The sequence below is a fragment of the Vulpes lagopus genome, chromosome X, assembly GCF_018345385.1.
Source record: "Vulpes lagopus strain Blue_001 chromosome X, ASM1834538v1, whole genome shotgun sequence".
NCBI classification, from domain to species: Eukaryota; Metazoa; Chordata; class Mammalia; order Carnivora; family Canidae; genus Vulpes; species Vulpes lagopus.
The window spans coordinates 61,588,616-61,732,794 of record NC_054848.1 but is presented as its reverse complement, the minus strand read 5'-3'; the positions used below and the strand labels follow the sequence as shown (position 1 = coordinate 61,732,794).

Here is a 144,179-nt window from a genome sequence, read left to right as displayed (position 1 = left end):
ATCTGAACTCCAAAAGGACTAAATGAGTTTGGATTTGTATGTCCTTAATGAATATGTCAAATAAATATTCTTAGAGGAAAATGTTATCAATGTATTACCTTACCTTTTCTCCTGGAGAACAGTAGATGCAGTAAAGATCTTGCCTGCCAAAATTGTGTGTGGTGGCAAAGTGACAAGGTACCACCATGGGTCGTCTAGGAAAGTTGTATTATATCAAGGTAAGCTGTGACTAAGAGGCTATTGAAATAGGCACTAAACAGAACGTATGAGCCAGATCTAGAATACCAGTACTTTATGAATAAATATTGATTGGATAGTTGTTAATTTTGTTTACTGCTGTGGTATCTTTAATGGATGAGATCACATAATTAAAGTTTTAGTCATTCACTGTGAGTTACCATTCATTTTGGTTTTTTGTTTGTTTAAGAACAAAGTTGGGATATTAGATGGAGAAGAAGTAGGGATAATTATGCCTTCATTAATTAGGTCTTATAAAATAAGTTTTAATATTTGAAGACTCTGTTTTAACTTAAACTGAGCCATATTAACTGTTATACCTAAGGAGTTCATGGGATCATATTTTATCAACTCATTTATAAATGCCAAAAAATTTACTTTATTACCCCTTGTGTTAAAACATTTACATCCAATATGGTATATTATAGGGCAATGGGTACTATATGATTATGGATAACTTAGGCAAGGGTATAATTTAAGTAAAGTATATCTATTTTTACTCTATTTTAGTTGCTTACTTTCCAAAGAATATAGAGGATACCATGTGTAAATTTAGTGGAATCTCTAGGTATAACCATAATTTGATCAAGTCTACGAAGCTTTGTCAAGTGGTACATTATAGCAGATGTTAATTTAGCAATATTTCTGTAGAGACACAAAACCAATTAGCACTCTTTATGTTTTTTTATATAAAACTTTTGAGTAAATTTGGTTTTTTAATTAGGTGAAATTATAAACATTTATTTTAAGTTATTTATATATGTTATTTATATTTTAAGATATATATATATATATATATATATATATATATATATATATATATATATTTACCTTATAATAGTATACATTATTTACTTTTAATTTTCTCTTCCTCTATCCAGGGTTTTTGTTTTGTTTTTCTTTTCTTTTTCTGTTTTAGACTTCTAATCATCTGAAACTGCAGTTTCAGTTTCTGTCTTTATTTGATAACTCATATTGTGGACTTTCTAGGTAGCTATAAGAAAAGAAGAAGCCAGAAGGAGCCCAGTGGTCTGTCTTTGTCATCTGCTGTTCCAAACTCACAGGGTTTGGGGTTTGCATTTAGAAAGCTGTATCAGCCTCTCTTTGGAAAGACGTGATTCACCTCCTTATCTGAAATGCCATGCTTCATTTCATTGTTTTTTTGAACAAAATTTTAAAAATAGCCTATAATATATTTTTCATTTTTTAAAGATTTATTTACTTATTTTAGAAAGAAAGAGAGGGTGAGTGTCGGCTGGGACAGAGGGAGAAAGAGAGAGAATCTCAAGCAGATTCCACACTGAGCCTGGAGCCCAAAGTAGGGCTCCATCTCAATCTCTGAGATCATGACCTGAGCCAAAGTCAAAAGTCAGACACTTATCCAACTTAGCCACCCATGTGCCCCTTTTTCATTCTTTAAGTTTTTATTTTAATGCCTGCTTGTTATGTGTTATATTAGTCTCTAATGACTCAACACTTCAATACATCACCTAGTGCTCATCACAAGTGCACTACTTAATCACCATCATCTATTTAATTCATCCCTACACACCCCTCCCCTTGGTAACCATCAGTTTGTTCTATATAACTAAGAGTTTGTTTATTGATTTCTCTCTATATATCCCTGTCTCTCTTTTACTTTTTCCCTTTGTTTTGTTTCTTAAATTCCACATATGAGTGAAATCATATGGTATTTGTCTTTACTGTTTTGACTATTTCACTTAGCATTACACTCTGTAGTTCCACGCATGTCATTGCAAATGGCTAGATTTCATTGTCTTTTGTGGCTGAATAGTATTATGTATGTATCTCACTGAATAATATTATACATATATATACATATATATATATATATATATCAATCTTCTTCATCCATTCATTATTCAGTGGATACTTGTGGGGCTTCCATGTCTTCACTATTGGAAATATTCCTGCTATTATCTGAGGGGTTGTATGTATCACTTAAAATTAGTGTTCTTGTATTATTTGGGTAAATACCCACTACTACCATTGCTGGGTCATAAGTAGTTTATTTCAAAATTTTTTGGGGTTTGGGAACCTCCATATTTTTTTCCACAGTGACAGCACCAGTTCACATTCCCATCAACAGTGAACAAGTGTTCCTCATTTTCCACAGCCTCAGCAACACCTGTTGCTTCCTGTGTTGCTCATTTTAACTATTCTGACAGGTGTGAGGTGATATTGTAGTTTTGATTTTCATTTCCTTGATGCTGAGAGATGATGAATATTCCCATGTCTATTGGCCATCTTCCATGACTTCTTTGGAAAAACATCTATTCATTTCTTCTGCCAATTTTTAAATTGGATTATTTCCTTTTTGGGTGTTCAGTTTTATAATTTCTTTATATATTTTGGATACTAGCCCTTTATCAGATATGTAATTTGCAAATATCTTCTCTCATTCCATAGGTTGCCTTTTAGTTTTGTTGATTATTTCTTTTGCTGTGCAGAAGCTTATTTTTATATAGTTCCAATAGTTTATTTTAGCTTTTGTTTCCCTTTCCACAGGAAACATATTTAGAAAGAAGTTTCTATGGGTAATGTGAAGGAAGTTACTGCTTGTGTTCTCTTCCAGAATTTTTATGGTTTCAGGTTTCACAGTTAAATCATTTTTAATTTATTTTTGTGTAAGAAGAAAGTTTTCCAGTTTCATTCTTATGCATGTAGGTGTCCAGTTTTTCCAATACCTTTTGTTGAAGAGACTTTTCCATTGGATATTTTTTCCTACTTCATCAAAGTTAAATTGACCATATAATTATGTGTTTATATCTTGAATTTCAATTCTGTTCCTTTGATTTATATGTCTATTTTTCTCCCAGCTCAATAGTGTTTTTTATAACTATACCTTTGTAATAGAACCTGAAGGAATGGTGATGCCTCCATTTTTGCTTTTCTTATTCAAAGTTGATTTGGACATTCAGGGACTTTTGTAGTTCTACACACATAGAAGGATTCTTTGCTCTAGTTTTGTGAAAATGCTGCTGGTATTTTGATAGGTATGACATTAAATGGGTAGACTGCTTTAGGTAGTTCAGATATTTGAACAGTATTTGTTCTTCCAAACCAGTAGCATGGGATATCTTTCCATTTCATTGTGTCATCTTCAGTTTGTCTACCAGTGTTTTATAGTTTTCAGAGTAAAGATATTTCACCTCTTTAGTTAGGTCTATTCCCAGGCATCTTATGATTTTGGATGTAATTTTACATAGGATTGTCTTCTTAATTTCTACTTCTGCTGCTTCATTATTGGTGTGTAAAAATCAATAGATTTCTGTACATTGATTATATACCCTGTGACTTTACTAGATTTTTTAACAGTTTTTTTGGGGGGTCCTTTGGATTTTCTATATATAGTATCATGTCATCTGAAAATAGTGGAAGTTTTACTTCTGTCTTACTGATTTGTATTCCTTTTATTTATTTTTGTTGTCTGATTGCTGGGCTAGGACTTCCAGTACTATGTTGAATAAAAGTGCTAGGAGTGCACATCCTTGTCTTGTTTTGCTCTTAGGGGAAAAGCTCTCAATTTTTCCCCATTGAAGATGCTGTTTGCTGTGGGTTTTTCATAGATTGCCTTTATTATATTGGGGCATGTTCCCTCTAAATGCACTTTGTTGAGAGCTTTCATCATGACCATCCTTGCAACTCAGGAATAAATCCCACTTGATTGTGGTGAATGTTTTTTTTTTTCAATGTACTATTGGATTTAATTTGCTGGTATTTTATTGAGATCTTTTGCATCTATGTTCATCAAGGATATTGCAGTTCCTGCAGTTCTCTTTTTTAGTAGTGTCTTTATCTGGTTTTAGTATCGCTGTGATGCTGGCCTCATGGAATGAATTTGGATGTCTTCCTTCCTTTTTATTTTTTGTAATAATTTGGGAAGTATAGGCATTAACTCTTCTTTAAATGTTTGGTAAAATTTGCCTTTGGGGACATTTGGTCCTGGAATTTTGTTTGTTGGGAATGTGTGTGTGTGTGTGTGTGTGTGTGTGTGTGTGTGTGTGTGTGTTTAACTACAGATTCAATTTTATTGCTGGTTATCAATATGTTCAAATTTTCTATTTCTTCTCATTTCATTTTTGGTAGTTTTTATATTTCAAGGAATTTATCTATTTCTTCTAAGGTTTTTCGTTTGTTGGCATATAGTTTTTCATTATACTCTCTTATGATTGTTTGTATGTCTGCAGTGTTAGTTTTTATTTCTTCTCTCTCATTCATTAATTTATTTATTTGAATTCTTTTTCTTTTTTTCCTGATAAACCTGGCTAGAGGTTGATCAGTTTTATTGATTTTTTCCCTAAGAATCAGTTCCTGGTTTCAATGATTTGTTCTATTGCTTTTTAAATTTCTATAACATTTATTTCTGCTCTAATTGTTATTTTCTTCCTTCAGCCGATTATAGGTTTTGACTGTTGTCCTTTTCTAGCTCTTTTAGATGTAAGGTTAGGTTATTTATCTGAGATTTGTCTTGGTTCCTGAGGTAGGCCTATAATGCTATAAACTTCAATCTTATAACCTTTGCTGCATCCCCAAGGTTTTTGACCAATGTATTTCATTTTCATTTCTTCTTTTATTTTCCAATTGACCCATCCATTGTTTCATAGCAATTTATTTAATCTCCATGTTATGTGTGGTCTTTCCAGATTTTTTCTTGTGGTTGACTTCTAGTTTCATAGCATTGTGATCAGAAAACATGCATGGTATTATTTCAATCTTCTTAAATTTGTTGACATTTGTTTTGTGAGCTAATATGTGATCTTATTCTGGAGAATGTTCCACGCGCACTTGAAAAGAATGTGTATTCTTCTGTTTTAGGTTGGAATGTTCTGAATATATCTGGTAAATCCATCTGTTTCAATGTGTCATTCAAAGATATTGTTGCCTTGTTGATATTTGTTTAGATTATCTATCCATTGATGTAAATGGGATGGTAAAATCCCCTCCTATTACTGTATTATCAATTAGTTCTTTTATGTTTCCTAATAACTGTGTTATATATTTGGTGCTTCTATGCTGGGTGCATAAATGTTTACAATTGTTACATTTCATGATTTATTGTCCATTTTATTATTAAATAGCATCCTTCTTTGTATACTATTACTGTCTTTATTTTAAAGTCATTTTGTCCAATATAAGTATTGCTACTCTGGCTTTCTTTTGACACCCTTTTGAGTGATAAATGTTTCTCCATCCCTGGTGTATTAAGGTCTAAAATAAGTCTATTTTAGGCAGTGTATAGATGGGTCTTATTTTTTTCATCCATTCTTCATTATATGCCTTTTGATTACAGTGTTTAGTCCAATTACATTCAAAGTAATTATGGATAGATATGTAATTATTTCCATTGTACTACTTGTTTTGTCGTTGTTTTTAAAGTTTTTCTCTGATCTTTTCTTGCTTTTTTTTCTTTCATATTTTGCTGATATTCTTTTGTGATACATATGGATTTCTTTCTCTTTATTATTTGCATGTTTATTAGTGGTTTTCTGATATTGGATACCATTAGGGTTGTAGATAACCTCTTTTGCATATCACAGTCTATATTAAACTGATGGTCATTAAAGTTGGAAATCATTCTTCTGCGTCTCCTCCTCACATTTTACTTATATGTTATTATTTTTTAGATCCCTTTTTTTGGGGAGTTCCTTTTTTTTGTGTGTGAGTTCCGTTTTTTATAGAAATATTCATTTATGGGCAGCCCTGATGGCTCAGTGGTTTAGCGCCGTCTTTGGCCCAGGGTGTGATCCTGGAGACCTGGGATTGACTCCCACATCAGACTTCCTGCGTGGAACCTACTTCTCCCTCTGCCTGTGTCTCTGCCCCCACCCTGTGTGTCTCTCATGAATAAATAAATAAAATCTTTTTTAAAAAGAAAAAAAAATATTCATTTGTGCTAAAATATTCATTTGTGCTCCTTTGTGTTTCCTACTTCTGTGCTGTCACTTTTGGTCTCTCCTTCCCACTCATAGTGTCCTCTTTAATATCTCCTTCAGGGCTAGTTTCATGGTCACAAACTCATTTAGTTTTTGTTTTCCTGGGAAACTTTATCTCTCCTATTCTGAATGATAATTACCTTTGTTGGATTAAGTATTCTTGGCTGCAAAGTTTTCTTATTCAACTCTTTGAATATATAAGGTCAATCTCTTCTTGGCTGCAAATTTCTGTTGAAGAATCTCCTGCTAGCCTTCTGGACTTTAAATTGTTAGTTACTGACTTGTTTTGTCTTGCTGCTTTTTTTGGTTGTTATTGTTAATCATTATATTTTGCAAATTTAATTACAACATGTCTTGGTGCGATTATACTTTTGTGGATGATGGTGGGAGTTCTCTGTGCCTCCTGGATCTGGTTATTTGTCTCCCTCCACAGATTAGGGAAGGTTTTATATTATTTTTTTAATTAATTTTTTATTGGTGTTCAATTTACCGACATACAGAATAACACCCAGTGCTCATCCCATCAAGTGTCCCGCTCAGTGCCCGTCACCCATTCACCCCCACCACCCGCCCTCCTCCCCCTCCACCACCCCTAGTTCATTTCCCAGAGTTAGGAGTCTTTATGTTCTGTCTCCCTTCCTGATATTTCCCATAGATTTCCTCTTGCTTCCCTTACATTCCCTTTCACTATTATTTATATTCCCCAAATGAATGAGAACATACACTGTTTGTCCTTCTCCGATTGACTTACTGCACTCAGCATAATACCCTCCAGTTCCATCCACGTTGAAGCAAATGGTGGGTATTTGTCGTTTCTAAGGGCTGAGTAATATTCCATTCTATACATAAACCACATCTTCTTTATCCATTAATCTTTCATTGGACACCGAGGCACCTTCCACAGTTTGGCTATTGTGGACATTGCTGCTATAAACATCAGGGTGCAGGTGTCCCAGCGTTTCATTGCACCTGAATCTTTGGGGTAAATCCCCAACAGTGCAATTGCTGGGTCGAAGGGCAGGTCTACTTTTAACTCTTTGAGGAACCTCCACACAGTTTTCCAGAGTGGCTGCACCAGTTCACATTCCCACCAACAGTGTAAGAGGGTTCCCTTTTCTCCGCATCCTCTCGAACATTTGTGGTCCCCTGCCGTGTTAATTTTCCCCATTCTCACTGGTATGAGGTGGTATCTCATTGTGGTTTTGATTTGTATTTCCCTGATGGCAAGTGATGCAGAGCATTTTCTCGTGTGCATGTCGGCCGTGTCTATGTCGTCCTCTGTGAGATTTCTGTTCATGTCTTTTGCCCATTTCATGATTGGATTGTTTGTTTCTTTGCTGTTGAGTTTAATGAGTTCTTTATAGATTTTGGAAACTAGCCCTTTATCTGATATGTCATTTGCAAATATCTTCTCCCATTCTGCAGGTTGTCTTTTAGTTTTGTTGACTGTATCCTTTGCTGTGCAAAAGCTTCATATCTTGATGAAGTCCCAATAGTTCATTTTTGCTTTTGTTTCTTTTGCCTTCGTGGATGTATCTTGCAAGAAGTTACTGTGGCCGAGTTCAAAAAGGGTGTTGCCTGTGTTCTCCTCTAGGATTTTGATGGAATCTTGTCTCACATTTAGATCTTTCATCCATTTTGAGTTTATCTTTGTGTATGGTGAAAGAGAGTGGTCTAGTTTCATTCTTCTGCATGTGGATGTCCAATTTTCCCAGCACCATTTATTGAAGAGACTGTCTTTCTTCCAATGGATAGTCTTTCCTCCTTAATCGAATATTAGTTGACCATAAAGTTCAGGGTCCACTTCTGGACTCTCTCTTCTGTTCCATTGATCTATGTGTCTGTTTTTGGGCCAGTACCACACTGTCGTGATGACCACAGCTTTATAGTACAACCTGAAATCTGGCATTGTGATGCCCCCAGATAAGGTTTTCTTTTTTAAAATTCCCCTGGCTATTCGGGGTCTTTTCTGATTCCACACAAATCTTAAAATGATTTGTTCTAACTCTCTGAAGAAAGTCCATGGTATTTTGATAGGGATTGCATTAAACGTGTAAATTGTCCTCGGTAACATTGATATTTTCACAATATTAATTCTGCCAATCCATGAGCCTGGAATATTTTTCCATCTCTTGGTGTCTTCCTCAATTTCTTTCAGAAGTGTTCTATAGTTTTTAGGGTATAGATCCTTTATCTCTTTGGTTAGGTTTATTCCTAGGTATCTTCTGCTTTTGGGTGCAATTGTAAATGGGATTGATTCCTTTATTTCTCTTTCTTCAGTTGCATTGTTAGTGTATAGAAATGCCATTGATTTCTGGGCATTGATTTTGTATCCTGCCATGCTACCAAATTGCTGTATGAGTTCTAGCAATCTTGGGGTGGAGGCTTTTGGGTTTTCTACGTAGAGTATCATGTTATCGGCGAAGAGTTAGTGTTTGACTTTTTCTTTGCCAATTTGAATGCCTTTAATGTCTTTTTGTTGTCTGATTGCTGAGTCTAGGACTTCCAATACTATGTTGAATAGCGGTGGTGAGAGTGGACATCCCTGTCTTGTTCCTGATCTTAGGGGGAAGGCTCCCAGTGCTTCCCCATTGAGAATGATATTTGCTGTGGGCTTTTCGTAGATGGCTTTTAAGATGTCGAGGAAAGTTCCCTCTATCCCTACACTCTGAAGAGTTTTGATCAGGAATGGATGCTGTATGTTTTCAAATGCTTTCTCTGCATCTATTGAGAGGATCATATGGTTCTTGGTTTTTCTCTTGCTGATATGATGAATTACGGTGTTTATTTTACGAGTGTTGAACCAGCCTTGTGTCCCGGGGATGAAACCTACTCCGTCATGGTGAATAATTTTCTTAATGTACCGTTGGATCCTATTGGCTAGTATCCTGTGGAGAATTTTTGCATCCATGTTCATCAGGGATATTGGTCTGTAATTCTCCTTTTTGGTGGGGTCTTTGTCTGGTTTTGGAAGTAAGGTGATGCTGGCCTCATAGAACGAATTTGGAAGTACTCCATCTCTTTCTATCTTTCCAAACAGCCTTGGTAAAATAGGTATAGTTTCTTCTTTAAACGTTTGATAGAATTCCCCAGGGAAGCCATCTGGCCCTGGACTTTTGTGTCTTGGGTGGTTTTTGATGACTGCTTCAATTTCCTCCCTGGTTATTGGCCTGTTCAGGCTTTCTGTTTCTTCCTGTTCCAGTTTTGGTAGTTTGTGGCTTTCCAGGAATGCGTCCATTTTTTCTAGATTGCCTCATTCATTGGCGTATAGCTGTTCATAATATGTTTTTAAAATCGTTTGTATTTCCTTGGTGTTGGTAGTGATCTCTCCTTTCTCTTTCATGATTTTATTAATTTGAGTCTTCTCTCTCTTAAATAAGTCTGGCTAATGGTTTATCTATCTTATTAATTGTTTCAAAGAACCAACTCCTGGTTTTGTTCATCTGATCCACAGTTCATCTGGTCTTGATTTCATTGAGTTCTGCTCAAATCTTAATTAACTCTCTTCTTCTGCTGGGTGTAGGATCTATTTGCTGTTTTTTCTCTAGCTCCTTTATGTGTCAGGTTAGCTTTTGTATTTGAGTTCTTTCCAGTTTTTGAATGGATGCTTGTATTGCGATGTATTTCCCCCTCAGGAGTGCTTTTGCTGCATCCCAAAGATTTTGAACGGTTGTATCTTCATTCTCATTAGTTTCCATGAATCTTTTTAATTCTTCCTTAATTTCCTGGTTGACCCTTTCATCTTTTAGCAGGATGGTCCTTAACCTGCACATGTTTGAGGTCCTTCCAAACTTCTTATTGTGATTTAGTTCTAATTTCAAGGCATTATGATCTGAGAATATGCAGGGGACGATCCCAGTCTTTTGGTTTCTGTTCAGACCCGATTTGTGCCCCAGTATGTGGTGTATTCTGGAGAAAGTTCCATGTGCACTTGCGAAGAATGTGTATTCAGTTGCGTTTGGATGTAAAGTTCTGTAGATTATCTGTGAAATCCATGTGGTCCAGTGTTTCATTTAAAGCTCTCGTTTCTTTGGAGATGTGGTGCTTAGAAGTCCTATCGACTATAGAAAGAGCTAGATTGAAGTCACAAAGTATAAGTGTATTATTATCTAAGTATATATTAACTTTGGTTATTAATTGTTTGATATATTTGGCAGCTCCCACATTCAGGGCATATATATTGAGGATTGTTATGTCCTCTTTTTGGATAGATCGTTTAAGCATGATACAGTGTCCCTCTTCAGCTCTCACTACAGTCTTTGGAGTAAATTTTAGTTTATGTGATATGAGGATGGCTACCCCTGCTTTCTTTTGAGGACCATTTGAATGGTAAATGGTTCTCCAACCTTTTATTTTCAGGCTGTAGGTGTCCTTACATCTAAAATGAGTCTCTTGTAGACAGCAAATAGATGGGTCCTGCTTTTTTATCCTGTCTGAAACCCTGTGCCTTTTGATGGGGTCATTAAGCCCGTTCACGTTCAGAGTTACTATTGATAGATATGAGTTTAGTGTCATCATATGTATTCAGTTCTTGTTTTTGTGGATTGTTCCACTGAACTTCTTCTTAAAGGGTCATTTTAAGAGTCCCCCTTAGAATTTCTTGCAGAGCTGGTTTGGAGGTCACATATTCTTTCAGTTGCTGCCTGTCTTGGAAGCTCTTTATCTCTCCTTCCATTCTGAAGGAGAGCCTTGCTGGATAAAGTATTCTTGGTTACATGTTCTTCTCATTTAGGAACCTGAATGTATCCTGCCAGCCCTTTCTGGCCTGCCAGGTCTCTGTGGAGAGGTCTGCTGTTAATCTAATACTCTTCCCCATAAAAGTCAGGGATTTCTTGTCTCTTGGTGCTTTAAGAATCTTCTCTTTAGGGATCCCTGGGTGGCGCAGCGGTTTGGCGCCTGCCTTTGGCCCAGGGCGCGATCCTGGAGACCCGGGATCGAATCCCACATCAGGCTCCCGGCGCATGGAGCCTGCTTCTCCCTCTGCCTGTGTCTCTGCCTCTCTCTCTTTCTCTCTGTATGACTATCATAAATAAATAAAATTAAAAAAAAAAAAAGAATCTTCTCTTTATCTTTGGAATTTGCAAGCTTCACTATTAAATGTCTAGGTGTTGAACTGTTTTTATTGTTTTTAGGGGGGGATCTCTCTATTTCCTGGATCTGAATGCCTGTTTCCCTTCCCAGATTAGGAAAGTTTTCAGCTAGGATTTGTTCAAATACATATTCTTGCCCTATTGCCCTTTCAGTGCCCTTGGAAACCCCAATTAAACTTAGGTTTTTCTTCCTAAGGGCTGTCATTTATTTCCCTTAATCTATCCTCATGGTCTTTTAATTGTTTGTCTCTTTTTTCCTCAGTCTCCCTCTTTGCCATCAACTTGTCTTCTATGTCACTCACTGGTTCTTTCACCTCGTTAACCCTCATCATTAGGACTTGTAGTTTGGAATGTGTCTCATTCAATTGATTTTTCATTTCTCCCTGATTAGATCTAAATTCTGCAGTGATGAAGTGTCTTGAGTCCTTTATGCTTTTTTCTAGAGCCACCAGTAGCTGTATAATAGTGCTTCTGAATTGGCTTTCTGACATTGAATTGTAATCCACATATTGTAACTCTGTTGGAGAGAGGACTATTTCTGATTCTTTCCTTTTAAGTGAGGTTTTCCTTCTAGTCATTTTGCTCAATGCAGAGTGGCCAAAAACAAGGTGTATTGGGAAAAGGAGAAAAAGAGAGGAGAGAAAGAAGAAAAGAAAAGGGAAAAAGAAAAAAGAAAAAAGGAAGAAAAAAAGAAAAAAGAGAGAAGAAAAAGAGAAAGAAAAAGAAAGAAAGGAAAAAAAGGGTCGGGGAAACAAACAGAAATCAAAAATCAAAAAAAGGAAAAAAAAGAAAAAACACGGGGGAGTATCTTCTGATTCTGTATACTTTAAGTCCTTTGACTTCCCCTGGAACTTGTCCAACTAGTTGTTCTTCTGCGGGAGGGGCCTGCTGTGCTGATTCTCAGGTGTTAGCACTTGGGGGAGCTGCTCTGTCCTCTGCCTGGTGCAGGGCTCAGTGGGGGTTGTTTACCCCGTGAGGCCCCAGGAGGAACAACCACAGTGGCGGTGGCCAGCTCTGGAGCCCTGGATTCAGCTCCCGCAGTAACTCCGGAGCTCTCAGTCTGCAGGGCCTGGATGCTCCAGGGTCGGGGCCGCTGATTTGCTCAGCTCGGGGCAGGAGCGTCCTTGCTGTCCTGGGCCCTCCCAGCCTCTGCCTGTCCTGGTGTGATGCCGGATTCTGGGCTGTGCCCTGCGCGCCCTGTGCTCCCGTCATGCGCTGTTGGATTCGCGCTCCCAGTGGCGCAGCCCCCTCCGTGGACCCGCCGCCCCAGCTGCTCCGAGCTGCTCCAGGGTCAATGCGTGCGCGGTTGCTGACCTTTAGGGAGCTCAGAGCATTCTCCCCGGTGCGCAGTTTCTCTGTTAGTGTCCCAGGGAGCCCTAGGGCCTCCCTGCCCTCCTGGGGTCCTGCTCTAACTCCCTGCGAGCGCCTTTCTGCCCGGGAAGATTGGTGAAGCTCCTGCTTCTTGGGGACGGGGCTCTCCTGTCCTGGGGTCACTCGCCCCAGCCTCAGCCCAGCTCCTCGTGGGGCCCCTCCTCCTTGGAGGCCTTTTGTTTCTTTATTTCTTTTGTCCCGTCTTCCTACCTTGATAGAAGCGCCAACTCTTCTCACTGTAGCAGTCCACCTGTTCTCTCTTTAAATCTCAGGTCGAATTAGTAGATTTTCTGGATGATTTGAAGGTTATCTAGGTTATTTAGTGGGGAGAGGTGACTTGGGGACCCTATTCTTCCGCCATCTTCCCCCTCCTCCCCTCATTGTGGTTTTGATTTGTATTTCCCTGATGGAAATTGATGCAGAGCATTTTCTCATGTGGTGTTGGCCATGCCTATGTCTTCCTCTGTGAGATTTCTGTTCATGTCTTTTGCCCATTTCATGATTCGATTGTTCATTTCTTTGGTGTTGATATTAATACGTTCTTTATAGATCTTGGAAACTAGCCCTTTATCTGATACGTCATTTGCAAATATCTTCTCCCATTCTGTAGGTTGTCTTTTAGTTTTGTGGACTGTTTCTTTTGCTATGCAAAAGCTTCTTATCTTGATGAAATCCCAATAGTTCATTTTTCCTTTTGTTTCTCTTGCCTTCGTGAATGTATCTTGCAAGAAGTTGCTGTTGCCAAGTTCAAAAAGGGTGTTGTCCTCTTGGATTTTGATGGAATCTTGTCTGACATTAAGATCTTTCATCCATTTTGAGTTTATATTTGTGTATGGTGTAAGAGAACAGTCTAGTTTCATTCTTCTGCATTTGGATGCAGCATCCATTCCTGATCAAAACTCTTCAGAGTGTAGGGATAGAGTGAACATTCCTCAACATCTTAAAAGCCATCTACGAAAAGCCCACAGCAAATATCATTCTCAATGGGGAAACACTGGGAGCCTTTCCCCTAAGATCATGAACAAGACAGGGATGTCCTCTCTCACCACTGCTATTCAACATAGTATTGGATGTTCTAGCCTCAGCAATCAGACAACAAAAAGACATTAAAGGCATTCAAATTGGCAAAGAAGAAGTCAAACTCTACCTCTTCACAGATGACATACTTTACGTAGACAACCCAAAAGACTCCACCCCAAGATTGCTAGAACTCATACAGCAATTTGGCAGTGTGGCAGGATACAAAAATCAATGCGCAGAAGTCAGTGGCATTTCTATACACTAACAATGAGACTAAAGAAAGAGAAATTAAGGAGTTAATCCCATTTACAATTAAACCCAAAAGCACAAGATACCTAGGAATTAACTTCACCAAAGAGGTAAAGGATCTATACCCTAAAAACTGCAAAACACTCCTGAAAGAAATTGAGGAAGACACAAAGAGATGGAAAAATATTCCATGCTCATGGATTGGCAGAAATAATTTTGTGAAAATGTCGACTCTACCCAGGGCAATTTACACATTTAATGCAATACCTATGAAAATGCCATGGACTTTCTTCAGAGAGTTGGAAAAAATTATCTTAAGATTTGTGTGGAATCAGAAAAGACCCCGAATAACCAGGGGAATATTAAAAACTAAAACCATAGGTGGAGGCATCACAATGCCAGATTTCAGGTTGTACTACAAAGCTGTGGTCATCAAGACAGTGTGGTACTGGCACAAAAACGGACACATAGATCAATGGAACAGAATAGAGAATCCAGAAGTGGTCCTTCCATTTTATGGTCAACTAATATTCGACAAAGGAGGAAAGACTATCCACTGGAAAAAGGTCAGTCTTTTAAATAAATGGTGCTGGGAAAATTGGACATCCATATACAGAAGAATGAAAGTAATTATTTTAAAAGCAAAATTGGTGTGAAAGAGAGAAATTATACTGTTTTTCAAAGTCATACAAAATTGCATTTCAGATATTTTTCTTGTGGTATTAATTTAGAAATTAATGCAATTAAGTTTTTCAAATCTCTAGTTGTAAAAGAGGATGTTGCTTTGGAAAAATAAATAGAAAGAAATGATAATACTTGATTCTAATTCTTGTGTGTGTGTGTGTGTGTGTGTGTGTGTGTGTGTTACCTGCCTACAATTCCTGTCTGGTTTAAAATTTTCTGAATGATTCATAGACCTAAGATAATGTGTGTATGTGAGTGTTTGAACAGGTATGGGGGCAACAGATTTTTTATCTCTACAAAAATGAGGGGATTGTTTTCAAAGATAATCATATTCTGAAGTCAGATGTATATATGCACTTCAGAATTGATAGAGGTGACTGCATTTTATGGCTTCATTAAAAGAAAACAGTCCTTATGACTCTAAGATCATGACCTGAGCCAAAACCAAGAGTCAGACACTTAACTGACTGAACCACCCAGGGAATTGCACCCCAGTTTTTAAAAGTCTATTTATTAAATTTCATAACCCAGATTGGTCAAATTTGGACATAAAGTTTTTCAGTATAATCACTAAGCGATTTTTTTTCACTAATTTGAGCAGCTAGTTGATGGTGACATCTTAATTCTTAAGATATATAATATGGATGTGCAGAAGGACCATTAAAAGGGAAGAGGAGAATGAAAAGGAGAAAAATATAAAGCAAGTTTAATAATTTGAGGAATGAGTGTCTATTAAAATCAAAGGAACTAGTTTACAACTACAGGTCTTGCCTTATATGTATCAGCTATGTTTAATGTGGGTATGTTACTGTTTTTTTCTAATTATATATGATTATTACAAGCATTTTTTCATTATTAAAAATTGAAGATTTCTTCACCATTATCCAGTTCCCCATTTCACTTCCTACATAGAGGCTACCCTCTTATTTTTGGAAAATATGTTTCCATAATCTGGACTATGCATTTCCATATATAAAACATGTTCTATTGTTTTATAAAGATTTTTCATAAATGGTATACAGTACATATGGTCCTACAATTATATTTTTATATTTTTATATTTTTAATAATAAATTTATTTTTTATTGGTGTTCAATTTGCCAACATAGAGAATAACAGCCAGTCTCATGTCGGGCTCCCTGCAAGGAGCCTGCTTCTCCCTCTGCCTGTGTCTCTGCCTCTCTCTCTCTGTGTGTGTGTCACTCATGAATAAATTAATAAAAGACTAAGCAGACCTTTGTCTCCATAATTTGGTGTTTAGGTATCAACTTGGAAAAATCTCTAGATTTTTTATGGAGACAAAGGTCTGCTTAGTCTTTTTTAAAGAGATTTTATTAATTTATTCATGAGTGACACAAAGAGAGAGAGAGAGAGAGAGAGAGAGAGAGGTAGAGACACAGGCAGAGGGAGAAGCGGGCTCCTTGCAGGGAGCCCAACGTGGGACTCAATTCCAAATCCCGGGATCATGCCCTGAGCCAAATACAAATGCTCAACTGATGAGCCACCCAAGGGTCCCTTAGTATTTTATTTTATAAATATATTACAGTTTCATAAGTCATTTTCCTTCTGAATGATATGTAGTTTTTGTATTTTTCTTTATTACAACAATGCTGATAAAAACATGCCATTTTGCATGTTTCTTTCATATTTTCAAGCAAAAATACTGAGAAGTAGAATTACTGTAACATAGAAAACACACATAATTAAAAATTTTAATACATGCTGGTAAAATAAACAATTGAGCTTCCCATTGACTTGAATACCTGCCCCTGATTCCAGTCCCCTCACATCCTTCCAATATGTAACCATTGTTATAGGTTAGCTTTATATACTTTCATGTTTTTGTCTATATATTCATATATACATTATACATTTACAAATATATTAGGATTTTTTTGTTAAAAGAAAAGAGAAAGGAAACAAAATCATGGATGAAAGAAGAGAGATCACCACACCAACACCACATAAATAGAAACAATTATAAGATAATATTATGAAAATTATATGGTAAAAATTGCACAATCTGGAAGAAATAAATAAATTCCTAGAAACATACAAAATGCCAAAACCGAAAGAAATAGAAAATTTAAAGAAACCCATAACCAGCAAAGAAATTGCATAAGTAATCAAAAATGTCCCAACAATAATGGTATAAAACTATGATCTTAGAAGACATGACTAGATATTATTCCATATAAGACATCCAGATAGCCAACAGACAAATGAAAAGATAGTCAACATCACAGGTCATCATGAAAAATACAAATCAAAACTACAAAGAGGGCAGCCCAGGTAGCTCAGCGGTTTAGCGCCGCCTTCAGCCCAGGGCGTGATCCTGGAGACCCAGGATCCAGTCCCACAACTGGCTCCCTGCAGGGAGCCTGCTTCTCCCTCTGCCTGTGTCTGTGCCTCTCTCTCTCTCTCTCTCTCTCTCTCTCTCTCTCATGAATAAATAAAATATTTTTAAAAACTACAAAGAGATATAACCTCACACCTGTCAAGAATGACTAAAATCAACAACACAAGAAACAACAGGTGTTGGTGAGGATGCGGAGAACTGGGAAAACTCTTACACTGTTCGTGGGAAAGCAAATTGGTGCACCCACTCTAGAAAACCTTATGGAGGTTCCTCATAGTTACAAATAGAAGTACTCTGTGATCCAGCAATTACAATACGAGGTATCTACCCAAAGAATACTAAAATACCAATTCAAGGGACACATGTATCCTGATGTTTATAGCACCATTATCTACAAAAACCAAATAATGGAAACAGCCCAAATGTTAATCAACTGATGAATGAAAAAAGAAGATGTGGTGTATGTACACAATGGAATATTACTCAGTTATTAAAATGAATGAAATCTTGCCATTTGCAATGATGTGGGTGGAGCTAGAGGGTATTATATTAAGTGAAATACACCAAGTACCATATGATTTTACTCATTTGTGTAATTTAAAAAACGAAACAAATGAAGAAGGGGGAAAAAAGAGTGAGGCAAACCAAGAAACAGACTCTTAACTATAGAAAAGAAACCAATTTACCAGAGGGGAGTTGTTTGGGGGATGGGATAAACAGGTGACACAAATTAATAGTGCATCTATTGTCACACTTGGATGGTTCAGTGGTTGAGCATCTTCCTTTGGCTCAGGTCATGATCTTGGGGTCCTGAGATCGAATCCTACATCAGGATCCCTATAGGGTTCTCCCTCTTCTTATGTCTCTGCCTCTGTGTCTCTCATGAATAAATAAATTAAAAAAATAATAGTGCACCTATTGAGATGAGCACGAGGTGATATATGGAACTGTTGAATCACTAAATTGTACACCCAAAACTAATACACTCTATGTTAACTAAGTGGAATTTAAATTAAAACAAACAAACAAAAAAGGATCATACAGCATGATCAGTGGCCATCAATCCTGGGATGCAATGATGGTTCAAAATATTTAAATAAAAAAATGTTATATAATGTTATATACCACTTTAACAGAGTAAAAAATAAAAATCATACAATTATTTCAATTGATTTAGAAAAAGAGTTTGACAAAATTCAGCATCCTTTAGTGACAAGAACTCAAAATTTAGATATAGAAGAAATGTACCTCAACATATGACAATTTTACAGTTAATGTCATTCTCAATAGTGAGAAGTTAAATGCTTTCCCTCTAAGGTCAGGAATAATACAAGGATGCCCCTTGTTATCATTTTTATGGAACATAGAACTAGATATCTTAGCTAGAGTAATTAGGGCAGAAATAAAAAGCATCCAAATTGAAAAGGAAGTAGTAAAATAATCATTTGTAGATAACATGATCTACATGTAGAAAATCCAAGACTCACAAAAAAGCTTTAGAACTAATACATATTCAGTAATGTGACAGAAGACAGGGCAGCCTGGGTGGCTCAGTGGTTTAGTGTCATCTATAGGGCACGATCCTGGGGACCCGGGATGGAGTCCCACATCAGGCTCCCTGCATGGAGCCTGCTTCTCCCTCTACCTGTGTCTCTGCCTGTCTCTAGCTCTCTGTGTCTCTCATGAATAAATAAATAAAATCTTTAAAAAAAGAAGACAAAATTAACATGCATAAATTATTTTTGTTTATATACATTCACAAAAAATTATTTATAAAGAAATTAAGAATATAATCCCATTTACAAGAGCCAAAGGTGTAACATATATAGAAATTGAATAAACCAAGGTTGAGAAAGATTTACGGTTATAATTATAAAACATCAATGAAAGAAATTAAAGCAGATTTCAAGACAAATTAGAAAGCTACGGTAATCAAAATAGTATGGTACTACAATAAAGAAATGGGTAGGAAATATCAGAAAGGGAGACAGAACATAAAGACTCCTAACTCCGGGAAATGAACTAGGGGTGGTGGAAGGGGAGGAGGGTGGGGGGTGGGGGTGAATGGGTGACAGGCACTGAGGGGGGCACTTGACGGGATGAGCACTGGGTGTAATTCTGTATGTTGGCAAATTGAACACCAATAAAAAATAAGTTTATTATTTAAAAAAAAACATATAGACCAATGGAACTGAACAGAGAACTCAAAAATAAATCCAGACATTTATGATCGACTGATCTTCAACATGGGTGCCAAGACCACAAAATAGAGAAAGCGTGGTCTCCTTAATAAATGCTATGGGGAAAACTGGATATCCATATGCAAAAGAATGAAATTGAACCTTTATCTAACACTATGAAAATCAACTCAAAATGGAAAACCTAAATGTAAAGACTTGAAACATTAAAATTTCTAGAAGAAAACCTAGGGAAAAAATGTTCTTGACATTGGCTTTTGCTATGATGTCTTGGATATGACCCCAAAAGCACAAACAATAACACACAAAAAATAGAAAAAATGGAATTACATCAAATTTGAAAATTTCTGTCAGCAAAGGAAACAATCAAGTTATGAAAACGTACTCTATGAAATGGAAGAAAATATTTTTAAACCAAATATCTGATAAAAGTTAACACCTAAACTATAAAAGGAACACTGATAACTCAATAATAAACACAATCTGATTTAAAGATGGGGGAGATAATTTAAATAGACATTTCTCCAAGGAAGACGTAAGAATTACCAACAGATGTATGAAAAAAAATGCTTAATATTACAAATCGTTAAGGAAATGAAGATAAAACCACTGTGAGATATCATACCTGTTAGGATGGCTATTATATATATATATATTATATACATATATTTTATAATCTATTTCTACATATTTTTATAATATATATAACTAGTGTATATTTTATAGATTATATATAATATATATTTTATAATATATAACTAGTATATATTATATGTGTAGTATATATATGTAGTATAAACTATATTTAATAATATTTATATAAGGGATCCCTGGGTGGCACAGCGGTTTGGCACCTGCCTTTGGCCCAGGGCGCGATCCTGGAGACCCGGGATCGAATCCCACGTCGGGCTCCCGGTGCATGGAGCCTGCTTCTCCCTCTGCCTATGTCTCTGCCTCTCTCTCTCTCTCTGTGTGACTATCATAAATAAATAAAAATGTAAAAAAATACTTATATAATAATATATATTTTATAATATATATAACTACTAAACATTTATATATATTTTATATATATAACTGGTATATATATTTTATATTTTATACATATAACTAGTGTTGGTGAGGGTGTAGGGAAATCCCTATACACTCTTAGTGGAAATGTAATTTGGTGAGGTGCTATTGAAAAAAGCAGGGATGCCTGGGTGGCTCAGTGGTTGTGTCTGCCTTTGGCTCAGGGCGTGATCCCGGGTTTGGGATCAGGCTCCCTGCGAAGAGCCCACTTCTCCTTCTATCTGTGTCTCTGCCTCTCTCTCTATGTCTCTCATGAATAAATAAATAAAATCTCAAAAAAGAGAAAAAATCATAGCCATTAACAAAAAAAGAATAAAATAAAAAGAGAACTACCTTATGATCCAGGAATCTTATATCTTATACATATATGATCTAATTCCAAAGGCATCAAATGCACAATATATAAAATAAATAGTTGAAAAGCTGGATTTTATTAAAATTGTTAATTTAAAGTTAGCTCTTTTTTTTTTGTTTTGTTTTGTTTTAATTAACTTTTATTGGTGTTTAATTTACCAACATACAGAAAAACACCCAGTGCTCATCCCGTCAAGTGTCCACCTCAGTGCCCGTCACCCATTCCCCTCCAACACCCGCCCTCCTCCCCTTCCACCACCCCTAGTTCGTTTCCCCGAGTTAGGAGTCTTTATGTTCTGTCTCCCTTCCTGATATTTCCCAACATTTCTTTTCCCTTCCTTTATATTCCCCTTCACTATTATTCATATTCCCCAAATGAATGAGAACATACACTGTTTGTCCTTCTCCGATTGACTTATTTCACTCAGCATAATACCCTCCAGTTCCATCCACGTTGAAGCAAATGGTGGGTATTTGTCGAAAGATGAATGGATAAAGAAGATGTGGTTTATGTATACAATGGAATATTACTCAGCAATTAGAAGCTCTTTTTATATAAGTTGGTATATATGCTTTCTGGTCAATTGGAAGTACCACACAAAGCACAACTTATCCTTGCATAGGAAAGGATTAAGAAACCATTTTGCAGCGATGCCTGTGTGGCTCAGTTAGTTGAGTATCCAACTCTTGATTTCAGCTCAGGTCATGATCTCAGGGTCATGAGATTGAACCCAGTATCCGTCTTAATGCTGGGTGTGGAGCCTGCTCAAGATTCTCTCTCTCCCCTTCCCTCTTCCCATCTCCCTTCTCCCTCTCAAGAAAAAGCAAGCAAAAACAATAAAACTGTTTTGTGTCAGTGGGTCATTCTGTTTTTTTTTATTCATCAATTTTGCTTTTAGATTTAGTAATCTGATAATTTATAATATGTAGAGGAAATATGCCATCTTTAGCATAACTGTATTTACTGATATATTGCTCTATATTTCATGTAAAATAATTTTCCAGTGTAGAGTTGCTAGGCTATTGTTAAAACTGTAGAAACCTCAAGCAAACCATATCAAATGGTGTTTTATCTCTCCAGTCCCTTTTATTATAGTTCTTAATTCTTCCAATTAACACTGTACCCTAATCTATTTTCCACTCTATAGGGTGATCACTTAAGGCCATTGCTTGAATGTGTGGTCAGAATACCTTAGTAGATACACTATCTAGCTTTGCTAAATGTATGGTGCTGGGGTGTGTGTGTGTGTGTGTGTGGGGGTGCACATGTGCATGTTGGGAGGGATTCAATATAATGTCATATCATTTTGATTTATTTCCTAAATGAAACTGCCATTTAATTTATTTCACCACCAATTACGTTCTTATCCAATGTATAATAGGTACTGCTTATTTGAGAGGGAGGAAAATATAAGTAAATTTTACTAGTAAAAAATCAAATGAAGTTTGGGAAATTAATGAATGTTATCTTTTGGTTAATATAAACAGCATAAGTCAATTATATAGAGCCAGAGTATAGTGTAGATCAGTACCTTCTCATTATCAATTGGGATTCTGTACAAATTTCAGGGTAAACTCCCTTTCTAAGTGATTAAACAAACACTGCCAACAATTTGGTAGTATTTGAAATAGGCACTTGCCATTTTCCAGTTGGGACATCACTACACATTTCACAATGAATTTATTTCAAAAACTCAATTACTCTAATAAAATAATCTCTATGGTGCTCTTTCCACAGACTGTACAAAAGCATGAGACAAAGTAAATGAAACAGGTATGAGAGCTATTAGATAAATGACAAAACTACACTTATTGTGGTATAATCTATTTTAAAAATAGTTTCCACCAGAAAAAAAACCTTCACTGTTCATGTAACATTATTTTTTTAACAGTAAAATACATTTTCCAACATAGTACATACATGTCTCAGAACTATATGAGAAATAACATGGTAAAAAATAATCCAATTTAACATACAGTCAACATTAAAGCAAAGACGTGTGTTTCACTCAACTCTGGACATTTCATTCTTCTCTTTTTTTCATTCATCTGTGAAATACTCCATTAATACTCGAAATTTTCATTTACAGAGACACAGTGTATCTTGTAATAGATCACAATTGGTTATGTGAATTATAAGGCTAAAAAGTGACCTAAAAACATTTTAAAAGCTATATTTATATTCAGTGCTTTCCTGAAATGAATTGTTTAATGATAAAATGTAGGTCTGTCTTGAAGTAGTGTAGGAAATCATACCAGCAATTTTATTGGGTGTTGGACAACTATGTTTAGATGTTTCAATTTCATTTCCCACTCAGTAACTATAATTCCTTTTACTAGTATTTGCATTAATACCAAAGAATTGGATTGCAATTAACTGAAATTCGAAACATATATTTGAGATAATTTCTTAAGCATTCCATTTGTTCTCTAAGCTCTGAAGTTAGACCTTTTTTTAACTTTAAATTTACTATTTATTGGCTGAATCATTTTACATCTAGTGCAATGGCATTGTAAGGGTTTTCTCATACCAATTAATAATTTTTGGTCTGGTCTATACTGATAAATGCAGTTATGCAATGATTTGGACTGTAAATAATTTAAAAACACTTTTACTTATTCATTGCTTAATGAAATAAATGTTTCTAGCCTGAAATATCTGGATAATTGCTTTGTTTTTACAAGTTGAAACATTCAACATTCAGAAATTTAAGAAAAGAAATTTCTATTTGCTAATGCTTTTCAAACTAGAGAAAAGTTACACTGATTTCATTCTAAACAAAGACTATGTGAGATAAAACAACTACAATCTGTCAAATAAAACTTTACTTTTCAATTAAATTTAGTAGAAGTATATGGATATAACGTGGATATATTTTTAAGAGATATATAAAATTTGTTTTAAAATGGCAGAATAGGGACGCCTGGGTGGCTCAGTGGTTGAGCGTCTGCCTTCTGCTCAGGGCATGATCCCACAGTCCCCGGATCGAGTCCCACATCAGGCTCCCTGCATGGAGCCTGCTTCTCCATCTGCCTATGTCTCTGTCCTCCTGTCTCTCATGAATAAATAAATAAAATGTTAAAAATAAAATAAAATGGCAGAATATTTTTATTTAAAGAGCAAGATAGTTTGCTATTTAGCCTACATTTTAACATTAGTCACTTATAAATTGAAAACTTTGAGAACATAAAGACAAATTTGAAGAGATAGCCATAAGACAATATCATCCAATATAATGGATTGAGATCTGGAAAATACAGGTAATTCGCATAATCCAATATGTTTCCAATATTTATTGGAAAACACTTAAGCTTTTTGAGTCAGAAATAGCTATTAAAAATTCTCAATAATACAGGATTATAATTAATGAAAGTGAATAATCTAGTAATAGTGTTATATATTAATATAACAAATTCCATAGAAATGTAAAAATTTTGTAAGTTTGTATATTCTGACATATAATTTTATGTATTAAATCTAAGTTAATAAGAGGCATTTGTCTTTTTAAAATAAAGTTTGGGGCACCTGGGTGACTCAGTGGTTGAGCGTCTGCCTTTGGCTTAGGTCTTGATCCTGGGGTCATGTGATTGAGTCCTGCATCAGGCTACCTATAGGGAGTCTACTTCTCTCTCTGCCTGTGTCTCTGCCTCTCTCTCGGTGTCTCTTATGAATAAATAAAATATTTAAAAAGAAAATAAAATTCAATTGTTTTGGCTTACAATATCCATATATACTAATTGACATTGAAATTCAACTTCTTTGAGGAACCTCCACACAGTTTTCCAGAGTGGCTGCACCAGTTCACATTCCCACCAACAGTTCCCTTTTCTCCGCATCCTCTCCAACATTTGTTGTTTCCTGCCTTGTGAATTTTCCCCATTCTCACTGGCATGAGGTGGTATCTCTTTGTGGTTTTGATTTGTATTTCCCTGATGGCAAGTGATGCAGAGCATTTTCTCGTGTGCGTGTTGGCCATGTCCATGTCGTCCTCTGTGAGATTTCTGTTCATGTCTTTTGCCCATTTCATGATTGGATTGTTTGTTTCTTTGGTGTTGAGTTTAATAAGTTATTTATACATCTTGGAAACTAGCCCTTTATCTGATAGGTCATTTGCAAATATCTTCTCCCATTCTGTAGGTTGTCTTTTAGTTTTGTTGACTGTATCCTTTGCTGTGCAAAAGCTTCTTATCTTGATGAAGTCCCAATAGTTCATTTTTGCTTCTGTGTGGAGGTTCCTCAAAGAGTTAAAAATAGACCTGCCCTACGACCCAGCAATTTCACTGTTGGGGATTTACCCCAAAGATACAGATGCAATGAAACGTGGGGGCACCTGCACCCCGATGTTTATAGCAGCAATGTCCACAATAGCCAAACTGTGGAAGGAGACTCGGTGTTCATCGAAAGATTAATGGATAAAGAAAATGTGGTTTATGTATACAATGGAATATTACTGAGCCATTAGAAATGACAAATACCCACCATTTGCTTCAACATGGATGGAACTGGAGGATATTATGCTGAGTGAAGCCAGTCAATCGGAGAAAGACTCCACTTAGACTGCATCTCAGTTAAAGTATTTGTAATTTGGGCCTGATTGGATCTCAATTCTGCAATAAGAGAATCTCTAGAGTCCTTTAAGATTTTTTCCAGAGTCACCAGTAATTTTATATTGTACTTCTGAATTGTATCTCTGACATGGTATTTAAATCAATATCTAGGGGTGCCTGGGTGGCTCAGATGGTTGAGTGTCTGTCTTTCACTCAGTGATCTTGGCCTCCTTGGATAGAGCCCCATGTTGAGCTCTCAGCTCAGTGGGGAGTCTGCTTCTTCCTCTCCGTCTCCCAATGCTTGTGCTCTCTCTCAAATGAATAAGGAAATCTTAAAAATATCTATCAGTATGTTAAGAAAATTAAATAAGAAAATAAATCCACATGTAGCAGATCTGTGGCAGAGAATATTACTTCCGGTTCTTTTATGTGTGTGTGTGTGTGTGTGTGTGTGTGTGTGTGTGTGTGGTGAATTCTTTCTTCTAGTCATTTTGTCCAGAAAGCTGTATGAGCAAGCAGAGTCAAAAATATCAACCATGACCAAAGTTAAATAAATCCTAGACAATTCTGAAGATGGCAGAGACCAGAAAATAGAAGGAAAAAAAGAACAAAACAAAATACAATGGAATATTAGTCAGCCATTAGAAACGACAAATACCCACCATTTGCTTCAACGTGGATGGAACTGGAGGGTATTATGCTGAGTGAAGTAAGTCAATCGGAGAAGGACAAACATTATATGTTCTCATTCATTTGGGGAATACAAATAATAGTGAAAGGGAAGAGAAGGGAAGGGAGAAGAAGTGTGTGGGAAATATCATAAAGGGAGACAGAACATAAAGACTCCTAACTCAGGGAAACGAACTAGGGGTGGTGGAAGGGGAGGAGGGAGAGGGGTGGGAGTGAATGGGTGACGGGCACTGAGGAGGGCACTTGATGGGATGAGCACTTCGTGTAATTCTGTATGTTGGCAAATTGAACACCAATGAAAAGTAAATTTATTATAAAAAAACAAAAAAACCCAAAAATGCATGAATGTGAAAAACAAATTAAAAAAATAGTAAAAATTAAAAAAGGGGGAGTGGGGAGGATGAGCTAGTGGAGAGAGAATGGACCTAGAGGGTGATCCTCTTTGCTCTGAGTGCATTTTGTTCTTTATTAGAAGGTGATAAATTCCAAATTTATATAAACCATCAAAACCTAACAGAGGCCCAACATTGACCACAAAAACAGAAATAAGATACAAGAGAGGGGGAGAATGGGAAGAAAGATAATATAATCTTACAGAATGGACCAAAACGGTGCCCCACTTCATTCTGGGTATATTTTGGCCCATATGTTAGAAAGTACTAACTTCCACAATCATAAAACAAAACAGGACAACCCCCCCCAAAAAAAAACCCATAACATAGATCTACCAAAATTAAATTGAATATGTTGAAAGGAATCCAAGACTGAATATTATATCTAAGACATGTAATTGTAGAAATATGAAAGAGTTAAAAACTTAAAAATGCAGAGTTGGTAAAATATTGTAGTGAAGGCTGGAAGAGAAAATATATAGGAAATTTTTAACCTGAAAGGTAAACGAATCATAAGGAAAAAACTTCTAGTTCTGTATACTATTTTCGCTCAGGCCTGGGGCTTTCCAGTGCTGCTTGGTCAGTAAACTTGCTCTTCTGTTCTTCCAGCAGTTCTGGAGGAGGGGCCTGTTGTGCTGATTCTAAGGTGTCTGGGTAGAGATGCCTGTCCTTTGGCAGGTGTCCCAGCTCAGTGTGAAGCTGTTTGTCCTGTCAGGTCTTTGTTCTTTTGAGGCCTTGCCTCTCCCAGATGAAAGGCAAAACAACCAACTGGCAACAGCCAGATATGCAGCCCCAGAACCAAGATCTCCCTGCCTGTACTGAGCCACAGTCTGTCATTGCACACCACTGGCTCAGATCCTCCTGGGAGCAAGCACAGCAGCAGAGATCTGTACAAATTGCAGGGAGCCTAGTGGCAGGAGAGCTTTTGCTGTCTTGAGTCCTCTCTGGTTATCAGGGAAAGGAAGAGAGCCGGCTTTGTCCACAGTGGCTCCCTGGGACCAAGAGTCCTGCACTGCTGGACTTGTGCTTCCAGGGTCCACGTCTCCTGGAGGGAACAGATAACCTGCCTTGGTCTGTTTCCCGGCTCTGCAGTAAAGAGAGCTCTGGTGCTGGCCTGCGGACCCAGTGCACCTCTTCCAGATGCCCCAGGAGGGTTGCAGCATTCTAGCCCTTTACCATGATCCAACCAAAGTTTGTGGTAAGCTTTCCTCCAAGGTGCTCCTATTCTTACTCTGTCTCTGAGGAATATTGGGACTTCACAGCCCCTCCTGCAATTCTGCCCTATTTCCCCACTGAGCATTATTCAGTCAGGGAAGACTTTCAGGAACGGATTTCTAAAGTTCCCAGTTTTGCGCTGAGATGCTTTCCTACAGCTACTTTCCTGCAGTGGCTTTCCACCTCTCCCCCAGTATATCCACCTCATTCGTCTTCTCCACCCTCCTATCTTGTCAGAAGTAATCACTTTTCTCTCTGTAGTGTTCCAGCTATTCTCCCTTTATATCTTAGATTGATTTCATAGGTGTTTAGGATGTTTTAAAAGTTATCTACCTAAGTTTGGGGGAACCAGATGTATTGAGGACCCCTACTCTTCTGCCACCTTGCCTCCCTTTCCTGCTTTTTGAAGGCATTTAATCCTAAGTGTTCCAAAGCTATCCTACAAAAGTCCCCAAAACCATAAAGAAAATAATTTATGTAGAAATCTTTTGTTCAATGAGGCCACATGTTGGCTTAAAGAAATTTTTTTTCCAATCCTGTTTATTCAAATATCCAATAATATATGTTTGGGTTGAATAATTTCATTGGGGGGAAATGAACATTTGTAAAAACTTTTCAAACATTTTAAATGTAAATGAATAACAGATACCAGTTTTTATGTAAAATAACATTTTATAAGTGCCTACCAAAAATATACTGGAATTCCTTTCTTAACCGATTTTACAAGTTAAAGGTATTACAATATTTTTATTATTTTTCCATTTGAGGTTGAAGCCACATTATATATAGAAAAGTTTTTCTTTTGTCTTTCTAGAATAAAAATGTAGTTTCTGAATATGTTCAAACTTGTATCACTCCCTGCTATCATTTTCATGGAGACCAATCTCCAATACTCATTATCTCCAGGGGTGTACCGATGCTAAAAGAAGAATTCAATCTTTGGATTCTGGGTTCTCTAGTTGAGCTAATGGACCAAGTGTGACTTGCTCACACTTTATTATAATGTAGACTACTCACTAGAATTTTGGAGAACAGTTCAAATTCTACCAGCAGTCTACAATGAGTAACAAGTATATTTTCATAAATCATCACAAAACCACTTGAATTAGATTTAACAGGGTTATTCAATTTACCACTTTTACTTTGGAAACATAAAAGAAAACTTTGCAAAGAAGATCCTCTCATGGCACTTCTGTTTTAGGACACTTATGCATTTATAGGAGTTAATTTCTTGGCCCAGAAGCACTGAAAGATATATCTATATGGTGCTCTTTTTCTAGGATAGGGAGTTTGTTTTCCTGAGGGATCATAAAAAACACATATACAAAAAAATTTCAATAAATTATTTGTTGCTCTTTCAAAGGCTATATCTAAACAAAAAAGGGGTTTCTGATGTTTGATACACTAATGCAATTCATGTAACTCTACCTTTGACACAACAATTTTATAAGAAATAACTTCACATTTTGCCATGTTAAAGAAAAACAAAACAAAAAGTATAATGTGTTGAGCTTAAAAATAATCTGATGGGCACTGAGGTGGACACTTGACGGGATGAGCACTGGGTGTTTTTCTGTATGTTGGTAAATTGAACACCAATAAAAATTAATTTAAAAAAATTAAAAATAATCTGTTACAAGTTTTTTTTTTTTTTTTTTTTTTTTACAAACACCACAATTGGTTTTCACTCAAAATGACAAAATTCAAGGAAAACTGTTTCCTTAAGGAGGCACCTAAGAGCAATACATTGACATCTCAACAAATTAGTTCCTTCCAATTATACATGCTGAAAAGTGTTCAGAAAAGGGAACATTGGATCAACAATACAATTTCCTATACTTATTGCATAAGTTTTAACATTGTAACATATAGAATATGACCACAAAAATAAGTGAAAACAAAGCATCAATAAATGTATTTTCTTTTACAATGGTAAAGCAAATGAATCCTAAAGCACTTTAAAATATCGGGTTTTAGGCCTTTCCAAGATGGTCTTCATAAGACTGCTTATCAAACTTCAAACTGTAGTCCCATAAATTTCCCAATCTTGTTTTAAAGTTAATTTACAGGCCAATACTTTTCTTTAAAATCTTCTATAAATGGAAATGTCATATTAATAGATCAATATAATTTTGATAATCATTACAGACTTTAAAACTTTAAACGTTTTCTCAATTATAAATTTTAACTCCCTATATTTTCAAAGTTGGATGAATATTTCCAGATAATAGATCTGCTGAATAAAAAGAGTCATAATCATATCTTGGGCATTTTGCATATTGCAGCTGTATCAATGTCTAAAACTAAAATATGGCTAAAGACAAATTTTAAAAACTTCTAATTTGCATACATTTTAATAGAACGTTTCTGAAATGATATTGAAAAATGGAATTTGGGACTAGAATGTTTTCCCAATATTTTTGAGAAGTGCACAACTGTTCTAGCTCTGATATTTTGTCTTTAATAGTTCCACTATCTTTGAATTAAAATAAGGAGTTAGGGGCACGTGGGTGGCTCAGCTGGTTAAGTGTCTGCCTTCAGCTCAAGTCATGGTTGCAGGGGCCTGGGATAAAGCCCCTCGTGGGGCTCCTGCTCAGCAGCGAGTCAGCTTCTCCCTCTCCCTCTCTGCTCCTGCCCCAGTTATTGCACAGACTCTCTCTCATACTCATTCACTCTCTCTCAAATAAATAAAATCTTTAAAAAATAAATAACTAGTTAAACTTTGTCTTCAATTTTCTTTGACAAACTGGACATCAGTCACTATGAGAAGAATACCTCTAAATTTAAAAGTTACAAATAGTCTAGAACTTTGATAATAATGTGAAGACATTTGTGAAATGCAGTAATATTTTGGTTTGAAAATATGTAGCTATAACTAACACCAACTGTATCCCACTGATATGAATGCTAGTACTCTATAAAATGGTTTTCTTTTTCAGTTTTGGTTAGGTTTCTGAGAAGAAAATAAAATAATTCCCAAACTAAGACCCAGTCTTGAACTTGTATAAAATAAAAGAGGAAAAGACAACATAATTTCTCTCTTGCAATGAGATGACATATGCTCTAGAGTCAAATTTAACTAACCTCCATTAACACTTTTCGGCCAAGAAGCTAGCACATTTTTCATAGGAAAACTCTTCCATTTATTATCTCTAATGAACAGAATGAGATAATACTGTCTTTAAGACAACTACCCTAATCCTGAGGAGATACTCATATGCAAGAGATAAATATTTTTGTTTGAAAAATTGATAAATATTTTTCTGTTTGAAAAAGCAAAATTTTGCTTCTGTTGGAAGCAAAGGACAGCCTCACTTGGTGATGGTATCTATAGAAAGAAAACCATGAAAGATAAACCTATAGCCTTCTCTTAGTGATGCCATTTCCATTCAACAGGTTTGGATTATCTCCCTTGAAAAAACTATATGACAATTCTGAGCTTTCCTACTATAGTGAAAACACATATTTGAAATGTCAGGAGGAAGCTGGTAGCTTTCAGGCTACCAGTGGGACTTAAAGCTTTATGAGAACACCATAGACAATTTGCTTTTTAGGGGAAAAGGTGTTCAAATTCTCAACTGGACCAAAGGAAGCTAAGGGAGCACATGGGGGAGGTTTCCAAGCAGCTTCAGAATTCTGATATTCAGCATAAAATACTATGGAAATACTGAATCTTTACCTATTACTCATAATTACTATAGTTCTTTTATTCCTAAATACTTCTCCTATATCTCTTTGGAATTGTTTCTTGGTACTGTTAATATAGCATGTACTCCTTCAGTTTCATGTGTAAGCACTTATACTAACTTAAAACTAAAGATTGTACTTTACTGCAGAAAGATAAATAATTTTTTAGCCAATACATTCATTGTGTTAATATATTACTGAATTTTCTCCTTAATATATTATTTATAAATCCTTTATTTGTCCCAAGCAAGGAGGTGAATCCACATAATGTTTAAAAGCTTCAGAGTTGTATGCTTGATAAATATGTGCATGTATATATACGCATAAATTTATTTTAAATATAATCCTTTAAAAATATACTGATGGCTAGTGGTGTGGTGGTATAAAATATCTTGGAAATATTGGTTATTTGAAAATGCTATATTTTATGTACTTTCTTTGTCCAGTATTGTAATACAGAGAATAAAGATTAAGCACAGTTTATAAGTGACAAATTCTCAGAATATGCCTCTTGGATCATACGGTGATGAAAAAGTTCTGATTGTCAATGAAAACTGAGATGGTAATAAAAAATCAGAAGCAAGTTAAAATTATGATATTTTCTGATGGTCTTCTATATCCATTCAGAACAGTTCCCCTTCTATCATCTCAGTTAATATTGGTCATGAAATATTTTCTTCCCATAATGAAGAAAATATTTTAATTCCACTGGTAGATTTGCTAGCAGCATATTTGATGTAGTGAGTAGATATTCAGATAACTAATGAACATGTGCAATTGCTGGATGTATTATATTATTATGCAAAAACTCATATAAGGAGGCATTTGAGTGGTAAGTTAGAAACTGATGTTCAGTAAGAGCAAAATGAAAAAAAGAGTTTCATCTCGCAATAATGAAAATATTTTCACTTACTAACAATGAATGTCTCCAGATATATTTTAAGATTTTAGACAATAGGTCATAAAAATGGTAAATACAACGTATGGCTAAAAGAAACACTACCTATTTTTTGCTATTTGCCATTTAGAGTCACTAACAGAGATAGGAAATATTCACATTCCATTCAGAGTTGGCCATTTTCACTCTTTTCAACTTATTCAGGGGGAAAAATGAAGAAACCTATAAAACTGATGACAGTATTGGTTTTAGAGCTGGATGCTATTATTCTTCAGATCAACAAATTAATTTATTTGATAGCTGACAAATAGCTAATGTGCAGTGTTTGCCAGAATCAGTTTTTTCAGTGTTCCTTCAAACCATTCTAGGATTTTGTGTCTAACCCAATTTAATTTGAAAACAAAATACGTGCTTGTAAAGTCCAGAGTTTTAATCTCTTCTGAATCGTTGTCTTTGAAATTAGGCATTTTTGTTAAGTATTGAAAATTCATTGATGGTGATATTCACTACAAAAAAATGAAGTGAATGAAACAAAGGAGTTGGTTTAATAAAAAAATGTGGCACTTTACCTTTGGATTTTAATACATGAATCTGTTCTTTTATATTTTAATCAAAGATGTAGGCATCTGCAATGTATTTGTCAGAGTAAATTTGAAAGTCTTACTTAAGACTGAGTGAGATTTGAAAATCATTTTAAGTGATCCACAATATTTGAAAATTATTAGAGCTAATAAATAACACTTGAAAATCATATAAAGTAGCCAGTTCATAGATGATATTGTATTTACTATAATGGTGTAAGCTATAATTGATGGAAAATAGTTGGCAACTGCACAAAAATAAAAATAGATCTTATATTTTACGGATTTTGGAAACTTGCTTTATGAGGTGTTTAATTAAAGCAAAGTTTCTGGTGTGTGTGTGTGTGTGTGTGTGTGTGTGTGTGTGTTTGTGTGTGTGTGTGTTTAAACCATACCATTTGGCACATGAAAGTGCAGTGGGTGGTATGGCTGAAAGAAAATAGGTGGTGGTCCAGATGTCACATAATAAGTAGGGTGCCCTCCCTCAGCAGCAAAGTATGGAGCAGGCTGATAAAAGCAAGTTACATTATCTGTATTGGGTAGGATATTCTGTTCTCCAAGTACTTTTAAAGCCATAAGGGTGATCATATTGAGGGTCTGCCTTCTTTCATGTCCCATGAGACAAACAGTGCTTTCATTCACAACTCCACGCAAGGTCATAAGGTAGTCATACTTGCTCTTTTCTTCACCTATGAAATGGTTACGAAGGTATGATTCAATCTTCATTTGCTGTTCTGCTACATCAGGAAAATCAATAAAGAACCTAGAACACATATAACGTTCCAGTGTCTTGATTTCTGCTTCACAAGCTGGCTTAAAGTCACGAACCAGCAAGTTGCTGTACTTCAGAAGGCCACCACCTCTAATCTCTTCAGGTTTTCTAGTAGATATAAGCTTGAATTGCAAATGTGTCATTGCTTCCCGGAAGTCTCCATACATGCTTTCAGCTACCACAACAGGATAGGATTCTTTGGTTAGTTTAGCATTTTTGTCACTGTAGAATTCTAACATGGGATCCAAAACAATTTGAAAGGAATCAACGCTAAATTCAAATTGTCGTCTGAGTGAATTCACAAATTTTAGCTCTACATTCTTTCCAGTGTTGTTTGAAAGAGAAATGAGACTCCAACGATCGTGCTTATTGCAAACTTTGACCATCTTTTGCACATAAGCCTCTTTCATGGTTTTCAGGGTGATCTTTTCCTTTTTCACACCTTTTGGTAAAAAGTCAAGTAGACAACCAAGAACTGCATCCTTAACAACTTGAAATTCCTGATCACTTGGTAGTTCAACACCAAAAATAACATCTAGATCCTTATAGCTGATTCCATTGTGACTTGCAAGTATATAACTTGCTGTGGAACCATTCAATCGGGTATCTTTAACAATAATTCCTTGCTCTATCAATTGCTCTTTCACAACCTGAATGATATCTTTTGGTTTTACCTCCAATGTGGGGAAATTCCCCCTTCCATGAATTGGAATTACTTCATCTAATACTTGATCCAGTGTTATAAGCTGATCCCAAGTGAGATTGCTAAATCTGATTTCAGACATTGTAAAGTCAGTAGATCAACTAAAAAGCAAGCAAAACATTAAAATCAGTGTTAAACCTAAAGCATGTAAAAAGTTAACAGACTTCTCTCAACATAAAGCTAATGTTAGAAAGTTAATTATCACTGTACCTAATTGTGTTTAAATATATTTTTTAGTTTTTATTTAAATTCCAGTTAGCATACAGTGTAATATTAGTTTCAGGTGTACAATATAGTGATTCAACACTTTCATACAACAGCCAGTGTTCATCACAGCAAGTGCACTCCTTAATCCCCATCACCAATTTTATACATCTCCCTACCCACCTCCCCCCTGGTAACCATCAGTTTGTTTTCTATAGTTAAGCAAGTGAAATAAAACCCATTATGATTATGTCAGAATTGTTAGATCCATTGGTACATGCAAACAAACATTCTTAGGGAATTCTTACAGTTGCAATTACTTTTTATATAAAATGGTGGTCTTCTCAATCTCCTCCATGTAAATACTATAATGATTATATTTGGTACACATTTTTTCATGAAATTACCATAGTACATCATTGATATTATTTGTCATGAATTTAAAGCGAGGTCAAAGAGCATGTCTATGTGTGTTAGATCCAGCTGACTGAAGGTATAATGTTTAGAAATATATAGCATCTTTAATACAAAAACTTTAGGGCAATAACCGCTGAGCCACTCAGGTGTCCCAGACTTACTCATTTTGAATTGACTTTGACAGTCCATACCATACCATATATATATATGGTATAGTTTCATATATATTATTGCTCAAATTTTAAAGACTATCCATTAGGCTATGAATTCCCTGAATTTGAGGATAAGGATGGTACCTAATTTATGACCTCTTCTACTATGTGCCCATAACCTTATAAGAAATGTTGAAGGAAATAATATGTAGTCACTTTAAAATGAAAACTAAATGAGGCTACTCGATGTGTCTCTAAAATAAGATAAGAATATATAAAACCATAAGATTCCTGAGCTCTAAACACATTTTCTGCAGATGTACAATATGACATGCTGAGAAAATTTTACAATTTGGAGGTGTTAAGAAATTAAAGTTATAAATACTATAAATGCAATTGTTAAATATATTATTAGGTACAATTACAGTTACTACATGGATCTTCAAATACTCTATTAAGCTGTCTAAGCAAATAAATCTAGGAAAATAAAGTGCTAGTTATGGATGTAGCTTTGGGTTTAGGCTTCCTATCTTGAATTCCAGAAATAAAAAATACTTGAAATTTAAGGCAGATTTGTATAGAGTATTCATATTTTGCCTATATAAGGAGTTATTGGAAAAAATCTCAATATTTAGAATTTTGTGTTGTAGAAATAGAACAAATATCATTATATTTGACATGTATAGAATCAACTTTTTTTCTTTTCTTGATTTACTTATTTGCTTGTTTGTTTACTTAATTCCAGTACAACTAGGGGGCACCGGATGGCTCAGTGGTTGAGCATCTGCCATTGGCTCAGGTAGTGATCTTAAGGTCCTGGGGTCAAGTCCTGCATTGGGCTCCCTGTGGGAAGCCTGCTTATCCCTTTGCCTATGTCTCTGCCTTTCTCTCTGTGTCTCTCATGAATAAATAAATAAAATCTAAAAAAAAATAATTCCTGTATAACTAACATACAGCATTAGTTTCAGGCACACAATATAGTGATTCAACTATTCTATACATTACTCAGCATCATAAGTGTACTCTTAATCCCCTTTAGCTATTTCACCCATCCCTCTCATCACTTCCCCTCAGGTAACCATCAGTTTGTTCTCTGTATTTTAGAGTGTGTATTTTCTGTTTTTTTTTCTTTGTTCATTTGTTTCTTATATTCCACTCATATCTTGGACCTACTTGTTTTTTTTATTCATTCTTATTTTTTAAGACTTTATTTATTTACTCATGAGAGACACAGAGTGAGAGAGGCAGAGACATAGGCAGAGACATAGGCAGAGGGAGAAGCAGGCTCCATGCAGGGAGCCTGATGTGGGACTTGATTCCAGGACCCGGGTACCATGCCCTGAGCCAAAGGCAGACACTCAACCGCTGAGCCACCCAGGCAACCCAGACTTACTCATTTTGAATTGACTTTGACAGTCCAAGCATTTTTGCAAAAGGCCAATTAAGCAATTGCAAATCTATGTCAGTGGGATGATAACACTAAACCTATTCTGTTTCTGCATATGAAATCTCCATATATGTGTATTAAAGAAAACTTATTTTTATTAATTATGGGATAATCTGTCTCACATAAGGTATTCGTTGTTTCATTTTAAACCACTTTAATTACTAATGTTCAGACAGTTTTATTGGCAATGTCAATATCCACATCAATTACTTAAAAATGATTAAGTTGAATTGACTATACACCAGGCTGTTGGATTTTAGCTATTCACATATCAAGTGAAATGGTCTGTATATTGACATTAAGATATTGGAAAAAATAAAATGTTACACAAAGAATAGAATATATAGCAAGAACTGGCATGCCAATTTCCTAATTTCTCTTCCTGGAATTATCACTGAATTGTTTTAAACTAACAAACTTTGTTATTCTCAAATTCTCAATCTAGAACATAACATTGGCTGGTTTCATGTAAAGGACTAAAAAGGATCAATAATTTACTATTATTTTAGAAATATCACATGTAAACTATACAACTTTGATTGATATAGAAAAAGTTCCCAGGGATGCCTGGGTGGCTCAGTGGTTGAGCATCTGCCTTTGGCTCAGGACATGATCCCAGGTCTGGGGATTGAGTCTCACATCGGGCTCCCTGCAGGGAGCCTGCTTCTCCCTCTGTCTATGTCTCTCCCTCTCCCTCTGTGTCTGTCATGAACAAATAAAATCTTTAAAAAATAAAGTTTCCGCATTTCTTTTTAATATGTAAATTTTTTTTGCAAGCAGAAGTTTTTCCTTTCCTTATGGCAGATTTCCTTTTTCAATATTAGTTAAAAGTTTAAAATTCACTGGTCAAACACCAGGCCTACAATCCCCCTGTAAAGCTATACCTTTAATCACCAATGATCTGATAATAAAGATCATTTACATTGGTTTACTGACATTATTAAAATTACCACGTTCTTTCTCATACAAAAGTTTCCAGGATATTTATGTGCAAATAAAACCTCAAAGACATAACTTATCTAATTGTCAATATGTAGGAGTCCTTGATCAAAATGGTATCCTTTAAATCAAGATATAGGAGGTTTTACTTTATTTCTTAAATCTACTCATAGATATAAAAGGAGGAAGGGAAGGGTCAGAATTTTATTTCTCAGACAGAATCATACTGTGATCTTGCAAAGACAAGAAAAGGTCGTCCAAATCTTAACTTCACTATACACTAGAGAAGTGGTGTAGGAAAACTGATCATCATTAAATAACTATTTAGCTGCTGCTTGATCACCTATGTTAACAATACCCAAACTTCTGTTTTTCAGAATTATCTAGAGAACTTAAAAGATACACATATTGAATATCCACCAATGCTCACCTCTATTAACATGGATAATTAAGATCTGAGAGCAATATTATACTTCTTTGGAAAGTCTACTATTTTCACATAATGCACAATATCAATATAATGTTGTAACTATAGGTTTCACATATGACATTAAAATGATAAGACTTATCTTCATGTATGGGTTATTGCTCAGCAGTTAACAGTCATACTTCATATAGCAGAGTCAACTACTTATATATCAATAACAAAAACATTACAAAACTTGGAAATTTTAATTTGAAAGAGCACAGCGAAATATAAACTTTGGATGACTACCATATAAACGATGGGAAAACACCAACAAAATCATTCACATTGCTTACGTTTGTCTTGGCACAATACAGTTCTTAGTTACTGAAAGTGAGTTTATTGAACATGAAATATAAAGCTAAATTTTCCCAGACTAAAAGCTCAAATTCAAGGCAGAAATCTTTCACTATTGTGTAACATAAATCCAGACAGAAGTACAAAATCTGAAATTCCTAATTATTTTTCTCAAAGTATGGAAATCAATAGTAGGTCACTATTTTGCAGAGCATATAAATCTTATTCTGACTCTCTGATTTCTCCCAAAATAGTCATCCTTAAAGCTATCACTTTTTCTTTCTTTTTTTTATTTTTTATTTTATTTTTTTGCTATCACTTTTTCTATCTAGCTTAACCAATATTAGTATGCCCATATTGTACCCAACTGTAGTAAACACAGAAAGTAGTTTCCATTATTCAACTGGTTATATTCACTGGAATTTAAGGCAAGATGAGTGAGTTGGCAAGACTTCACAAAGAACTGAAAATAATACCTGCATAATAAAGTATAAGAGTTCTCCCTATTACCATTCTATGGTCCTTCTGACTATAGGAAGAAAAGGGAAGCTTAGCCACTATTTTCATATTTATATTAATACTAGAATAATATTTTAAAAGAATTAAAAAAGGCTTAAGACTTACATTGGAAGGATTACTTCAAGAATGCAACACAGTTGAATTAATATGATGATTTAGTGGATCCTTTAATAAGGATAGTAATTTTCATTTTATCACTGAATAAAATAATGAAACAACCAGGAAAACTACAGGAAGAAAAAAAATGCAACGATGGAGTTCTTCAATAAATGTTATATGCAAGCAATCTGGTGACCCCTTTTCAGTACTCCTACAAGTTACATACACAGAGACACAGATACACAGGGAAAAAGAGACAGAAAGTCTGACAGAAGAAATTATTTTAGCATACATAAGAATTACATTGACGGCCTGTAAACACACATATTCCTGAGTCATGCCTTCAGAGTTTCTCATCCAGATCAGAGGTAAGGCCTAAATATTTGCATTTTTACTAACTTCCCAGGTGATGTTGATGCTGCTCATCAGGGAACCACACTTTAAGAATCACTAATTTATAGAAAACTGAGAAAGAAGAGTAATCCCAATAGCAGTACATAGTCTCTCATAATTTGGCTAGTTCTATTTAATTTCAAGCATTACTTTGAATAATCTAGCTAATTCTAATAAAAGTAAATGTTCTTTTAGAATATAGGCTTTTTTACATTTTAACAGTTAAATATTATTTTCTCAACTAAATATTTAATAGAAAGTGTTTACAAACTTTGTATCAGTATTCTAAAATACAGGGACAGCTGGATGGCTTAGCGGTTGAGCTTCTGCCTTTGGCTCAGGGTGTGATCCTGGAGTCCCAGGATCTAGTCCCACATCCAGCTTTCAGCATGGAGCCTGCTTCTCCCTCTGCCTATGTCTCTGCCTCTCTCTCTCTGTGTCTCTCATGAAAAATAAATAAAATATTTTAAAAAAGGATTCTAAAACACAAGTCTAATAGTACCACTATCATAAATGATTGCATACAGAATTGGATTCTCTGCTTTGGACATTGTCACTACATATATACATATATACCTACATATAGATAAACAGATTTTTTCTTCAAAACTTCAACATTTAATCAGGCCCTGGGCTGAAGGCGGCGCTAAACCGCTGAGCCAGCTGGACTGCCCAAACAGATTTTCATTATAATGTATTTTACTAGTTAAACGAACTGTTATATATTATTTCTCTATTGGAAAGAAGTATTGAATATTTTATCTGGTATACTGCTTTTGTTTCTAAGAGGAAATACTACCATCTGTGAGAAATGTTAAGAAGTGACAATCCAGTAATTTATTAAGCTATGCTTTATTCACAACCAACCATTATCTTTTTAAAAAAATACAGATACCCATTTCAGAAAAAAATAGTATTTTGGTATATCAAGAAGAAAATATTATGGTTGCCAATTAATATTACTTTGATGTTTCCATGCTATATTCAGTAACACAGTGGAATACCTTGGATGACATTAAGAGTATAATGCACTAAATAGAAAATAAAAAGAAAACAGTATCTATGAACGAAGAGTGTTAGTTATCTCTTATTCTTGCACAGTTTTCACCCTGCCAAAAATAAAGAGTGACATATTGCATTATCCAAAGAGAAAACTCCTACTGAAATTTGAAATCACTTAAATCTGAAAGAATAGTTAATAAAATTTTGATTGGGATACCTATGTACCCATAGTCTAGGCCAGGATCGGGAAAAAAACCCCTCACCCCATCATGGTCACTGCTTTGTGTCTGGTTCAGGGATGAAAAATGTAAAACATCTACTGTTTTGTGATTTTCCATTTCAATAGTAAAGTTGTAATGTCAAACAAATAGTTGGTTAATCAAACTACACTTTATTTATTTTTTAAATATTTTATTTATTTATTCATGAGACACACACAGAGAGAGAGAAAGAGAGAGAGGCAGGCAGAGACACAGGCAGAGGGAGAAGCAGGCTCCATGCAGGGACCCTGACGTGGGACTCAATCCCGGGTCTCCAGGATCACACACTGGGCTGAAGGCTACACTAAACTACTGAGCCACCTGAGCTGCCCTCAAACTATAATTTAAAATTTACTGGGGGGAGGAGGGGCAAGATGGCAGAAGAGTAGGGACCCCAAAACACCTGTCCCTACCAAATTACCTAGATAACCTTCAAATCATCCTGAAAATCTACGAATTCGGCCTGAGATTTAAAGAGACAACAGCTGGAATGCTACAGTGAGAAGAGTTCACGCTTCTATCAAGGTAGGAAGACGGGGGAAAAAAGAATTAAAGAAACAAAAGACATCCAAGGGGGAGGCGCCCCACGAGGAGCCGGGCTAAGGCCGAGGCGAGTACCCCAGGACAGGAAAGCTCCATCCCAGAGAAGCAGGAGCATAACCAATCTTCCCGGGCGGAAAGGTACTCACAGGGAGTTAGAGCAGGATCCCAGGAAGGGCAGGGATGCCCTCGGGCTCCCTGCGACACTAACAGACACCTGCGCCCGGGGGAGAGTGCGCCAAGCTCCCTAAAGGGCTGCAACGTGCGGTCGCACTGACCCGAGAGCAGCACTGAGAGGATCGAGTGGCGGCTCTGCGTGGAGGCGGAGGGGGCTTCGTGCCCTGGGAGCAGCTGAGAGGCGGCTCCGGCAGAGGAAGAGGCTCCGTGAGGAGGGAGCTGTGTGGCTCCAGGAGCAGCTCGGAGGGGCTCCGGCTGCGGCGCCGCGGAGAGGGGGCTGCGCGGCCGGAGCGTGAATCCAACAGTGCAGGCCCGGAAGCACAGGGTGCCGGGGACACAGCCCAGGACCCGGCCTCCCCCCAGGACAGGCAGAGACCAGGAGAGCCCAGGACAGCAAGGATGCTCCTACCCCGAGCTGGGCAGATCAGCGGCCCTGCCCCCGGAGGATCCAAGCCCCTGCAGACGGAGAGCTCCTTAGTTACTGCAGGAGCTGAATCCAGGGCTCCAAAGCTGGCCACCACCACTGTGGTTGTTCCTCCTGAGGCCTCACGGGGTAAAAAAAACCCCAACTGAGCCCTGAACAAACTAGGGAGCAGAGCAGCTCCCCCAAGTGCTACCACCCGAAAATCAGCACAACAAGCCCCTCCCCCAGAAGACCAACTAGACCGACAAGTTTCAGGGGAAGTCAAGGGACTTAAAGTATACAGAATCAGAAGATACTCCCCCATGTTTTTTTATTCTTTCTTTTCTTTTCTTTTTTTTTGCTTTTTGATTTCTTTTTGCTTCCCCCACCTTTTTTTCCTTTCTTTTTCTTCTCTCTTTTTTCTTTTTTCAATCCTTTTTTCTTTTTCTCTTTTCTTTCCTTCTTTCTCTCCTCTCTTTTTCTCCTTTTCCCAATACAACTTGTTTTTGGCCACTCTGCACTGAGCAAAATGAAAGAAGGAAAACTTCAACTGAAAAGAAAGAATCAGAAACAGTCCTCTCTCCCACAGAGTTACAAAATCTGGATTACAATTCAATGTCAGAAAGCCAATTCCGAAGCACTATTATACAGCTACTGGTGGCTCTAGAAAAAAGCATAAAGGACTCAAGAGACGTCATGACTACAGAATGTAGATCTAATCAGGCAGAAATTAAAAATCAATTGAATGAGATGCAATCCAAACTAGAAGTCCTAACGACAAGGGTTAACGAGGTGGAAGAACGAGTGAGTGACATAGAAGACAAGTTGATGGCAAAGAGGGAAACTGAGGAAAAAAGTGACAAACAATTAAAAGATCATGAGGATAGATTAAGGGAAATAAACGACAGCCTGAGGAAGAAAAACCTATGTTTAATTGGGGTTTCCGAGGGCGCTGAAAGGAACAGAGGTCCAGAATATGTATTTGAACAAATCTTAGCTGAAAACTTTTCTAATCTGGGAAGGGAAACAGGCATTCAGATCCAGGAAATAGAGAGATTCCCCAATAAAATCAATAAACACCGCTCAACGCCTTGAAATTTAATAGTTAAGCATGCAAATTCCAAAGATAAAGAGAAGATCCTTAAAGCAGCAAGAGACAAGAAATCCCTGACTTTTATGGGGAGGAGTATTAGGGTAACAGCAGACCTCTCCACAGAGACCTGGCAGGCCAGAAAGGGCTGGCAGGATATATTCAGGGTCCTAAATGAGAAGAACATGCAACCAAGAATACTTTATCCAGCAAGGCTCTCATTCAAAGTGGAAGGAGATATAAAGAGCTTCCAAGACAGGCAGCAACTGAAAGAATATGTAACCTCCAAACCAGCTCTGCAAGAAATTTTAAGGGGGACTCTTAAAATTCCCCTTTAGGTAGAAGTTCAGTGGAATAATCCACAAAAACAAGGACTGAAGAGATATCATGATGACACTAAACTCATATCTTTCAATAGTAACACTGAACGTGAATGGGTTAATGACTCCATCAAAAGGCGCAGGGTGTCAGACTGGATAAAAAAGAAGGACCCATCTATTTGCTGTCTACAAGAGACTCATTTTAGACAGAAGGACACCTACAGCCTGAAAATAAAGGGTTGGAGAACCATTTACCATTCAAATGGTCCTCAAAAGAAAGCAGGGGTAGCCATCCTTATATCAGAAAAACTAAAATTTACCCCAAAGACTGTAGTGAGAGATGAAGAGGGACACTATATCATACTTAAAGGATCTATCCAACAAGAGGACTTAACAATCCTCAGTATATATGCCCCGAATGTGGGAGCTGTCAAATATATCAATCAATTAAAAACCAAAGTGAAGAAATACTTAGATAATAATACACTTATACTTGGTGACTTCAATCTAGTGCTTTCTATACTCAATAGGTCATTTTTTTTTAATTTATGACAGTCACACAGAGAGAGAGAGAGAGACACAGAGACACAGGCAGAGGGAGAAGCAGGCTCCATGCACTGGGAGCCTGAAGTGGGATTCAATCTGGAGGCTCCAGGATCACGCCCTGGGCCAATGGCAGGCGCTAAACCGCCGCGCCACCCAGGGATCCCTCGACAGGTCTTCTAAACACAACATCTCCAAAGAAACGAGAACTTTAAATGATAGACTGGCCTGGATGCATTTCACAGATATCTACAGAACTTTACATCCAAACGCAACTGTTTACAAATTCTTCTCAAGTGCACATGGAACTTTCTCCAGAATAGACCACATACTGGGTCAAAAATCGTGTCTGAACCAATACCAAAAGATTGGGATCCTCCCCTGCATATTCTCAGACCGTAATGCCTTGAAATTAGAACTAAATCACAAGAAGTTTGGAAGGACCTCAAACACGTGGAGGTTAAGGAGCATCCTGCTAAAAGATGAAAGGGTCAACCAGAAAATTAAGGAAGAATTAAAAAGATTCATGGAAACTAATGAGAATGAAGACACAACCATTCAAAATCTTTGAGATGTAGCAAAAGCAGTCCTGAGGGGGAAATACATCGCAATAAAAGCATCCATTCAAAAACTGGAAAGAACTCAACTACAAAAGCTAACCTTACACCTAAAGGAGCCACAGAAAAAACAGAAGATAGATCCTACACCCAGCAGAAGAAGAGAGTCAATAAAGATTTGAGAAGATCTCAACGAAATCGAGACCAGAAGAATTGTGGATCAATCATCAAAACCAGGAGTTGGTTCTTTGAAAGAATTAATAAGATAGATAAACCACTAGCCAACCATATTTAAAAGAAGATAGAGAAGACTCAAATTAACAAAATCATGAATGAGGAAGGAGAGATCACTACCAACACCAAGGAAATACAAACGATTTTAAAAACATATTATGAACAGCTATCCGCCTATAAATTAGGCAATCTAGAAGAAATGGACACATTCCTGGAAAGCCACAAACTACCAATACTGGAACAGGAAGAAATAGAAAACCTGAACAGGCCAATAACCAGGGAGGAAATTGAAGCAGTCATCAAAAACCGCCCAAGACACAAAAGTCCAGGGCCAGATGGCTTCCCAGGGGAATTCTATGAAACCTTTAAAGAAGAAACCATACCTATTCCACTAAAGCTGTTTGGAAAGATAGAAAGAGATGGGAGTACTTCCAAATTCATTGTAGGAGGCCAGCATCACCTTAATTCCAAAACCAGACAAAGACCCCACCGAAAAGGAGAATTACCGACCAATATCCCTGATGAACATGGATGCAAAAATTCTCAACAAGAAACTAGGCAATAGGATCTAACACTACATTAAGAAAATTATTCACCATGACGGAGTAGGATTTATCCCCGAGACACAAGGCTGGTTCAACACTCGTAAAACAATCAATGTGATTCATCATATCAGCAAGAGAAAATCCAAGAATTACATGATCCTCTCATTAGATGCAGAGAAAGCATTTGACAAAATACAGCATCCATTCCTGATCAAACTCTTCAGTGTGTAGGAATAGAGGGAACATTCCTCAACATCTTAAAAGCCATCTATGAAAGGCCCATAGCAAATATCATTCTCAATGGGGAAGCACTGGGAGCCTTTCCCCTAAGATCAGGAACAAGACAGGGATAACCACTCTCACCACTGCTATTCAACATGGTACTGGAAGTCCTAGCCTCAGGAATCAGACAACAAAAAGACAATAAAGGCATTCAAATTGGCAAAGAAGAAGTCAAACTCTCCCTCTTCACCGATGACATGATACTCTACATAGAACACCCAAAAGCCTCCACCCCAAGATTGCTAGAACTCATACAGCAATTTGGTAGCGTGGCAGGATACAAAATCAATGCCCAGAAGTCAGTGGCATTCCTATACACTAACAGTGAGACTGAAGAAAGAGAAATTAAGGAGTCAATCCCATTTCCAATTGCACCCAAAAGCATAAGATACCTAGGAATAAACGTAACCAAAGACGTAAAGGATCTATACCCTAAAAACTATAGAACACTTATGAAAGAAATTGAGGAAGACACAAAGAGATGGAAAAATATTCCATGCTCATGGATTGACAGAATTAATATTGTGAAAATGCCAATGTTGCCCAGGGCAATTTACACATTTAATGCAATCCCTATCAGAATACCATGAACTTTCTTCAGAGAGTTATAACAAATTATTTTAAGATTTATGTGGAATCAGAAAACACCCCAAATAGCCAGGGGAATTTAAAAAAATAAAACCATAGCTGGGGGCATCACAATGCCATATTTGAGGTTGTCATCTAGACAGTGTGGTACTGGCACAAAAGCAGACACATAGATCAATGGAACAGAAGAGAGAGTCCAGAAGTGGACCCTGAACTTTATGGTCAACTAATACTCGATAAAGGTGGAAAGACTATCCATTGGAAGAAAGACAGTCTCTTCAAAGGAGGTGCTGGGAAAATTGGACACCCACCTGCAGAAGAATGAAACTAGACCACTCTCTTTCACCATACACAAAGATAAACTCACAATGGATGAAAGATCTAAATGTGAGACAAGAGTCCATCAAAATCCTAGAGGAGAACACAGGCAACACCCTTTTTGAACTCAGCCACAGTCCCTTCTTGCAAGATACATCCATGAAAGCAAAAGAAACTAAAGCAAAAATGAACTATTGGGACTTCATCAAGATAAGAAGCTTTTGCACAGCAAAGGATACAGTCAACAAAACTGAAAGACAACCAACAGAATGGGAGAAGATATTTGCAAATGACCTATCAGATAAAGGGCTAGTTTCCAAGATGTATAAAGAACTTATTAAACTCAACACCAAAGAAACAAACAATCCAATCATGAAATGGGCAAAAGACATGAACAGAAATCTCACAGAGGAAGAGGTAGACGTGGCCAACGTGCACATGTGAAAATGCTCTGCATCACTTGCCATCAGGGAAATACAAATCAAAACCACAATGAGATTCCACCTCACACCAGGGAGATTGGGGAACATTAACAAGGCAGGAAACCACAAATGTTGGAGAGGATGCGGAGAAAAGAGAACCCTCTTACACTGTTGGTGGGAATGTGAACTGGTGCAGCCACTCTGGAAAACTGTGTGGAGGTTCCTCAATGAGTTAAAAATAGAACTGCCCTACAACCCAGCAATCGCACAGTTGGGGATGTACCCCAAAGATAGAGATTAAATGAAATGCGGTGACACCTGCACCCCAATGTTTATAGCAGCAATGTCCACTATAGCCAAACAGTGGAAGGAGACTCAGTGTCCATTGAAAGATGAATGGATAAAGATGTGGCTTATTTATACAATGGAATATTACTCAGCCATTAGAGATTACAAATACCCAGCATTTGCTTCAACGTGGATGAAACTGGAGGGTATTATGCTGAGTAAAGTAAGTCAATCGGAGAAGGAGAAACATATGTTCTCATTCATTTGGGGAATATAAATTATCGTGAAAGGGAATAGAAGGGAAGGGAGAAGAAGTGTGTGGGAAATATCTGAAAGGGAGACCTAACATAAAGACTCCTAAATCTGGGAAACGAACTAAGGGTGGTGGAAGGGGAGGACGGCGGGGGGTGGGGGTGAATGGGTCACGGGCACTGAGGGGGCACTTGACTGGATGAGCACTGGGTGTTATTCTGTATCTTGGCAAATTGAACACCAATAAAAAATAAATTCATTCTAAAAAAATAAAATAAAATTTATTGGTTTCTGGGGAGTAGAAGGGTACCTGTAAAAGGAATAAAAGTTTTGCAATAGATAAGTAATCATAAATAAAATAAACCTTTTAACAAAATTATCTTAACAGGTTTATTTTTTTCCTTTATTCGCAATAATGCAGAAAACTTTTTCTTGCTTCTTTATTGTGCTATCAGAAAGCACAGAGATACCATCAGAGATGACAAAGCAGTGAAAAGCAAATGCAAATTAAAAGTGGAGGTATCTTTCTAGTAGTCATTATATTAATAAGAGCGCAATTAAAAATTAATGCACTTAAAAAAAGAAAATTAATGCACTTATAACCTACTTTGCAATATAATCCTAAAGTAATGCTTAAAATGGCCACCAAATCAGAATATATATCCCTTCAAAAAGACAGAGATGACTCCAAAGAATATTTCAGATTATATGACAGGTGAAACTAATAGCTGGATGTAATAAAATATAAGTCCATGTACTTAAAGTTGACCTCATGTAGTCTGGTCTATCTTTAAATTAAGATTCTTAGTGGGATCCCTGGGTGGCGCAGCGGTTTGGCGCCTGCCTTTGGCCCAGGGCGCGATCCTGGAGACCCGGGATCGAATCCCGCGTCGGGCTCCTGGTGCATGGAGCCTGCTTCTCCCTCAGCCTGTGTCTCTGCCTCTCTCTCTCTCTCTCTCTCTCTGTATGACTCTCATGAATAAATAATAAAAAAATTAAAAAAAAAAAAAAAAGATTCTTAGTTATAACTTGAAGCAGACTCCTCCTCTATGGCTCTCATATTAATTTATGCTGATGACAGCTGAGTTTATTTTTTAATTTCAGTATAATTGACACACAATGTTACATTAGTGTTATGTGTACAATAGTTATTCAACATTAGTATTAGGTGTACAAATAGTGATTCAACTTCTCTGTATCTTATGCTATGCTCACCACAAGTCTGATGGCTGAAGTTTTTAAAATGGGATAGATGAAATTTTAAATATATATATATGGATTTTGTCCTGTTTTGTTTTATCCAAACTGAAACTGTATGTCTTTATATTGGAGTATATACTCCATTTACATTTAAAGTAATTATATATATATAATTATATTATTATAAATTTTAATATTATAATCATATAAAAATGCATATATATACAATATATATATCGGACAATGGAAGTTAAAAAAACTCTAAAGAACTAGTTTTTCTTTTCAATTGAATTAATTCCTTGTTCCACTAAAATCAGAATAGGCCTTACCTAAAAGGAAACATAAAAGTAAGTCTGTGTTTAGAATCCAATTGTAGATGCAAAATATTTTAAGGTAATATTTTCTTTTTATTTATTTTTATTTTGATTCCAGTATAATTAACATAAAGTGTTATATTAGTTTCAGGTATAACATATAGTGATTCAATAATTCCATACATCACCCAGTGTTTATCTTAACAAGTGCACTCAAACCCCAGCAGCTATTTCACCCAACCCCCTACCCACCTCCCCTCTGGTAACCATCAGTTCTCAATAGTTTAAATTCCATTTCTTGGCTTATTTCTATTTTTCCCCTTTGTTAATTTGTTTTGTTTCATACATTCTAAACATAAGTGAAATCATATGGTATTTATCTTTCTATGACTGACCCATTTCACTTAGCATTATACTCTCTAGCTCCATCTATGTCATTGCAAATAGCAAGATTTCATTCTTTTATATGGCTGAATGATATTCCATTGTACTCTTAATAACTAGTACTAACATTAAGTTTTGTGGAAAATCCTGAAAATTCTTTTTATAAACACCATAATCACAATACATTCATCAATCTAAATAGGTGGCTATTTTATAATCTGTTAAAAATAAACATTCTGACTAAAAGTCAGTTCACCCTTGTGTATTATTCTATTAATCCACATATTGAATTTAAGAAACAAAACAGATGAACATAGGGAAAGGGGGGAAAAAGAGAGGCAAGTAAACCATAAGAGATTCAACTGTAAAGGACAAACTGAGCATTGATGGAGGGGGGGTGAGCCGGGGATGGGCTAAATGGGTGATGAGTATTAAGGAGGGCACTTGTGTTAAGCACTGAATCACTAAATTCAAATCCTGAAACCAATATTACACTATATGTTAACTAACTAGAATTTTATGAAAATTTGAAAAAAAAAGATTTTGATGGGATGAGCACTGGGTACTATACTATATGTTAGCAAGTCAAACTTCAATTAAAAATGGATAGGAAATATCAGAAAGGGAGACAGAACATGGAAGACTCCTAAATCTGGGAAACGAACTAGGGGTTGTGGAAGGGGAGGAGGGCAGGGGGTGGGGGTGACTGGTTGGCGGGCACTGAGGGGGGCACTTGACAGGATGAGCACTGGGTGTTATTCTGTATGTTGGCAAATTGAACACCAATAAAAATAAATTTATTATTAAAAAATTTTTAAAGCATAAAGGATAAAAAGGAGAAAAAAGGATTTAATTTAATTACAAAGAGATCTTAAAACATATTTCAGTTTAAAATCTGGCAAAGGGTGAAATGTTTTAAAAGAAAAAGTGTAAACATTTAAAAAGAAAGCTGCACACTTCCAACATGTTTAATATAGATAAATAGAATGGTCAAACTGTGGAAGGAGCCTCGGTGTCCATTGAAAGATGAATGGATAAAGAAGATGTGGTCTATGTATACAATGGAATATTACTCAGACATTAGAAACGACAAATACCCGCTATTTGCTTCGACGTGGAGGGACCTGGAGGGTATTGAGCTGAGTGAAATAAGTCAATCGGAAAAGGACAAACATTATATGGTCTCATTCATTTGGGGAATATAAAAATTAGTGAAAGGGAATAAAGGGAAAGGAGAAAAAAATGAGTGAAAATATCAGCGAGTGTGACAAAACATGACAGATTCCTAACTCTGGGAAATGAACAAGGGGTAGTGGAAAGGGAAGTGAGTGGAGGGTTGGGGTGACTGGGTGATGGGCATTGAGAGGGGCACTTGGCTGGATGAGCACTGGGCGTTATGCTATATGTTGGCAAATTGAACTCCAATAAAAAATAAAAAAAATTAAAAAAATAAAAAAAGATAAATAGAATGGAATGTTACCATAATATTTGTTTATAATTTAATTTAAAATGCTTATATGAAGTTTCTGTTATTGTGTGTATGCAATTTTTATATGATTGAACACTGTGCTTAAGTCCTAGAACAATACTTACATCACAAACACTGTATTAATTATCCACAATTCCCTACAGCAAGGTTAAAGCATTTAAAGTTTTGAGAGGGACTTCTCAATACCAGCTCACTTTAGCATTAATCATTTTCAAATTTGGTACTGAAGAATAAATCTCATCATACTGATGTTAAAACAGTTCCTATTTAGATTAATTTACAAATTATTTCATCTGTTATTTTACTAATGAAATAAATGGGTTCATTTTCCAAATTAATAGTCTCTTACCAATGAACCTCAGATAATTATGAAATGAGACAAAAAGTATTTATTTTTAAATTTTCTTAATTTTAATGTTTTTAGTTATGTTAAAAACGTGATAATTTCATTTTTAACTACTAGTAGTGGCAAAGTGCTCAGAGATGTTATTGTACTTATTATAATTAGGCTTGACCCATGGAGGGAGGGGTAAAGAAGCATGAATTTCTCCTGTACCAAAAGATGGCAGTAGAAATGTTCATTATTTCTAGTTTCTATTCATACCCACAAAAAGGCAGGCAGATAGATTCTACTTTAGTGTTACTCATATCCTGATCTGCCATTCTCTTTACTTTACGACCATCTCTTTTCAAACACTATGCTTAGCTCCAATTTTTGTTCTAACAGTGTTATTACTAAGAATTAACATGAATTCCTGGTTTCCTGTCATTGATGAATAACTTGTGCTTGAAATTCTTATATGTGGATGGACCCATGCAAAAAGAGGGGTTTTCTATGGAAATCATCTCCCAAGTCCTTCCAGGTTTAGTGTCAATCCCTTATAGTGGGAAGTGTGAGAGAGCTCAGTAGCACAACTTTTTTTCTTTCCCACTGCTCCTTACAATGGCTGGTAGAGGCTGATAGCAATGCAAATTCTACAGTCAGATTTCTTTTGCTTTAAGATACCTGATGCTTGGGGATCCCTGGGTGGCTCAGCGGTTTGGTGCTGCCTTCAGCCCAGGGTCTGATCCTGGAGACCCAGGATCAAGTCCCACATCGGGCTCCCTGTATGGAGCCTGCTTCTCCCTCTGCCTCTCTCTCTCTGTCTCTCATGAATAAATAATTAAAATCTTTAAAAAAATAAGATACCTGATGCCAAGAGTTGCTGCCTCTTCAAACTGCCATTAACCTCAAGGAGGGGATCTGGACAGAGAGAACTCTAGTTCCCTTTGGAGGGAATGACAGGGTAGGGAAATCACTAAGACTGAAGTACAATAGGCTCAAAGGCAAGTTGTGAGCTAAAGATACCTACTGAGATCAAAGCTCCACCCCCTCTGCACTAGACTGTTCAGCTCACTATGACTCTCACAATATACTCAGTAACCAGGTAATCATTCTTCAAGTCATCCCAGATCTGTTACCTCTTTGTGGATAACCCTATCAACACACATGAATCAAGGATTCTCTGGAGGCTGAATGGGACTCCAGAATGATAGCCAACAATATATTTACCTTCCATATGACTCAGGAACATGATCTGAAGAGGCAGTAAAGTAGGAACCTACCAGAATGCTCCAGGAAAAAGCCTTAGCATTAAAAAAATCTATTAGCTTATTTCCCCTTCTCCCTTCACAGCACCTTCTGGACCGTAATAACTCAGTCCACCAACCGTTGCTCTCTTCAATTCCATTCAGACAACTGGAGTGGGGCAGGGATGTGGTGCTAGAATGAGGCTCTGGAGGGGGGCCTGCTGTTAAGCACAGAGGAGAAGGGGAAGCGTGGCCAAAGAAAAAACAAAGAGAAATGCAAAAAAAAAAAATTAAAAGAAGGAATAAAGGGAGAAGGAAGGAAAGAAAGAAATTAAGGAAGGAGGGATGCCTAGGTGGCTCAGTGGTTGAGCATCTGCCTTTGGCTCAGGGCATGATCCCAGGGTTCTCTGCGAGGGGCCTGCTTCTCCCTCTGCCTATGTCTCTGTCTCTCTGTCTCTCTATCTCATGAATGAATAAATAAAATCTTTAAAAAAAGAAATTAAGGAAGTAGGAAAGAGAGCACAGACAGCAAGCACTTGTAACAGCTGCCAGGGCCCTTAAGCCACTGCTGTCCAAGGACAAGTGGGTACTGACACTACTTCCTCCAACAGACTCCTCCAGTCCCACTCAACCACTTTACAGACTTCCCGTCCTCCCAGGCTCATGTCCCTTGTAGGGTAAAACTATTTCCATGGTGACCTATGGGCACACAAATTAAGGTGGTCTATAGTATTGAGTCATAGGAGTTCCACATACTCCAGGCCAGTGACCTCTCCATTAATTTTCTTTCGCCCTTAGTGTTGAACTTTGTCCAGTAGAATAATACTACCTTTTCTCTCTCCCCACACAGAAAAACAATCTACTCTCCTTTCCCAAAATGCTCTGACAAATGTCTTTCCCCAACACACACTCTCCTCCTGCCTATACCTCTTCAATCATTGCCAGCATAAACACTAACTTAAATTCATGCTCAGAGGGCAGTTTTTCTGAAACAGGGGGCTTTTGTTCACTGGTGTCTTTTTTTCCCTTAACAATTTGTGTCATGAGGACTTCCCTCTCTTACTTAATACCTTCTGCTCTTCATTTGGGCTAGAAATATTTAGGGCCTTATGTTTCCTTCCATATGTATAGCCCCTTCTAACAAAAGAAAACAGCTGGATGGCATTTTAAAAAGAAAGTTTCAAAATGCCTTCTTTAATAGCTTAAAGTAGACCTTGCCCTAATGAAATTCTCTAAGTTTATAATTAGTAATATTAAATGTATCAATTGGGTTATTGTTTTTAAACTTTACTTCCATTAAAATTTTCTAACTAGCATAAAGTTCATTTTTAAGGTACCTAAAGATTATATAAGAGAGATAACTAATGAGCATGTTATAGAAGGAAAAATAAATCTTGAAAGTTTAGGATTACAGAAAATATATATGTAAATATTCCTGGTTAGATGGCTATAACATTCTTTCACTAATACATAGTAAACACACTTGATATCTAAAAAAACTGAGGTACAGACTTTAATATTTCGCTTTAGAAATGTGTGAGATTAAGGTTTTCAAAATCATTCACTATCTGGCTATTTATTGACATGTAAACGTGTTAGTCAATTACTCTGGAGGAGTTATAATTCCCTTACCCTACAGCCGTGAATTAACATAATTCTTGATACCACATCAGCACAGAAAGTAAAATACAAAAAAAATTACTAATGCCTTTTTCATCACACTGAGTTCAATTTTAGTCATAATTATAGATACAATTATTAACAAAAGAGCTAATTTTCTACAAAATTCAGTGTATATTTTAGTTAAATAAGTTTTTGAAGGAATTTTAATTCTAATGTCAACTTCAATGTCTACTCATAGTTGAAACTAAAAGGAAAAGTAATGAAACTCCCTTTCTATGAGATTTCTCACCGTGTCTTTGGTTGCACACTTTTTTGAATTTAACAACACTACTATTCTGAAGATTAACTTTCTTCTCCAGAGTTCCCCATCAACTGATCTCCCCACATTCTCTGCACCTCACCTGCCACAATACCACGGATTCTGTTGCCAGGAGACAAAGAATATTACTGTTGCATCATTAATGCTCTTACAGTTAAAAAATATTTTCAAATGAGAAATTTATATAAGGCAATTCTAAGTATGAAATCTCAAAAAAATCCAGTGCTACACAGGATATATTAAAGATTAAGAATGTATTCATTATATTACTTTGAATTTAATAAAAAATAGTAACAATAAATAGATACCCATACAAAAGGAGAGAAAATGAGGGGGAAAATCAGAGAGGGTGACGGAACATGAGAGACTCCTAACTCTGGGAAATGAACAAGGGGTAGTGGAAGGGGAGGTGGGTGGGGGCATGGGGTGACTGGGTGACGGACACTGAGGAGGCACTGGATGGGATGAGCACTGGGTGTTATACTATATGTTGGCAAATCGAACTCCAATAAAAACATATACAAGAAACCCCCCAAAAAGCCAAAACAAAAACCAAAACAAAACAAAACAAAAAACAAAAAGCCAACAGGAAATAACAAGTGTTGGTGAGGATGTGAAGAAATCAGAACCCTCCCCAGGGCGTGATCCTGGAGACCCGGGATAGAGTCCTATGTCAGGCTCCCTGCATGGAGCCTGCTTCTCCCTCTGCCTGTATCTCTCTCTCTCTCTCTCTCTCTCTCTGTCTCCCTCTCTCTGTCTCTCATTAATAAATAAATAAAATCTTAAAAATAATTGGAACCCTTGTACACTGTTGGTGGGAATGTAAACTTGGGTAATTATTATGGCAAATATGATGGCAGTTCCTCAAACATATAATTCCCATATGATCCAGCTACTCCACATCCGAATATATACTCAAAAAATTGAAAGCAAGGTCCTCGAAAGAGAATTGTACACCTGTGTTCATAATAGCATTCTTCACAATAGCCAAGAGGTGGAGGCAACCCAGGATCTATCAGTGGATGAATGGATAAACAAAATATAGCACATGCATACAATGAAATATTATTCAGTTATTTTAAAAAGAAATGAAGTTCTGACACATGGGTGAACCTTGAGGACATTATGCTAAGTGAAATAGCGAGTGACAAAAAGACAAATACGGTGTGATTCCCACTTACATGAAATATCTAGAGTGGTCCATTTATAGAGACAGAAAGGGGAATGATGGTTGCCAGGGACTGGGGAGAGGAGGAAATGATATTTTGTTGCTTAATGAGAATAGGGTCTCAGTTTTACAAGATGCAAAGGTTCTGGAGATTGATTGCACAACAAATACACTTAACATTACTGAACTGTACACCTAAAAATAATTAAGATGATAAGTTTTATATAATGCGTACTTTTCTAGAAATTTTTAAAAGGCTATCAAAAAATGCTTAACTATGTTTCCAGAAATGTGAGGTGGTGAGATATTACATCATTTATCATATTTGAGACAATTTTTCTCTGTGAACCTTGACTTATGTACTTCAACCTCTAACTATGTCTACCTGGTTACACAAAAATTAACCTGACAGCTATCAAATAAAAACATGTACACACAGAACCAAATACTATTTTGTAATAGTCTATATGCAAAATCAAAATTAAGTTGTAGTTTTCTGGAATGCAAACTTTGAGGACATACTATTTAATTTTCATCTCCCAAATGAAAATTGTTTTGAAAATCCTTTAACAGTTTCAAAGTATTGTAGTTGTTTAGCATTTGATATTTGTTCTGAATGCCAAAAATTAATATAAAACCATTTTAAGAGAGAGTTCTTTCCAACATAAAATCATGTTATAGTATGACCAGTTAATAGAAATCATCACATAATTGTTTTTAATAAAAATATCAAAATTGAGAAAATAGGCAAGCAAATAAATTATAGGGAGGAAATTATTTTTCAAAGCCAATGATCCAAATGACATGTTTTGGATAGCCAATGTAGTCATTTTGCTGTGAAATGTAAAAGGTAATTAGTATACACTTTGGAAGGGCCAAAGATGAAATAAGATAGTTTCTCAATTTTCTCTTGGCACTACAACATATATCAAAGGAAGAAGAAAAAATTAACACCATCTAAGAATATAAATCATGTATATGAAGAGATAATGTTAAATCAGAACTTAATTTGAATAGGAAAATATATCTGTAAAATTTCTAAAGGAAAACATAGAAATTATATGTTCCTGATATATAATAATGATACAGATCTTAAAATTTTACTTTTTGAGTGCAGAATTTTTAAACATGTAATTAAATGGTAAAAATTCCAAAAATTATACAATGCTCATAATATGTCAGGTACTAAGTGCTTTAATTAACTCACTTAATTCTCACTGAGAAAAATATAATCAAAAGGCTCAGGATTCATGTAAAAGAAAGAGAATGAGTTCTACAAATAATTTAATGAATAGAATAATAGATAAAATAGCCCAGAATTAACTAAGAGACCAATAGGCACAAGTTGGGGGAGGGATTTTAAGTAGAATTAAAAAGTTAAAACAATGTAGTAATAAAAGAAGACAATAAAAAGAAGACATGTAAGAGTGAATAAGATGAAAAGAGTCTTAGGAAAACAAAAATACAAAAGAGAAGTCAAAAGACAACTATCACTAAGTAGCTGTTTAGTGATCCAAATGTCTGATTTAAGTCCCATTGGTTCCAAGCTTAAAATTCCCAATTCAACTAATTGTGCCATATCTCTTTTTTTTTAAAAAAAAATTATTGGAGTTTAATTTGCCAACATATAGCAAAACACCCAGTGCTCATCCAGCCAAGTGCCCCCCTCAGTGCCCATCACCCAGTCACCCCAACACCCTGCCCACCTCCCCTTCCACTACCCCTTGTTCATTTCCCAGAGTTAGGTGTCTCTCATGTTTTGTCACCCTCACTGGTATTTTCACTCATTTTCTCTCCTTTCCCTTTATTCCCTTTCACTACTTTTTATATTCCCCAAGCCGTCTCTCTTTTGACTCAGTTTGATACATTAAAAAATCATTAAAGATCCTTTTCTTAAACAGAAGGGATTTTAAAACTTATTGAGTGAATTGTCACATTTTCGGGCAATTCAATTCCTTCCCTGAGCTCCTAAGAAAAGTGATAGAGGAATCATGCTCTGGAGAGCCAGAAAGGTAGAAATCAAGATAATGGACATTGGATGTGGTAGAGAAAGGGAAAAAGCATTCTTTTTTTTTAATTTTTATTTATGATAGTCACAGAGAGAGAGAGAGAGAGAGAGGCAGAGACACAGGCAGAGGGAGAAACAGGCTCCATGCACCGGGAGCCCGATGTGGGATTCGATCCCAGGTCTCCAGGATCGTGCCCTGGGCCAAAGGCAGGCGCCAAACCGCTGCGCCACCCAGGGATCCCGGGAAAAAGCATTCTTAAATGGGTTTTGGAAAATGAGCTGCTAGGAAACAAAAAAACCCTCAATATCTGAAGTCCATCTTTGACCAGTGATATCTATCCTGAATGAAAACTATCTATTGTCAGCTAAGAGCTAGTTGAATAAAAAGCAGTAACACTTCCCTGGCGGGCATATCAGGATGAACAGTTTGCTTAATATTTTTCATTTCACCTTCTTTTACCAGTAATGCTGCTATATTTTGTTTTTTAAAAGCTTTATTATAGGGACACCAGGGTGGCTCAGTGGTTGAGCATCTGTCTTTGGCTCAGGGCATGATCCCAGGGTTCCGGGATTGAGTCCTGCATCCAGCTCCCTGTGAGAAGCCTGCATCTCCCTCTGCATATGTCTGTGTCTCAAATAAATAAATAAACAAATACATAAAAAATAAAATCTTTTAAAAAATCTCTACTATGTTTTAGAGTGGAGAGTTCAGCATGATTTTAATATTTATTTTTGCCTTTTTGTTTCACTCAGATTGACTGGCCTTTTTAAAATATTCTTATTAGGGGATCCCTGGGTGGCGCAGCGGTTTGGCGCCTGCCTTTGGCCCAGGGCGCGATCCTGGAGACCCGGGATCGAATCCCACATCGGGCTCTCGGTGCATGGAGCCTGCTTCTCCCTCCGCCTGTGTCTCTGCCTCTCTCTCTCTCTCTGTGACTATCATAAATAAAAAAAATTAAAAAAAAATATTCTTATTGGAGTTCAATTTGCCAACATATAGCATAACACCGAATGCTCATTCCGCCAAATCCCCCCTCAGTGCCCATCAGCCAGTCACCCCAAAACCCCACCCACCTCATCTTCCACTACCCTTTGTTCATTTCCCAGAGTTGGGTGTCTGTCATGTTTTGTTACCCTCATTGATATTTTCACTCATTTTCTCTCCTTTCCCTTTATACCTTTTTACCAATTTTTATATTCCCCAAATGAATGAGACCATATAATGTTTGTCCTCTCTGATTGACTTACTTCACTCAGCATAATACTCTCCAGTTCTATGCACGTTGAAGCAAATGGTGGGTATTTGTCTTTTCTAATGGATGAGTCATATTCTATTGTATACATATACCACATCTTCTTTATCCATTCATCTTTCGATGGACACTGAGGCTCCTTCCACAGTTTGGCTATTGTGGACATTGCTGCTGTAAACATTGGGGTGCAGGTGTCCTGCCATTTCACTGCATGTGTATTGTTGGGGTAAATCCTCAGCAGTGCAATTGCTGGGTCGTAGGGCAGATCTATTTTTGACTCTTGGAAGAAACTGCACACAATTTTCCAGAGCGGCTGTACCAGTTCACAATTCTACCAACAGTGCAAGAGAGTTCCCCTTTCACCACATCCTCTCCAACATTCGCTGTTTCCTGTCTTAATTTTTCCCATTCTCACTGGTGTGAGGTGGTATCTCATTGTGGTTTTGATTTGTATTTACCTGATGGTCAGTGATGCGGAGCATTTTCTAATGTGCTTGTTGGCCATGTCTATGTGTTCCACTGTGAAATTTCTGTTCATATCTTTTGCCCTTTTCAGATTGGATTGTTTGCTTCTTTGCTGTCGAGTTTCATAAGATGTATATAGATCTTGGATACTAGCCCTATATCTGATATGTCATTTACAATATCTTCTCACATTAGGTAGGTTGTCTGAGTTTTGTTGACTGTTTCTTTTGCTGTGCAGGTTGTTATCTTGATGAAGTCCCAATAATTAATTTTTGCTTTTGTTTCCCTTGCCTGCATGGATGTATCTTGCAAGAAGTTGCTGTGGCCAAGATAAAAAACGGTGTTGCCAGGAAGCATGGGTGCCTCAGCGGTTTAGTGCTGCCTTCAGCCCAGGGCGTGATCATGGAAACCCAGATCGAGTCCCATGTTGGTCTCTCTGCATGGAACCTGCTTCTCCCTCTGCCTGTGTCTCTGTTTCTCTCTCTCTCTCTCTCTCTCTCTCTCTCTCTCTCTCTCTCCGTCTCTCATGAATAATTTTTTTAAAAGGAAAAATGTGTTCTCCTCTAGGATTTTGATGGATTCTGTCTCACATTAAGATCTTTCATCCGTTTTGAGTTTACCTTTGTGTATGGTGGAAGAGAATGGTCTAGTTTCCTTCTACTGCATGTGGCTGTCCAATTTTCCCAGCACCATTTATTGAAGAAACTATCCTTTATCTAGGGGATAGTCTTTCCTGCTTTGTCAATTATTAGTTGACCATAGAGTTGAGGACCCATTTCTGGATTCTCTATTCTGTTCCATTGATCTGTTTGTGTCTATTTTGGTGCCAGTACCACACTGTCTTCATGATCACAGTTTTGTAGTACCACTTGAAATGTGACATTGTGATGTCCCCGACTCTGGTTCTCTTTTTCAATATTCCCCTGGCTATTAGGGGTCTTTTCTGATTCCACACAAATCTTAAGATGATTTGTTCCAACTCTGAAGAAAGTCCATGCTATTGTGATAGGGATTGCATTAAATGTGTAAATTGCTCTGGGTAACATTGACATTTTCACAACACTAATTGTTCCAATATATGCGCATGGAATATTTTTACATCTCTTTGTGTCTTCCTCAATTTCTTTCAGAAGTGTTTTGTAGTTTTTAGGGTATTGACCCTTTCCCTCTTTGGTTAGGTTTATTCCTATGTATCTTACGCTGTTCGTGCAATTGTAAATGGGATTGACTCCTTAATTTCTCTTTCTTCAGTCTCATTGTTAGTGTATAGAAATGCCACTGATTTCTGGGCATTGATTTTGTATCCTGCCACACGGCCGAATTGCTATAGGAGTTCTAACAATCTTGGAGTCGAGACTTTTGGGTTTTTGTATGGACAGTATCATGTCATCTGTGAAGAGGAAGATTGTGACTTCTACTTGTCCAATGTGAATGTCTTTTATTTCTTTTTATTGACTGATTGCTGAGGCAAAGATTCTAGTACTATGGTTAATAGCAGTGGTGAGAGTGGACATCCCTGTCATGTTCCTGATCTTAGGGGAAAGGCTCCTAGTTCTTCCCCGTTGAGAATGATATTTGCTGTGGGCTTCTCGTAGATGACTTTTAAGATGCTGAGAAATGTTCCCTCTATCTATACACTCTGAAGAGTTTTTTTTTAATTTTTATTTATTTATGATAGTCACACAGAGAGAGAGCGAGAGAGAGAGAGACAGAGACACAGGCAGAGTGAGAAGCAGGCTCCATGCATTGGGAGCCCAATGTGGGACTCAATCCCGGGTCTCCAGGATCGTGCCCTGAGCCAAAGGCAGGCACCAAACCGCTGCGCTACCCAGGGATCCCCTGAAGAGTTTTGATCAGGAATGGATGTTGTATTTTGTCAAATGCTTCCTTTGCATCTATTGAGAGGATCTTGTGGTTCTTGTTTTTTCTCTTGTTGATATGATCTATCACATTGATTGCTTTATGAGTGTTGAACCAGCCTTGCATCCCGGGGATAAATCCCACCTGGTCATGGTGAATAATCTTCTTAATGTATTGTTGGATCCTATTGGCTAGTATGTTGTTGAGAATTTTTGCATCCGTGTTCATCAGGAATATTGGTCTGTAATTCTCCTTTTTGGTGGGGTCTTTGTCTGGTTTTGGAATTAAGGTGATGCTGGCCTCATAGAATGAGTTTGGAAGAATTCCATTCCTTTCTATCTTTTTGAACTGCTTTAGTAGAATAGGTATGGTTTCTTCTTTAAACGTTTGATAAAATTTCCCTGAGAATCCATCTGGCCCTGTACTTTTGTGTCTTGGGATGTTTTTTATGACTGCTTTAATTTCTTCCATGGTTAGTGGCGTGTTTAGGTTTCCTTTTCTTCTGATTCCAGTTTTGGCACTTTGTGGTTTTCCAGAAATGCTTCCATTTCTTTTAGATTGTCTATTTTATTGGCATATACCTGCTCAGAATACCTTTTTAAAATCGTTTGTATTTCCTTGGTATTGTTTGTGATCTATCCTTTTCCTTTTTTTATTTTTATTTTTTTATTTTTTATCTCTCCTTCTCCATTCGTGATTATATTAATTAGAGTCTTTTCTCTTTTGCTTTTAATAAGGTTGGCTAATGGTTTATCTATCTTATTAATTTTTTCAAAGAACCAACTCCTGGTTTTGGTGATCTGTTCTACAGTTCTTCTGGTCTCTATTTCATTGAGTTCTGCTTGAATCTTTATCTCTCTTCGGCTTGGTGTAGGTTTTATTTGCTGTTTTTTCTTCAGTTCTTTTAGGTGCGAGGTTAGCTTGTGTATTTGAGTTTTTTTCCAATTGTTTGAGGGATGCTTGTATTGCGATGTACTTCCCTCTCAGGCCTGCTTTTGCTGTATCCAAAGATTTTCATTGGTTGTATTTTCATCCTTATTAGTTTCCATGAAACTTTTAATTCTTCTCTAATTTCCTGGTTGACCCTTTCATCTGTTAGCAGGATGCTATTTAACCTACACGTGTTTGTGTTTCTTCCTAATTTCTTCTTGTGATGGAGTTCAAGTTTCAAAGCATTATGGCCTGAAAATATGCAGGGGACAATCCCAATCTTTTGGCATCAGTTGAGACCTGATTTGTGGACCAATATGTGGTCTATCCTGAAAAAATTTCCGTGCACTTGAAAAGTTGCGTTTGGATGTAAAGTTCTGTAAATATCTGTGAAATCCATCTGGTCCAATGTATCCTTTAAAGCCCTTGTTTCCTTGGCGATGTCGTGCTTAAAAGATCTGTGATTTGCAGAAAGTGCCATGTTGAAGCCTCCCAGTATTAGTGTATTATTATCTAAGTATGTCCTTACTTTGGTTATTAATTGATTGATATTCATTGCAGCTCCCACATTCAGGGCATCAATATTCATGATTGTTAGATCCTCTTGTTGGATAGATCCTTTAAGTATGGTATATTGTCTCTCTTCATCTCTTACTGCAGTCTTTGGGATAAACTTTAATTTATCTCATATAAGGATGGCTACCCATGCTTCCTTTTTAGGACCATTGGAATGGTAAATGGTCTTTTATTTTCAGGCTGTAGGTGTCTTTATGTCTACAATGAGTCTCTTGTAGACAGCAGATAGATGGGTCTTGCTTTTTTATCCAGTCTGGAACCCTGCGCCTTTTGATGGGGGTCATTAAGCCAATTCACATTCAGAGTTATGTTAAAGATATGAATTTAGTGTCATCATAATACCTATTCAGTCCCTGTTTTTGTGGATTGTTTCCTTGGACTTCCTCTTTCTTTTACAGAGTCCCCCTTAATATTTCTTGCAGAGCTGGTTTGGTGGTCACATATTCTTTCAGTTCCTGCCTATCTTGGAAGCTCTTTATCTCTCCTTCTATTCTGAATGAGAGCCTTGCTGGATAAAGTATTCTTGGCTACATGTTCTTCTCGTTTAGCACCCTGAATATATCCTGCCAGCCCTTTCTGGCCTGCCAGGTCTCTGTGAAGACATCTTCTGTTATTCTAATATTTCTCCCCATATAATTTAGGGATCGATTTTTTCTTGCTGCTTTAAGGATTTTCTGTTTACCTTTGGAATTTGCAAGTTTTACTATGAAATGTCGAGGTGTTGAATGGTTTTTCTTTTTTTTACAGGGGGATCTCTCTATCTCCTTATTCTGAATGCCTGTTTCCCTCCCAATGTTAGCGAAGTTCTCAGCTATGATTTGTTCAAATATGCTTTCTGGTCCTCTGTCCCTTTTAGCACCCTCTGGAACTCCAATTAAACGTAGATTTTTCCTTCTGAGGCTGTCATTTATTTCCTTTAACCTTTCCTCATGATCTTTTAATTTTTTTTCTCTTTTGTCCTCAGCTTCCTTCCTTGCCATCAACTTATCTTCCTTCTCACTCTCTCTTTCTTCTACCTCATTAATCCTCATCGTTTGGACCTTCAGTTTGGATTGCTTCTCATTTAATTGATTTTTAATTTTGGCCTAATTAGATCTAAATTCTGCAGTCGTGAAGTCTCTTGAATCCATTATGCTTTTTTCCAGAGCCACCAGTTGCTTTATAATTTTGTTTCTGAGATGGGTTTCTGACACGGACTTGTAATCCAAATTCTGTAACTCTGTGGCAAAGAATAATGTTTCTGATTCTTTCTTTTGTGGTGAGTTCTTTTTTCTAGTCATTTTGCTCAGTGCAGAGTGGCTAAAAATGAGTTGTACTGGGAAAGGGAAGGGGAAAAAAAGGAGGGGTATCCTCTTGTTCTATATAGTGTAAATCGGTGTTTTCCAGTGCTGCTTCTGAGGAACTTGCTCTTCCCCTCTCCTTCAAGCTGTATTCTGGGGGAGGGGCCTGCTTTGCTGATTCTCAGGTGTGTGCACCTGGGGGAGCTGCCCGCCCCCCCATCCGTCCCCCTGCCCGCCAGTTGCACGGCTCAGTGGGAACACTTTATCCTGTGTGGCCCCTGTTTCCTGGCAGCCCAGCTCTGTCCCAGGCACAGGGTGACACCAAGAGGAACAACCACACTGGCGGTGGCCAGCTCTCCAGCCCTGGAATCAGCTCCTGCAGTAACTACTGCAACCACCCAGTCCGCACTGGACTAGATGCTCCAGGGGCGGGGGATGCTGATCTGCACACCTTGAGGGGGCCCAGAGGCAGGAGAGTCCTTGCTGTTCTGTGCCCTCCCCACCTCCGCCAGTCCGGTGGGGAGTGCTGGATCGTGGGTTGTTTCCCCTGTTGCACTCAGATCTGGGACCTGTGTTGCTGGAATCGCACTGCCAGGCCACGGCTCCTGAAAGGAGCAGGGCACAGCACCCTCTGCCAAGACCCACCTCATGACCTCCTGTGGCCCCACGGTGCACTCGCCCTAGCCCTTTACTAAGCAGGGCTGCGGTGTCTGGTGCTCTTCCCTTGGGTGCACTTCCTCTGTTAGTGACTGTGGGAGACTGGGGCCTCCACTTCCCCTCCTGCAGTTCTGCCTGAGTTCCCTGCTAAGTGCCATTCCGTCCAGGATTAATCCAGTGTGGATTTTTAAAGTTTCTGCTTCTCTGGGACTGGACTTTCCTGTCCTGGAGGCTTTGCCGCCTGGCCCTAGGGTGGCTCCTCGCGGGGGCCCCCCTACTTGATTCTTTATTTTTTTCCACCTTTCTACCTTGTTAGAAGCACAAACTCTTCTCTCTGTAGCGTTCCAGCTGTTCTCTCTTTAAATCTCAGGTCGAATTCATAGGTTTTCAGGATGATTTGAAAGTTATCTAGGTAAGCTAGTGAGGATAGCTGACTTGGGGACCCTACTTCTCCACCATCTTGCCCAGCCCCTGATTGGTCCTTAAAAACAGACACTCCCTGTAGTAAACTCAAAAGATCTGAGTTTACACTTGGTCAACAACTTTAATATACAAAAGCAGATGCCAATATCCATCTAATATCATTTGGGCAAGGGAAATGAGTAAGAGCAAATTGAAGGTATCAAAATATCTTGGATAAGAAATTAGAACATTTTAAACAACAGGAAGTTATTGTGACGCAGTATAAGGCTCTGCTCTTAGCCTCTAATTTATCTTTGTCTCTACTGATTTTTAAAACAACTAGATAGGGATCCCTGGGTGGCGCAGCGGTTTAGCGCCTGCCTTTGGCTCAGGGCACGATCCTGGAGACCCGGGATCGAATCCCACGTTGGGCTCCCAGTGCATGGAGCCTGCTTCTCCCTCTGCCTGTGTCTCTGCCTCTGTCTCTCTCTCTCTCTCTCTCTCTCTCTGTGACTATCATGAATAAATAAAAATTAAAAAAAAATAAAACAACTAGATAGGCAGTGGGAGTGAAGATAAAAATGGGACTATATAAATGCTACTATAACCCCTTCTCTGAATTGGTTTGGTATTGGCAGGGCATCTTTTAAATATCAAAAGTTTGCAGATATTAAAAAGGCAATATGGGAGTACATAGCATATATTATATAACATCTCCACTGGGATCTGGAGTAGCACCTACTAATAAATACTTTTAATATTTTTATGGGAAACATGACTATTCACACTAAAGGGACTAAATAAATATAATAATTAGCATCTCGTATTTCTAGGCTTTGCTATCAAACCAGTTCCTGCTAAGTCAGACGTTGCCACCAAAATTTTAGATTTTCCAAAATTTAAAAAAAATTCTCAATTGTGGATAAGGGACTATGGATCCATATATAAAGTATGATTTTAATTAGGATAGAAGTCTCTAGTCGAGAAAACCAGTTAAGAATCCCAATAATTCCAATTCCTATTTATACATCTATTATCCAAAGCCAGAGTTTTGTTTATAATACTTATGATAAATATTTTTTGAATTTTTATAATTACACTTGAATTTCACTGATGGAACCCATATACGTAGTCAATACTTTTAAACTGAAATTTTACCTGACTACAATCAGTCACTAATTCATCTTAATCATATTTCCTCATATTTCAACAACTATCCAGTGTTTACACACTATATTTAAATATACCATAAGCCTGAAAAGTAGGTGGGACTACTACTATAATGTAATTTCATGGATGGTGGAAATATATTCATAGTTTCAGTGCTAAAAACATGATAGAAAAGAAAACAAAACATTGTGGATAGGTCAAAGAGTTAGAAATCTGTGGAGGAATGGCTAAGGAATGTTCACTCATGTGCTCAGTGCCTTAATGCCCAATGCAAGACCTCTCAGAGTGCCCTCTTCTACTTAAAGATACAGCTTTTCACCTGGCTTTGAGACATAATTCATTACCCTCACAGCAGAAAAAAATGTAACCAGAACCCTGATTCATTACTTTATTAATTAGTATTTCCAGCATAGACATATACAAGCGATAGTATTTGGTACAATTACTTCTCGTTATTAAAGAATACAATGCTCTTCATCATGCTTTACTTTTGCACAAGTAATGTCTCATAGCTGACTTTCATCCTATAAATGAAATTACACTCAGAAATAAAAAGGAAATATCATTTATAATAAGATCTAAGAGTTGTAAAAGACCTAAAATCCATCTAGTCCAATCATCCAACCAATTATTGAATTCTCCATGCAACAGGCCTGTCTAACATGCATACAAATCCAACTCTAAATATCCCCCAATGACAAGTAATAAACTCTAAATCAAGCCATTACAGCTTTGGATAGCTGTTTCAGAAAGTTCCTATACCTAACTGAAATCTGTCATTCTGTTACTTTTACCCAGTAGTTCTAGTTTTACTGCTTAGGTGGGTAGATGAGAAGTTATTTTTCATTACCACGAACACTCTTCAAATATTTGAAGACTGTGTTCAGGTCTCCCATGAGGTATCTTTCCATTAAGCAATAAATAACCTAATTTCTCCAACAATGCTTTATATTGCATGGTTTTGAATCTCTTTAACATACTGATCACAATATTCTGAACATGCTCCAGTTCTCCTGCTTTTCTGTTTATGTATTCAATAGATTTTACTAAGTAACTCTCACATGTCTATAGACCCCTTAAAAGTACAGCATACATTACAGAGATTCCTATTTTAAGTTATGTATTTCACTATACATTATGATCTTGTTGGTAACCACTGTTTTCTATTTTTAAGAGAAGAATCACTTAATTAGTAAAAATGTATTCAAGAAAAAGCTGCTGGTAGAAAATGTAAATAAATAAAATGATGCATTTTAGGTATGATTTGTAAGGTAAAACAAGTTACCTAATTGGGTGTTGAGCCTTAATTCAATTTTATAACTTAAAACTCCTGATTGTCAAAATGTTTAACTATGTAACAGTTTATGAGAGATCTAGATAATGTGATTCATTGTCATAGATATTAAAATTATATCATATAAGCAGCCTTATTTATTATTATTATTATTATTATTATTATTATTATTATTATTGTTATTATTTCCTTGTGTGTTCCCATGTGTGCTCCACTCTTTCTCTCACCTCTCCCTGGGACCAGGTTTCCCTCCCTTCCATAGCACCAGTTACCCCTAGTAAGCAGAAGTGTGAAAGAAATTTAACTGTTTATGTTGCAAAGGAGAAAAGAAAATATCAAGCTGTCATTGACATCAGAGGTATATTTTAAGAGAGAGAAAAACACAGAAAGAAAATAAACTAAGACCTATAAGTCAGCAAAAATCCAGCTAAGCTGGCTGAGTTGTATATAATGACTAGTTTAGAATTAATATCAAAGAAAGAAGGTAGGTAGAACATAAATACAAACAATTATGAAAAAAATTGATTTGTTCTTAACAAGGTAGTCTATGAAGTAGTGAATATAGTAGACCACCAATACTCAAACATTTTGGCCTCAGGATATCATTACACTCTTAAGAACTGAGGAACCCAAGAGCTTTTGCTTACGTGGATTATATTTATACATATTTACCCATCAGAAATGAAAATAGAGAAATTAATTTTAAAAACCCAAAATTCTAATTTGCACTTGCAAGCTTACATTTCTTCCTTTGGCAATGAATACTGTCAGTTGCCTTGCTTGAAGTGAGAGAGACTCCATTCACTTTTGAAAATATGTCTGCCAAAAGTACAAGTCAGAATAACTAAAGTTTGTTGGTAGTTCTTTCAAATAAAAATGATATTCCATGAAAAAAAAGTCCCATAGTTCAAACGATCTTATAAGTGCTTTTTCTTATGAAATAAGAAATTATTAATAATAATAATAATAATAATAAGGCTGCTTATATGCTATGATAACCATCATACTTGGTAACTTGATATGAGGAAGTGCTTTCTGCTCATTTTCTACTCTGCTGTATAGATTATTAAATAGATGTATACTCAAAGGTCTAAATCTAATAAAATTAATAATTTTAGTGTTTCCTCAAGGACATTAAATGAAAATGGCTTCCCCCAAGTGCATTGTGGTAAAGAATACAAATGGTGGCTCTCTAGTAGAGTACCAGTGCTTTGATTCATGCTAAGGCAGTAGTACTTTCCCTCATCATTGCTTTTGCACCACTGTGCAAATGTCAACATAGTGTATAGTGAAAATAATGTTTTAGCACTATGAAAACAGTTTTGATCTCATGGACTCATACAAGTGTCTCAGGGATTCCTTGGATCCTTGGACTACAATTTGAGAATCACTACAAAGGACTATACTTAAAAGCATGAGTTTCTCATTCATTTTTATTTGAACTCAAAACTCATTTTATGTTACCATATGTATTCTTAATGAAATTGTAAATACTTTTATTTAATTAAAAGCTTTTTGTGGTTGATCTTATGAGAAAAGGGTAACTACAATCCAGTAGGTATTTTCAATTCCAAAACTTATCTACACTTGAGAACCATAAAATTCTCTACTGCCACTTGGATATAGCAAACTCACATTACAAGGCAGGACAAAGATGAATGGAAAATATATAGTAAATACAAAATAATATTTCACTGGGTATGGTGGTAATTTAAAATGAAACAAACAATTAGAAAGAAAAATCTATAAAACTCAAAAAGAATACTTTTAAATAAGTTTTGATTTTATAAGATTAAAAAGCTGCAAAGGAGCTAAGATGGCAGAGTAAGAGAAGGACTCCAGACTTGCTTAGTTCCTTGGAACACAGCTAGGTAAATATCAAATCATTCTGAATACCCATGAAATCAATCTGAGGACTGATGGAACAAACTGCACAACTAGAGGGAGAGCAGAGGCCACATTGTGGAAGATAGGAGATACAGAGATGTTGTTTGGGGGGGGGTAGGGATGGCTGGTGCTATAGAGGGGAGGGAGCCCTGGTCTCAGAGAGACGTGAGAGAAAGAGAGGAGAGCACAGGGGAACATAGAAGGAAAACACTTCCCCAAAGCCATTGACTGGAAAAACAAGAGTGGTTGACTTTCATGAGTATTGGAACCAGTGGTGCTCAAAACCTAGAGTTTATTTTTTATTTTTTAAAGATTTTATTTATTTATTCATGAGAGGCACAGACAGAGAGAGAGAGAGAGAGAGAGAGAGAGAGAGGGGCAGAGACACAGGCATAGGGAGAAGCAGGCTCCATGCAGGGAGCCTGATGTGGGACTTAATCCCGGGTGTCCAGGATCATGCCCTGGGTTGAAGGTGGCGCTAAACCCCTGGGCCACCAGGGCTGCCCAAAACCTAGAGTCTAGAGGTCTGTTCCATGGCTGGTATAAAGCCCTAAGCACTACAGTGCTCCCATAGAGAAAACAAGAAGGTAACTGGGGGCAGAGGACATGATCTGTGGATCACCTGAGACATATCAGTAGACATGTTTCCCCTTTTTGGAATGCATCTGAGAGAGGCAGCATTGCAACTCCAGGGACAAAGGAGCCAGTAGGTGCTATTTTCAGTCCACCCTCAGCATAGGTGCAGAGACACCTGCTGAAGGTGGCTAACCCGGAGACTGGTTCTTTAGTGTACTTGGCTCCAAGCCCCACACTCCTGCACTATGGTGTGAATGCCCTTCTGAATTAAACCTGCATCAATCCCAGTGCAGCAAGACACATCCCCAGAAGACCAGTTGAGGTCCTCACCACACCACATCAAATTAAAGATTGCAGTTTTAAACTCAGCCAGTCTGTCTGGGATAGAGTTCAAAGTGCTCTATGTGGGTTCAGGCAGGCAAGCAACCTGGACACAGACACATGAAAAAAAGTGATCAGAAAACACCTATGATGAATGAAGGGAAATTATTTGCTGTTCTGGGAGAGCTTCTCTGACAGCAGAGAGCAGGAACTCCCCTATCCAGGGACAAAGGAGCTGGTTAGTGCATTCCCCTCCTCCTTTCAGCATAAAATAACTTCAATAAACAGTGCAGTGCCAACACTGGCTGCTTCAGTTGTTCACAACAAATCCCAATGCCCTGTGCTCTGGTGGTATTGCTATTCCCAGGGAAGTGGGCCTGAGAATCAGTGCAGGAGGTCTCACCCTCTGAAGACCAGCACAAACCGTTGCACACATCACATCTGTCTATTGACCAGAGAGTTCTGCAAAGCTTCAGCTCTAATGATAATAGTTTCAGGTCTCTTTTAATAAGAAGATCAGAGCATACATAGTTAAAACTCATGATACTCTGGCCAAGGTCCAAACACTCCCCACTACAGGAAAGGAGAAACCCTGCAGAGGACTGACTTGAGGGATACCATAACACAGCCACAGATTGCATGCAGCATACACCAGAAACAGCAAGAGGCTTTGGAAATATAATTCATATGCCTTCTTCTTCAGAAGGTCATTACTCTCAGTAGCAGGAAACATAGCAGGCTTTCCTGACACAGAGAAGTGTCCTGCACAAAATGAAAAGACAGAGGAATTCATTGTAAAAGAAAGAACAAGGAAAGCTCATGGCCAGGAATTGAATCAAAACAGATATAAGTAATATGCCTGATCCAGAATTTAAAGCAAGAATCAAAAGAGTACTAGTTGGTTGTGATAATAGTATAGAAGACAACAAGGAGTCCATTACCACACAGATAAAAAGAACTTAAAACTAAATAGGCTGAAATGAAAAAAATGCAATAACTGAGATTTAAAAAAGACTGGATGCAAGAACAAAAGAATGGAAGAAGTAGAAGAATGAATAAATGATATAGATAGAATTATGGAAAATAATTAAGCTAATAAAAAAGAAAGAAAAATATTATATCATGAAAGAGACATAGGGAACTGAGTGCATTCGTGAAACAATAACATTAATATCATAGGAGTCCCAAGGAAAGAAGAGAAAAGAGAGAGCATAAGGTTATTTGAGGAAATTATAGATGAAGATTTCCCACTCTGGGGAAGTTCTGGGGTTCTTTGAAAACTCAACAAATCTGATAAGGCTTCGAAATCCAGGAAGCACAGAGAACCCCTATCAAAATCAACAAAAGGAGGCCAATGCCAAGACATATTGTAGTTAAATTTGCAAAATATAGAGATAAAGAAAAAAAATCCTATAAAGAAGCAAGACAAAAGAAGTCCGCAACTTACCAGGGAGGACAAATAAGGTAAGCAGGAGATATTTCCAAAGAAACCTGGCAGGTCAAAGAGAGTGAGTGACATGATATATTCTATGTGTGGAATGGAAATATCTACAGCTAAGAATACTCTATACAGCAAAGCTATCATACAGACTAGAAGAGGTAAAGAATTTTCAAGACAAACAAAAACTAAAGGTATTCATGACCACTAAAGTAGACCTGCAAAAAATATTAAAGGGGACTCTTTGGGGAAAAAAGCTAGAAAGGAACAGAGAAAATCTCTAGAAACAACAATAAAACAATCAATAAAATTACAATATATTCATATATATCAATAATTACTGGGCGGGGCAAGATGGGGAAAAGTAGTGTCCCCAAGTCACCTGTCCCCACCAACTTACCTGGATAACTTTCAAATCATCATGAAAACCTACGAATTCAGTCTGAGATTTAAAGAGAGAATAGCTGGAATGCTACAGTGAGAAGACTTTGTGCTTTTATCAAGTACAACTTGTTTTTGGCCACTCTGAACTGAGCAAAATGACTAGAAGGAAAAACTCAGCACAAAAGAAACAGTACTCTCTCCCACAGAGTTACAAAATTTGGATTATATTCAATGTCATAAAGCCAATTCAGAAGCACAATTATAAAGCTACTGGTGATTCTGGAAAAAAGCATAAAGGATTCAAGAGACTTCATGACTGTAGAATTTAGATCTAATCAGGCTGAAATTAAAAATCAATTAAATAAGATGCAAACAAAACTGGAGGTCCTAACAATGAGGGTTAACGACGTAGAAGAACGAGTGAGTGACACAGAAGACAAGTTGATGGCAAGGAAGGAAACTGAGGAAAAAAGAGAAAAACAATTAAAAGATCATGAGGATAGGTTAAGGGAAATAAATGACAGCCTCAGAACGAAAAATCTACGTTTAATTGGAGTTCCAGAGAGCGCCAAAAGGGTTCCAGAGGTCCAGAAATTGTATTTGAACAAATAATAGCTTAGAATTTCCCTAACTTGGGAAGGGAAACAGGCATTCAGATTCAGGAGATAGAGAGAACACCCGCCTAAAATCAATAAAAAATGCTCAACACCTCGACATTTAATAGGGAAACTTGCAAATTCCAAAGATAAAGAGAAGATCCTTAAAGCAGCAAGAGACAAGAAGTCCCTAAACTTTATGGGGAGAAATATTGGGATAACAGCAGACCTCTCCACAGAAACCTGGAAGGCCAGAAAGGGATGGCAAGATATATTCAGGGTCCTAAATGAGAAGAACATGCAGCCAAGAATACTCTATCCAGCAAAGCTGTCATTCAGAATGGAAGGAGAGAACAGAGCTTCCAAGATAGGCAGGAACTGAAAGAATATGTGACCACCAAACCAGCTCTGCAAGAAATATTAAGGGGGACTCTGTAAAAGAAAGAGGAAGTCCAAGGAAACAATCCACAAAAACAGGGACTGAATAGGTATTATGATGACACTAAATTCATATCTTTAACATAACTCTGAACGTGAATTGGCTTAATGACCCCCATCAAAAGGCGCAGGGTTCCAGACTGGATAAAAAAGCAAGACCCATCTATTTGCTGTCTACAAGAGACTCATTGTAGACATAAAGACACCTACAGCCTGAAAATAAAAGACCATTTACCATTCCAATGGTCCTAAAAAGAAAGCATGGGTAGCCATCCTTATATGAGATAAATTAAAATTTATCCCAAAGACTGCAGTAAGAGATGAAAAGAGATACTATACCATACTTAAAGGATCTATCCAACAAGAGGACCTAACAATCATGAATATTTATACCCCGAATCTGGAAACTGCCAAGTATATCAATCAATAAATAACCAAAGTTAAGACATACTTAGATAATAAGACACTTATACTTGGTGACTTGAATATAGTGCTTTCTACAATCGACAGGTCTTCTGAGCACAACATCCCCAAAGAAACAAGAGTTTTAAAGGATACACTGGATCAGATGGATTTCACAGGTATTTACAGAACTTTACATCCAAACGCAACTGAATACACATTATTCTCAAGTGCACATGGAACTTTCTCCAGAATTGACCACATACTGGGTCACAAATCAGGTCTTAACTGATACCAAAAGATTGGGATAATCCCCTGCATATTTTCAGACCATAATGCTTTGAAACTAGAATGAAATCACAAGAAGACGTTTCGAAGGATTTCAAACACGTGGAGGTTAAGGACCATCCTGCTAAAAGATGAAAGGGTCAACCAGGAAATTACAGAAGAATTAAAAAGATTGATGGAAACTAATGAGAATGAAGATACAACTGTTCAAAATCTTTGGGATACAGCAAAAGCAGTCCTCAGAGGAAACACATCGCAATGCAAGCATCCATCCAAAAACTGGAAAGAACTCAAATACAAAAGCTAACCTTGTACCTAATGGAGCTTGAGAAAAAACAGCAAATAGATCCTACACCCATCAGAAGAAGAGAGTTAATAAAGATTCGAGCAGAACTCAATGAAATACAGACCAGAAGAACTGTAGAACAGGGGGAACTTGGTAGGATGAGCACTGGGTGTTATGCTATATGTTGGCAAATTAAACTCCAATAAAAAATTTAAAAATAATTTATCTGAAAGTAAACGGACTAAATGGTCCTATTGGAATAAAAAAACCAAGACCCATCTATAAGCTTTTTCGAAGAGACTCATTTAAGACCCACAGACATCTGCAGATTGAACGTGAGGGGATGGAGAAATATTTATGAGGCAAATGGGCATCAAAAGAAAGCTGGAATAGCAATACTTACATTAGATAAACCAGATATTAAACCAATGACTCTAAGAAGAGATGAAGAAGGGCATTATATCATAATAAAGGAGTCTCTCCAGAAGAAGAACTAACAATTGTAAATATTTATGCCTCGAATGTGGGAGAATTCAAATATATAAAACAATCAATAACGAACATAAAGCAACACATCTAATTATACAATAATAGTAGGCAACTTTAACAACCCATTTACATCAATGGACAGATAATCTATGCAGAGAATCCACAAGGAAACAATGGGTTTGAATGACACCCTGGACTAGCTGGACTTAACAAATATATTCAGAACATTTCATCCTAGAGCAGCAGAATGCCCATCATTTTCAAGTGCACATTGGATATTCTCCAGAATAAATCAAATACTAGGTCACATATCCAGCCTTAACACGTACAAAAAGGTTGAATGGGTCATTAAGGAAATTAAAAACGTAGTTAAAAATATAATAGTGAAATAAGTCAATCGGAGAAGGACAAACAGTGTATGTTCTCATTCATTTGGGGAATATGAATAATAGTGAAAGGGAATATAAAGGAAGGGAAAAGAAATGTTGGGAAATATCAGGAAGGGAGACAGAACATAAAGACTCCTAACTCGGGGAAACGAACTAGGGGTGGTGGAAGGGGAGGAGGGCGGGTGTTGGAGGGGAATGGGTGACGGGCACTGAGGTGGACACTTGACGGGATGAGCACTGGGTGTTTTTCTGTATGTTGGTAAATTAAACACCAATAAAAGTTAATTAAAAAAATATAATAGAACAAATGAAAAAATGAAATCATTACAGTCCAAACCCTTTGGGATGCAGGAAAACTGGTCATAAGAGAAAAGTATATAGCAATACAGGCCTACATCAAGAAGCAAGAGAAATCTCAAATATACAACCTATCCTTGCAGCTAAAGGAGATACAAAAAGACCAACAATGAAGCCTAAAGCCATCAGAAGAAAGGGAAAAAAAGATTATAGGAGAAATAAATGATACAGAAACAAACAAACAAAGACTAAGTAGAACATATCAATGAAAGCAGGACTTGGTTGTTTGAAAAATCAACAAATCTGATAAGCCCCTAGCCATACATACCAAAAAGAAAAGGGAAAGGACCCCAAAAAATATAAGCACACATGACAGAGGAGAAATTATAACCAACACCACAGAAATACAAATAACTATAAGAGAGGATTATGAAAAAAAAATGGGTAATCTGGAAGAAATAGATAAATTCCTAGAAAGATTTAACTGCCAAAATTTAAACAGGAAGAAATAAAAAAAAACTTGAATATAATGATAACCAGCAAAGAAACTGAATCGGTCATCAAAAATATCCCAAAAAGAAACTTCCAGGGTCAGATGGCTTCCCAGCGAAATTCTACAAAACAGTAAAAGTTAATACCTATTTTCTCGAACTGTTCCAAAAAATAGAAATGGAAGAAAAACTTCCAAACTCATTCTAGGAGGCCAGCACTACCTTGATTCTAAAACTAGACAAAGACCTACTAAAAAGAACTATAGGCCAATATCCCAGATGAACATGGATACAAAAATTCTCAACAATGGGGTGACTGGGTGATGGGCACTGAGGACGGTACTTGACGGGATCAAATCGAGCTTCAAGTATATATATGCGTGTGTGTGTATAATTCTCAATAAAATACTAGCAAATTGAACCCAACGGTACATTAAAAGAATCCTTCAACTTGTTCAAGTGGTATTTATGCCTGGGCCACAAGGCTGGTTCAATATTTGCAAATCAATCATTAGGATAACACCATATTAATAAAAGAAAGGATAACAACCATATGATCCTCTCAATGTGTGCAGAAGAGGTATTTGACAAAGTACAACACCCATTCATGATAAAAACCCTCAAAAAAGTACAGATAGAGGGAACATACCTAAACATCATAAAGACCATATGCAAAAGATCTTGAGCTAATATCATCCACAATAAGGATAAACAGAGCTTTTCCTCTATGGTCAGGAAAGAGATAAGGATATCCACTCTCATCACGTTATTTAACATAGTACTGGAAGTCCTAGCCACAGCAGTCAAACAACAAAAAGAAATAAAAGGCATCTAAATCAGTAAGGAAGAAGTCAACTTTTTATTATTTGCAGATGACATGATCATCTATGTAGAAGACATGAAATATTTCATAAAAAAATTGTTAGAACTATTACACAAATTCAGCAAAGTTGCAGGATACAAATTCAATGTACAGAAATCTGTTGCATTTCTGCACACCAATAATGAAGCAACAGAAAGAGAAATCAAGGAACTGATTCCATTTACAATCGCACCAGAAACTATAAGATACCTACTAATAAACCAAAGATGTTGAAGATCTGTACTCTTAAAAGTATAAAATATTGATAAAAGAAACTGAAAAGACACAGAGAAATTGAAAAATATTCCATGCTCATGGATTGGAAGAACAGATATTGTTAATGTCTATAACTACCCAAAACAATCTACACATTTCATGGAATCCTTATAAAAATAACAAAAGTATTTTTTTAAATTTTTTTTTAAATTTTTTATTTATTTATGATAGTCACAGAGAGAGAGAGGCAGAGACACAGGCGGAGGGAGAAGCAGGCTCCATGCACCGGGAGCCTGATGTCGGATTCGATCCCGGGTCTCCAGGATCGCGCCCTGGGCCAAAGGCAGGCGCCAAACCGCTGCGCCACCCAGGGATCCCAACAAAAGTATTTTTCACAGACCTAGAACACACAATCCTAAAATTTGTATGGAACCACAAAAGACCCCATATAGCCAAAGCAGTCTTGAAAAAGAAAAGAAAAGCTGGAGGCTTCACAATTCTGGAATTTAAGCTATATTACAAAGCTATCATCAAGACAGTATGGTAGTAGCACAAAAACAAACAGACACATAAATCAATGAAATACAACCCAGAAATGGGCCCACAACTGTATGGTCAACTAAGCTTCAACAAAGCAGGAAATCATATCCAGTGGAAATAATATCCAGTGGAAATATCCAGACAGTCTCTTCATAAAATGGTGTTTGGAAACCTGCACAGCAACATGCAGAAGAATGAAACTAGACCATTTTGGTACATCATACACAAAAATAAATTCAAAATTGATGAAAGACCTAAATGTGAGATGGGAAACCATCAAAATCTTAGAGAAGAACACAGGCAGTAATCTCTAACATCAGCCATAGCAATTTCTTACTAGACACGTTTCCTGATACAAGGAAAACAAAAGAAAAAAAGAAATATTAGGACTACTTCAAGACAAAAAGCTTCTCAACAGTGAAGTAAGTAATCAAGAAAACTAAAAGGCAATCTTTGGAATGTGAGAAGATATTTACAAATGGTATATGTGAGAAAGGGTTAGTAACTATAATCCATAGAGAATTTATCAAACAACTCAAAAAAGAGAAATAATCCAATCATAAAATGGGCAGAAGACACGAATAGACTTTTTTTTAAAAGATTTTTTAAAATTTATTTATTCATGAGAGACACACTGAGAGAGGTAGAGACACAGAAAGAAGGAGAAGCAGGCTCCATGCAGGGAGCCCAATGTGGGACTCGATCCTGGTACCCCAGGATCACGCCCTAGGCCAAAGGCAGGCGCTAAACCACTGAGCCATCCAGGCATCCCACATAGACATTTTTCTAAAAAAGACATCCAGATGGCTAATGGATACATGAAAAGATCTTCAACATCACTAATAATTAGGGCAATACAAATCAACACTATGATGAGATATCACTTCCCATCTGTCAGAATAGTTAAAATAAACACAGAAAATGACACATACTGGGGAAGATGTGAAGAAAGGAGAACTAACCCTTTCATGCTGTTGGTGGGAATACCAACAGATGCAGCCACTTTTGAAAACAGTATGGAGTTTCCACTAAATGTTAAACATAGAACTACCCTATGAATCAGCTATTGCACTACCAGGTATTTATCCAAAGATACAAAAATACTGATTTGAAGGGATACTTCCTGATATTTATACCAGCATTTTCAACAATAGCCAAATTACAGAAAGAACCCCAATGATGAGTGGATAAATAAGGGGTGATATATATATATATATATATATATATATATATATATATATATATATATAATGGAATATTAACTATAAAAAAGAATGAAATATTGCCATTTTCAGTGGTGTGGATGGAGTTAGAAGGAATTATGCTAAATGAAATAAGTCAGAAAAAGACAAACAATAAAGGGGAAAGGAGAAAAAATGAGTGGGAAATATCAGAAAGGGAGACAGAACATGAGAGACTCCTAACTCTGGGAAACGAACTGGGGGTGGGGGAAGGGGAGGTGGGTGGGAGGTGGGAGAAGAGGAGGTGGGCGGGGGGTGGGGGTGACTAGGTGACGGGCACTGAGGGGAGCACTTGATGGGATGAGCACTGGGTGTTATTCTATATGTTGGCAAATTGAACACCAATAAAAAATAAATTTATAAAGAAAGTAGAGAAAAAAAGAAAGAAAGACCCTATGATTTCACTCATATGTGGAATTTAGGGAAAAAAACAGATGAACATAGTGGGGAAAAAAGAAAGAGGCAAACCATAAAACATACTCTTAACTATGGAGAACAAACTGAGAGATGATGGAGGGGATGTAGGCAGCAGGCTGAGTTGAAAGGAATGATGGGTATTAAGGAGGGAGCTTGTAATGAGTACTGGGTTTTATATGTAAATTGAAAAATCATTACATTATATTCCTTAAACTAATATTATGCTGTATGTTAACTTGAATTTGCATAAAAATTGAAACTAAAAAATTATGCAGATAATAGATATTTAATAGAAAAAGACTGCCACAAAGAGTCCCTTTGCTTTAATATCATTTTTCAAATATTTACTATACTCAAAATTTCTCACAAATTTACACAGATCCCTTACATAGAACATCATGGTCTCTTTGACGCCAAGGATGTTGCAGTCTGGCAGAAATAAAAAATATAACACAATTTTAATTAAGCAATTTCTAAAGTGTTTTATATTATCAACAGTTTGATATTTCCAGAACATACTTTAGGCTTTTCTGACTCCCAAAAATTTGTTCTTCACTCCTCAATACTTCCCTAAAACTATGCCTATAAAAACCCTTTCATACCTTCTGCTCTCCCCAATATGCCTGACAGCCATCCTTCTGGCCCATTTAATTGTTTGAAAAGATTTTATTGATTCATGAGGGACAGAGACGGGGTTGGGGGTAGAGACAGACACAGGCAGAAGGAGAAGCAGGCTCCATGCAGGGAGCCCAATGTGGGACTCTATCCCGGGACTCCAGGATCACACCCTGGGCCGAAGGCAGGTGCTAAACTGCTGAGCCACCCAGGGATCCCCATTCAGGCCCATTTCAAAAGCCATTTCATCCTTGAATCCTTTCCTATCTCTCTTACATTTGGCATTTTCTGTACCTTTTTAAAATGGCTTTTGGCATATTCCCGCTATTAATGATTTTATATATTTATTTTAGCCCTGTTACTTATGTTTCTTGAAGGAGCAGACTATTCTTTCCCATAATTGTATATTCTTCAAGGCCTAGCACAATGCTTTTCTCAAGAAAAATAGATTGAAGAGAATCTATTTACTGAACTCATATAATGTGTGAAGTATAAGCTACACAACATATATATGAACTAGACAAAATACAGCATCCATTCCTGATCAAAACCCTTCAGAGTGTTGGGATAGAGGGAACTTTCCTCGACATCTTAAAGGCCATTTACGAAAAGCCCACAGCAAATATCATTCTCAATGGGGAAGCACTGGGAGCCTTTCCCCTAAGATCAGGAACAAGACAGGGATGTCCACTCTCACCACTGCTGTTCAACATAGTTCTGGAAGTCCTCGCCTCAGCAATCAGACAACAAAAAGACATTAAAGGCATTCAAATTGGCAAAGAAGAAGTCAAACTCTCCCTCTTCGCCGATGACATGATACTCTACATAGAAAACCCAAAAGCCTCTACCCCAAGATTGCTAGAACTCATACAGCAATTTGGTAGTGTGGCAGGATACAAAATCAATGCCCAGAAATCAATGTCATTTCTATATACTAACAATGAGACTGAAGAAAGAGAAATTAAGGAGTCAATCCCATTTACAATTGCACCCAAAAGCATAAGATACCTAGGAATAAACCTAACCAAAGAGGTAAAAGATCTACACCCTAAAAACTATAGAACACTTCTGAAAGAAATTGAGGAAGACACAAAGAGATGGAAAAATATTCCATGCTCATGGATTGGCAGAATTAATATTGTAAAAATGTCAATGTTACCCAGGGCAATTTATACGTTTAATGCAATCCCTATCAAAATACCATGGACTTTCTTCAGAGAGTTAGAACAAATTATTTTAAGATTTGTGTGGAATCAGAAAAGACCCCGAATAGCCAGGGGAATTTTAAAAAAGAAAACCATAGCTGGAGGCATCACAATGCCAGATTTCAGGTTGTACTACAAAGCTGTGGTCATCAAGACAGTGTGGTACTGGCACAAAAACAGACACATAGATCAATGGAACAGAATAGAGAACCCAGAAGTGGATCCTGAAATGTATGGTCATCTAATATTCGATAAAGGAGGAAAGACTATCCATTGGAAGAAAGACAGTCTCTTCAACAAATGGTGCTGGGAAAATTGGACATCCACATGCAGAAGAATGAAACTGGACCACTCTCTTTCACCATACACAAAGACAAACTCAAAATGGATGAGAGATCTAAATGTGAGACAAGAGTCCATCAAAATCATAGAAGAGAACACAGGTAACACCCTCTTTGAACTCGGCCTCAGTAACTTCTTGCAAGATACATCCACAAAGGCAAAAGAAACAAAAGCAAAAATGAACTATTGGGACTTCATCAAGATAAGAAGCTTTTGCACAGCAAAGGATACAGTCAACAAAACTAAAAGACAACCTGCAGAATGGGAGAAGATATTTGCAAATGACATACCAGATAAAGGGCTAGTTTCCAAAATCTATAAAGAACTTATTAAACTCAACACCAAAGAAACAAACAATCCAATCATGAAATGGGCAAAAGACATGAAGAGAAATCTCACAGAGGAAGACATGGACATGGCCAACATGCACATGAGAAAATGCTCTGCATCACTTGCCATCAGGGAAATACAAATCAAAACCACAATGAGATACCACCTCACACCAGTGAGAATGGGGAAAATTAACAAGGCAGGAAACAACAAATGTTGGAGAGCATGCGGAGAAAAGGGAACCCTCTTACACTGTTGGTGGGAATGTGAACTGGTGCAGCCACTCTGGAAAACTGTGTGGAGGTTCCTCAAAGAGTTAAAAATAGACCTGCCCTATGACCCAGCAATTGCACTGTTGGGGATTTACCCCAAAGATTCAGATGCAATGAAACGTCGGGACACTGGCACCCCGATGTTTCTTTTTTCTTTTTTTTTTTTTAAAGAAATTATTTTCTTTTTTTTTTAAACACATTTTTTTTTTTATTTAATTATGATAGTCACAGAGAGAGAGAGAGAGGCAAAGGCATAGGCAGAGGGAGAAGCAGGCTCCATGCACCGGGAGCCTGATGTGGGATTCGATCCTGGGTCTCCAGGATCGCGCCCTGGGCCAAAGGCAGGCGCCAAACCGCTGCGCCACCCAGGGATCCCTCACCCCGATGTTTCTATCAGCAATGTCCACAATAGCCAAACTGTGGAAGGAGCCTCGGTGTCCATCGAAAGATGAATGGATAAAGAAGATGTGGTTTATGTATACAATGGAATATTACTCAGCAATTAGAAACGACAAATACCCACCATTTGCTTCAACGTGGATGGAACTGGAGGGTATTATGGTGAGTGAAATAAGTCAATCGGAGAAGGACAAACAGTGTATGTTCTCATTCATTTGGGGAATATGAATAATAGTGAAAGGGAATATAAAGGAAGGGAAAAGAAATGTTGGGAAATATCAGGAAGGGAGACAGAACATAAAGACTCCTAACTCAGGGAAACGAACTAGGGGTGGTGGAAGGGGAGGAGGGCGGGTGTTGGAGGGGAATGGGTGAGGGGCACTGAGGTGGACACTTGATGGGATGAGCACTGGGTGTTTTTCTGTATGTTGGTAAATTGAACACCAATAAAAATTAATTAAAAAAAAAGATCATTCTTGACTTATGAGTTCTTATAATCTATTGGAAGAAAACAAAGGATGAAAATAGCATGATATAATGGTAGACAAAAAGTATATTGATTCAGATAACAAGGTCAGAGGAAGATTTTGGGCAAGAATTTATTGAAGTTTTCTCTTAGTTATAGCTGATGATAGGGTCATATAAGAACGAACAGTTCCTCCAAAGTTCTGTTACCGTGGTCCTGAACTAGGAGTAATTTTGCCCCTTAGTGGATATCTAGCAATGTCTCAAGATACATTTGTTTGTTACAGCTTATAGGAGCTATAGGGAGATTGGTATTGGCATCTAGTGGTTAGAGGTTAGGGATATCCTCAACATCTCTCAAAGCACAGGAAAACTTTTCACAAGAATTATCCAACCTAAGTGTCTATAGTAGGAAGACTGATAAACCCTGTATTATTAGAAAGTACACAGATATTTACTTATATTCAATAAGAAGTATTTCTATTAAAGGATATTAAAGTATTTCTATAAAGGTCTTTAAAATTGCAAGGTTCCAGGCAGCCTGGATGGTTCAGCAGTTTAGCACTGCTTTCAGCCCTGGGCATGATCCTGGAGACCTGGGATCAAGTCCCACGTCAGGCTTCCTGCATGGAGCCTGCTTCTCCCTCTGCCTGTCTCTCTCTCTCTCCTTTCTGTGTCTCTCATGAATAAATAAATAAAATCTTTCAAAAAATTGCAAGGTTCCATTTTATAAAGCTATCAAAAACTCCCGGTTTTTAAGAAGGGGGAATGATAGTCATGATATGAGGTAATTAACAGTATATTAAAAGTATTTCACATTTTCATCTCGCTGATTTTTATGGCAGATTCAATTTTTTAAACTTTAGAAAGCTATCAGATTACATTTAATTTTCACTTAAAATGCATTTAAATGATATTTTTAAACCTGTGACTTTATTTTAGAGAAATGATACATGTTCACTTAAAACTATTTAAGAACAGGGGCACCTGGGTGGCTCGTTGGTTAAGTGCCTGACTTATTTTCTGCTCAGGTTATGATCTCAGTGTTGTGAGGCAGAGCCCCATGTCAGGTTCCATGCCCAGTGTGGAGTCTGCTTGAGATCCTCTCCCTCTGCCCCTCCCCCCACTCTCTCTCCCTCTCTCTCCCAAATAAGTAAATAATAAATCAAAAAAATAAAATAAAATAAAAAAATAAAAAATAAAATCAAACTGTTAAAAAAAAGTATAAATAGGATAGAAACAATTTACCTGGAATCTTACCAGGGCCTACATTTGAGGACACACACTCCGTAACACTTTGTTCTTTCTGTGCATATGGAAGGTTAGAAGTAAATAATTTTACACAAAAGGATCATATGATATTATTTTAAATGTTAAATGTAATTTAATTTTAATTTTAAAAAGATACTTATTCATGAAAGAGAGAGGGAGAGAGAGAGAGAGATTGAGAGGCAGAGACACAGGCAGAGAGACAGGCAGGCTCCATGCAGGGAGCCTGATCTGGGACTTTATCCCGGGACTCCAGGATCACACCCTGGGCTGAAGGCAGGCGCTAAACCGCTGAGCCACCCAGGGATCCTCTAAATGTAATTTTAGTTAACTTTTTAGGCAAGGAAATTGAAATTAAATGGAAGAAATTGCTTAATATAAGACAGATACTCCACAGCAAGATAGATTCATTTTTTCAATATTCCTCTAAAGTTAATATACTTTTGAATTTTTAACTACCTATTTTAACTTTGTCAGAATTTATTGATAATTAAATTAATATAATGACATTTCATCTCTTTCATGATTATTAGCTATGTAATCATTTTCACATCACGGAAGTTCAAAGCATTTACACTTTATAAACCAAAATTTTCTTAATTTCTCTATTTCCTTTCCCTTCTAATTTCCTAATACAGTATGTATCCAAATGTTCTCTGTATGCTATAGTATGTTTACTATATTTCCTATTATTCTTACGGTCTGTCCACACATTTTAGATCTTACTAGATCCTATTATACTAAGAAAAAACATTGTAGATGTTGTCATCACTTCCATCTACGTATAAAGAATGGTGTAGAGTATCATTCCCACCCTAACAACAAGAAAAACTGGATAATACATAAAATCATAAATTTTCACGAACCTATCAAAAAGGCAAGGTCACGGAGCAATAATATGGCCTGAAACATAAGGAAAGACAGGTGCTTCCAAGAAGAGATGGGACATGAGCACTGGCTAACTTGGGGAATAACATGGAAGGGTAACAGGCAGCCATACAGGCAAGAACATGTTTAGATGAATTTTTAAACAAATTGCTGCAGACAGTGTGAGCTATCATGAAAGTACAGAACCACTGAGACCTGTAGATTGTGGAAAGCTCAAACCCATTTGCAAGTTCTTCTCCACAAACTTCTTTGGCTGCTCTATCACCACCAACCTTCCCCCACCCCCAAGAAAAAAAGATTGAAGGAAGATCACGAGACCAGAGAAGACCTACTTGGTGGTATAGGCCTAGGGGAAGGGAGTGGTTACTGATATGGGAAAAACATGAATTTCTGACCAGATTACTTTCCCCTATAGAACAAATGCCTAAGATGCAGCAAACTTTGCCATTTCCATGGCACATTTGAAGACCCACTGTGGCTAAAGAAAAGCTATAGAAAATAACAACAACAACAACAACAACAAAACTCTACCACTAGGTGAAGGGCAGGATCACTGAGGAAGTCTTCTTCAGGAGAACCAGGAGCACATGGTTGGTGGAGGACAGAAGCTAAAGCAAAGACAATAGAGAACATTTTCCCCTTCCTCCTACCAACATCATGTTTCAAGTAAAAATGAGAAGAGACACCTTTCTAAGGTACAGGATCACAGGAAAGACTAAAACTGAGGGTGTAAAAAAACACTGAAAAAACCCTCCAGGAATGTAGCATTCACCTAAGTACAAGGTAACCAGTGGGAACTGAAGCTGGCAGTATACTGAGAATAATCACACCTAGAACAAAACCTACACCTGAGTACAATTCCTGATTACATTATCTAAACTTTAATTTCTAAATTATAATAATGTGATTACCTCAATTACAATATCTCAACCCACACACTAAAACCCTGACAGAACATACACGCCCCTTTCCAGGCATAAATATTATTCACCCCTATCTGTTCTGTTGTATGCATATTATTCAATTATAAAGCAAAAATTGAGTCACAGAAAAGGCAAGAAAAAATACAACAGAAGATTCAAATATAAGTGCTATAAATGGTGAAACTATCAGAGAATTTAAAATAACTTCAGTTAAGTGTCACCTGGGTGGTTCAGTTGGTTAAGCGTCTGACTCTTGATTTCAGCTCAGCTTGTGATCTTGGGGTTGTGGGATTGAGCTCCTCATTGGGCTCTGTGCTCAGTGTTTAGTCTGTCTAAAATAAATAAATAAATCTTGAGATGCCTGGGTGGCTCAGCGGTTGAGTGTCTGCCTTTGGCCCAGGGCATGATCCTGGGATCTGGAATCAAGTCCTGCATTGAGCTCTCTGTGGGGAACCTGCTTCTCTATCTGCCTCTCTCTCTCTCTATGTCTCTCATAAATAAATAAATAAATCTTTAAAAAATGAATAAATCTTTAAAAAAAGAACTATGGTTAAATATTCCAGTGAAAATGTGGACAATAGCCTCGGTGTCCATTGAAAGATGAATGGATAAAGAAGATGTGGTTTATGTATACAATGGAATATTACTCAGCCATTAGAAACGACAAATACCCACCATTTGCTTCAACGTGGATGGAACTGAAGGGTATTATGCTGAGTGAAATAAGTCAATCGGAGAAGGACAAACAGTGTATGTTCTCATTCATTTGGGGAATATGAATAATAGTGAAAGGGAATATAAAGGAAGGGAAAAGAAATGTTGGGAAATATCAGGAAGGGAGACAGAACATAAAGACTCCTAACTCAGGGAAACGAACTAGGGGTGGTGGAAGGGGAGGAGGGCGGGTGTTGGAGGGGAATGGGTGACGGGCACTGAGGTGGACACTTGACGGGATGAGCACTGGGTGTTTTTCTGTATGTTGGTAAATTGAACACCAATAAAAATTAATTTAAACAAAAAGAAAACAAACTTTAAAAAAATAAATAAGTCAACTAAAAATATACAAAATGAATTTTAAGAAAGTAAAATAGAGAAAGGCTATTAAGGGCCAAGATGGCAGAAGAGTAGGGTCCCCAAGTCACCTGTCCCCACCAAATTACCTAGATAACCTTCAAATCATCCTGAAAATCTATGAATTCGGCCTGAGATTTAAAGAGAGAACAGCTAGAATGATACAGTGAGAAGAGTTCACGCTTCTATCAAGGTAGGAAGATGGGGGAAAAAAGAAATAAAGAAACAAAAGGCATCCACAGGGGAGGGGCCCCGAGAGGAGCCGGCTAAGGCCAGGGCGATTGTCCCCAGGACAAGAGAACAGGAGCTTCACCAATCTTCCCCAGAAAGGCGCTCGCAGGGAGTTAGAGCAGGATCACAGGAGGGCGTGGATGCCCTCAGGCTCCCTGGGACACTAACAGAGCACCTGTGCCCTGGGGAGAGCAGCGCCACACCACGCGGCCAAGCTCCCTAAAGGGCTGCAGCGCGCACAGCTGGAACCGGGAGCAGCTAGAAGGCGGCTCAGGCGGAGGCTCCATGGAGGTAGCTGCAGGGCCCTGGGAGCAGCTCGGGCGGCTCTGGCAGAGGCTCCATGCGGAAGGGTCTGCGGGGCCATGAGCGTGAATCCAACAGCGCAGGCCCAGGAGCACAGAGCGCCTGAGACACAACCCAAGATCCGGCGCTCCCCCCAGGACAGGGAGAAGCCAGGAGGGCACAGGACAGCAAGGACACTCCTGCCCCGAGCTGAGCAGATCATTGGCCCCGTCCCCCGGAGCATCTAGGCCCCTGCAGATTGAGAGCTCTGTAGTTACAGTGGGAGCTGAATACAGGGCTCTAGAGCTGGCCGCCACCATTGTTATTGTTCCTCCTGGGGCCTCACAGGGTAAACAACCCCCACTGAGCCTCACAGTGGCCTCAACAGATAAACAGCTTAAACATCTTTCACTGAGCCCTGCACCAGTCAGGGAACTGACCAAGTCCCCCAAGTGTTAACACCTGAAAATCAGCACAGCAGGCCCCTCCCACAGAAGACCAGCTAGACTGACAGGGGAAAAACAAATTATTGACCAAGCAGCACTGGAAACTTCCAGGGGAAGTCCAGGGACTTACAGTATACAGAATCAGAGGATACTCCCCCTTGTTTTTTTATTTTGTTTTGTTTTTTGATTATTGTTTGCTTCCCCCATTCTTTTTTTTCTTTTCTTATCTTTTTTCCTTCCTTTTTTTCTTTTTCTTTTCTTCTTTCTCTTCTCTATTTTTCCCCTTTTCCCAATACAACTTTTTTTTTGCCACTCTGCACTGAGCAAAATGACTAGAAGGAAAACCTCACCTCAAAAGAAAGAATCAGAAACAGTCCTCTCTTCCACAGAGTTACAAAATCTGGATTACAATTCAATGTCAGAAAGCCAATTCAGAAGCACTATTATACAGCTACTGGTGGCTCTAGAAAAAAGCATAAAGGACTCAAGAGACTTCATGACTGCAGAATTTACATCTAATCAGGCAGAAATTAAAAATCAATTGAATGAGATGCAAGCCAAACTAGAGGTCCTAACGACGAGGGTTAATGAGGTGGAAGAACGAGTGAGTGACACAGAAGACAAGTTGATGGCAAAGAGGGAAACTGAGGAAAAAAGAGACAATTAAAAGATCATGAGGATAGATTAAGGGAAATAAGTGACAGCCTGAGGAAGAAAAATCTATGATTAATTGGGGTTCCCTAGGGAGCAGAAAGGGACAGAGGTCCAGAATATGCATTTGAAAAACCATAGATGAAAACTTTCCTAATCCGGGAAGGGAAACAGGCATTCAGATCCAAGAAATAGATCCACATTAATATTAATAAAAACTATTCAACAACTCGACATTTAATAGTTTAAGCTTGCAAATTCCAAAGATAAAGAGAAGATCCTTAAAGCAGCAAGAGACAAGATATCCCTAATTTGTATGGGAAGAAATATCAGATTAATGGCAGACCTTGCATCAGAGACCTGGCATGCCAGAAAGGGCTGGCAGGATATATTCAGGGTCCTAAATGAGAAAAACATGCAACCAAGAATACTTTATCCAGCAAGGCTCTCCTTCAGAATGGAAGGAGAGATAAAGAGCTTCCAAGACAGGCAGGAACTGAAAGAATATGTGACCTCCAAACCAGCTCTGCAAGAAATTTTAAGGGTTGACTTTTAAAATTCCCCTTTAAGAAGAAGTCCAGTGGAACAATCCACAAAAACAGGGACTGAATAGATATCATGATGACACTAAACTCATATCTGTCAATAGTAACTCTGAACGTGAACAGGCTTAATGACCCCATGAAAAGGGGCAGGGTGTCAGACTGGATAAAAAAGCAGGACCCATCTATTTGCTGTCTACAAGAGACTCATTTTAGACAGAAGGACACCTACAGCCTGAAAATAAAAGGTTGGAGAACCATTTACCATTCAAATGGTCCTCAAAAGAAAGCAGGGGTTGCCATCCTTATATCAGATAAATTAAAATTTACCCTGAAGACTATAGTGAGAGATGAAGAGGGACACTATCTCATACTCAAAGGATCTATCCAACAAGAGGACTTAACAATCCTCAATATATATGCCCCAAATGTGGGAGCTGCCAAATATTTAAACCAATTAATAACCAAACTGAAGAAATACTTTGATAATAATACACTTATACTTGGTGACTTCAATCTAGCTCTCTCTATACTAGATAGGTCTTCCAAGCACAACATATCCAAAGAAACAAGAGCTTTAAATGATACACTGGACCAGATGGATTTCACAGATATCTACAGAACTTTACATCCAAACTCAACTGAATGCACATTCTTCTCAAGTGCACATGGAACTTTCTCCAGAATAGACCACATACTGGGTCACAAATCGGGTCTGAACTGATACCAAAAGATCGGGATAGTCCCCTGTATATTCTCCGACCATAATGCCTTGAAATTAGAACTCAATCACAACAAGAAATTTGGAAGGACCACAAACACGTGGAGGTTAAGGACCATCCTGCTAAAAGATGAAAGGGTTAACCAGGAAATTAAGGAAGAATTAAGAAGATTAATGGAAACTAATGAGAATGAAGATACAACCGTTCAAAATCTTTGGGATGCAGCAAAAGCAGTCCTGAGGGGAAAATACATCGCAATGCAAGCATCCATTCAAAAACTGGAAAGAACTCAAATACAAAAGCTAAACTTACACATAAAGGAGCTAGAGAAAAAACAGCAAATAGACCCTACACCCAGCAGAAGAGGAGAGTTAATAAAGATTCAAGCTGAACTCAACGAAATTGAGACCAGAAGAACTGTGGAACAGATCAACAGAACCAGGAGTTGGTTCTTTGAAAGAATCAACAAGATAGATAAACCATTAGCCAGATTTATTGAAAAGAAAAGAGAGAAGACTGAAATTAATGAAATCATGAATGAGAAAGGAGAGATCACTACCAACACCAAGGAAATAGAAACGATTTTAAAAACATATTATGAACAGCTATACGCCAACAAATTAGGCAATCTAGAAGAAGTGGACGCATTTCTGGAAAACCACAAACTACCAAAACTGAAACTGGAAAAAATAGAAAACCTGAACAGGCCAATAACCAGGGAGGAAATTGAAGCAATCATCAAAAACCTCCCAAGACACAAAAGTCCAGGGCCAGATGGCTTCCCAGGGGAATTCTATCAAACGTTTTAAGAAGAAAGGATACCTATTCTACTAAAGCTGACTTAATCAAGATAAAAAGGTTTTGCACAACAAAGGATATAGTCAACAGAACTAAAAACAACCTACATAATGGGAGAATATTTTGCAAATGACGTATCAGATAAAGGGCTAGTTTCCAAGATCTATAAAGAACTTATTAAACTCAACACCAAAGAAACAAACAATCTAATCATGAAATGGGCAAAAGACATGAACAGAAATCTCACAGCGGAAGACATAGACATGGCCAACATGCACAAGAGAAAATGCTGTACATCACTGGCCTTCTGGGAAATAGAAATCAAAACCACAATGAGATATCACCTCACACCAATGAGAATGGGGGAAAATTAACAAGGCAGGAAACCACAAATGTTGAAAAGGATGCAGAGAAAAGGGGACACTCTTGCAAAGGATGCAGAGAAAAGGGAACACTCTTGCACTGTTAGTGGGAATGTGAAATGGTGCAGCCTCTCTGGAAATCTGTGTGGAGGTTCCTGAAAGAGTTAAAAATAGATCTGCCCTATGACCCAGCAATTGCAGTGCTGGGGATTTACCCCAAAGATACAGATGCAATGAAATGCTGGGACACCTGCACCCCAATATTTGTAGCAGCAATGTCCACAATAGCCAAACTGTGGAAGGAGCCTTGGTGTCCATCGAAAGATGAATGGATAAAGAAGATGTGGTTTATGTATACAATGGAATATTACTCAGCCATTAGAAATGACAAATACCCACCATTTGCTTCGACATGGATAGAACTGGAGGGTACTATGCTGAGTGAAATAAGCCAATCGGAGAAGGAGAAACATTGTATGGTCTCATTCATTTGGGCAATATAAATAATATTGAAAGGGAATAAAGGGGAAAGGAAGAAAAATAAGTCTAAATATCAGAAAGGGAGATAGAAACGAACTAGGGGTGGTGGAAGGGGAGGTGGGTGGGGGGTGGGGGTGACTGGGTGGTGGGCACTAAGGTGGGCCCTTGACGGGATGAGCACTGGGTGTTATTCTGTATGTTTGCAAGTTGAACACCAATAAAAAATAAATTTATTATTAAAAAATAAAAAAATAAAAATTAAAAAAAAGGGAAAGGCTATTAACTTTTCTAAGATTTAGGGCTTCACAGAAAATGACCGAGCCAAGCTAGAATTCAATGTTTCTGTCTCAAATCTGCTCTTTTTCTCTGATATAAGAAAGAGCGAAAAGGATTATAAGGGGACAGATTGGAATTCAGTGGGAAAAATTAGAATTGGAGACAAACTATGAGAGACTCCTAACTCTGGCAAACAAAGAACGGGTTGTGGAAGGGGAGGTGGGCGAGTGGATGGGGTAACTGGGTGATGGGCACTGAGGAGGGCAGGCCAATAAATTAGAAAATAATCAGTTATGCAGTGTCTACATAGGCTATATATTGCTTTACTCTAAGCAATATCTTTCACATAAACTAGGATGTGAATGTGGGGACTCTAAGCATAAGCCCTGAATGTGCGATCTCTATCTTACATTCTTCTACCTTAAATCAAGATTAGGTTGGCTTCCTTAAGACAGGCTGAGCAGATCTTTTTTCTTTTCCTTTCTATTCCCCCTATACTAAATCAGTTTTGTTAAAACAGGACATTCTATTATCTATTACATTTTTCTCATTTTTGCTTCTGCCCAGGCCTATCCATGGGGTACTGGTCCAAATTACTCTATTTTGAGGGTAAAGAAGAGCCATCATCTCCCACTGCCCTAAAATCATAATGCTAAACTACATTCTATAGCATAGAATGCAGCATAGCCTTACATTCAGTTATCAGATGCTAGGCCAGCTAATAATGAAGTGAAACTTAGATTCCCATTCTGTTTTGTTGGTTGGTTGCAGAGAAACCCTGCAGAGAGAAAGGGCAATTAGCAAAGTAGGGTATAGGATTATCTGGGTTCCTATCCATTACACCACACAACATACATGTAAAAATTTAGCAGAAACTATCATTTAGTTTCTCTACAAGGATTCAGGATTAATCATTTCTCTAAAAAAATAAACTGGTATCTTTGCATTGTTGCTGTGCAGGATTTAAGTTAAAAATTAAATGATTTTCCTTATAGTTTTCATTAAAGCACACAACAACACTCTCCTTGAAGGAATAAGGATAATGACTGCCACTTGAATCCTTCCTCATGCCTATCTTTGTACTTAATGAGCTCTGTTAATATTTGACTATGTCTCATCGTCCAAAAATTTCATTTTTTAAGAGTGATCCAAAATAGAAATAAAGAAGAAGACTAATTTAGAGAATAAAATCAGAAAAAAAAATCCCAGAAAGGGTAATAGAAGTAAAATAAGATGAATAATAGAACATATTTAGGAAGGAAAAAGACAATAAATTCTATGTAGCCCTGTTCAGTGAGAATATTTAAAAACAAATACAATTATGTTTTGTACATTCTTTTTCACAGAAAGCTAATGAAAGAACGAGAATTTGATATGAGGGACTTATTTAGAAAAGTAACCATCAGTCACAGGGTTAGTATAGCTTCATCTAAATATTGTATACCTTTCTATACCTTATAAATTCAAAGCATCATATACAGTGATTAATATTTTTAATGATGATCCTGAGATTCTACGAAATCTTCAGATGTCTTCTAAATTACACAAGATTAAGTTTAAAACAGTTATGATGCTATATATATTTTATTATAACTTATTTCTCTGAGAAATGATAACCCATAAATGGTATCTGTAGCAATTTAAAGTTAATCACAATATTTCATCAAACAAAATATCTCACTGCCCAATATTTTAATTATATGGGATTTACTGCATACAAATTAAATATAGATAGCCAGTCTTCAGGTCTCAAATTTCAACTTAAAATACATTTGGTCATTACCAAAATATGAATTCTCCTCACTCACTTATGTGATCTGTGGCCACTGTCATGTCGTTATCAGAGAAGGAAAGGAAGCCAGAATTCAGACCCATTTGTTAGAAAATATCCCCACTGAATAGAAAATTTGGAGTTCTAGCTGATTTTATTGGAGAACAGAGATCAAAATATCTTACTGGTGTGTCACTGTGTTACTTATTCTGATTTTGTATCTCACATACTGGTTCTTACTCAAAAACAGCTTGTGAGTCACTGTAAATACCACTCTAATGAACAGAATAAGTACAGGATAGTTAACAAGCCTGAAGGGTTCTCTTCAAACAGCCTAGTTTTTAAAAAAATAAATATTTTCAGTTATCTCAATATCTCTGGGGAAAAATAAGTTGTCAAAAACAGTTACTTTGTGTAGATTTTTCCAGGATTTTTGTTTGTTTTGCAGTGTTCTGTAGATTCCATAGCCTAAAATGAAGGCACTGACATAATAAGATATAGCCACACAAAATACTAAAAGCATAAACATAAAGACCTAATTTTATAAAATAAAGAATTGACTAGGATTTGATAAAATATTTTCTATTTTTTAAAACAGCAAAAAAACATAGCCTATATGTAAAAGATTATATATTGGGAAATATTTAAAATAAAGTCTTTTATCCACCAAATAGTTCCAATATGGTAATTCAATGATAACCAGCAAGGTCTGATTGAACCATGACTAAGGGGGAATCCTGTCTTTAGATTATTCCCAGTTTATATTTTGTACAGTCAAAATGATGATATTGATGGCAGAATTTTGACATCACCAACTTCATTTTTAACATGAAATAAATATGTATGTATTAAGAGGAATTTATTATTGAGTAACTATTATTCACAGGCACCATTCCAAGTGTTTTAAACATATCATTTATCTCATGGAAACCCTATGAGATACATATTACTACAACCACTTTACAATGAAAAAACTAAGAATAAAAAATTCTAAGGGCTCCCAGTGATTCTAAGGTGCCAAATCAAGAATGTGAACAACTGTTCTATGTGCTTACTGTATTTTCTAGATCTAGTATTTTATGAGAAAAAAGGTCATTTCTTTCACTCAAAAAAGATATGATACAAGAAATCCAACTAAAAGCACAAACTACGTTATGAAAAAATATCCATAGATTAAAGCCAAATACTGTTTACATATCTGCACAAAATATGGTACAAATGAATATACAGTTTGGCTTCTTTTTAAGCAAAAAAATACTTACAAAATAGATGAAATGCTGGTTGATTTTATTAGAAAATGTTCCCCCACTGTGTTTCTTTGGGAGTTCCACTATGAACATAAGTCATGATTTAGTCAAATGTTTTTTTCACATTTCTGAAAGCAAGGTACATGAATTGCAAAAATCCCCCCCCCAAAAAAACAAAACAAAACACCTGGCAATGATGTAAATTCTATTTATAAGCAATCAAAAATGAGTTAATAAATAAAGTACTAGGGATGCCTGGGTGGCTCAGTGTTCGGGCGCATCTGCCTTCATCTCAGGGTGTGATCCTGGAGTACCAGAATCGAGTCCTGCATAAGGTTCTCTGCATGGAGCCCGCTTCTACCTCTGCTTATATCTCTGCCTCTCTCTTTCTGTGTCTCTTATGAATAAATAAATAAGGAGGGTATTATGTTGAGTGAAATAAGTCAATCGGAGAAGGACAAACAGTGTATGTTCTCATTCATTTGGGGAATATAAATAATAGTGAAAGGGAATATAAAGGAAGGGAAAAGAAATGTTGGGAAATATCAGGAAGGGAGACAGAACATAAAGACTCCTAACTCTGGGAAACGAACTAGGGGTGGTGGAAGGGGAGGAGGGCGGGTGTTGGAGGGGAATGGGTGACGGGCACTGAGGCGGACACTTGACGGGATGAGCACTGGGTGTTTTTCTGTATGTTGGTAAATTGAACACCAATAAAAATTAATTTAAAAAAATCTTAAAAAAATAAAGTACTAAAACAGTATATAAATACTTTAAAAAGCAGTATTTAGAATAAGATGATATTTAACAGGGAATACTCCCTAGAATATGGGAGTTTTGAATTCGTTCTGTATAGAGTGTGAAACTCAAAACAAAGGAGAGGAAAGCGGATGACATTACTGATACAAGACAAAAGAAAAATCATGGCCTGTGGAGAAGGGTGCAGGGAATGGGAGGGAAGAACAGTGGAAAGGGAAAGATAGGAGGAAAAAGGAAGGAAAAATGCATGGAAAATGGAGCCTTAAAGATGTGGCATTCACAGAGAATCTGGGTGGCTCAGTGATTGAACGTCTGCCTTTGGCTGAGGTCATGATCCTGGGGTCCTAGGATTAAGTCCTGCATCAGGTTCCCCATAGCGAGTCTGCTCCTCCCTTTGCCTATGTCTCTGCCTCTTTCTCTGTGCCTTTCATGAATAAATAAATAAAATCTTTTTTTAAAAATGTGGCATTCACAAATTTGAAAGGATACGCATCATAGGGGCAAAAGTAGTGTGAGATAAGGAGAAGGAAGATGGTGGCGGCATAGGAGAATCCCAGGTTCATCTTGTCCCAAGAACACAAGTATATAAATATCAAATCATCCTACATATCACATAAATAGACCTGAAGACCAACAAAAAAATTCCACAACTAAAAGGAGAGACAAGTTCATATCAAGGGAGGGAGGAAGTGTAGAAACTTGGTTTAAGGGAGAAAAGTGTGCTACAGAGGGAAGGGAGCTGTGGTTGTAGAGAAGAGCAAGAGAGAGAGGAGCACACAGTGGAAAGCACAAGTAGAACATTTCCCCAAATCCACCGGCTTGGAAATGAGAGGGGCTGAATTTTGTGAGTTTTTGCAAACAGAAGGGCTTTAAGCCTGGAGTTTAAATGTCAGCAAGCTTGCCTGGGATAGAGCCCTGTGATGCTACCCTGAGGTAACTGGGTAATGCGCATTAAGGAGGGCACGTGATGGGATGAGCACTGGTGTTATATACAATTGATGAATTATTGAGCTCTACATCTGAAAATAATGACGTACTATATGTTTGCTAATTGAATTTAAATTAAAAAATAATGAAAACAAGAAGCAAGACGAATCTCAAATAAACAACCTAACTTCACACCTAAATGAACAAGAAAAAGAACAAAAAATTGAAGCCTAAAGCCAGCAGAAGACAGGAAATAATAAATATTAGAACAGAGATAAATGATACTGAAACTGAAAAAATAGAACATATCAATGAAAGCAGGAGCTGGTTCTTTGAAAAAATAAACTGATAAACTATAGCCATACATATCAAAAAAAAAAAAAAAGAAGAAGAAGAGGGAAAGGAACCAAATAAATAAAATCACAAACAAGAGAGGAGCAGTAACTACCACCATCACAGAAATATAAAAAAATGATAAGAGAATATGATGAAACACTACATGCCAAAAATTGGACAAACTGCAAGAAAAGGTTAAATTTCAGGAAACATAAACTACCAAAAGTGAAAATGGAAGAAATAGAGAACTTAAACAGACTTATAACCAGTAAAGAAACCATTAACCAAAAATCTCCCCAAAACAGAAAAGTCCAGGGCTAGAGGGTTCACAGGAAAATTTTACTAAATATTTAAAGAAGAGATAATATCTATTCTTCTCAAACTATTCTAAAAAAGTAGAAGATGAAGGAAAACGTCCAAACTCATTCTAGTAGGCCAGTTTTATTTACCCTGATACCAAAACCAAAGACTCTTCTCAAAAAGAGAACTACAGGCCAATACCATGATAAACATGGATGTAAAAATTCTCAATAAAATACTAGCAAATGCAATTCAACAATATATTATATAAATCATTTGGGGCACCTGGGTGGCTCAGTGGTTGGGTGTCTGCCTTTGGCTCAGGTCGTGATCCCAGAGTCCTGGAATCAAGTCTTGCATTGGGCTCCCTACAGGGAACCTGCTTCTCCCTCTGTCTATGTTGCTGCCTCTCTCCGGGACTCTTGTGAATAAGTAAATAAAATCTTTAAAAAATCATTCACCACAATGAAATGGGATTTATTTCTGGGTTGAAAAGGTGGTTGAATATTTGCAAATCAATCAACATGATATACCACATTGATAAAAGAAAGAATAAGAACTATATGATCATTTCAATAAATGTAGAAAAAGCATTTCACAATGCACCATGTCCATTCATGATTCTATATGAGGGAACATACCTCAACATAATAAATGCCATGTATGAAAAACTCACAGCTAACATCATCCTCAATGAAGGAAAGCAGAGCTTCTCCCCTAAAGGCAGGAAAAAGACAGGGTCGTCTATTCTCATCACTGTTATTTATCATAGTACCGGAAATCCTAGTCACAGCAATTAGACAACATAAAGAAACAAAAGTCATCCAAATAGGCAAATAAATAGTAGAACTTTCACCATTTGCAGATTACATGATATTCTATACAGAAAATTCAAAAGACTCCACCAAAAAAACTTCTAGCACTGATATACAAATTCAGTAAAATAGAAGAATACAAAATCAATGTACAGAAATCTGTTGTATTTCCATACACCAATAATGAAGCAGTAGAAAGAGAAATCAAGGAATCCATCCCATTTAAAATTGTGCCAATAATAAGATAAGTACAAATAAACCTAACCAAAGAGATGAAAATAAATACTTTGAAAACCATGAAACAGTGATGAAATAAATTGATGGTGACACAAAGAAATGGAAAGACATTCCATGCTCATGAATTAGAAGAACAAGTACTGTTAAAATGTCTATAATACCCAGAGCAACCTACACATTTAATACAATCCCTAGCACAGTTCCAACAGCATTTTTCAGAGAGCTAGAACAAACAATCCAAAATCTTATATGAAACCACTAAAGTCCCCAAATAGTCAAAACAACCTTGAAAAAGACAAAGAAGCATCACAATTATGGACTTCAAGTGTATTACAATGCTGTAGTGAGCAAAACAGTATGGTACTGGCACAAACTAGACACACGTATCAACAGAAAAGACAACCCAGAAAAAACCCACAACTCATTTGGTCAATTAGACTGTAACAAAGAAGAAAATATCAAATGGGTAAAAGATAGTGTCTTCAACAGATAGTATTGGGAGAAATGGATAGCAACACACAAAAGAATGAAACTGGACTATTTCTTATACCATACACAAAAATTAATTCAAAAGGGATAACCTAAATGTGAGACCTCAAACCATCAAAATACTAGAGGATAACACAGGCAGGTATGTTTTTGACAAGGGCCATAACAATTTCTCTCTAGATATGTCTTCAGATACAAGGGAAACAAAAGCAAAAGTAAACTATTGGGACTACATGAAAATAAAAAGCTTTTGCACAGTGAATGAAACCACCACTGGAACTAAAAGGCAACCTAAGGTATTGGAGAATATATTTGCAAATGACATATCTGATAAAAGGTTAGTATTCTAAATATATAAAGAACTTATAAAATTCAACACCCAAAAATGAATAATCCATTTAAAAATGGGCAGAAGACATGAATAGACATTTTCAAAAGAAAACATACAACAGACACATGAGAGCTAACAGACACATGAAAACAGAGAAATACAAAGCAGAACTACAGTGACTTATGTTCCCCATCACCTGTTAGAATGGCTAAAATCAACAACACAGGAAACAATAGGTGTTGGTGAGGAGGTGGAGAAAGGGGAACTTGCTTGCACTGTTGGTGGGAATGCAAACTGGTGCAGCCACAATGGAAACAGTATGGAGTTTCCTCAAAAAGTTAAAAATAGAACTGCCCTACAATCCAGCTGTTGCATTATTATGTATTTACCCAAGAAATACAAAAATACTAATTCTAAGGGATACATGCACCCTGATGTTTATTACAGCATTATCTACAATATCCAAATTATGGAAATACCCCAAATTTCCGTCAACTGATGAATGAATAAAGAAGTGGTATATATACACACAATGAAATATTACTCAGCCATAAATAACAATGGATCTTGTCATTTTCAATGACATAGCATTAAAGACTAATGCTAAGCAAAATAAATCAGTCAGAAAAACACAAGTAACATATGATTTCACTCATATGTGGAATTTAAAAAACAAAAGAAATGAGCAAAGAGAAAAAAAGAGAGTGAAAGAAACCAAAAAAAACATACTCTTAACTACAGAGAACAAACTGATGGTTACCAGAGGGGAGGTACATGGGGGAATCGATTAAATATATGACGGAGATTAAGGAATGCACTTGCCATGATGATCAGCAGGTATTGTATGGAATTGTTTAATCACTATATTGTATACCTGAAACTAACATTAGACTGTACAATAACTAATGGAGATTTAAATAAAAACTTCTAAAAAGTAGATATGAGGCTCTGGAGTTGCACTAACTGAGATTATTTCCTATTTTTAACATTTACTAGCTGCCTATACTTAAGGTAGTTATTTTGCACCCTTGTGAATAGGTTTCAACACCACTAAATTAGGGCGAATAACATCTGTATGTCATGGAGTATTTTGATGATTATATGAGTCATATAAAAATTATTTATTTATTTATTTATTTATTTATTTATTTATTTATTTAATTTATTTATGAAAGAGCAGAGGAGCAAAGGGGGACAGGGAGGAAGGGGGAAAGGATCTCAAGTAGATTCTGCGCTGAGCATGGAGCCAATGCAGGGCTAGATGTTAGGACCTAGAGATTAGGACCTAAACTGAAATCAAGAATCTGACACTTAACCAACTGATCCATTCAGGAAGGCATCCCGATATAAATTCTTTATTTTTTTTTAAATTTTATTTTATTTATTTATGATAGGCACACAGTGAGAGAGAGAGAGAGAGAGGCAGAGACATAGGCAGAGGGAGAAGCAGGCTCCATGCACTGGGAGCCTGACGTGGGATTCAATCCCGAGTCTCCAGGATAGCGCCCTGGGCCAAAGGCAGGCGCCAAACCGCTGCGCCACCCAGGGATCCCCCCGATATAAATTCTTTAGGACAGTACCTAGAACATCATGTTAGCTCTGTGTGTTTGTGTGTGAGTGTGCATGCATGCATGCATGTAAGAGTGTTTGCTGAGTGTGGGTGTGTAATCAGGCATGTGAAATGACTTGGGGTAAAACAGCTAGGATGGATTATACAATAAGCATTATAATGAAGGTATAGGGACTAATTTTAAGAATTTGACATAAACATAAATATTTGTTTTTGGATATTAAGCAGTTAAACAGTAAAACATTTTAGGTGTTTAGAGTCATGAGTGAAGACTGCAGAGAAAGTTAGGCTACTTATTAAATTAGATATTGGAACAAATTGAATTATTGATAAATAATCCCCTGGTTATTTTGTGCAAGAAAGGGTTAACTTATTATCCTTAAAGATCTAATATATTCTTTTAAAATTTTTTGCTAATGCCTGTTCTTGACCTGGAAAAACAGGGGAAATAGGCAGAGTGGCCCTAGAAGCCCTTATGAAGGTCTTCAGCACTAATGATGGTACCTTCTGCTTGACTCAGTTGTTTATCATATTTTTAACATGTCTTGACTTTCCCATTATAATTAACTGTGTATAATGATCCAGGAAGTTAACTAATTACTTTTGATTTTTAGTGGTAGAGTGGGAGTGAAAAGACAGATAATTAAAAACAATGGATAATTCCAATAACTACCATGTTTAACTTTAAAATTTATTACAGATTTCTGATAACACATTTGCCTTTTTAAGGAAGTTTCTGATTATGGACAAAAAATTAAATTATATTCCTTGAATAATCATATCCTGGCAACCTAGCAAGGAAAACCTACATGATAAAATGATGACAGATGGGGAAAGCTGAGATCTAGAAAGGAGTTTATTAACAAAATAACCAACACATGAAAAATTGAGATCTGGGATCCCTGGGTGGCGCAGCGGTTTAGCGCCTGCCTTTGGCCCGGGGCGCGATCCTGGAGACCCGGGATCGAATCCCACGTCGGGCTCCCAGTGCATGGAGCCTGCTTCTCCCTCTGCCTGTGTCTCTGCCTCTCTCTCTCTCTCTCTCTGTGTGTGTGACTATCATAAATAAATAAAAAATTATTAAAAAAAAAGAAAGAAAAATTGAGATCTGAGTACAATGACAATAGCCAGATTCAAAACAGATCTTTAAATATTTATTTTTATTTATTTATTTATTTATTTATTTATTTATTTATTTGAGAGAAGTCGAGAACATTAGAACATACACCAGCGGGGGGGGGGTGGAGGTTAAGGCAGAGGGAGAGGGAGAGAATCTCAAGCAGACTTCCTGTTAAATGGAGGCTGACACTGGGCTCAATCTTAGGACCCTGAGATCATGACCTGAGTTGAAGTCAAGAGCTGGATGCTTTAATGACTGAACCACTCAGGTGGTTTGAGGGATACTCAAATAGGCTTTTTTAAAAAGATTTTATTTATTTATTCATGAGACACAGAGAGAGAGAGAGAGAGAGAGAGAGAGGCAGAGACACAGGCAGAGAGAGAAGCAGGCTCCATGCAGGGAGCCCAATGTGGTACTCGATTCCCCAACTCCAGGATCATGCCCTGGGCTGAAGGCAGGCGCTCAACCATTGAGCCACCCAGGAGTCCCATAAAAAGGAAAGTTTAGATACGTTATGGGAAACAGACTATTTAGCAGACATTTAAAATCATTTCAACATAGTTGTTTTGAAGGGGCACATTAACCCCAATATTTATTGCAGCATGGTTGCAATAGCCAAAATATGGAAAGAGCCCAGGTGTCTAATTACAGGGGAATAGATAGAGAAATGTGGTGTATTAATATAAATATAAATAATGAAATATTACTCAGCCATCAAAAATATGAAATCTTGCCTTTTGCAACCACGTGGATGGAAATGGATGGTAATTTGCTAAGTTAATTAAATTAAAGAAAGACAAACACATAATTTCACTTATATGTGGAATTCAATAAACAAAACAGATGAACATAGGAGAAGGAAAGGAAAAATAAGATAGAATGAAAACAGAGAGGTAGAAAAACTATAAGAGACTCTTAACTATAGGAAACCACCAGAGGGTTGCTGGAAGAAGGGCGGGGGTGGGGTAATTAGTTGATGGGCATTAAAGAGGGCACTTGATGTAAAGAGCACTGGGCATAATATGCAAATGATGAGCCACTAAATTCTACATCTGAAACTAATAATACACTCTATGTTAACTAAATTGAATTAAATTCAAACAATTTTTAAAGTATATAATAATTTCATCATCACCGTGAGGTTTAGTTGTGGTATATCATATCACAGTTGAATGCCAACATTTTTGCACTGTCTTTATTTGCTTCTTATGATAAATAAATGTTTATGGAGAAACTAGGTAACTATAATGCTAGGTGATAGGAATGAAGAGTATCCCAAAACCATTTTCCTTAGAATTTACCAATTGGCATATAACTTTTCTTTTTAAATGATAGGTAACATTTTATTTTTAAATATTTATTTATTTATTCATGAGAGACACACACACAGAGAGAGAAAGAGAGAGAGAGAGAGAGAGAGAGAGGCAGAGACACAAGCAGAGGGAAAAGCAGGCTCCATGCAGGGAGTCTGATGTGGGACTCGATCCTGGAACTCCAGGATCACGCCATGGGCCGAGGGCAGACCCTAAACCCCTGAGCCATCCAGGGATCCCAGTAACATTAAATTAAATATTAAGAGTCTATCATATTTCCGTCTTGAGTTTTTCCTGATGAATTTTCAAAATCCCTTTCATTTCATTCAGAATGAAATGTTTCTTTAAGACAAAGATAAAATCTAAGTACAATTCTTAGTATGATTCTCTTTACATTTAGATTTTTATTTTTAAATTTCTACTTCTGAACTATGAAATACCTCGTTCCTTTTCATCAGGATAAAGAATGAACAATATTCATGATATGAAAAACTTCCTTGTTAATCTTTTTGATTAAAATGTACTTAACAGAAAAAGAAACAGCATCCAAATAAAATAAGATACTATTTGAGTAATCCAAGCCCCCCAAATCTCTTGTATCTGATGTTTACAGATAACTGAAGTAAAAATCTTCAGGATGTGTATATTTAAGTGTAAGTCTATATACCTTTTATATATCTGAGTTCCCTTTACAGCACCTAGTGAAAGAAAGGCCTGGCAAAAGTAAGTGCTTAACACTGAGTGAAATAGCATAACTATCATATTTAATTATTATCATTCTCTAGTGCCAGTAATTGGTATTATTTTTTCAAATAAATATTTTATTTTAGAATAAATTTAGATTTATAGGGAAGTTGTGCACATAGTAAAGAGACTTCTTATATCTCATTTCTCCTATCACCAATGACTAGATTCCTTTATTATTAATATCTTACCTTACTGTGCTATTTGTCCCAATTAATAAAGCAATATTCATACATCATTATGCCCAATCATTATTCAGACATTTTTATGTATATTTTATTGGAGTCCGATTTGCCAACATATAGTATAGCACCCAGTGCTCATCCTGCCAAGTGCCTCCTTCAGTGTGCATCACCCAGTCATCCCATCCCCCCGTCTACCTCCCTTTCCACCACCCCTGGTTCATTTCCCAGAGTTAGGAGTCTCTCATGTTCTGTCACCCTCTCTGATGTTTCCCACTCATTTTCTCTCCTTTCCCCTATAATCTCTTTCACTATTTTTTATATTCCCTGTATGAGTGAAACCATATAATGTTTGTCCTTCTCTGACTGACTTATTTCATTCAGCATAATACCCTCCACTTCCATCCACGTCGAAGCAAATAGTGGATATTTGTCGTTTCTAATGGCTGAGTAATATTCCATTGTATATATAGACCACATCTTCTTTATCCATTCATCTTCCCATGGACACCGAGGCTCCTTCCACAGTTTGGATATTGTGGATATTGCTGCTATAAACATTGGGGTGCAGGTTTTTCACTGCATCTGTATCTTTGGGGTAAATCCCCAGCAGTACAATTGCTGGGTCATAGGGTAGTCCTATTTTTAACTCTTTGAGGAACCTCCACACAGTTTTCCAGAGTAGCTGTACCAGTTTACATTCCCACCAACAGTGCCAGAGGGTTCCCCTTTCTCCACATCCTCTCCAACATTTGTTGTTTCCTGTCTTGCTAATTTTCCCCATTCTCACTGGTGTGAGGTGGTATCTCATTGTGGTTTTGATTTGTATTTCCCTGATGGCAAGTGATGCGGAGCATTTTCTCATGTGCTTGTTGGCCATGTGTATGTTTTCTTTGGTGAAATTTCTCTTCATGTCTTTTGCACATTTCATGGTTGGATTGTTTGGTGTTTTGAGGGAAAAGAGGTCAATAGAAAAATTAAATCCCTGATTTCCATAACTTACTGTACAAGGTAAGAGTCCTAAAGCTTTTTGAATAGATAGAACCCTTTTTAATACCAAAGAGATTCCAAGAAACCAACATGACAGCAGTTGACAAGTTCAGTACCACCGACTGAGCAACTACATAAAAATAATAACTTTGATAAATTTGGTACCACTTTCAAATAATTATTTGGGAGACTGTATTAAACTATAGTCAATTCTTGTTGCAAATAAAAACATGGATCACCTGCAATGACTTAGAGCTCTTGATCCCCAAGGGAATCACCACTCAAAAGTGTACAGCTTTAGCAAAGATACATATACAATGTAAATCAACTGACTATAATAAATATTTTTGAAAAACCTCCTAGGTGCCAGCCACTATGACAGGCTTCATAAAAGATAAGTGATAGAGTCCCTACCCTCAAAAAGTTTAATATAATGGAACACTAACAAAAAATTAAAATACTACTTGTCAGTACAAAGAATATATAATTATGCAAGGAGGTACTGAGGTTTCCAAGCAAAGGTCCTATGGATGACAGCTTATCCAAGTCTTAAAGGAAGAATTGGAATTACTGAGGTTTAAGAAAAGAGGGAATTCCAGTTTGGATGAAATCCCAAAGCAATACTACGTATCAAGTGGACTTGGAGACAAAGCTCTGAATCGGTTCTATAAAGTAATATATAAGACTAAAAGAGATAGGAAGAGAACTAATTATAAAGTTCCTTATGTGACTGTGTTAAGGAGCTTGAATCTTGTGCTGCAAGTAATGAAGAACCATTAAAGAGCTTTAAGCTGAGATGTGGCATAATCAGACTTCTGCTTTAGATAGAGCTTTGTAGGCAGCAAAACAGTAGATGAACTTGAAAGGGATGAGAAGAGACATAAGAAAAATACTTGTTGAATAAAATGATTGAATGAATGGATAATGCTGTAATAGTCCTGAAAAGAGAAGGTGAGAGTTTAAACTATGACTGTAGTAATATGAATAGAAAATAAGGAACAGGGATCCCTGGATGGCTCAGTGGTTTGGTGCCTGCCTTCAGTCCAGGGTGTGATCCTGGAGGCCCAGGATCGAGTCCCACATCAGGCTCCCTGCATGGAGCCTGCTTCTCCCTCTGCCTATGTCTCTGCCTCTCTCTCTCTCTGTATCTCTCATGAATAAATAAAATCTTTTTTTTAAGAAAATAAGGAACAGTTCAATAAATATTTATATCAAGTCAGCAGAACCTAGTGACTGATTAAATGTAAAATATAAAGGAGAAGAAGAAAAAGATAAACCTTGGTTTGAGCAACTGGGTAGAAAATGGTGCCTCCAAATGAGACTGAAACTACTAAATGAAGAGGTCCTTTTTAAAAAGATTTTATTTATTTATTTATTTATTTATTTATTTATTTATTTATTTTTAATATATTTCGATTGGAGTTCGATTTGCCAACATATAGTATAACACCCAGTGCTCATCCCATCAAATGCCCCCCCTCAGTGCCCGTCACCCAGTCACCCTTCCTCCCACCCATCTCCCCTTCCACTACCCCCCGTTTGTTTCCCAGAGTTAAGATTTTATTTATTTAGAAAGAGTCCAAGTAAGGGGAGGAGCAGGGGGATAAGGAGACAGAATCCCAAGCAGACACTGTGCTGAGTATGGAGTCCAATACAGGTCTGGTTCCCAGAACCCTGAGATCATGACCTGAGATGAAATCAAGAGTCAGATGTTTAATCAACTGAGCCACCCAGGCGTCCCACGAAGAGGTCTTTGGTGGGAAAAACAGAGGAGGTCAATTTAAAAAATATTGAAGTACCTGTGAGACAGAAACATCTAGCAAGAGTTGGATGATGGAGTATTAGCTCAAGTAAGGGACATATGGACTTGTCATATAGATTTGTGAGTCGCCATCATTTGGGTAATTGAAGTATAAATTAGTTCACACAAGGAAAGAGTGCAAAATCAGAAAAAATGTTGGGTAACAGAATCCTGGAAACACATTTAGAGAGTAAAGAGAATAGGAGTCCATGAAATGTATAGAGAAAGTACAGGTAATTATATACAATGAGAGCCAAAAAAAAAAAAATGCTAAAGAATGCTATGAAGCAGAAAGTGTCAAAGAGAAAAATGTGATTGACATAGTGGAATAAAGTTGCATTATCTAGTAAGATAAGTTTTAAAAATGTTCATCAGACTTCTATATTAGATAAACAACAATGATAAATAACAATAAGTAGTTTCCGTGGAGTGGGAAAAAATAGATTGCAGTGGGCCCCAAATTTCTTTATTTACCCAACAGTGATTTGAGTGGCTTTTATTTCACAAACAGGATACTATATACTGTGAATAGAGTGGTAGACAAAATAGACATGGTTCCTTCCTTATGTAGCTTTTACCATGTGAGTAGGTGCCTATCTCACCAATGCTCTGGACAATACAGAAGAATAATTTTAATGGGAAATATTTAAAAATTAAGGAAATAATTTGCAAACATTTCCTAGTTAGAATGAAGAAATATATTCTAAATTATAATGAAGACAGAAGATCATATATTTATGTACACACACAGAGAAAATGCCATAATCCTGAATTAGCTGAACTCCAGGAAAACCTACAAAAAACCTTGATTTTTTTATTCCCTTTCTTTTCCCCCATTTTAACAAATAACAAGAAGAAAGGAATGGCAGAGTGGAGGACCCTATGCTCACTTCATCCCACAAATATAGCTAGATAACTATCAAATCATCCTAAATATCCTAGAAATTGACCTGAAGACTGGCAGAACAAACTCCACAACCAAAGGTAGAAAAGAGGTCGCATCAAAGAAGGTAGGAAGTATGAAAATGTGGTTTGAGTGAGAAATAGATCTTGGCCACTGTGGTGGGAAGAGAGCTGCAGTCGTGGAGAAGGGCCAGAGACAGATTAACACAAAGGGTGGGGAATCAATCCCCATAGCAATTGGCTTGGAAAGGGAGAGGAGCCAAATTTTGTGGCTTTAGAACCCACCTGGTCTTCAAGCCTAGAGTTCTAAAGGTGAGCAGGCTTGGCTGGCATGGGGCTGGAAGGGTTTGTGCTGCTCCTGAAGAGAAGGCAGGCAAACTACTCATGGACACACACTATGGAAGCACAAATATGAAGAGTGCATGTGGCACACAGTAGGGAAATTATTTGCTCATTTCAGTGCATGTCCCAGAAAGGCAGCATTCAGAGAGGGGCCCCTCTGGAAACAAAGGAAATAGCAGGTGCCATTTCCCTCCCCTGCTCCTCAGCATAGGCACAGAGCCACCAGTGGGAACCAGTGCAGCTCCAACACTCATGACCTAACTTGCTTACAGCAATCCCTGAGCCCCCCCCTCCCCCCTCTCCCACATACTCTGGTGGAAGTACCCTTCCTAGCCTCCTTGGCCTCAGTCCCAGTATTTGAGGGCCCCCTGCCCCAGATAATTGGCCCAAACACCTGCTTACACTGCATCTCCTGACTTCGAAGTTTTATAGAGCCTCAGTTTGAGTGGTGGTAGCAAAAGGTTGTATTTCAGAAGTAGCAAAAATGAATATTTCTGTAAAAAATCAGTTAAGGATGGGGTACATGGGTGACTAAGTTAGTAAAGTATCTGACTTTTGATTTCAGCTCAGGTCATGATCTCAGGGTTGTGAGATTGAGCCCTGGGTTATGCTCTGCACTGGGCATGGAGCCTATTTATGATATTCTCTCTCTCTCTTTCTCTCTCTCTCTCTCTCTCTCTCTCTCTCTCTCTCTCTAAAAATATCAGTTGAGGAACCCACAAAATAATAGGATGGAAAGTATGACATACAAGTAAAACATGAGGAGGAGATAAAGAATGGGTTCAAAATTAAACCACCAACTTAACATACACTGCTATATACAGAAGAGGTTATATACAAATCTAATGGTAACCACATATCAAAAACCACTAATAAATATGCAATGAGTAAATAGAAAGTACTGCAAATATATCACTAGAGAAAATCAGCAAACCATGAGAGAAAAACACGAAAGGATTAGAGAAAATCTTCAGAAGTAAGCACAAAACAAGTAATAAAATGACAATAAATACATATATATAAATTATTACTTTGAATGTAATTAAAAGACAGGTTGAAGGAATGTATTAAAAAAACCCACAAGACCCATTGATATGCCTACAAGAGACTCATAATAAGGGCTTTAACAGCTCGTTTACACTAATGGACAGATCATCCAAATAGAATATCAACAAGAGAACAATGGCTTTGAATGACACACAGGTACAGATTGATTTAACATATATATGCAGAACATTTCATCCTAAAACAGCAGAATACATATTCTTTTCAAGTGCACATGGAACAGTCTCCAGAATAGATCTCACATTAGGCCACAAAATAAGCCTCAACAAATTCAAGAAGACCAAAGTCATACCATGCATATTTTCTGACCACAATGCTATGAAACTTGAAGTCACCATAGAAACAATCTGGAAAGATCACAAACACATGGAGGGTAAATAACATGGTACTAAATGATGAAGGGGTCAAGCAGAATATAAAAGAAGAAATAAGAGTATATGGGTAAAAATGAAGATGAAAACACAATGGTCCAAAACCTTTGGGATGAAACAAAAGTGACTATAACAGGAAAGTTTATACCAATACAGGCCCGCCTCAGGAAGAAAGAAAAATCTCAAATAAAAAAATCTAATCTTAAACCTAAATGACACAGAAAAAGAACAAAAAAGCCAAAAGCCATAAGAAAGGAAATAATAAAGATTAGATCATAAATAAATGATACAGAAACTAAGAAACAACAACAATAAATAAATTTGATAAACCTCTAGCTAGAAAACAAGAAGAAAAAGGGAAAGAACTCAAATAAATCAAATCACAATTGAGAGAGGAAAAATAATAATGTACACCACAAAAATACAATGATAAGAGAATATTATGAAATACTATAGGCCAACAATTTGGACAACTTAAAGAAATGGATAAATTCCTACAAACATATAAACTACCAAAAATGAAACAAGAGAAAAGAGAAAAACTGTTCAAACCAAAACCAGTAAAGACATTGAATCATTAATCAAAAACTCCCAACAAACAAATGCCCAGGACCAAAAGGCTTCATGGGCAAATATTTAATGAAGAGTTAATACCTATACTTCTCAAACTATTTCAAAAAATAGAAAAGGAAGTAAAACTTCCAAATTTATTCTAGGAGGCCAAAATTACCCTCGCACCAAAACCAGATAAAGAAATCAGTAAAAAAGAAAACTGCAGGACAATATCCTTGATGAACATAGATTCAAAAAGCTTTAGCAAAATAGTAGCAAACCAAATCCAATAATACATCATAAAAATCATTCACCACAATCAACTGGTATTTATTCCTTGATTGCAAGTTTGGTTCAATATTCACAAGTCAATCAATGTAATATAACACAAAAATAAGAGAAAGAAAAAGAACTACATGATCATTTAAATACATGCAGAAAAATCATTCAACAAACAACATCCATTCATGATAAAAAATTAATATAGTAGGATTAGAGGGAACATACCCCAATATAACAAAGGTCATATATGAAAACCCACAGCTAATATCATCCTTAACAGGGAAAAACTGAGGTCTCTTTCCCTAAGGTCAGGAAAAGACAAGGATGTCCATTTTCACCACTTTTATTCAACAAAGTACTGGAAGTCCTAGCCACAGCAATTAGAAAACACAAGGAAATAAAAGACATCCATATCAGTAAAGAAAAAGTAAAACTTTCACTATTTGCAAACAGCATATTACATATAGAAAATCCAATAGAATCCACCAAAAAACTGGTGGAACTGATAGATGAATTCACTTAAGTTGCAGGAGACAAATCAAACATACAGAAATTTGTTGCATTCTATATGCCCATAATAAAACAGCAGAAAAGAGAAATTAAGAAATCAGGGTAGGATTAGATATTTGCAAAAGATGTATCAAAGGGTTAGTAAGCAAAATACACAAAGAACTTATAAAACTCAACATCAAAAAAAAGGAATCCAATTTTAAAAATGAACAGAAGATATGAAAAGATATTTCTCCAAAAAAGACAGAGATGACCAACAGATACATGAAAAGAATTTCATCATCTCTTACTTTCAGGGAAATGCAAATCAAAACTACAATGAGATACGACCTCACACCTGTTAGAATGGCAAAAATTAACAATACAAGAAACAACAGGTGTTGGTGAGGATGTGGAGAAAGGGAACCCTCTTGCACTGTTGGTGGGAAAGCAAACCTAGTGCAATCACTCTGGAAAATGGTATGTCCCTCAAGAATTTAAATGTAGAATTACCTTTGATCCACCAATCACACTAATGGGTATTTATCCAGAGAATACAAATACATTAGCATAGCATCTCTAACTTTATATGATTCTATTCTAAACAGTCGGAATGTCAGCTATTTTAAGGACATTGCACAAAACTACCTTCTTGATTTGGAACCGTTTTTATTATATTTTTAATGTATATTAATTTAATATATATTTATAATTTTTTTGAAGTTTTAGCCTTAGATTTCAAATGATACCATGGGAATTACGGAGTAACAGGTTTGGGGTTTTTCTTTTTCTTTTCACATTTTAACAATGTGGTTTTTTTTAAATAATAAATTTATTTTTTAATGGTGTTCAATTTGCCAACATATAGAATAACACCCAGTGCTCATCCCGTCAAGTGCCCCCCTCAGTGCCCGTCATCCATTCACCCCCACTCCCTGCCTTCCTCCCCTTCCACCACCCCTAGTTCATTTCCCAGAGTTAAGAGTCTTTATGTTCTGTCTCCCTTTCTGATATTTCCTACCCATTTCTCTCCCTTCCCTTCTATTCCCTTTCACTATTATTTATCTTCCCCAAATGAATGAGAACATATAATGTTTATCCTTCTCCAATTGACTTATTTCACTCAGCATAATACCCTCCAGTTCCATCCACATTGAAGCAAATGGTGGGTATTTGTCATTTCTAATCGCTGAGTAATATTCCATTGTATACATAAACCACATCTTCTTTATCCATTCATCTTTCGATGGACACCGAGGCCGGGACACCTGCACACTGATGTTTATTTATTTATAATTTTGTTCAATATATAGAGTTATTACTGAAGAGTTCCCTTGGTTCTTCTAATATACATGCCTTTATCACAAATATCCAAAGAAGCTGAACTATTGCTCTGTAACCTCCCTGAACACAAACTATCAAATATCAGACACCATTTCTCCCATATCATGTGTAGACAACAATCTGAATTCTTCCTAGTAACTTCCACAGACTAAGAACTTGAACTTTATTTCATACTTCAAGAAAAAGAGTAATATTTGCAAATGACGTATCAGATAAAGGGCTAGTTTCCAAGATCTATAAAGAACTTATTAAACTCAACAGCAAAGAAATAAACAATCCAATCATGAAATGAGCAAAAGACATGAACAGAAATTTCACAGAGGAAGACATAGACATGGCCAACACGCACATGAGAAAATGCTCCACATCACTGGCCATCAGGGAAATACAAATCAAAACCACAATGAGATACCACCTCACACTAGTGAGAATGGTGAAAATTAACAAGACAGGAAACAACAAATGTTGGAGAGGATGTGGAGAAAGGGGAACCCTCTTGCCCTGTTGGTGGGAATGTGAACTGGCGCAGCCACTCTGGAAAACTGTGTGGAGGTTCCTCAGAGAGTTAAAAATAGATCTGCCCTACGACCCAGCAATTGCACTGCTGGGGATTTACCCCAAAGATTCAGATGCAATGAAATGCCGGGACACCTGCAGCCCGATGTTTATAGCAGTAATGTCCACAATAGTCAAACTGTGGAAGGAGCCTCGGTGTCCATCGAAAGATGAATGGATAAAGAAGATGTGCTTTATGTATACAATGGAATATTACTCAGCCATTAGAAAAGACAAATACCCACTATTTGCTTCGACATGGAGGGACCTGGAGGGTATTATGCTGAGTGAAGTAAGTCAATCGGAAAAGGACAAACGTTATATGGTCTCATTCAATTGGGGAATATAAAAATTAGTGAAAGGGAATAAAGGGAAAGAGAGAAAACGAGTGAAAATATCAGTGAGGGTGACAAAACATGAGAGACACCTAACTCTGGTAAATGAACAAGGGGTAGTGGAAGGGGAAGTGGACAGGGGGTTGGGGTGACTGGGTGATGGGCAATGAGGGGGGCACTTGGCAGGATGAGCACTGGGTGTTATGGTATATGTTGGCAAATTGAACTCCAATAAAAAATTAAAACATATATCTGGTAAAAAAAAAAAAAAGAAAACGCAATAATTTAATGAAACATATTTTATAGTTAATTTATACCAAATTCAAAATCCATTTTGTTTATACAAAAATTTATCTTTAAATCACATGCAGTTAACCAGTCTGAACAGGAACCAACACTATCAATTTCTAAAATTAATGATTCAAACTATCAAAATATTGTCCAAATCCACTTGAGTCAAAATAGCATTTCTTTTGGTTTAAATGCCTAAATTGGGTTCTTTTTCACTTTTCTATTAGAATTGTATGATATTTGATCTCCCATCCAATAAGATATTAGTTTAAAACTTATTCAAAGGGCCAAATAAAAAAGAACACATCTTTCCATAGTATAACCCTTAATTTTATTCACAACTTATAAATTGTCACATTATTAATCTGCTCATTGAGTTATTTAGCAATAATAAGACCTTATTGTAGCATCATTGCTATTGTGTAATGTTAAGTGCAATGTAAAAAATAAATGGTCTCACTATATAGGTCGTACAGTAAAAGCTGTACTTTTGTGTTTGTTAATGTGTAAGATAGTGTAGTGATGCCATAAACATCAACCAGTAAACAAGGGATAACTGATTTCTCAGTCTCACTCATCTGGTTCTGGAACTTGTAAAACTATTTTAGTATCACACAGCTCTAAACTACCTTTTAAAGACTAACTCTTTAACTCTACTACTTTGGATAAAGTTAACTAGGAAAATGTTACTAAGATATTATCATTGATATGCTCTTTTGATTGTTAGCACTTCCAGTTAGTGAATATATGCCATGGAATAAACAAGAAATACATTACTTAACTATATAAACACTAGAGTTTCATAGTCTCCCCATTAGGATTTAAAGTGGGGTTACTGCCTATATCAACACAGGCATAGTCCTGTAATGTAAATATGTATTAATCTTTATTCCATCTCTTTGATCATGTCATATTACCTATCTGGAATTGCTCTCCTTTTGCCGGTGATCTATCCTAAGCTTTTAAGTCTGATGTCTTTCCTGAAACCTTGAGCATTCTAGTCAACACTGGTATTTTCTATGTCAAGCCAGTGATGCAAAGTTAACACTTACTGTTTTCTAATTGTTTAATATATGATGGCTTGATTTCTATAACGGAGTTATAACTTCCTCGAGGACACATTCATGTCTTACAATACTTTTTCACCCACAGTTGTGGGAAAATAGAAGGTATCTAAAAATGTTCATTCATTAATTAGATTCAACAAAAATATCCCCTGTCATGCATGACATTAGCACAAAGACATTAGGAGAACCCTCCTGTAATAACAAAATTCCAAGGGTAATTGAAATCACAAATCTGCTTCATGAAGAAAAGGAAGCTATTGGTTTCATAAAATCTGTGTCTTCTCTGTGAAGTTTGTGATCTCAATTTGTCCTATGATTACATGCTTAAAGATACTCCTTTGACTATTCCATTTTAGAGAAGGCCAATATTTAAAAGTTCTTACTAAATCTCTATCACTAAAATGCTTCATATACAGTTAAAAAATAATAAACCAGAACTTGCTCCCTGTAACACCTAACTACATGGTATTTTGGCATGGTCTTCATTTTTAGCCATTCACAATGAAAATCATCTTTTATTGTGGGGATAGGTATCTTTTATCTTGAAAGGTATTCTAAGGATATTCCCATATATGTTATTTCATAACTTTAAAATTATAGGACCATCATTCAACTAACTTATACCATTAGATCTTATACCATTTATAAAGATATCAGAGTTATAAAATCAGGAACAACTCTGCTAGCACCAAAATTAGTTAATTTTTATCATTATCAGACCAAAAACACCTGAGGTTCATAAGAGAGTATTTTCCATTGCTGATTCTGTTGGAAGCTAATTCATGCTCAGTTACTGACTGGAATTAAAATAATCTAATATGTTTAAATATAAATAATCTACTAATTGTATTGAACAGTCAGTTCTCAACTTCAGATGTATTCATTTAGAGAGAAATTAACAGGCATTCCTGCCTACTGAAAATAAACTGAGTCTCTTTTTCTTCTCTTTTCAGCTAATTAATCTGTTCCAAATCTCTTACTCCTCAAGTATTTGCATATACCTCCCAATCACGAAAGTGTCACTAGATATAAAAACAAGAAGCTCTCTGAATACAAGAAATTGCTCTAATTTAAAAAGTAATAATAAAACTTCATCAACAATAAAAATGTACTAAGTTTCAACTATATGCAAGGAAATTAGTTGGTTCCAGGGGTCAGAAGTCATATAAGGAATAAGATGACCTGGTCCTATAAATGCTTCCAAGCTAATTGTAGAGATAAGGCATATAGATAAAAAGATAATAACAATTTATATAGTAACCAAAGTTGTTTACCACAGTGATTACTATAGTGGTTGTACCACTCGAATTATTTGACACCAAATTTCTAAATGGCACCTTTTAAGAAGTTGATAGGCTCCTAGCAAATATTAAAAAACATGAGGTATTAGAACATTTATACACTCATGCACCTGGCATGGCCCCTCTTTGCATAATATGGTATTTTTATTTTATTTTAATTGTTTAAGATTTTATTTATTCACAAGAAGCAAAGAGAGAGAGGGAACACAGGCAGAGGGAGAAGCAGGCTTCCCAAGGAAAGCCAGATGCAGAACTCTATCCCAGGATCCCAGGATCACAACCTTCACAATCTGAAGGCAGATGCTCAACTGCTGAGCCTCTCAGGCATCCCAACATGACACTTTTAATTAAAGCTTTAACTTAACTGAACTGTATCCTATCCTAGTAACCTTTCTGAAAATACACATAGAAATCTAGGTTGAGCTTGAGATTCCTTGGTTAAGCATGACTTTAAAAGTATCCAAAAGTATTGGTACCAAGGATGAATATGAAAATTAGTAAGAAAAAAATTAGGGAAAGGCTAATAAGAAAGGAGAAAGGAACACTAACAAAGAAACACTACTAGTGTAAATAAAAAGAATATAAAAGAATAATATAATAGAAAATATGTTTATCAAATATATGTAAATAATCTTTCTTTCCCTCCTTCTATCCAAAGTTGAATAACTGTTTAAAACCGTATTTTATTAAAACTATACTTTATTAATGTAATTGACAAAGGGAATTTTCAAGATGAGCCTTTCTACCCTGTTCATAAATATATCTTTAAATGATGAGTTATCTGTAGGGTGAAATAAAAAATGAAAGGCTTAATTCACACTCACTTGATGTATGGTCTTTAGCAAGTTCCAATACCTGTCTTTTTTCCTCCAATTCATATATTTGTGCCTTTCTAAACTTTTTATCTTACCTCCAGTTAGGGAAACTTCACTTAGATAGACGTGGAATGTTGGATGATTTCTTTTTACAAAGAATTAAATCTTAAAAAAATAGAAATAATCATTAAATTTTATGTAGTCTGGATCACTGCCTAGGTCTCATTAAGCTTCAGTTAGGACCTGACTTAGAAAGAGGTCAACTGAATTTAGTTACCATATAAATTCACTGTTTTGATTTCAGAAAACTGAGTTACATATGGTCTGGAATAATTTGTAAAATGAGATGTTAAGCCTTTTTTTGGCCGAGTATGGAATTTGAGACTTGTTGTGGTGAAAGTGATAATCTCAATGAAAAGTTCTATGAAAAATCTAATAAATACCATTTGAATTAGCTCCTCTCAAGAATTTCCATAGGACTAACATCTCATTGTTCTACATTTTTTCATTAAATCTTATTTTTTTACATTCTTATCAGAATTTGCCTTTTAATTGACTGTCTCTTTTATTCTAGTTTTATGATAGATCAAGTGATTAAATATATCTCCCCTCTATATCTTCACATGCCTTACTCAATACGCATTTTAGGAAAGCATAATATATATGGATATGTTAACTTTAAGTATACTTCAGCAACAACTGATCGACAATGGCCTTTAAAATTGTGAGGTTCAGAGAGGAGGAAAGCATATGACAAACCTTCTAGACCAGGGTTATGCAAATCAAACAGGCAATGAACCTGATATGCTCACACTTGGTATACTTTTGCCTGGTACATTGATCTTGTCCTGTAGATAGTCTTTCCTTTTGACTGAATTAAGAGCATAATGAAAGCTATTCTGGATTCATCCATCCAGCTCAGTATCCTGTTTCTGATGATATCACTTGTGCAGTTCTGAGCATACAGTAGGCAATCAATATTTCATTGAACTTTTCTTGAAATAAGTAGGCATATCTGACTTCTAAACTATCCTAAATAAAAGCCATAAATTCCTCCATTAAATGCATATAAATTTAACTCCTTTTTGAATCTTCATTTTCAGTATATAAAACCTTTTTAACATATAAAATGGTACTTTTTCATTTATCTTAATAAAAGCTATTTCTACCCTATGTCCCAGTAATTCTACTTCCAGTATATACCTTAGAGAACTCTTGCAAATGTGTAGAGTGTTATACATTTAGTACTGCAGCATTTCTTCAATTGGAAAAGAAAATAAAAGCCACCTATAAATGGCCATGAAGAGGGGATGGATAAAGGAGCCATATTTATATGATAAATTATTATATATACAAATGTAGAAACAACATGGGTAGATCTAAAAAGTAATACTGAGTAAAAGCTATGGAACCTGGATATATATTAAGTGTAATATTGATATAAATTTAAAAACATGTATAAAATATTGTATATTTTCCATGAATGCATATTTCTTCATGGAAAAGGATATACATAATACTAAGTAGCTGTTTCCAGCAGGGAGAACAGAATAAGACTAGTGAGTGTAGTCAAAGGAGACTTCAACTTCACTATATTGTTTTATTTATTTAATTTTAAAAAGAACTGGAAACAGGTGTGACACAATGTTGACTGTTGTCGGGGTACCAGGGTGGTGTAATATATTAAGTATTCAACTCTTGGCTTTGGCTCAGGTCCTGATATCAGGGTCCTAAGATCTGTTAGGCTCCATGCTCAGTGAGGAGTCTGTCTTCCTCCCTTTGCTCCTCCTCCCCATCTCTCAAAAATAAATAAATCTTTAAAAAATTTTCACTTCTGTCAATTCTTGGAGGAGGTAGAAACATGGATGTTTAATATATTATTTTTATATCTTCTATATTTTAAAGTTTCTCATAAAAATAAATTTTCTTAGAAAGCTACAAAGTGACTCATTTAATATTGAGAGCATATACTACAAGCTTATTAAAAACAAGCAAACAAAAGAATCATTGAGTAGGCTGAGTTGTGGGAAGGTTACCTTCTCTTAGTTGCTCGAGACCTCAGGAACAGGGGTGCCTGGGTGGCTCAGCCAGTTAAGCATCTGCCTTTGGCTTGGGTCATGATCTCAGAGTCCTGGGATCGAGCCCTACATCGGGCTCCCTGCTCATTGTGGAGCCTGCCCTTTCCTCTCCCTCTGCTGCTCCCCCTGCTTGTTCTCTCTCTCTCTGACAAATAAATAAACAAAATCTTTTAAAAAATTCTAGAAACAAAATCATATTTACTCTACCTATACACTCCACGATTTTATGCAGATTCAATCAACCCATTCCTTCTATACAGAAGAATATTAAATCTTCTAATAGTATTAAATAGTCTAGTCTGCTCAAAGCCCTTCTGGCACTTTTTGAAACTTCTTCTCTGGCCCCTGTCTTGACATTAATTATTTCTCAAGAAGTGGTGAGCAGAAATGCCACAATTTTTCAAGCACCAAAGTACCATGGTTTTATATCAGTATGATTTTCTCTTTTGTTTCAAATACCTTTCTTGATGTTTACATATTTGTTAAGGGTTTTTTGACTGTAGAATACATTACTAAGCTATCATTTCTGAGAGCCTCTAAGTATTCTAACATTCAGGATAATCTCATTTAATCCTTATCATAAACCTAAGAAATATATATTATTACCCCTGTTTTTGTGAGTGAGGAAATTGAAATACAAAGAGATTACGTAAACTTGCCCTTGATAATCACATATTAAATATAGGAACCAGAAATTCAAACCTAGCTCTGTATGACTCTAAATGTCTTGTTCTTTCCAATGGCCTGAAGCAAAAAAAAATTATAATGACTTCAAGATACCTTTCCTGGATTCAATTTTACCAATTTCAGTATACCAGTTGAAAACCTAGACATGCTATCATTGCACTGCATTTGCTATGGCTATTCCTAAAAAAGAATAAGCTGAAAGATGTTTTGTTGTACATCTGTCAATTTAATATAAAGGCAACACTAGATGATTCTAGACATAGAGTAGTGGTTCGTAAATGGAAGTGATTTTATCCTTCAGAGAATATTTGACAATCTCCGGAGATATTTTTGGTTGTTAAAACTTTGGAGGTGGTAGAAAGCTATTGTATATATATAGGTGTATATAGAGGGCAGGGATACTGCTAAATGTCCTACAATGTACAGGACAATCCTCCAAAACAAATAAATGACCAGCCCAAAATGTCTACAGTATTGGTTGAAAAACCCTGACACAGAGGGAATAATTGTGGACCACATTATAGCTAATTTTAGGGAAAAATAATATTTGAAAATAACAAAATATATGTTAATTGTACTGGAATTAAAATAAGAACCTTAATAGAATGTGCGTACTAAAATATAGAGAATTCAAATATTTACAAAGCTTGCTAACTCTGTTCGAACCAGTTACCAAATAAATTTCTAAAATCATGAAAATGACTTTGACAGAATTTTGACTTGAGATTCCACAGTCTGTGATGAGAAAGTAATAGTAAATAAAAGCAGTATCTAGAACTAAGTGTGTAGGTGCTGTAGCCATGAAAATGGGATACAGCAGTACAGAGTAGTACACTTTTAAAAGAGCAAGTGTTTTGTTTGTTTTTTACCTTGTCTTCACCTGTCCTTCTGATAAAAGTCTCTTTGTTCTTTCTTCTCTTAAAGACTTTTCTTCAAATAGCTCCTAGATGGTAAAATAATAGATATAAGGAAACGTTTTATTAAAAATGAGTTTCTCTATGAGCACCTACACCTATATTAAAGAATTTCTGAATCATACAACTCTCAAAACTAATTTGGAATCATCCCAAAGTGGGAAAGTATCTCTAATAATAGCAAATGCTTTATTCTTTCTCACCATCTCACCTTCTAAGAATCAATCAACTCATTTAATAACAAGATATAGTTGCATTGATTATTCAAGTTTTACAAAGGTTTTCTGGCAAAGGCAAATTTTAAAGCCTTGAGTGCTCTGTTAAAAATCAACGTAGTCTAGAGAAATTCTCTTTCTGATAATTATCTATTACAATCACTAAATATCACCATTTTTTATTAAAATAACAATGAAATCCTAAGAATGGTCACTTATAAAAATGATAAATATGCAGATGTATTTTTCCTAAGACTTTTTTTCTATTCAGTTGAATCTTATATTCAACTTATCTTGTCTTCTTGTGCTCCTCCCCCACTTGCTAATTATAAACTGGATATTTTTCACATCATCTACTGCAGCTACTCAAACCCATTCTTCTTGTCTTTAAACTTCTATTCCTGCCTCATCTTCTATTTGCCTTAGCTAATGGAGTTTTACCTCTTTTATAGCTCTCATCTTTGTCCTGTCACTTGAACAGTTCTAGGCTAGGAAATTTGCAAATTAAAACCACAGAAAAATGAAACCAGCTAGGTGTTTTTTGCCTGCTAGGGAAAAACTTTTCCTATTATGAGCAAGGAGGACCCTACAAAGAAACAAAACAGAGGATAATAGGGAAAGGAAGGGAAAAATAAAACAAGATGAAATCAGAGAGGAAGACAAATACTAAGAGACTCTTAACTGTAGGAAACAGAGTGAAGGTTGCTGGAGGGGAAGTGGAGGGGGGATGGTGTAACTGGATGATGGGCATTAAGGAGAGTAAGTGATGTAATGAGCACTGGGTCTTATATGCAATGGATGAATAACTGAAATCTACATTTGAAATTAATGACTATGTTAAATAATTTAATTTAAATAAGTTTAAAAAAGATCCTATGATATGGATGGAGCTAGAGAGTATTACGATAAGCAAACTAAGTCAGTCAATCAGAGAAAGACAAATAACATATGATTTCACTCATAGGTAGAATTTAAAAAACAAAACAAATGATCATGGGATGAAAAAAGAGAAAGGCAAACCAAGAAATAGACCCTTAATATAGAGAAAAAAAAACTGATGGTTACCAGAGGCTACCTGATGGCTACCTCAGATTAGAAGCATTTTGTAAACTATGAAGGGTGTGTGGGGAGATGGGTTAAATAAGTGATGGGGATTAGAGAGTGCACTTGTGATGAGCACCAGGTGTTGTATGTTAAGTGTTGAACCACTAAATTGTCCACTCAAAACTGGTATTACATTGTATGTTAACTGGAATTTAAATAAAAACTTAAAAAGTAAGAAAGACCCTTAGTTTCTACCTCTCTAGGGATTCTAGAAAACTGAATCTTCTGGGATCCCTGGGTGGCGCAGCGGTTTGGCACCTGCCTTTGGCCCAGGGCGTGATCCTGGAGACCGGGATCAAATCCCACGTTGGGCTCCCGGTGCATGGAGCCTGCTTCTCCCTCTGCCTGTCTCTCTCTCTCTCTCTCTCTCTCTCTCTCTCTCTCCTCTCTCTCTGTGACTATCATAAATAAATAAAAATTAAAAAAAAAAGAAAACTGAATCTTCTTAAACTATAGAAAGAAGGAAGCAGATATAGTCTAATGAGTCCTCCTTGTCAATCTACTATAAGCATTCAAAAGTATTGGATTACAAGTCAATGAATCCTGAATTGAATACTGACTCCATTTACTCAAACTTTGCTTGGGCAGGGACACATGGCTGGCTCAATTAGTTCAGCATTTGACTTTTAATCTTGGGGCTGTGAGTTCAACCCCCATTTGGGTACAGAGCTTACTTAAAACTTGCTTGGGCAAATTATATGATCTCTCTGAGTCTTTTTTTAATTAGTAAAAAGGGGATGATAATGCCTTTTCAGGTTGCCTCAGATTAGAAGCATTTTGTAAACTATGACGTTCCATCCAAATTGAGCTACTAGACAATATAGTATATTAACCTATATTAAATTATTCATTTCAATTACACAAACAGAGACAAAATATAGACTTCTGGGACCAATTCCAAGTTTATTCTATCAGAATTTATAGAGGTGAGTCCCAATCATCTGTATTTTTAACAAGAACACCAAAGTTTGATTAAGACTACACATGCTATGCCATTCTAATTTCTGGTGTCCTTTCTCTTACTTCAATGAAAGTTTAATTATATGTACCATTTAATTTTCTGATCATCTTGAAATCATTTGGTAAAATGTAATAAAAATGCCATGTTGTCAAAAAACAACTGAAATCAAATCTTAAAAATTATATAATTTAGACTTTAACAGATATTTTAAAATAAATATTTTAAAATGTAAAATGCAAAGCTTGTTTTTTTATAACACAGTAGATTGTAAAATATTTACAGAACTAAGAATGATTAAACATGAAAATAATTCAATTTACTGAAGGAATTATTATGATTTACCACATTAGCTTTATTTGAGTAATGTCAAATTTTAATACATTCAATAATGCTGAGTTAACTTAAGATACTGTATTGGTTCTTCACATCTACATTATCTTAGTGAAAATTCTCAGATATTTTAAAACACATCTTTCTAAGTATCTATAATTGAAATTTTCCACATCTGGGTTTATCAACTGATAAACTGATGCTACTTCTGTTAAATCTTCATATTTAGAGTTAACTAAGTTCCAAAAGAACAATTTGGGAGGTCCTATACATGTTATTTTTATCATTATAGCCCTTTTCAAAGGCTGAAAGGAGAAAAAGGTAGCTGCCTATTTAAGTGAGACAGGGTTAGAGGTATTACTAAATCTGGAAGAGTGGAAGAAACAAAGCCATGATCTAAGATAACCCAAAACAATAAGAAATATAAATACAATAAACAATAAATGAATAATAGTCCCTTGGGGGAGAGAGTAAAATGATATTGTTAAAGATTAAATCTAGCTTTAAAATGCTTAACATTAACTATAATATAGTAACTATAATAGAATAAACATTTCCAGAATTCATCATAATGTTTAAGAGACTTAAGTTATTGATTTTAATTAAGTGTTTAGAATATGTGTTAATATAACACTGGTATATTCTTACAGGCTATATTAACCTGGAAACAACACAAATATTCATCATTAGGACAATGAATGAAAATTAACAAAATGTTCATACAGTGGAATACAGCAGTGAAAAAGAATGAACTACAGTTGTAAGCAATAATGCAGGCAGACAAGGAACATTATGAGTTACAAAAGCATGTCAAAGAAGAAAAAACACTGATTTATGCAGAGTTTAGAAATATACAACAGTAAATAATACTGTTTAGGAATTCAAATACTATGATAAAACTGTAAATTAAATCAGGGAAATTATATATAAATTTGAGACAGCAGATGCCTCTAAGGAGGGAAGGAAAGAAATGTGATTAGGGAAAGGGAATTTAAAAGGAATGGTACTTTTCTTAAATTAGGTCATATGTGTTTCCTGTATTGCTTTTTATTCTGTACTCCTGTTTTACAAGTATTTTATAGGTATTCAATTATTAATAAAAACAATTAAAAGTTGATGACTTTCCTTTGAGTACTTTTTTATAATAAAAGAAGCTTATGATTTTAATATCTTTTAATTCCTTGTTTCAACAGCAGCAATAATAATATACATATACTTCAAATATTTCTATTACTGTGCCTAAGATTAAAAAACAAATTCTAAATCTAACTTTAAAAGATAAGATGCCCAAGATAAAAACATGAGAGCAATTTTTGGAGTCAATATTAGTTCACAACTCATATAAATAACATTTTCTGAATCTTCTAAGTAGTTTGTCAATCAAAGATATAGGTTATGCATTTTATTTCCTAGCATGGACAATAACAAACTTCCTAACTAAACAAATATTTTTAGATCTTAATTCTACTAAAAACCCTGTTCTACCCTAAAGATGCCTCTCTTAAGAAGTTCAACAATATGCAAAACATTTTAAAAAACAGTTCAAAAAAGGCTTAATTTATAGGTTACCGATATATAACTAGAAATAACATAAGACATGGAAATTCTTAAGTTTTAGCGGATTGTTCTAGTCTATATGTGGATTTATTGAAGGCACTTTGTTAATACATATTAAGCATCTAAGGAAGAACTTCTAAAAATATTTTTCACTTTCACACCAAAAAAAAAAAAAAAAGTTCTCAGTGAAATACAATTATCTATTGTGGAAAGTGATGAAACAATCATTACATGTGCCAAGTTTTTTCTGTCTCTATAAAGGTAAATCTTGCATCTGAAACATATATAGCAAGATCAAAAAAATAAATATAATCTTTATACAGTTCCGTTTATGTAAAGTCTTTTCTATCGTACTCTCCCTGAGCTTTTAGGGGAAAAATAAAAGGTTTTCCAGGATCAAGGGCTCATAATTAGTTAACAGTCTGAAGCCTACCAGACATCATTAACACAAAAGTCTAAAACAGTACCTTTTTTTAGAACCATTTTGGTGCAACAGGAAACAATCCTGAAGATAAAAAGGCCATTATATATTATTTCCCCCACATATTGAAATTTTAAAGATGAGAAAAAATTTAAAGCCAAATATAAAATTCCTCAGCAAGAGCATAATTACTCTATTTTTTTTCCAAAGCATTTCTTGGAATTTCAAAGTGTTGAATTAAATGCAGTGATATCATCAAAGATCCCCTTTCTTCCCACAAATCTAGAGATGGTGTCTAATAAATTACCTTGGATATCTTGGTGTTACATAAAAGGCGCCAAGTGTTTCAATTAACCCTCCCGTCAATTATAATGTGGAGAGATTTTATGGTAATTTTCGTATTTTACCCATCCACTCCGAAAAATAATAATTTATTACAACTTTGTATTTCACAACAACTTCGCCTCTTAAACCTGGGCTTACTCTTTTGTCTTCCCCTTCTAACTTAAAACTTTAAAGATCATGACCTTTTTAAAAACTTAAACTGAACCTCGCAACTGAAAATTCCCATCCCCGCTAACCCCGAAGGTTCTCATTTCATAGGGTTATATATATGTTTAAAGTACTGTAGAAACCCTATACCTTTTCCTTCATCCGTAAGACAAACTCAGAACAGAAGTGAGAGGCCAAGGATAGTGTGAAATCTGAGGAAAGAGTTTGGGGCGGAAGCTTAAGAAGAGCTCAGAGTACGACCAAAGAACTAGGCGGCTAGCAGAGTGACGAAAACCGTTCGGCGCTGGCTTAAAGACACGAGGGGGAGGGGCATAACCCCTAGAGCCCGCCAACGCCCCCAAGCGACTACTGCCCACCCTAACAGCTACTCCGAGTAGCAGCCATTTTGGCGTTACACCAGCCCCGCCCCTCGGTCGTAGGCGGCTCCACCCCGGGCCAACTGTGAGCGGAAACAGGAAGTGGGATTGTAAACCTATAGGAGCGAGGCGGGCAGCTAGTCAGAAATAGGGCGGTACTCTGAGTACACTATCAAGTTCGTGCTATTGCTCTGGGCTGTCGCCTCACCAAAAAAGTTGTGGGACCACGTTGAATATGGAGAGTATCCTTTCCCGTCTGAAAAGCTGCTGCTGGAGTTTAGGAAAGAGGAGAAGGGCAAAGGCTGGGGCCCCGTGAGGCGCATGTAGGTGACCTTTTAGGTCTAATTATGAGAAGATGAGGGCACTGATGCTGATTGGTAGGTGTCTGTAACTCTGTTGTGGTTTCCTGTCTGGGAAGTGGGACTGCTTTGGCGAGTGTGGGAGGAGTTGGGGGACTGAGATGATTTTTGAGTGTGAACCCTTGTTCAGGGCTCCTGTCACGTGTCCTTTCAGTTATTTTATCCACTTCTTAGAAATTGAGGAGGGGGGGTTGTATGGTTAAAAGCAGCGGGAGTTTGCCAGAAGTTTGGAGCAGAGGTATAGGTTTTGAATACAGAACAAGGCCAGATGGCTTGTTTGTTTTTGTTTTTCCAGATGGTTTTTGTAGAACTTCATTTTTCTGGATGTAGGTGACTGGTAATGAGGTGAAGTCCTTAATACCACCCTTGCAAACTAAATTGAGAGCTTGCTTGATAATCTGATTTAGCATATAAGGAAACTCATAGTTTCCTAAAGCTGTAAAAATCCATCAGTTGCACCTGTTTTTCTACTTGAGCACTAAGGTCAAGGTTAGGAAACAAGCTGTGTGACTCCCTGAATTGGGGGATGAAATAATTTTTTCACTACTGAAATACCTTAACAAAATTTCCATTTCTTTGTAATTCGTCTTTCTTACAGGAGTTGGCATTATAGAAAATAGAGTAGCTTGGTATCTTGCTACTGAATAAAATTTGGTAAAATACCAATATGAGGGTAACAGTTATTGTTTGATAGTTCATTTTATAGCTGTTTTGTCTTCATTAGTTTGTAAATCTGAAAAATAGGATTTCTGGTGGGAGGATAAGATTATATAAACCATACTGAGAATATTGATCCAGAATCATTTCCTATCCTGTGCTGAACTGACCAAGATAAACCAAGAATAAAAAGAACCTTTGAAGAGGCATGAAATATGTCATTTCATGAACAGAGTAGATGACTAAAAAGTCCAATTATTGCAGCAGTTTAAAGGATATAATTTACGGAAATGTAGTTGTGTTAGATGATTTTTTAAAAGCAATTAGACTATGAATCAGATGATTCTAATCCCAGTTCTGCCTCTTAAGAAATGAGTTACGGAAAGTCATATAGTCTCTGTCAGGCAACTTTTATTCATTTGTAAACATACTAACTGACCTGCCAACCTTATACAGCTTTTGATAAAGATAAAATAAAATGGAAGAGCTTACTAAATTATAAAGTTTTGAGCATATTGTTAAGCATTACCAAATAGAATACAAATTGCTATCTCTTTCCCAAGAACTTTTGGAAGGATTTGAGGTAACAGCTCTAAAATTGCTTTTGTTTCCTACTCTAATAATGCAAGTTATTTTTGCTATACCTAAGCATACCATTTGTGATTTACAATAACATGATAGTTACTAATTTTATTTACTTAAAAGCATGTATGCCTAATTATAATGAAAATTAATAGTACTGTTATCAATAGTTTCATACTTAAAATGAAGTATTACCCTTAATTCTATCAAAAGAAGTGTAAAATCCAGATTTTTTCCTTGGAATGTAGAGGAAGAAAATGACATGGACTCAGACCTGCCTTCCATAAATAAATAACATCACTTGAAACTTGAGTAACACTTATTTGTCACCTATATAAAATGCAAAAAAAAAAAAAATAGGCATGCCTGGGTGGCTCAGTGGTTGACCATCTGCCTTCAGCTCAGGGCGTGATCCTGGGGTTCTGGGATCGAGTCCTGCATTGGGTTCCCCACAGGGAGCCTGCTTCTCCCTCTGCCTATGTCTCTCTCTCTTTCTCTGTGTCTCTCATAAATAAATAAATAAAATCTTTTATTAAATGCAAAAAAATATCATTGTTATAGTATGTAAGACCTAAGTGTGCTAATAGTTAGAATTGTAATTGTGACTTCTGTCTTCTATTAAACATAATCAATTTATCGTGGTGGATTAGGATAAATTTCACTTTATTTTTTTAAGATTTTATTTATTTATTCATGAGAGATACACAAAAAATTGAGAGGCAGAGGGAGAAGCAGGCTCCATGCAGGGAGCCTGGTACAGGACTCGATCCCAGGACTCCAGGATCACGCCCTGGGCCCAAGGCAGGCGCTTAACCGCTGAGCCACCCAGGGATACCTAAATTTCACTTTCAAGAGCTTGATTGGATGGCCAACTTTATTTGTTGTAGTGTGTTTTACAAGTGCAGAACTAAGAGCAATATGTGTGCAATATTAATACAGTGTATTTCAGTAATGTTTGATTAACTTGCAGGAATGAAACAATAGAAGAGGTATTATTAAGAGATACTTCCCTACTCTACAGGTCTTTTTCTTTGTCCTTCATTTTCCATGTTTCTACTCCTCTTCTGGTATTTTGTTTTTTTGTTGGACTTGGCTCAAGCATGCTTCATATCCAGGAAGCTTTTCATGTCATTTTAATCTCCTAATCCACCATCTCCAACAAACCTAGAAATCTGAGAGCACCAGCTCCTACTCTGTGCTTATTTCCCCACCTGTTTTCCCCTCCAGTTTAGACTTTTTTCCTAATACTGTAATTATATGTTTACTTGTCTCCCTCTTACATTAGGTTGTGAGTTCCTTGAGGATAATATCCTTATCTTTCATCTTTGAATCTTCATTTCCTTGCACAGAATTTGCCCCATAATAGATACAAAATGGGTAAATGACCTTCTGTTAAAAATTATTAACATATATTGAGTCTCTACTGTGCGCTGAGGAATGCACTCAAGCTTTTGATACAGAGGGTTATAAGACCTATTCTGAACCTTGAACACCTTTTGATCTGAGTCAGGACACATATAATTGGGGATAAATATCAATACTAGGTAACATACTAACTGAGGTGAATGCTTGAACACATTCTTGATTACATGTGTGGATTTACTAAACTTAAAATTGCATGTAAAATTTTTATGTTAGATGTGCCTTTACCTGGGGTAAAACATATGTAGCTGACATGTTTTTCCAAAGGATTCTAACATGAAAAAGGCTGATAAATAATGAAGTAGATAATAGGTATTATAGATATTCTGAGAGTAGAGAAAAGGATGTCATAAACTGGACTGGTGTCATTGTATTTTTTTGTAGATTCCCAGACAGATGAGACTGTTATAGGCAATGATTGCCACCTACCTTAGAAATGTCTGTTTGCCATTATGAATGACTTTATATCCTAAGCAGAACTAATTACATATCAGAGTCTCTGAGGTTTTTATATTATTGACAAATATACTGTGATATTTTTGAACCAAATATTAATGATATCTTAAATGTGCTTTTTAAATATTGTTACCTGTCATGTGTCTTATAAATTATGGCCTGGCCTGGCTAGCTAGTAGAATGATGGGTCTTATAAGAAGTATTGCATGTGTAAGGATTACTTCTGGTTCATAATTTAAGGCCATTTAAGGACCAATTCTGAGCAATTCACTCTGAAAGCTAAAATGCAAAGAGGAAAATATGAGATGTGCTGGATTTGAATTTCTTCTTGTTCTTTTATATAGCAATTACTGCTCAATTATCTCTCTCTAGGCTTCAGTCTTCACATCTATAAAATGAGTGAAGTTGACAAGTAATTTCTAGGGTTCCTTTCAATTCTGATGATCCCAAACTCTACCTACCAGAAATAAACAAGAGATGATCAAGAGCATAGGAGATGAAAAAGAATTGATTCATAATGTCACTTCTTCTCATCAAATGTATGAATAAAAAATCTATGATATTGGTATTATTGCTTTATTCTGGGACAGGCAATTGCTAGTGGAAAATTTTTATTTCCTTCCTCTTACCTCCATTTTTCCCCATCTTCTACTTCTCTGTGCCCAAAGGACTACATAATCCTTTAGCACTTGGAATCAAATAGCTTTCTGCTCTACTGTATTTGGAAAACTTTCACTTGGTGTTACTCCACCGCTTCACATAGGCAGACAGGACATGAGATTTCTACTGTGAAATTCTTCTAGTAAACTGAGTATAACAATTTTTCTTGAGGTAGCAGACTGAAATCTTAAAGAAAGATTTCATTATGCATGCATAATATGTTGAACCCTAATGACTTGCTTAAATTTATTGAAATTTTAAAGCAATAATATATTAGCGCATAGCTGATTTTCATCCCTTGCCTGTGTAATTGCAAAAAGTTAATTCAAATAAAATATTTTAAAGAGGCATTGGTGCTTTTTATTCCCTGGTGAACTATATTGTCCAATTAAGATATGTGACTTAGTGAGTCATGAGGTGGTAATTAAAATTTATAGAATATCTATATGTGCTAAACTTTCTGCTAGGTATTTTGTATATATTATCACAGACTCTCAAAACAACTGGGAAGACAGGTGATAGTATCATTTTTTTGTGATAGTATCATTTTATAGAAGAGGAAACTAAAGCTAAGAAAGCCACATTGCTTATAAGCACAGAGTTAAGGATCTAGGCTGGGCTCCAGTATCCGTTGTATTCACCTTAACATAGTACCTTCACATACAGCATAATTCATTTGTGTTTGATGGAATCCTAGGGTTACACAGAGCTACTTCTTCTATATATTAATATTCAACTTGGGATTTTGCTTTAAAAAAGTTTGAGAAACCATGAATCTACACAATCACTTTAGGGAGGCCTAGCCTATGTTCTCTTGAAGACATTTCCTTGTAAAAGGTACACCTTAGATGAGGTAATGTTTTACATTATAATTTTATAGAATTGGAAAGGTGGGAGTTACTACTTTCTGAAAAAATGAAATAATTGAAATGTTGAGATTAAATTCATTTATCTTATTTATTGTTTGTTTCCTTATTTATCAATCCCAAGGGCCAAGTGAGTTTGTTTTTTGCTTTTTGTTTGTTTTGTTTTTTGTTTTTTGCTTTTACATGGATTTGGGCAGGAGGAGGGTCAGCTCTCGCCATTAATGGAGCTCTTTGAAAACAGTTTCTCAGAGTCAGTGTTATTGTTTATGTTAGCCAAAAAGCAAGCATGATGGTGTATCCTAAACCTCACAGGAGTTAAGATGAAGTGGTAGAAGTGGGAGAAAGAAGGGCAAACTAGGTAAAGGAATTGTATGTAAAGGCATAGAGTAGAGGCCAAAATCTTGAAGTACAAGGTGTTGGAAGCTGGGATTACCCAAAACCTTTTAAGGGCCTTCTGCATCATTCTATACATGTTAATAGACATTGCTGTTCAGTTGTTTTAAACTTTAAGTCCATTAAAAATAGAGTATTTCAGCCATTGTCTTTCTAGTGGGCAAAGAAATACAAATTCTGTCTTAATAGCAACCACTTTGCCAAATTGAATTTATGATTAGCCAGTGAAGGAGATTATTCTGCCAATGTTATTTCTCCAAATAGAAAAATACTCCAGGGATTTATTATCAACTAAAATATCACAGAAGGTCAACTCTGGTTCATAGCTCAATTTAGTAGTTGAATTGATACCATTACTTTCCATTCCCCAACTTCAATATAGAGGATAGTCACTTATTGTAGTATACACAGAGGGTGACTATTTGAGTAACAGATACTTGAATTTAAGGATCTCATACCCTGGTTATAGATATTACCCAAGAGTGAGAGGTAAGGGATGATACGGGGATGTTTTGATTTCTGGTATTGGGAAAAAGATTCATCATCAGGAAAACACTGGTATTACTAGTTGCCTGGGCTATGTAGACATATACAAATATATTTAATAGTGATTGTAGTTTAAGATATATAGCCCTTCCCTGTGGATTCATGGCTTTTGCTTATGTATATTAAACTGTACTACAACTGTTGGTAATCTTGTCTGTCATATTCTAGTGTAAGGTTGAAGTTAGAGAATTCATCTCCTTATTCATTTCTGAACATACAGAATTATTTGGAATAGGAACTGGTAAAACTTTACATGCCCTTAATGTACATCTAGCCTCATGGTAGTTAATTATTTTTTCATTTAAAAAGAACTTGACAAAAAGAAAATAACTTGACTGTAGAAGGTGTGTGTGTGTGTGATGAGTGTGTGTGTATATACACACATATACTTTGTGCTTTTGTGGGACAGAATTGTTATTCTGAATTTATTAAAATAAGTAATAAAATAATAAGTGATAGTAATTATTTATGTAATAGTCTTATGCTTTCTTTCACTGGTCATTGTTGATTTGTATGAAGTACTTTTCATAGTTAAAATATACCTCCTGGCAAATAAAATTACTTTTTAAATTATTTGAGTGACTTTAAAACTTAATTTATAACTACTCGAGTTACAGATGTTATACTAAGCCCCATATTCTTTTCCAAAGAAAATGTTCCTGATAAAATTTAAAAATAATTCAATTATGCAGGAAAGTAGTATCTTCATGGCTTAAGGGAGCACCTCCTAATCATGTACACTAATATTTCTACACTGAAATATATGAACCTTAAATGGGATAAGTCAGACTATACATAACCTGTTTTTTTTTTTTAAGATTTTATTCATTTATTCATGAGAGACACAGAGAAAGAGAGAGACAGAGACACAGGCAGAGGGAGAAGCAGGCTCCATGCAGGGAGCCCAACGTGGAACTTGATCCCAGGTCTCCAGGATCACGCCCTGGGCTGAGGGCAGTGCTAAACCGCTGAGCCACCCAGGCTGCCCTATATGTAACCTGTTAGTTGAGATCAGACTTTGTCATCAAATTTGTGTTGGTCAGGATGCTTTTTTGTTTGTTTGTTTTACTTGAGTGAAGTTGCCATACAATGTTACTTAGTTTCAAGTGTATAACATAGTGATTGGACAAGTTTATACATTATGCAATGTGCACACAAGTGTGGTTACCACCTGTTTCCATCACTTTTGCATCACTGTTACATTATAATTGACTATATTTTTATGCCATGCCTTTTATTCCCAGGACTTATTCATTCTGTAACTGGAAGTCTGTATCTCTTAGTCCACTTTACAATTTTGCCCGCCCCCCCCCCGCCTTCCCTCTGGCAGCTATCAGTTTGTTCTCTGTATTAATAGGTCGGATTTTTTCCCGGTATATCGAAATGCTTTTTTCCCAATATATCATGTGCCACTGTAAGATACTTCTATACTATACATTTATATAAAATGCTTTGAGTATTTCCGTTAAGCACTACACTAGGCTTATAATAAAAGGATAATTAAGACTCATCCTTATTCACAAGGTGTCCATAGTCTAGTTGAAGAATCAGACATATAAACAAGCAATTATTGAGAGCTACAGAAAAATACATACCCAGATATATAAAGGAACATGGGAATATAAAGTAAGTAGCTACTGACACTGTAAACTTCAAATTAGTATTTCTTTAGGGTATACTTAAAGTTTAGAAACAGATTGTGTGAAAAGAGTCACAGAAGCTATTTTATACTGAATTTATATGAAGCACAAAAAGGTTTAGCTTTCTGAGTTACAACATTACTACACTTTCATATGTGTTGTCCAGATACCTGTATTGTTTAATACATGATAATTGTTTTCTTATCTTTTCATTTTCAAATAATCATCCTTTTAAACATTGAAAGATACCATCTTATGGATCAAGTATTATAAACTCTTAATGAATCAAACCTTTTATTTCAAATGACTTTTTTACAGAAATAATGTAGATTTAATCCTCATTCCACCCTAAAAATAGTACAAAAAAGAACAAAATACCAGTTACCTACTACTGAGTTAAAAAACAAAACATTACCAACTTAGCTCCCTTCTCCCACCAAAGGCAACGACTGTCTAAAATTTCATATTTATCATTTCCATGTACTTTATATTTTACTACATAAATGTACATTCTTATGATATGATTATATATTCCATATTTCCCAGTTTTTTGTGTATGGTGTCATATTGCCATATTCTTTTTATTCAAGGTGATGTTTTGGATTCATTATGTCATTTTCATTTCCATATTGTTTTTCGTTGTAGAATATCCCACAGGTTATCCATTATATCTGTGATGATCACTTAAGATATTTCCACTTTTTTTGTCATTACAAATAATACTGCTATGATCATTATTGCACATATTTCCTATGTTGACTGGGCATGATTTCTCTAGGATGTATACCTCAGATGGAATTTCTGTGTTGAAGAATATGTGCACTTTTGATTTTCTGTGTAGACATTTGTAATATTTGAAAGTAATGATGCTTTGATGAATTTCAATGTAATCTGTATGCAATTTTAAATTTTCATATTTTTTATTTTATCTTATTGTAATTAGTTTCTTATCATGTTTCCTAGTATTCCAGAACAATGCCTAAAAAACAATAGCAGAAAAAATATAGCAGGAAGATTTCCTAGTTATTGATTTTATTTTTTTTACTTTTTTGTTATTCTAGGTTTTTTTTATATTTTATTTAAATTCAATTTGCAAACATAAGGTATAACACCCAGTGCCGATCTCATCATGTGCTATCTTTAATGCCTGCCACACAGTTACACCATCCCCCCCACCCATCTCTCCTTCTGAAACCCTTTGTTTGTTTCCTAGACTTAGGAGTCCTTCATGGTTTATCTTCCTTTAATTTTTCCCCATTTGGTTTTCCTCATTTCCCTTATGGTCCCTTGCACTATTCCTTATATTACACATATGAGTGAAACCATATGATAAATGTCTTTCTCTGATTGACCTATTTCACTCAAAATAATACCATCCAGTTCCATATACATCAATGTAAATGGTAGGTAGTCATTTTTTCTGATGGCGGAGTAATACTCCATTTTATGATATATACTACATCTTCTTTATCCATTCATCTGTTGAAGGATATCGTGGCTCCTTCCACAATTTGGCTATTGTGGACATTGCTGCTATGAACATAATGGTGCTGGTGTCCCATGGTTTCACAACATCTATATCTGGGGTAAATACCCAGTAGTACAATTGCTGGGTCATAGGATAACCTCTGTCTTTAACTTCTTAAGGTAACTCCACACTTTATTCCAGAGTGGCTACATCAACTTGCATTCCCACCAAAACTTCAAGAGGGCTCCCCTTTCTCCACATCCTCTCTGACATTTGTTGTTTCCTGTCTTGTCAATTTTCACCATTCTCATTAGTGTTTGGTGGTACCTCATTGTGGTTTTTATTTGTATTTCCCTGATGGCCAGTGATGCGGAGCATTTTCTCAAGTGCTTGTTGGCCATGTCTGTGTCTTCCTCTGAAATTTCTGTTCATGTTTTTTGCCCGTTTTATGATTGGATTGTTTGTTTCTTTGCTGTTGAGTTTAATAGGATCTTTACAGATCTTGGATACCAGCCCTTTATCTGATATGTCATTTGCAAAATCTTCTCCCATTCTGTAGGTTGTCTTTTAGTTTTGTGGACTGTTTCTTGTGCTGTGCAGAAGCTTTTTATCTTGATGAAGTCCCAATAGTTCATTTTTGCTTTTTCCCTTGCCTTCCTGGATGTATCTTGCAAGAAGTTGCTGTGGCCAAGTTCAAAAAGGGTGCTGCCTGGGTTCTCCTCTAGGAATTTGATGGATTCTTGTCTCACATTTGGATCTTTCATCCATTTTGAGTTTATCTTTGTGTATGATGTAAGAGAATGGTCCAGTTTTATTCTCCTGTACATGGCTGTCCAATTTTACCAACACTATTTATTGAAGAGACTTACTTTTTTTCCAGTGGATATGCTTTCCTGCTTTGTTGAAGACTAGTTGACTGTAGAGTTGAGGGCCCATTTCTGGGTTCTCTATTCTGTTCCATGATCTATATGTCTGTTTTTGTGCCAGTACCATACTGTCTTGATGATCACAGCTTTGTAATACAGCTTGAAGTCAGGTATTGTGATGCCCCTAGCTTTGGTTTTCTTTTTCAACATTCCTATTACTATTTAGAGTCTTGTATGTTTCCATACAAATCTTAGGATTATCTCTTCCAACTCTGTGAAGAAAGTCCATGTTATTTTGATAGGGGTTGCATTGAATATGTAAAACGTTCTGGATAGCATAGACCTTTTCACAATATTTATTCTTACAATCCATGAGCATGAGATTTTTTTCCATCTCTTTGTGTCTTCTGGAGTTTCTTTCATAAGTTTTCTGTAGCTTTTAGAGTATAGACCCTTTACCTCTTTGGTTATATTTATTCCTAGGTATCTTTTGGTTTTGGGTTCAATTGTAAATAGGACTGATTCCTTAATTTCTCTTTCTTCAGTATAATTGTTAGTACATAGAAAGCAACTGAATTCTGTGCATTGTTTTTGTATCCTGCCACATTGACCAATTGTTTTATGAGCCCTGTCAATTTTTTGGTTCAGTCTTTTGTCTTTTCTCTATATAGTGCCATGTCATCCATCTGCAAAAGGGAAAGTTTGATTTCTTCTTTGCCATTTGAATGCCTTTTATTTCTTTATGTTGTCTGATTCCTGAGGCTAGGATTTCTAATACTATGTTGAACAAAAGTGGTGAGAGTAGGCATCCTTGCCATGTTCCTGACTTTAGGGAAATGCTCTCAGTTTTTCCCCATTGAAAATGATATTCGCTGTGGGCTTTTCATAGATAGCTTTTATTATATTGTGATATATTCCATCTATCCCTACACTTTGAAGAGTTTTAATCAGGAATCGATGCTGTATATTGTCAAATGCTTTCTTTGCATCTATTGAGATGGTCATGTGGTCCTTTTCTTTTATTGACATGATCTATCACGTTGATTGTTTTATGAATGTTGAACCAACCTTGCATCACAGGGATATTGGTCTGTAATTCTCCACTTTGGTGGGATCTTTGTCTGGCTTTGGGCTCAATGTAATGCTGGCCTCATAGAATGAGTTTGGAAGTATTCCTTCTATTTCTTTTTTTTTATTCCTTCTATTTCTATACTTTGAAATAGCTTTAGTAGAATAGCTATTATTTCTTCTTTATTTTTTAAGGATTTTATTCATTCATGAGAGAGAGAGAGAGAGAGAGAGAGAGAGGCAGAGACACAGGCAGAGGGAGAAGCAAGCTTCATGCAGAAGCCTGACATGGGACTTGATCCCGGGACTCCAGGATCATGTCCTAGGCTGAAGGCAGGCACTAAACCACTGAATCACACAGGAATCCCTATTTCTTTAAATGTTTATTAGAATTCCCCTCAGAACTCATCTGGCTCTGGACTTCCTTTCTTGGGAGTTTTTTGATGACTGCTTCAATTCCCTCGCTGCTTACTGGCCTGTATGTACGTGTATTCTACTTCTTCCTGTTTCAGTTTTGGTAATTTGTAGGTTTTGAGGAATGCATCCATTTCTTCCAGACTGCCTCATTTAGGCCTAATATCATTGCTCATGTTACATTTTTATTTTTTTTATTTTTAAAAAGATTTTATTTATTTAATCATGAGAGACACATTGCGAGAAAGAGGCAGAGGGAGAAGCAGGCTCCCTGCAAGGAGCCTGATGTGGTACTCAATCCAAGGACTCTCTGGGATCATGCCCTGAGCTTAAGGCAGGTGCTCAACAGCTGAGCCACTCAGGCATCCCTTATATTACATTTTTAAAATACTTTGTATTTCCTACATATTGCTTGTGATCTCTTTAATTCATGATTTTATTAATTTGAGTCTTTTTTCTTTTTAATAAGTCTGCTTATTATCTATCTATCTAATCTATCTAATTCTTTTGAAGAACCATCTCCCAGTCTCAGTGATCTGCTCTACAGTTCTTCTGGTCTCTGTTTCATTGACTTCTGCTCTAATCTTTACTCTTTCCCTTTTTCTGCTTGGTTTAGGCTTTATTTGCTATTCTTTCTCTAGTTCCTTTAGGTGTAATATTAGCTTGTGTACTTGAGTTTTTTCGAGTTTTTTAAGGAAGCTTATGTCAAGATGTGTTTCCCCCTTAGGAAATACTGCCTTTGCTGTATCCCAAAGATTTTGAACATTTGTGGTTTCATTTTTATTAGTTTCCATGAATCTTTTCAATTCTTCTCTAATTTCCTGGCTGACCAATTCATCTTTTAGTAGGATGCTCTTTAACATCCATCTGTTTGATTTTCTTCCAAATTTCTTCTTGTGATTGAGTTCTAGTTTCAAAGCATTGTGGTCTGCAAATATTCAGGGAAAAATCCCAATTCTTGCTATCAGTTGAGACCTGATTTGTGATCCAGTATGCGGTCTATTTTGGAGAAAGTTCCTTGTGCACTTGCGAAGAATATGTCTTTAGTTGCATTAGGATGGAATGTTCTGTATTATCTGTAAAATTCATTTGGTCAAGTGTGTCATTCAAGGCCCTTGTTTCTTTGGTGATCCAGATATGTCCTTTGCTGAGAGTTCATTCACATATTCTTCCAGTTTCTGTGTATCCTGGAAGCTCTTTATCTCTCCATCTATTCTGGATGACAGCCATACTGAATAAAGTATACTTGACTACATGTTTTTCTCATTTAGTACACTGAATATATCATGCCAGACTTTTCTACCCTGTCAGGTCTCTGTCAATAGATCTGCTGTTAACCTGATATTTCTCCCCATATAAGTTAGGAATCTCTTGTCTCAAGCTGCTTTTAGGATTTTGTCTATATCTCTGAAATCTGCAAGATTCACTATAATATGCCAGGTTATTGATTGGTTTTTGTTGATTTGGGGAGTGGTCCTCTCTAGCTCTTGGATATGAATGCCTGGATATGAATGTCTGTTCCCCAGATTAGAGAAGTTCTCAGCTATGATTTTTTCAAACATACTTTCCGGTCCTGTCTCTCTCTCTCTCCAAATCCTCTGGAATCACAATAAGATGGATTTTATTTTTTCTCAACATATCACTTTATTCCTGGAGTCTTTCCTCATGGGTTCTTAATTGTTTCTCTTTTCTCCTCAGCTTCCTTCCTTTCCATCAACTTGTCTTGTATAGCACTCTCTCTTCTGCCTCATTAACCATAGCTGTTAGAGCATCCAGTTTAGACTGCATATCAGTTAAAATATTTTTAATTTCAGCCTGATTAGCTCTCAAATCTGCAGTAAGAGAATCTCTAGAGTCTTTTGTATTTGTTCAAGAGCCACCGGTAATTTTATAATTGTAATTCTTAATTCTATTTCTGACATGTTACTTAAATCCATATCCTTTATATCTGTAGCAGATTATATTACTTCAGGTTCTTTCTTTTGTGGTGAATTCTTCCTTCTAGTCATTTTGTCCAGTATGACCAGAGTAAAAAATATCAACCACGACCTAAGCAAAATACACTCTAGACAATTCCAAAGAGGTCAGAGACCAGAAAATTAAAGAAAAGGAAAAATTAAAAAGACCACAAAAGTGAAAAGGGAATTTAAAAAATAGTAAAAATTGTAAAAAGTGTGTGTGGGGAGAGAATATAGTCTTACAGAGTGGACCAGGATGGTGATCTTCTTGGTTCTGAGTGTATTTTGGTTCATATGTTAGAAGGTGCTAAATTCCATATTTATATAAACAAGCAAAACTTATTTAGAGAAACAACAACAACCTCCCCCCAAAAAAAAACACAAGTAGACAAAAGAAGGGGGTGGAATGGGTAGTAAAAGAGTATATAATCTCATAGAATGGACCATCACTGTGCTTCACTTGGTTTTGAGTGTATTTTTGTCCATGTTAGAAGGTACTAAATTCCAAAATTATAAAACAAAAGAAAAACAAAAAAAAATCCAAAACTTATATATCTACAAAAATTAAATTGAATACATTGAAAGGAAGCCAAAAATAGAGAATATATCTATGACAGGTAATTGTAAATATATGAAAGTCAAAAAGCAAAAAAAAAATTAATAAATAGTTGATAAAATATTTTAGTTAAGGAAGGAAAAAAAGAAAGAATATTGGAAATTTTTAACCTGAAATAGAAATAAATCATAAGGGAATTCTTTATGTTCTATATACTATTTTCCCTCAGTCCTGGAGATTTCCAGTGCTGCTTAGTCAATAAACTTGATGATGCCCTGTTCTTTCTGCTTTTCTTTTCGGGGAGGGGCCTGTTGCACTAATTCTTGGTGTCTTTGCCTGGGTCAAGATGCCCAGTCCCTTGCCAGGTGGATGGACTCAGTGTAAGGTGTTTACCCAGTGAGACCTTTGTTCCCTAGAGGCTGCACCTCTCCAGGGTGAGATAGAGGGAAAAAGAAACAAAAAAATGATGGCAGCCAGATCTTCAATCCCCAAGCCAAGAGCTCCTAGCATGTACCAAACTGCAATCTCTTATTGTGCACTGACTTAGATATTCCTCTGTACAGGCATGGGGGCACTGATTCTTATATTTTGAAGGGCAATGGGCAGTGGGAAAGATTTTTCTGTCTTGTGCACTCAGTGGCTCTGCGTCTCCTGGAGGGAATGGAGGATAGCCCGTTTCTGTCTGCTGCTGAGCCCTTAGTAGTTCACCCGCTAGAGTCTGTACCCACTTGGCCTCTCATTTGGAAGGGAAAATATCCCATTTCTCTCTGCTGCTGGTCCCTGGGGCTTTCACCAGCATGAGTGCACACCTGCTCCACCTCTCCCAGGTGCCTGCAGAAGGGTACTGCATTCCAGTCCTTTATCAGGACCTAGCCCAGCATCAGTCCTCCGATCGGATCACAGTTTGCAGTCTATGGCAGAAGTTAAGCTTTCTTCTGACCACCTCTATTCTTTCTGTCTCTTGGAGTATTAAGACTTCACTGCCCTTCCTGTGATTCTGTCCTACTTCACCACTGAGCATATTTCAGGCAGCGAAGACTCTCTTAGGAGCAGACTTCTAAAGGTCCCGATTGTGTGCTGTATCGCTTTCCAGTAGCCAACTTACAAAGGCTCCCTCCCCCTGCCATTTATTTTCTGACATATCCCCTCCGTTTCTCTTCACCACACTTCTAGCTTGTAAGATGCGATCACTTTGCTCTATAGCGTTCCAGCTGTTCTTTCTTTACATCTCATAGGTTTTTAGGATGGTTTGAAAGTTATCTAGCTAAATTAAGGGGACCAGATAAAATGAGAACCCCTACTCTTCTGCCATTTTGCCTCTGCCTCCTAAACTTAGGTTAAAAACATAAATTTGAGCCCTGAAAGTATACAATTATTAGAAGAAAACATAGGCAGTGACCTCTTTATTATCTGCTCTGGCAAGGGAAACAAAAGCAAAATTAAACTATTGGGAATACACCAAACTAAAAAGTTCTTTTTGCAGCAAAGAAACCATCAACAAAGCACAAAGCAACCTACTGAATGGAGAAAATATTTCCAAATAATATATCCAATAAGGATATAATAACTAAAATATGTAAAGAATTCGTACAGCTCAACAGCAAAATTATCATCGTCATCATCATCATCCAATTAAACAATAAGAACACCTGAATAAACATTTTCCAATGACCTACAGGTGTCTAAAGGATAAAAAGATGCTAATACCAACTAATCAAATGCAAATCAAAACCACGATAGGAGAACCTCATACTTGTCAGAATGAGTAAGGTCAAAAATACAAGAAATAATGTGTCAGTGAGAACATGAAAAAAATGGGGCACTCTTCCACCATTGATACTAACACAAATTTGTGCAGCTGCTGTGAAAAGCAGTATGGCAGTTCCTCAAAAAATAAAAAAATAAACTCCACATAATCCAGTAATTCCACTACTGGGTATTAACCGAAAGAAGGTAAAAATGCTTTTTCAAAAACAGCTGCACCCCTTTGTTTATTGCATTATTATTTAAAATAATATGTTTTTATTATTAAAATAGCAGTATTAAAAATAGCCATGATTTGGTAGGAACTCAAGTGTCCATCAATAGAAGAATGGATGCAGAAGATGTGCAGATACACACACACACACACACTGCAATATTGTTCACATATCAAAGAATGAAATCTTGGGATCCCTGGGTGGCGCAGTGGTTTGGCGCCTGCCTTTGGCCCAGGGCGCGATCCTGGAGACCCGGGATCGAATCCCACATCAGGCTCCCAGTGCATGAAGCCTGCTTCTCCCTCTGCCTGTGTCTCTGCCTCTCTCTCTCTCTCTCTCTCTCTCTGTGACTATCATAAATAAATTAAAAAAAAAAACAAAGAATGAAATCTTGCCTTTTGCAACAATGTGGATAGATCTAAAAAGTATAATACCAAGTGAAATAAGTCACAGAAAGACAAATATATTATTTTACTCATATGCGGAATTTAAGAAACATAGGATCAAACAAAAAATAGACAAATACATTTAAATACAAAAAAAGTTAAGAGGTAAGATGGTGGAAGAATAGGGGACCCACCTTTCCTCCGGTCCACTGAATTCAGCTAATCATCTATCAAATCATTCTGAAAACCTGTAAATGCAACCTGAGATCTAAGAAAAGAATCTGCAAATAGAAAAGCCACCACTTTTTGCAAAGTAGGAGATGCAGAGATGAATCTGAGGGGACAGATCTGAAAATAATCCATGGGGGAGGGAGCCTCCATAAGCTGGTTACTGGAAAGTGATATAGCAGCAGAGTGCAGAACTGGAACTTTTAGAAGTCTGCTCTAGTGAGAGACATCCCTGCCTGAAAGGTTCTCAGGTGGTGAAGTGGAATTCTAGTTCATACAGTGAGGTCTCATCCCCAGGGTCACAGAGAACAGGAGTCCGTGGGTGTAGCAGAGTTTCCAAGCATTGGAGTGGGGAAACTGGCTACAATTACCCATCCTGGAGTGGCCTCTAAGCTAGATATTGCCATAAACCACAAATAGCAGTGCCAATGCCCCCATCAGATGACAGCTCACCAAGCAAGGGCCCAGCAAGGAACAACCACTGAGAGATGCTGCTCCTTACCCGGGGGGAGTGATGTGGGTGCATTCAAATCAGGCAACTGATCCTATAGCAGGGGCCAGAAAGCTGGGAGTGGTCATGGTGAGACCCACCTCCCTTCCCTGAGAGGATTGCTGTGGAATGAGTGAAAATATCAGTGAGGGTGACAGAACGTGAGAGACACCTAAAACTGGGAAATGAACAAGGGGTAGTGGAAAGGGAGGTGGGCAAGGGGTTGGGGTGACTAGGTGATGGGCACTGAGGGGGGCACTTGGCACGATGAGCACTGGGTACTATGCTATATGTTGGCAAATTGAACTCCAATAAAAAATTAATAAATAAAAAAGGGGATGGGAGGGGCAGGATGGCGAAAGAGTAGGGTCCCCAAGTCACCTGCCCCCACCAAATTACCTAGATAACCTTCAAATCATCCTGAAAATCTATGAATTCGGCCTGAGATTTAGAGAGAACAGCTGGAATGCTACAGTGAGAAGAGTTCACGCTTCAATCAAGGTAGAATTATGGGGGAAAAAAGAAATAAAGAAACAAAAGGCATCCAAGGGGGAGAGGCCCCACAAGGAGCCTGACTAAGGCCGGAGCAAGTGCCCCCAGGACAGGAAAGCACCGTCCCGGAGAAGCAGGAGCTTCACCAATCTTCCCAGACTGAAAGGCGCTCGCAAGGAGTTGGAGCAGGAGCTCACGAGGGCGGGGATGCCCTCAGGCTCCCTGGGACACTAACAGACACCTGCGCCCCGGGGACAGTGCACCAAGCTCCCCAAAGGGCTGAGCGTGCACACACGGCTTGACCCAGGAGCAGCTCGGAGGGGCTCCGGCGGAGGCTCTGCCGAGAGGGGGCTGCTTGGAGGGGCTCCGGCACAGGCTCCGGGGAGAGGGGGCTGCCCGCCCAGGAGCGCGAATCCAATAGAACAGGCCCGGGAATACAGGGCGCCGGGGACAAAGCCCACGATCCGACCACCCCCAGGGACAGACAGAGGCCAGGAGGGCCCAGGACAGCAAGGACGCTCCTGCCCCGAGCTGAGCAGATCAGCGGCCACGCCCCCGGAGCATCCAGGCACCTGCAGACTAAGAGCCCTGTAGCTACTGGGGGAGCTGAATCTAGGGCTCCAGAGCTGGCCGGTGCCACTGTGGTTGTTCCTCCTGGGGCCTCACGGGGTAAAAAACCCCCACTAAGCCCTGCACCAGGCAGGGGGCTGAGCAGCTCCCCCAAGTGCTAACATCTGAAAATCAGCACAACAGGCCGTTCCCCCAGAAGACCAGCTAGACGGACAACCTCCAGGGGAAGTCAAGGGAATTAAAGTATACAGAATCAGAAGATACACCCCGTGGTTTTTTTTTTTTTCTCATTTTATTCTCTTTTTTTTTCTTTTTTCTTCCTTTTTTTCCTTTTTCTTTTTCTCTTTTCTTTCCTTCTTTCTCTCCTCTCTTTTTCTCCTTTTCCCAATACAACTTGTTTTTGGCCACTCTGAATGGAGCAAAATGACTAGAAGGAAAACCTCACCTCAAAAGAAAGAATCAGAAACAGTCCTCTCTCCCACAGAGTCACAAAATTTGGATTACAATTCAAAGTCAGAAAGCCAATTCAAAAACACTATTATAAAGCTACTGGTGGCTCTAGAAAAAAGTATAAAGGACTCAAGATACTTCATGACTGCAGAATTTAGATCTAATCAGGCAGAAATTAAAGATCAATTAAATGAGATGCAATCCAAGCTAGAAGTCCTAATGACGAGGGATAATGAGGTGGAAGAACGAGTAAGTAACATAGAAGAAAAGTTGATGGCAAAGAGGGAAACTGAGGAAAAAAGAGACAAACAATTAAAAGACCATGAGGATAGATTAAGGGAAATAAATGACAGCCTGAGGAAGAAAAATCTATGTTAAATTTGGATACCCGAGGGTGCCAAAAGGGACAGAGATCCAGAATATGTATTTGAACAAATCATAGCTGAAAACTTTCCTAATCTGGCAAGGGAAACAGGCATTCAGATCCAGGAAATAGAGAGATCCCCCCCTAAAATCAACAAAAACCGTTCAACACCTCGACATTTAATAGTGAAGCTTGCCAATTCCAAAGATAAAGAGAAGATCCTTAAAGCAGCAAGAGACAAGAAATCCCTGACTTTTATGGGGAGGAGTATTAGGGTAACAGCAGACCTCTCCACAGAGACTTGGCAGGCCAGAAAGGGCTGGCAGGATATATTCAGGGTCCTATGAGAGAAACATGCAACCAAGAATACTTTATCCAGCAAGGCTCTCCTTCAGAATGGAAGGAGAGATAAAGAGCTTCCAAGACAGGCAGGAACTGAAAGAATATGTGATCTCCAAACAAGCTCTGCAAGAAATTTTAAGGGAGACTCTTCAAATTCCCCTTTAAGAAGAAGTCCAGTGGAACAATCCACAAAAACAAGGACTGAATAGATATCATGATGACACTAAACTCATATCTGTCAATAGTAACTCTGAACGTGAATGGGCTTA

General features: G+C 36.7%; 1 protein-coding gene across 1 annotated transcript; it reads right to left on the bottom strand.

The window, feature by feature from the left end:
* Positions 1 to 32,985: 32,985 nt before the first annotated feature.
* Positions 32,986 to 119,272, bottom strand: TENT5D (terminal nucleotidyltransferase 5D). Its single transcript, XM_041740069.1, has 2 exons — positions 119,197 to 119,272; positions 32,986 to 34,177 (listed from the first exon to the last, which is right to left on the bottom strand). Exon 2 carries the CDS (start codon positions 34,156 to 34,158, stop codon positions 32,986 to 32,988), a length of 1,173 nt encoding a protein of 390 aa, XP_041596003.1. The 5' UTR covers positions 34,159 to 34,177; positions 119,197 to 119,272.
* Positions 119,273 to 144,179: the final 24,907 nt, after the last annotated feature.

Excerpts from the sequence above, each read along its gene's own strand:
- TENT5D (XM_041740069.1), bottom strand. The coding sequence starts at position 34,158 with ATGTCTGAAATCAGATTTAGCAATCTCACTTGGGATCAGCTTATAACA.